Genomic DNA, 144,179 nt, shown 5'->3' with positions numbered 1-144,179 from the left:
ATTCGAACCCCGATGCAAATTTACTGCATTTTGCAGTTTTTTAACTTTCAGAGCGATTTAAAAGCATTGTATTGTAAGATTTCCGAAAAGGAGAGGTAAAAGTATACCTGCTAAGCTGTAGCTATTTATGTCATGTCATAAAAGGGTATTCCTTTCCTTTTCTCTCAGAAAAAAGGTTATATGAAATTGTCAATACAACAATAATTTCAAAGTAATTTTTACAATAAATAAGAGGAGTTTGGTAGGGTAAGTATGACGGCGCGTCAGAATGCCAAACACGTAATTTTAGACAAATGTGTAGGTCTTCTGGGGGCCCCTTCAACCTGGGGGCCCGGTGCTGCAGCACCTCTAGCCCCCCCTAAATCCACCACTGCCTTAGATTAACGTTAATATTTAAATATTCATAATTTTGGTCCTTCACCACCTAAAGCCATGCTTAAACACTTAAAATTTAGGTTTAGATATCTACTTTAATAATTCCTTGAAGTAGCGGAGCCCAAGCGGAAATTTTTGCAGTTACTCGAGCGCGTCAGATTATTACATGGGGAGAAACCTTGCACACTGAAAAGGTCCCCCTACCATATATTGGCTCTTAATGCATATAAGTTCGTTAAGTGCGGGCCGAAAAAAATCTATCCTTAGAAAAACTCGAAATCGTCAGATTAAGATAAGGTAAGTTAAGTACATGCAAAACAGTGTACATTTAAAAAATCTGACGGCATTTGAATAAGGAAATGGGTGAGTCCCTAGGTTTTAAAAGAAAAAGCGAATATTTCGTGAAATGAATGACAGTCGAAAAACTAAAAAATACGTGCTCCATATTTTTCAAAACTCTATCGAATGATACCAAACACGACTTTCCACGGAGAGGGGTGGGGGGTAAATTTAATATTTTAAATACAAATTCCGCGATAAATGAACATCAGATCGAAAAACTGAAAAATACAGTTATTCAATATTTTTGAAAAATCTATCGAATTGCACCAAACACGACCCCACACGGAGGTGGAGGGGGAGGCTACTTTAAAATCTTAAATGTGAGCCCCCATTTTTTATTGCAGATTTGGATTCCTTGCGTAAAAATAAGTAACTTTTATTCGAGACATTTTTTCGCATGGTGGATAGATGGCGCTGTAATCTAAAAAAACGATTGTTGGAAATGGAAAATTAAATTAAAAATGATAGTACCCACTAAAATAGAAAACTTTACTTAGCTTTTTTTGGTTTTAGGACCTAATCTTCACAACACAATAGGTCTCCAAAGCGCTCGAGTGCATATTTAGCATACTTTGCTCCCCTACCACTACCTTCACCTTAATTTGAGATTGTGAGGCAAAAGTACATCAGTTTAAAAATGACAAAAAATGTGATTTTCTAAAATATGGCTATTACTAAACAGCTGTGTCTTCGAATATACTATTATGAATTTTAATTTACAAAAATGATCGTTTAAAAGGTACTTAAAAATCCTTTCATTTGCCGGTTTTTATATGTTTATCCTCGTTAAATTATATTTTGATAATTAATTGAAAATCATAAAATTTTGTGAGTTTTCTTTCGATTTTCTTAATACAATACCACGTATCTTTTAAGGTTCTGCAAATCATTTCATCAAAAAGGTGATAATATTAGAATAAAAAAAATGAGATCTTGCTCGCTAAAATCGGTGCACTGGACGCCGAGATGTAACTCTTCAAATATTGGGTAAAAATGGCTATTTTTGACCCTTTCGAGGGGCATATCTCAGGCCCAGGGCTATTTAGAGGGCTAAAAAAATAGCCAAAGAGTCTTGTATAAAGTCAAATAACGTATTAACATTTTGTAAAAACCCTCGGACGCCTCCTCCAAAAGTGATCGAAAAGTAAAAAAAATTGCTCAATTTTATGCACTTATTATCACGTCAGTCACAGCCACGGTAATTTCCATGTTCCTCTAGACTCTAGAAGGAACAGACTGATATGACCCCAATATTTAACCCATTGTTTGGATGGGCACTCCACCCCCGAACATGGAATACAGTTGACCCCACATTGGCTTACAAGTGTGCATAATAATAAGCAAGATGGTCGATTTTGGGGACATCCCAGTTTGTTAACCAATTTTTGATGGCAAGAAATTACATTATTCCACTGTATTACTAGCTACGATATTATTATAACCAATATTATCATATCAACGGATATAACATAAATAAAATTATCACCCTATTATGTAGGTCTGGATCCCACGTATGAAAAAAAAGTTTATTAATAGCAAGCTGAAAATTTGTTAATAGCTTAACGGTGTCTAGTCGGACAAACTTTGATATATAGGAACACTGGAACAGGGAAAGTTTTAATTGTGGAACAGGTTAAAAATTTGGAACGGTCAGACCACGAAAACGTCACTTGTATTTTGTCCGACAGAACTTCCAATTTATTTGGTACCCTTTCATTAAAATCTCATGCAAAAATCAGACTGCTATTAATTTATCACCTGTCATAATTCCTGTCACTTGACATATTTTACGTGTTCCACTCATTATAATTCCCATTTGGTGATAAATAGCAGCCTGATTTTTGCATGAGAGTTTAATAAAAGGGTAACAAATCAGTTGAAAGTTCTGTCGGACAAAATACATGTGACGTTTTCGTGGTCGGACCGTTCCAAATTTTTAACTTGTTCCACAATTAAAACTTCCCCTGTTCCAGTGTTCCCGTACATCAAAGTTTGTCCGACTAGACGCCCTTAAGCTATTAACAAATTTCCGGCTTGCTATTAATTTTTTTGCTTTTTTTCATACGCGGGATCCAGACATATACCAATTTACTAAATTAATTATGAACTTTCTGGTTGGGTTTGATCGTTTCATTTCTGAATTAATCTTTTAAAAATACAAAATTTCAAATATAATTAATAGGCCTGGATCCCGCATACCAAAAAAAAGTTGATTAATAGCAAGCTGAAAATTTGTTAATATGTAGCTTAATGGTGTCTCGTCGGACAAACTTTGATCTATGGGAACACTGAAACAGGGGAAGTTTTGATTGCGCAACAGGTTAAAAGTTTGGAACGACAGACTAGGAAAACGTCCCATGTATTTTGTCGGACAGAACTTCTAATTGATTTGTTACCCTTTCATTAAACTCTCATGCACAAATCAGACTGGTATTTATCACTAACTGGGCATTTTAATAAGTCCGACACGTAGAACATGTCAAATGACAGGAATTATGACAGGTGATAAATAGCAGTCTGATTTTTGCACGAAAGTTTTATGATAGGGTAACAAATCAATTGGAAGTTCTATCCGACAAAATACATGGGACGTTTTCGTAGTCTGACGTTCCAAATTTTTAACCTGTTCTTCAATTAAAGCTTACCCTTTTCCAGTGTTCCCGTACATTAAAGTTTGTCCGATCAGACACCGTTAAGCTATTAACAAATTTTCAGCTTGCTATTAATCAACTTTTTTTGGTACGCGGGCCTACAGCGAGAAGAGCAGTTTACAAAGACTCTCCAAACTATGCCATGTTTTGCGGTCAACTTGATGTGCAATGCAGTTTCAAATGTGATAATTTACCTGAAACTGATTGCCTATGCAACACTTCAACAGTTTCCCATTTCATTTAACTGCAAATCAAGAACAAAATTAGTTCAACTCAAATATTTCGCCGTAATTGTTCTAGGAATAATTGTGAATATTCTGAAAAATAAATTATATTTAGAAGTCACTGTTTGCCACATAATTTAAAAACAATAATAGACCTGTCTTGGTATTATTCTCCAACTTGGCATATTCTCGAAAAAATGAGTTTATTCCATAATTTTGAATCTCTCAATGTAGGTACATGCCGTAATAATTGTGCCGGGTTTTCCAATAAGCTAGGTAGGAACCGTTTATAATACAGCTTTGAGAAAAAATATTTATAACAAAAGTTGCCTCGGGAAAAGCCTTTAAATTATTTTCATAATTGTAGGTCCACCGCTAGAGGGCGTAATTGAATATCAAAACTTAAAAAATCAAAATTTTACAAAATTTATCTAATGAAAGGGCACTGGAAATCCAATCATCGTATTCTTCATAAGATTCTGCGCATATTTGATTTCACAAGTTTAAGTCTACCTTTGCAAATAAGAGGTGGGGTGAGTGGGAACCTTTTTATTAAAAATGGCTGTAAGTCCGGTTCTGCTAAATCGAATTTTGCATACTTGGTCTTGTTGAAAATAGCTTTTTTTCGTCAATGTGTCTTATTTTCAAAATAGCCTAATAAGTAAACAAGTAAAGCAAGCTAGTAGGCTTTATTTAATTATTTTCAGAAATCTAGTTTTCTTTGGAAAACATTAAATACGAGTATGCATTTTTAATCCTGTATTAAAAAATAAGACCAAATTAGCAACATAATACCGAAAACCGCTTGTTGATATCTTTTTTCTATCTCGAAATATCTTAAGAAATGTGTAAATTTTAAACAATTGTTAATATCACCAGTAAACGAAGTTAACGAAAAGTAGCGTGCTATGGAAAAACAAAGAAACATTTTCCAGATGTAAACGTATATAATTAATTAAAACAACAATAAGACAAACAACACTATAAAATATAACAAAGAAATAAAAGCAACTACTTACATACTTAGTGACGACCTAAATGTTCAAATTGTTGTTTATCATTTTCGATGCAAGCATTTACTCTTTCAAGAGTAGATTGAACAGAAGTCTCAATTTCTGCTTTCGCAATGATTTGAATGGCGTTTCGTATTCTCTAGATTCTAGATTATATTTCGAGTGGTGGGCATAGCGACAAAAATGGTCTTTAATCCGTCCCCATAAATAAAAGTCTAAAACAGTTAAATCTGTTACTGTTCAATAAACCATTGAAAGAGTAAATGCGTGCATCGAAAATGATGTGCAACAATTTGAACATTTAGGCCGTCACTAAGTAAGTAGTTGCTTGTATTTCTTTGTTATTTTTATAGTGCTGTTTAATTGTTGTTTTAATTAATTATATACATTTACATCTGAAAAATGTTTATTTGTTATTTCCATAGCACACTACTTTTCCTTAACTTCGTTTACCGGTGACAGTAATAGTTATGTTTAGAATTAACACATTTCAGAAATAAAAACAAAGTATCGACATGCGGTTTTCGGTATTATGTTGCTAATTTTGTCTAATTTTTTAATACAGGATTAAAAATGCATACTTGTATTTAGTATTTTCCAAAGAAAACTAGATTTCTGAAAATACTTAAGTAACGCCTCCTAGCTGGCACATTACTTATTAGGCTATTTCGGAAATAAGACACATAAATTGACGAAAACGAGCTGTTTTCGACAAGACCAAGTATGCAAAAATCGATTTAGCAGAACCGGACTCACAGCCATTTTTTCATAACAGGGTTCCCACTCACCCCCACCTCTTATTTGCAAAGGTAGATTTAGACTTGTTAAATCAAATATGCGCAGAATACGATGATTGAATTTTCAGTGTCCTTTTATTAGGCAAATTTTGTAAAATTTTGATTTTTAATTTTTTATATTCAATTACGCCCTCTCGCGGTGGACCTACAATTATTAAAAAAAAGTTCCAGGCTCTTCCCGAGGTAACTTTTATTATAATTTTTTTTTCTCAAAGCTGTACTATAAACGGTTCCGGAGATATGGCCGAAAGCCATTCTTATTGGGACACCCGGTACATTAACTATAAACTTCCTCATTGTGTTTAATCGTTTCATTTCTGGATTAATATTTTAAAAGTATAAAGTTTCAAATATAATTAAGCAATAAAAGCAGTTTACAAAGACACTCCAGGCTATGCCACGTTTTGCGGTCAATTTAATGTGCAACGAAGTTTCAAATGTGATAATTTACCTGAAACTTATTGCCAGATTCAACATTTTCCCACTTCATAATTTTAACCGCAAAGCAAGAGCAACATTATTTCAAGTCAAATATTTCGCCGTAATTGTTTTAGTACCTAATATGATTGTGAATATTCTGGAAAATAAATTATATTTATAGCAGTAACTTCATGCACCTTTATTCGACTTTAAACTTGTACTATTTATAAAATTATGAGTTTATTTCTGTATCTATTAGCTGAAGAAAACTTTAGAGTATATAAAGGATTGAATGCGACTATAATAAGTGCGAAATATAATCCTGTGTTCTCTTTTATTTTCATTGATTTATAGTTTGAATTGCCTGTTTTTCTGTATTTTTAAATTTTTCACATGCAAAAAAATCTTGTATTTTGTACTGTATTCATCCCATAAATACAATTATTTCTAATTTTAAATAATTCTCCCTAATAGGGTGTCTAAAAAAATTTTTTTTAATTAAATTAATTGACACAAAAAGAATAATGTACTAGCTTGAACATTTAATTTTAGCGAAGAGCAATGTTTATTTGCTAAATAAACAGTTTAGACATTTTTTCTGTTTCTGAGGACAGTAAAATGTACTTTAAATTAAATACATTACATACATTCTTCTTTTTGAGCCGTTTAATTTAATAAAAAAAATTTGGACACCCTGTATAAATAATTATGTTAATGTTTATATTACTAAATAGAGAATTAAATAACCTTAATAATGAGCTAGAATACGAATCCCATTCTCATTTAAAAAAAATAATCGATTACGTCATCACGCCCAGATGGATGACGTTACTAGTATGATATATATGCCAATAAATCAAAATTTAAAAATAAAATCGACCTGTTTTAAGATTTATTTCCACAGTGACCCATTTACGAAAAAAAAAATAATGTATTCCTTTCATTTGCACCATACTGTATATATGTACAATGTGCATGCTTCAATAAATTGTACATTAACTATAAACTTTCTGATTGGGTTTGAACGTTTCATTTCTGAATTAATATTGTAAAAGTACAAAGTCTCAAATATAATTAAGCGAGAAGAGCAGTTTACAAAGACACTCCAAACTATGCCACGTTTTGCGGTCAATTTCATGTGCAGTGAACTTTCAAATGTGATAATTTACCTGAAACTTATTGCCCATTCAACAGTTTCCCACTTCATAAGTTTAACCACAAAGCAAATGCAAAATTAGTTCAAGTAAAATATTTCGCCGTAATTGTTTTAGGAATAATTGTGAATATTCTGGAAAATAGATTATATTTAGCAGTAATTTCATGCATCTAAATTCGACTTTAAACATGACCTATTTATAGAATTATGTATTTATTTCCACATCTAAGTATCTTCTTCTTTAACACGTTGACGGACAGTGCTTCAAATGTATATACAAGTGTTGTGACACTATTTGAATTTTGCAAAATCGAATAGGGAAATTGCTGAAATTCTTTTAGCGCTTATAGTTTATGGAAACAATATGTTTTTTAACATCTTTCGTGTCACATTTCATATGAATTTGTACATGTAATGTGACAAAAATCTAGCAATTTTTTATCACAATTCATTGTTTTAAAAATGTCATCCATAGACGTTGTGTCACGTTACATCAATGGAAATTAGACTTCTATAGACGTTCTGTCCCTCAACGTGTTAAGTGCCGTGTCCAATTTTATGCGTGGGTAGCTTCCATAACAATTTGCCGATATCGTTCTCGATCTTGCGCGGCATGTAATAATTCATCAACTGATTTACCAGTCCATAATATACCAGTGTCATCTGCAGATCTGATGTTATTAATAGTTTCTCCCCCGATTCGAACTCCACATTGCCCTTCCAAGGCTTCGTTAAAAATTATTTCTGAGTAAACGTTAAACAAAGTTAAAGATAACACACAACCCTGTCTGACACCTCTTCGAATGCAAATTTTGTCTGTTTCATTGCCGTCTACCAGAATAGAAGCTTCTTGATTCCAATATAGATGTTGTAAAAGTCTCAGATCTTTATTATCTATTCCAATCATTTCTAGACATTCTAACAGCCTATCATGGATCTAAGTATAAGTTGAACAAAATTTTCGAGTATAGAATTATCCGTTATTTTCTTTTCTTTTCATCGATTTATAATTTAGATTGCCTTTTCTTTTTTTTATCCTTCAATTTTTCACGTGCAAAAAATAATGTCATATTTTTTACTGTATTAAACCCATAATTACAATCCTCAATTTTAAATAACTCCTTGATTCAACCCTTACTAATATCCTAGGTGTGTCTCCACCCCACTCTCTACTTGACAACAGACATTATATTTAGGATATTGCAACCCGCGATTCTATCTCTTATCTGTTCACTAGCAAAGGCAACAGACGAACATATACCTCTCTTGATTGTCACCCGCTTCTGGGGACAGTTCTCTTCACTACTTTCTCTACTTAACAGCAAATGTTTCTAGCTCTCTTGTGTTAGCCTTCGAAGACAACAAATCTCTCTCAGTACGCGGACCTTTCAATGGGTTTAATAATTATCGGTGAAAAAATACTTTTTCTCTCTGTGCAATAGTATAAGAGGCTAATCCGCTGATCCGCTAAAAGCAATTAAGTCTCGTACGAGCATGTGAAACCGGTATATTAGGTTTGTTCCAACTCGATACAAAACCATTCTTGAATCGTTACGCGCATGCGCAATAACGAATAATTATGCGCAGTCACACATTTTTCGTTACTGCGCATACTCGTAACCGTGCAATAACGGTTTTTGTGAAGGGTTGGAAGAAACCTATTATGTGACGTTGATCTATGTGCAAGTGGTGAAACAGTCACTTTGTTAAGATTTTTTACAAACTTATAATATTATCTGTATATCATACTTCCTCTTTAATCTATCTTGAACCAAAAACCTGAAAACATACAGTCCACACAAATCTGAAATTATATTAATAATTTCATATACAGTGTGTCAGTTTTAAAACTTACAATGGGATATATCTCACAAACAAAAGCTGATATCGAAAAATGCTTGAAATCGTTTCTAGGAAAGTACGGGGGAACTAAAATGATATGAAAGGGAACTCACCCCTTTCAACCCTCTAGGCCCCATCCACCTCAATCAAAAAATTTCTAAATTGCAAACCCCTACTTGTGATACATCATTTAAAAGTCTATAAAAAATGCTATCCAATGGTATAAAAAATAATTATACAGGGTGTTAATATCAGCCGGTTTACTATGACTTTTATATTTGTAATGCTATTTCCCGGGCTATTATTTTGGATGATAAATGTCCGTCGGTACATTTTTTTGTATAAAAACTTAATTTGTCGTTTTTGCAATACAAGTTAAAAACATCTGTTTTTTAGTTTCTGTCAGATACAATAACTCTTGGTTTATTTGAAACCTTAAAATGTCATTATAGGTCTGGATCCCGCGTATGAAAAAAAAGTTTATTAATAGCAAGCTGAAAATTTGTTAACAGCTTAAGGGTGTTTAGTCGGACAAACTTTGATATATGGTAACACTGGAACAGGGGAAGTTTTAATTGTGGAACAGTTTAAAAATTTGGAACGGCCAGACCACGAAAACGGCACATGTATTTTGTCCGACAGAATAGACTTAAACTCTCCGAACACAGATTAAACTCTCATGCAAAAATCAGACTGCTATTTATTACCAAATGGGCGTTTTAATGAGTGGAACATGTAGAATATGTCAAATGACAGGAATTATGACAGGTGATAAATAGCAGTCTGATTTTTGCATGAGAGTTTAATCTCTGTTCGGAGAGTTTAAGTCTATTCTGTCGGACAAAATAAATGTGCCGTTTTCGTGGTCTGACCGTTCCAAATTTTTAACCTGTTCCACAATTAAAATTGCCCCTGTTCCAGTGTTCCCATATATCAAAGTTTATCCGACTAGACACCCTTAAGTTATTAACAAATTTTCAGCTTGCTATTAATCAACTTTTTTTTCATACGCGGGATCCAGACCTATTACTTAGTTTTCATCATTTGTATGATCGGTACTGTCATTAAGCTCTAATTGTCACGATGGTTTACAGTGATCTGAATTTACAGTAATCTGTTACGATGATTTACCTGAACGCGTGGAGATCATTTTGCGTCACAGAACCAGTGTTATTTACGAACAGCTCAAATATTTAATGAAAGGCATCCGGACAAAGATTTAAGTCACGTGTATGTCCTCGATTTAGTTGACAAGTTTAGAGAAACGAGATGAGTGCAAAATAAAAAAAGGGATGCCCCAAGATTACTAAATGAAGCATCCCAAATTGAGGTCCTTAGAAATTTTGCAATAGAGCCTACTGCATCAACACGTCAAGTATCTCCAATGACAGGACTTTTACATGAGTTGGTTAGAAAGGTGTTGGATTTACACCCGTACAAAACACAAATTCTTCAAGAACTAGTCGATGATGATCCAGACCGACGAATTGAGTTTTGTGAACTCATGACTGAGAGAATTCGCATTGAACTGAGATTGTTAAAAAAATATTTGTTTCACTGATGAATGTACTTTTATGCTGAATAGTAATGTAAATAAACAAAACTGTCGATACTGGAGTGATGCGAACCCCCATCGATTCATAAAAGGTCACACTCAATATCCTGAAAAACTGAATGTTTGGGCAGGAATATTAGGCGATATTATAATTGGCCCTTTGTTCATACCAGGCAATTTAAGTGGCAACATTTATCTCGATATGCTGTAAAATACCATCGAACCTTTAATTGTGCATGAATTAAAGAACCAAAGGGACGACCAAGGCAACCTAGCTCTAGACGAAAATTTGCTGCACTTCCAACAAGATGGAGCACCTCCTCACTATGCGGCTCCAGTTAGGCACTGGTTAGATACTAATTATCCGAACAAATGGATTGGAATGAGAGGTCCTATTGAGTGGCCACCGAGATCACCACACATACCCCCACCTAACTTTTTTCTATGGGGTTACCTCAATTCAGTTGTTTATAAAACTCAACCTGCCTCACTTGAGGAATTGCCAGAAAGAATTACGCAAGCATGTCGCGCTATAACAAGAAAAACATTTGCCAAATTTTGTGCAGAATTTGAAAATTGGCTGTATTATTGTTTACAAAACAACAGAAGCCACTTTGAACATTTATTTAATTGACATTTTTAACAAATTTGTATTTCAACAAAAACCTTATTAAATTTTTCATTTAAGCCAAAGTTTTACAATTATTGCTTCACCCTGTATAAATATTATTTATACCATTGGATAGAATTTTTCATAGTCTTTTCAATGCTGTATCACAAGTAGGGGTTTGCAATTTAAACTTTTTTGGTTGTGGTGGGTGGGCCCTAGGGGGTTGATGAGGGTGAGTTCTCTTTCATGTCATTTTAGTTCCCCCTTACTATCCTAGAAACGGTTTCAAGCATTTTTGGATATCAGCTTTTGTTCGTGAGATATAGCCCATTGTAATTTTTAAAATTGACAAATTGTATGTTCATGACGTAATAAATTGTACGTTAACTATAAACTTTCTCATTGTATTTGATCGTTTCATTTCTAAATTAATATTGTAAAAGTCAAAGTCTCAAATAGAATTAAGCGAGAAGAGCAGTTTACAAAGACACTCCAAACTATGCCACGTTTTGCGGTCAATTTCATGTACAATGAACTTTCAAATGTGATAATTTATCTGAAACTTATTGTCCATTCAACAGTTCCCACTTCATAAGTTTAACCGCAAAGCAAGAGCAAAATTAGTTCAAGTCAAATATTTTGCCGTAATTGGTTTAGGAATGATTGTGAATATTCTGGAAAATAAATTATATTTATAGCAGTAGTTTTATGCATCTCGAATTTAAATTTAAACTATTTATCGAAATATGTATGTATTTATATATTTATTTCCGCTTCTATTAGTTGGAGAAAACTGTCGAATATAGAATGGATTTTAGAATACCATTAAAAGTATCTGACTAATCAGTTCGAAATACCCTATTTCCTGTTTCATTTTCATTGATTTATAGTCAAGATTGTCTTTCCTTTTTATCTGTTTTATTTTTTGCGTTATGTGCGTTAGAACAGGTCTAGATAGAAAAAAAAGAACGTGTGTGTAATTTGTACGCACGTAAGAAGTTATGCTTCTATTATATGATTTCAACGAAATCAATATACTTTAAACAGTTTATTTATATTTTATTTAAATATTAAACTAATTTTAATACTTGCTATTTTCCAAAAAATTTTATTAAAACAATATTGAAAATTAAAAAAAATAGAACAAAACACACACACAAGCACACACACACATTGAAAAACGCCACAAAGAAATGATTTCTGAACAATAATTGTTGGCAAAATTTTTAACTAAATACCTATTTTCTGAAAAATAAATTGTAAACATATCTCTATAATCATAAAATGTATAAAAGATTAAAAATCTGCATTGGGAATCGAACCCGCGGATACTAGGCAGTTAGATTTAAAACCAAAGCATCTTAGCTTTTACTTACTTCGACACAAACGTCATGTGGGAAGATAGACCAACTAAACGTTATACATTTTTGACAATTCAGAATTAAATCAAATTAGTCTGATTTTTGTTAACCCGCGAGTAGTCGCGCGGTGAGATAAAATCTAAATTTTTATCCTTTTTCGCGACAACTTGATGAAAAATTTTGCTATTTTGAAAAAATTTCGTAAGTGCCTAGAGGAAGGGTGTAGTAATGCGTAGGAATTTTTTTTCTTCTTCTTCTTTTTGTGGAATTTATGGCTTTGGGGAGAGCCAATTAGCTTTAACCCGCGAGTAGTCGCGCCGTTAGATAGAATCTCACATTTCATCCTTTTTCGTAATACAGTAAAACCTGTCAGTAACGGCCACTAAAAATGAAAGAACAATTGGCCGATACAGAAAGGTGGACGGTATTGCCAGTTTTTGTAGTCTACATATAATTGGTTTGGGAAATTTTTAAACTGGCCGTAAGGACAGGTGGCCGATGTTGGCAGGTGGCCGTTAACACAGGTTTTTTTTTATAAAATTGTTAGAAATATATTTTCAATATAAAAAGTAGATAAAAATAGTAAAAAATAAAAATTTGTTTTAAATTCGTATTTTGAGATAGAATCTCACACGCGACTATCGACGTTACAGAAGTGAGCGCGACTACTCCCGGGTTAAATTAAAATATTAAAATTCAACAAAATATACATTAAGAAAACATTATATTAGATGAAGATTAATAGAAATTTTGTTGTTAATCAAATTATGTAAATCAAAGCATGAACTACTAGGTAGGTACATTTTACATTTTACAAATAGGTACCTATGTAATTTTTTATTACAATACTTAAATATTTACAATTACGTACCTGCTGCTTTTAAAAACTTTTTAAAAAGTCACTACAATTATAAACTTGCTTTTCTCTCTGTACTCACAACAATGAAAACTAATATACACAACATTTGTTTACTCATAACCGACATATTGAACAATTATTGACAGGTCATTGTAATTACCAAATCAGAGCACGCATAACGTTTCAGCTGCGCCCTGGACCAAGAGTTTTGATGAATTCATGCATACACATTTACTCCCAAACGCGCCTAAAGAAGTATAACTTCAAAAAGTTGTGACAAATCTTGCTAAATTAACGTGAATGTTCGTTCCATTTTTTATGTTAAATTTTAGTTTTTCTGTAATTATTTTATTTAGTCCTATGTATTTTTGAGTATGACGTTTGTTTTCCGCTAGCATTTGTCTTCTTTCCTTTATTCTTCTTCTTCTTCAGATGCAAATCCACTAATGGATGTTAGCTATCACATTTTCCATTAACTCTCTGTTTCCTTCAATATGTATTACATATTGTATGACGCTAATCCCTGCCCATTGTCTTATGTTTCGGAGCCAGAACATTTTCTTGCGTCCCATTCCTCTCTTGCCTTGAATATTTCCCTCTATTGTGACCCAGATACGCCGCTTTCCTTTTCTTGATGGTTTCGAAAAGTTGGCGTTCTTGGTTGATTCGTTTAAGTACATCTAAATTTGACATTTCAATCTTCAAAAACCACGTTCATAGGTATTGAAATCTGCTAACTTTTTCAATGGACTTGGTATTCAGGGTTGTGGTGGAGTTTTCAAGTGCATCCAAGTTTCTGAAAATGATCATGAATTTGGTCTTTTTCGTAAATCTCTAATTCCATTCGCTTACTGTATTCTCCGATTATAGTGACAAGTTTCTTGAGGATCTGCATTAACTTCTGGTGTTGGACACAATCAAACAGTTTTTCGTGAACTAAAAAGCATAGAAACACGTCCTTTCCCTTATCGTAACAATTTTGGACCAGCACCTGTGCTGCTTCTGTTGATTCCCTTGTTCCCAAACCTTGCCTAAATCCGAACTGAGAATCACTGATGTCCCATTCACATTTTTTGTGTAATCTTTGATGTAGTACTTTTAAAAATATCTTTAAGGTGTAACTCATCTGGCTAAGAGTCTGTAATCCTCACATCTTTTTGCTTTGACTTTATTGGGTATGGGAATCAATCTAACTACTGTTAAGGATAGCAACTGGTTTCATAAATAAAATTAAATACACACACCGGCAAAATTAGCCGAACACCTTAAAAATGGGACATGTTTGATGTCTTGAATGTTCTAAACCACTGGTCCGATTTAAGTGATCCTTTTAGTATGTTATAGCCTTATTATTTAGGAATATCTTTGTAATAATATTGTTGCTAGACAGGTAAATAACGTTTCATACCAGGTGTACCAATCATACTGTGTTTTTTTCTTAAAGTTTGGAACACCCTGTGGAATATTCTAGCATATGTAAAATATTAAAATTAATACTTGATTGTAGACATAGGCTTTCTTAACATTTTCCTTTTTGATTAATTTACTGATGTGAGATAATAAAAAAGTTATGTGCGTTAACAACTATCCATATTTTTCATCAATAAATCCTCATAGTAGGGGAGGAAATTATACTAAATTTGCAGTTACTCGAGCATTATGGAGACCTATTGGATTGTGAAGAGTATGTGCTAAAATCAGAAAAAGTTAAGTTAAGTTTTCCATAAAGTGGGGGACTTTTCATTTTTTAATTTAATTTTCCATTTGAAACAATAATTTTTCTCCGATTATAGCGCTATCTATCCATAATTCGAAAAAATGTGTGTAATAAAAGTTGCTTATTTTTATGTAAAGAATCCAAATCTGCAATAAAAATTGGGGGCTCCAACTTAAGATTTTAAATTAAATCCCCCACCCCACCTCCGTGGGGGGCTCGTGACACCCCACGGAGAGGGGTGGGGGGTAAATTAAAAATTTTAAATACGAACCCTGCGATATTTCGCGAAATGAACATCAGATCGTAAAACTGCAAAATACACCTATTCATTATTTTTCAAAAATCTACCGAATGGCACCAAACACGACCACCCACGGAGGTGGGGTGGGGGGTTACTTTAAAATCTTAAATAGAAGCCCCCAATTTTTATTGCAGATTTGGATCCTTGACGTAAAAATAAGCAACTTTTATTCGCATCATTTTTTCCAATTATGGGTAGATGGTGCTATAATCGGAAAAAAATTAAATTAAAAAATGGAGAATCCCACACTTTATGGAAAACGTAACTTAACTTTTTTTGGTTTTAGCACCCACTCTTCAGAATCCAATAGGTCCCCATAACGCTCGAATAACTGCAAATTTAGCATACTGTCCTCCCCTACTATGAGGATTTGTTGATAAAAAGCATGGCGAGATATTAAAGCACCTAACTTTTTTATTTTCCAACAAAAGCAAATAAATCAAAAAGTAAAACGTTAATAAAGCCTAATTCTACAATCCAGTTTTAATTTTAATCTTTTATATGTGCTAGGATATTCCACAGGGTGTTCCGAACTTTAGGAAAAAAACACAGTATGATTGTAATACCCGGTATAAAATGACATTTACCTCTCTGGCAACAATATTATTACAACGATATTCTTAAATAATAAGGCTATAACATACTAAAAGAATCACTCAAATCGGACCAGTGGTTTAGGAAATTGAAGACATCAAACATGTCCCATTTTTAAGGTGTTCGGCTAATTTTGCCGGTGTGTGTATTTTATGTAGTGGTGAAATTCCCTTTTCATCCAGTAGTTTGAATATTTCTGAAAATATTTTTTTCTACGAGCGTGCAAAAATGTCTACTTTCGCGCACGCGTTTTAGTTTAGAAAATTTCACTTTTCCGCAAGCGTTTTACTTTTCCGCATGCGTTTTACTTTTCCGCACGCGTTTTACTTTTCCGCACGCGTGTAGATATTTTAATATGGCCTTAAAATAATTATAATACATGCAATAAACTAATATTTAGATATTATTTACTATTTTATTTGAAATGTATCTTTTTTTTTTATTTAAAGAGATAAAGTCGCATCCTCCCAAAGGTTATTAGCGACATTGCTGTAACATTTGTAATAATATTAAATTTAACATTTATAACAATCAGTCATTTTAACAATTAATTAGAATTTGAGAACAATTGGACATTTGTAACAATTAATTAAGTTAAATTTTGTGTAACATATTTATACATTTTAAGTAACCCAATAAGTTGTCCGGAACTAAATTTTTGTTGAGGAGTGCTTTCAGGTTATTTGGCAAATTGTAAAACTGTCTTTTATTTACATATTTAGGACAGTCTATCAAGAAGTGCTTTATACTGTCTACTGTATTGCATGTTTCGCATTTTGGAGGTTCACTATTTGAGAAGAGATATGCGTGAGTATACCTACAGTGTCCAAGTCGTAGACGTGTAATAATAGTTTGGCATCTTCTGCTTCTGACAGTGGACTTCCATGAAAAAATGTCACTTTTGATGGTTCTGAGTTTAGAACTAGAGCCATTCCACTCCCGATTCCACGCACTTAACACTTTATTTTTGAAATAAACTTTTAGATCGCCTGCGAAACTCCGACACTCTGTTTCTGATGCGTCACTGTTGATAGCGTTACGCGCACTAGTATCTGCTTCTTCATTCCCTTCTATCCCTATATGAGATGGTATCCACAGGAAGTGGATTCTTCTAAAATTGTCTTGAGCTTTCATTAATTCGGCCTTGATCATTTTCTCAATGGGGTGTTACAATGTATCTTATTGTGTGCCTGTTTTAATAAAATTAACGCGACAATTCGATGATATAAAATTATTTTGACATAATATTCGAAAGTCAAATCGGTAGACAATAACAGCCGTTTTGAATCATCGTCATGGAAACCAAGATCGTCGTCATGCTAACTAATTATATTGAAAGTTTGGTTCTGACAACCTTGTCAAAGAATTAATTTTTGTATATATTTTCACATTAATTAAATTGATTGATTAAGATTTGGTCATTTTTTAATGACTCGTAGAAAAAATATTGTTCCTAACTCTTGCAAAAAGTCTCTTTTCCGCACTCGACTGCTTGCCGAACTCCCGCTTCGCGTCGTTCGGCAAACTGCAGTCGCGTGCGGAAAAGTATGACTTTCTGCACTTGTTAGGAAAATAACTATATCCGGTCCACGTGCCTCATTGATATTTGAACTTAATATTGCTTTTTCTGTCTCCTATTTAAAGATTGAAGGACAAGCCAGCTGGTCGTCTGTTTAAATTTCACTCATGGGTCTTTCGTCATGGAAGAGCTCTTGGATATTTGTTTCCCATAAATCAATTTTCTCCATTTCACACAGCACTACCTGGTTATTCTGATTAACGATGGTAGTTGGTCTTCGTCTCCTTCATTAGTTGTCTACTTTCGTTTCTGATTTTGTCTTCTTTAGATCTTAATTTCTTTGCGACCTATAATCTCTCTTCGAGGGGATTAGGATTTTATTTGTGTTTATGTTTATTTATGTTAATGTCAATGTTTATCATAATGTCGTCAATTTGGTCCTGATTAGGTAAAATATGTGATTGGAACTTTCGCTAAGACCTTTCGGATTTCTTCTCCGTTTGTTCTGAATATTTATTGTTTTTTTAAATTCATGTTTCCCCTTCTTACATGTTAATATTTATTTTAGCCTTAACTATATGATTGTCACTACCAGGTGTTACGTTGTTATTTTTGTAATATCTTCAAATATTTTTTTGTTGTTTGAGAGAAAATAATTTATTTCGTTTTTGAGTAGTTCCTAGAGGTGCGATCCGTGTCCACTGTGTGTTAGGTTTCTTTTTGCAGAAGGTGTTTATAGGATACATGTTTTCTTGTTTCAGGAGTTCCAAAAGTTTTTCTTCGCTTGTGTTTCCGGTATCGAATCCAAAATTTCCATTCTTGTTTCCAGAGCTTTCAATTTGTCTTCCAATTTTTGGCGTTAAAATCTCCCCGTATTATTCATATAGATTTGTTATCATTTAAGTCTTTTAAGGGCTTTGTAAAAAGTATTTACTTTTTGATCAGTTGCTTTTTCAATGAAAGCATAAACCTGCACTTTTCCCATTATTTGGGGAATCTATTTTTATTTGATTACTATTAAACTAAATTCGATTAAAATATTTTATATGTTTTAGTCATAAATGTTATAAAATGGTATAAGAAAAGGCTTATATAATATCCTATATTCTGCTTTTTAATAAAATCGCGTAATAGAATAAAAGAAGTTGTCGCCAGAAATATAGAAAAAGAATTTTCTAATGAAATTCCCTTATTACGGAACCGAACGAAAAATTAAATTAAAGTTGAATTTTTCATGATTCCCGTCGAATCACGGGCCAAGCAATAGCTGCGCTCTAATTAACAAAGAAATGGACTTAATTGGGTTAAGTTCAGTTTTAATTGGATTTTTGATTAGAGATCGCCTTTGTCTGTTCTAAGTCCTAAGTGACAAATTAATAAAAAGGCCTTAGGCAAATATTACGTTTCAAAAGAATGTCGGCATTTCTTCTTAATGAAAACGTGAACGGGTATAAAAAAGCAAAGGGTTGATTTGTACAAGGTAAAATATTAATGTATTTGTGTCTAAATTGCTTTTTTATTTATTTTTGACACCACGAGCTGCTCAATCTCTTTAAATATTTGTTTACAGTGCCTTTGCATCATTTTACTTTTATTAAAATTACAGTGGAACCTCTTTCATTAATTTTTTTTTGGAAACTTTTTTAGAATCGTATAATTTTTTATTTCTTATAATAATTCACTGAACTTGAATGGAGTATATAATATCTTTCTTATAATTCACTTGCTTATATGAATTATCAATATAGACTAAGAAAAAAAAATAAAATCAAAATGTAATTTCGTACAAATTGGGACATATTGTATATCAAAGTTTAGGTGAAAACAAAAGGTATTTTCAAGAAAGTATGTGATTCACATAACATTTTTGCGTACATCTTACTTTTTTAACTGCTGCGGTAATTTAGGTTTCTATAAAGGCTTACTTTTTACTATATTAAATTTGAACCTTAGTTGATTTAAACAATTCTTAATAAACCTTGAAAAATAAATTTGCAAATATTTATTATTTACATTATAAATCAGCAATACAAAATATTTTTTACAGGAGAATTTGGGATATGTTACCAGTTTAAAGTAAAAAAATGGTTGAAGAATATTTAACAGTTTATAAGATATTTAATTTGTTTATTAAATGTTACTATTTTTTCAACTGCAAAAACATGGCTGTTGCCGATAGAGTATACACTTACTAGTACTGTTACGGAGGTTTTCACCTCCGATTTCGTTGAACCTCCATCTATTTTCATGAAAATTAGTGAGTAGTTAGAGGATACCTAAAGGAACAAACGTGACATGATGCCAACTTGCGAACTTGCGCTTTTTCCCTTGGGGTGGATACCACCCCTTCTCGGGGGTGAAAATTATTTTATTAAAAATAATACCATAAATCGATAGAGGGACAAATTCTAAGCAAAATTTGTTTATTATAGATCAAAGATTTTATTTTTTCGTAAAAAATGTATGTTTTAAAGCTGTTTTCACGTATAACTCAAAAACTATAAGCTTTTACAAAAAAATATTATTACCAAAATTAAAGACAATAAAAAATTAAAAACACTTCTCCCTCAAAGTACTAAACTAATGTTAATTCAAAGTGAGTTAGCGGTAATTGAATGTATATTTTTATCGACGAGTACTAAAATCTAACTATTCAAGCTTAAATAACGGGACAACGATACATTTTATAAAATATATCTGCTTAATACTTGTCAAAGTAATTTGGAATACCTATTAAATGAACCCCAGAAGAAGTTAATGGCATAAAATTAAGCAAGTTGTGATGAAGATAAGAGAACCTTTTCGAAATTTTTAGGAAACCATGAAAAATAAAACATAGGCCATTTCCAAAAAAATTAAAATTTATAGTAATCCTTACAATAATTTCTTTATATTAGCATAAGTAATAATTTCAACAATTTTGGACGGTTTAGAATACATATTTTTGAAAAAAATATATAATAATTAAAAAATCAGAATTTCTAAAATTTTCGTATTTTTCATTTTCTTCTGATAATAATTCCAAGAATACTAAATATACGTAAACAATTATACATAACAAATTTTAGTTTTTCTGTATCAAATATTTTGCCTGTGTTACTATTTCTGTAGGGTAAAAAATAACCGAGCGGTACGAACGTTTAGAGCTTAAATTTTGCTGCGAGAACCATGTAACCGGAGCCATTTAACCTTTTATTAAAAAAAAACCAAGGGTTGTAAAAGACCAACGTGGTTTAAGAGCCCTTGAAATTGTCTTTCAAAAGGTTTTTAAGTAAACCCGATGTTTTAAAAATTTACGGAGTTATTAAAAAAAAACATTTTTTGGAAACATTTTTAAAACATAATTGATGGATTCGACCGTTACTTGATGGACGTTCATTTTATCTCACAATAAAACACTGAAAACTTTTGTTTTCTATAGTTTCACAAAATTTATTATTTACAACTATGTGACTACAGCTGTTTCGGCAGAGGGCCTTTCTCAAGTGATATAATTTACAATAAGTTTGCCTTTTTAAGTCTCTAACTGAAGAGGTTGAGGAGTGGGGAGCTGTTTGTCTCGAGTTGGTCATTCAGAAAAAAAAAAAATACAGATATAATTCTGAATGACCAACTCGAGACAAACAGCTCCCCACTCCTCAACCTCTTCAGTTAGAGACTTAAAAAGGCAAACTCATTGTAAATGATATCACTTGAGAAAGGCACTCTGCCGAAACAGCTGTAGTCACATAGTTGTAAATAATAAATTTTGTGGAACTATAGAAAACAAAAGTTTTCAGTGTTTTATTGTGATTTAAAAGATAAATTTTGAAAAATTTTTGGAGCATAAATTTTAATGCTATTCACTTGTTAGGGTACTCGTTTGATAGATATTTCTAAGTACTTTGACAAACGTTTAATAAGTTTATGTTATAAAAGGCATCATTTTCCCTTTATTTAAGCTTGGATACTTAGATTTAGGTACTCCGGCCGAAAAAAATATAAATTGAATTATCTATAACTCACTTCTAATTAACTTAAAATATTTTTCTAGTAAGGAGTTTATTTCATTTTTTATTAGCTTCAATTTTGGTAATAGTAACGTTTTTGTAAAAACTTACAATTTTTGAGTTATTTATGAAAAATCGGTTAAAAACATGCACTTTACTCACGAAAAATTAAAATCTTTGATCTTTAATAACTCAAAAAGTTTTGATTTATTTTAATAACTTTATATAACAAATTATGCTTAGAATTTTTCTAATTATCGAATTATGGGGATAGTTTATAAAAAAATAATGTTTACCCACGAGAAGGGGTGGCATCCACCCCCAGGACAAAAAGCAAGTTGGCACCATGTCACCTTTGTTTCTTGAGATTTCTGCTAACGTCTCACCAATTTTCATGCAAATCGATGGAGGTTTAACAAAATCGGAGGTATACACCTTCAGTGACTGCAGTATATATTATTAGGTCTCATTTTTTTGTTTTTATGTAGGTACCTATGTTTTCGGTAAACTCAAATAAAATTTTAATTAAACTCACTAGTCGAGGAAATAAAGCTGAAAAAAAGGCAAAACCTCGCAATTTTTTCGTCCAGCATCGATTTGTACAAAGATTTGGGATTAGGCTCATTACACCCACTAGTTTATTTTCTATATTGAGCCGTTGTACGCTTTTGGTTTTTTAAGGGTGAAAACTACCCCTAATTGTAAAAAATTATAAAATAACATTTTTAACTTTAATATTGTCAACATGTGGTTCTTATTAGTTACATAATGATTGTTTTATGCTTTAAGATATACTATCATAATATTTCAACCCTTAAAACCACCCTTGTTGGAGCTATATATAAAAATTTACTTATACTAAAAGAATAATTTCGGCTTGCATCGATTTACATAAAAATTGGGGATTAGGATCACCTCAACCTTTACTTCATATTCTATATCATGCTTAAGGGCGTTGATTATTTTTAGGGGTGTAAACTACCCCTTATTTTCAAAAATTATATAAAAACTATATAAAGTTTAAACTATAAAACGTTTAAACTATATAAAAATTATATAAAAACATTGTAAACTTTAATATGGGTAAAATTTGGTTTTGATTGGTTAAAGAATGATTGTTTTATACTTTAGCATATAATATCATAATAATTCAACCCTTAAAAACCACCCTTAATAACGTTACAGTTTTTATAAGTAGATATTTTAACAGACCTATACAGAAGAAAAGGTAGAATTAAAGAATTACAAAAACATTTATTTCCCAAAAATACGAATTTACAAATATGTACAAATACAAATCCCAATAGTTTTTTAGTCATCTTCCAGTATGCGAACCGGTTCTGTGGTATTATACATATATTGAAAATTATCCATAAGCGGACTATCCGAATTTTTCGAAAAAAAAAATCGTTTTATAAACATTGGACGAAAAGTATTATTTATTATTGGATAGACAGTTCCGCCCTTGCTCAATGACGGGAAAAAACAAGCATCAAAAATACACAACATATATTTGTCAGATTGTCATTAAAATTATTAGATTGATTGTCATAATATAAAATCACATTTTTTAACAATTTGTAATTAATTTTTTAGCTGAATACAAGAAGTTTTTTAATATAATATATTACAGTCCATTCTATCAGAAGTTTGTCCATAACATTTGGTACCTTCGAGCCCGAGAAGCATAAAATTGTGTCTGATCGAACCCGATGATTGAGACAATGGTCTAATAGATCCAGATGGGTATGAAGATTATTGGTTTTTGAAGAATTTATGATTCAGCCAGATTGGATCCGCTCTGCCGATTGAATTAAATGTGAGGTTTTTCCATTTATTATCTTGATTGTTCTTTGTTTATCCTTCATATTTATTTCCTTTCAACAAAGTGCCAATAAATTATTAGATTTTTGAGGATTTTGGGGTTCAATTAAAAATTTTGATTTTGCGCATTGAATAGTTGATTTATAACCTATAATTTTATTTAGCTAAAAAATAATTACTTATTAGATTGATTTGTACACCTTTGTGTGTATGCAAATATGTATTTGAGTTGATTTGGAGTATTAGTTTGTGGAATGCTATACGATTTCTGATTATTATTAGTAGATATTGCTATTATTATTTAATTTATTTAAATATAAATGATTATAGGACCATAGCCAATATTCGGCTAAGTTTGATTATTAGATAAAAGACAGATTTAGATTTGACTTTTATTAGTTGATTGATTAGCGTTGATTTTTGAGTTCGTACAATTAAATAATATTATTTGCTACGTATTTTGATTAATATAAAGCTAAAAATGCCTATGAAAGCTTCTGATTTTCGTCAATTATATCGCAAAAGAGATATAATTGAACAAAGATTAAACAATTTTATTAAATTTATAGAGTCGATGACAAATATCGCGATTAATGATTTAAGCGAAGACCATTTTTCGCAAATAGAATGGAATACTGAAAGAACTGAAAGTTTAGTTACGGAATTTGATGAAATCCAAATGTCAATTGAATTAAATTGTCAGGATCAAGATATTCAGCAAGAGTATGCGAAAAGACAACGATTAGATACTATATTTTCAAAAACTTTGTCTAAAGCAAGAACGATTTTAAAAAGAAAATGTTCCGATTCATCCAGTTCAGAGTCGAAAAGGTTAGATATAAATCATGAATATAGTGGATTAGAAGGTGTCAAATTACCTCCTATTCAGTTACCTGTCTTTCATGGGGACTATTTGAAGTGGATTGAGTTTAAAGATACTTTTGAAGGGTTAATTCATAATAATAAAGTATTGGCAGTTATTCAAAAATATCATTATTTACGTGCGAGTTTAAAAGGTGATGCATTGAAAATTATACAAAGTTTAGATTTTTCTGCACAAAATTACAATTCTGCATGGCAGACTCTATGCAACAGATTTGACAACTCTCGGATGTTAGTAAACAATCATTTAAAAGCTCTTTTTGAGATTGAAAATTTAAATAAAGAATCTGCATTAGGTCTTAGAAGCATGATAGATTCAGTTAAAAAGCATTTATTCGCTTTAAAATCACTTCAACTACCGACTGAACATTGGGATGCTATTATGGTGTATTTGGTAAGTGGTAAATTGGATAAATTTAGTTCTAGGGAATGGGAAAAAAGAAAAATAGATAATTCTTTGCCAAGTTTAAACGAATTTCTTGAATTCTTGAAGAATCGTGCTGATTTTTTGGAAACTATAGAGTTAAGCAATGTGACAAAACCGGATTATAAATCTAATTACCAAGATAAACGCTCTAGATCTCTGCTAACTAGTAAAAGCAGAAGTTGTAATTTTTGTAAACAAAATCATTTGATTTACCTATGTGAAGAATTTCTTAAACTTTCAGTAACCCAAAGATGGGATAAAATAAAACAATTAAATTTATGCCGAAATTGTTTATATACCGGACATTCCTACAAACAATGTAAATCGTTCGGTTGTAAGATATGTAAAGCCAAACACAGTTCTCTTTTACATGAAAATAAACCATCTGATATTCATGTTAAAGAAAACAGTTCAATTAATTTCAACCCGAACAATGATTCCGAGAATGAACCAAATAAAGTTAAGTTGTCAACTAATACTTCAGAAAATAATGTTAATAGAAATGAGATTGCTTTAAAAAATAATTGTTCAAATAATGATTATGTACTGTTGAGTACTGCTAAAGTTAGAGTATATGATAGATACGGAAATACTCATATCGCACGAGTAATCCTAGATTCAGGGAGCCAATCATGTTTTATTACAGAGGATTTTCTAAGTAAACTCGATTTAGACACAAATAGAGCAAATATTTGTGTTTCAGGAATTAATAATTCCGTTTCATCTTTAAATAAAAAATGTCAATTAAAAATTGGTTCTATATTAAACAATTTTAAGTCAAATTTACATTGCATAGTGGTGCAACAGATTACTAAGAATTTGCCAACTTATACTTTTAATGTCTCAAATTTCTCAATACCCCCTAATATAACTTTGGCAAATGATTCATTTAATGTAAGCAGTAAGGTAGATATGTTACGTGATGCTAGTTTGTTTTGGGATATAATGTTAGATGGTCGCATAGATCTTGGAAAGAATTTACCCTCCCTCCAAAATACTGTTTTTGGTTATATTGTGGTTGGTAAAGTTCCATATCCAACAAAAAATCATATTAGATGTCATTTTTCACAAATATTTAGTAGTGATGATTTACAATTAGAGAAATTTTGGTCTGTTGAAGAGCCAAAGTCTCATATTTCTTATTCAAAGGATGATGTTTATGTTGAAAATCATTTTAAAAATTCATTTTCTCGATCAGAAACTGGTCAATTTATTGTTAAAATTCCCTGGAAGGAACATCCTTCTGTCCTAGGCGATTCTAAACAATTAGCTGTTAAAAGATTATTGTATTTAGAGGATAGATTTAAGAAATGTCCCGAACTTAAAAATGGTTATTTAAATTTCATGAAAGAATATTTAGATTTAGATCACATGTCAATTGATTATAATTTAGATGCGGAAGGCACCACAGAACCTAATTATTTTTTACCACATCATGGTGTTATCAAAAATGAAAGCCTGACAACCAAACTCCGTGTTGTTTTTAATGGTTCTGTCCCATCGACTAATGGGAAGTCATTGAATGATATCCAATATTCAGGACCAGCAATTCAAAATAATATTTTGAGTATTTTGATTAGATTTAGACAACATGCAGTTGTTGTTGTTTCCGACATCAGCAAAATGTATAGGATGATACTTGTTCATCCCGATGACAGAAGAATGCAAACAATTGTCTGGAGGAATAGTCCTTCTCAGCCAATTTCAATTTATAATTTAAAAACCGTAACATATGGCACGGCCAGTGCGCCATATCTAGCCATTAGGTGTATCCAGCAATTGTCATTTGATAATAAAATCAAGTTTCCTGAAGCAAGTGAAATTATTCTGAGAGATTTTTATGTTGACGATCTCATTACTGGATTTTCAAGTGAGGCTGAAGCTATTAAAAGATGTGATGAAGTGGTCAAAATATTGAAGTCAGCTTGTTTTAATTTAAGGAAATGGTCTTCAAACAGCCAATTGGTATTAGATCACTTTAAAGATTATTCCGATCCTTTAAAAGTACTTAATTTAGGAGATCACGAGTGTATTAAAACTCTTGGTATTCAATGGTCTAGTAAGTTAGATATTTTCAGTTTTCATGTTGAAAACCCTGATCTTTTATCAAAAATAACGAAGCGCACAATGCTTTCTGCAATCGCAAAAATTTATGATCCCTTAGGTTTAGCCAGTTGTTGTATAATCCTAGTAAAAATTATGATTCAATCTCTTTGGTCGTTAAAACTTGATTGGGATTCCGAAGTCCCCTCTGATTTGTGTGATAAATGGAAAAAGTTCCAGTCTAAGTTATGTCACTTAAATGATTTAAGAATTCCACGGTGCGTTCTGAGTAATAAACCTAAAATAATAGAATTACATGGATTTAGTGATGCTTCACAATACGCATATTGTGCAACAATTTATACTCGATGCATTGATTCACAAGGTTCTATAAATGTTCATTTGTTATGTGCTAAGACTAAGGTCGCCCCAGTCAAAATATTGACTATTCCTCGATTAGAATTGTGTGGTAGCTTATTATTGGTCCAACTTATGAAATCTGTTTCAGATTCTGTTACTTTTCAGTACACTCCATATTATTGGTGTGATTCACAAATTGTTTTGCATTGGCTCAATAATGACCCAGCAAACCTTCAAGTTTTTGTTGGAAACCGTGTTGCAGAAATTCAAAGATGTACTACAATTGAAAATTGGAATTATGTTAGCTCGTCTGAGAATCCTGCAGATATTGGTAGTAGAGGAATTTTGCCAGACCAATTAGCTCACTGTAAGCTCTGGTTTAATGGCCCTCAATTTTTATCAACAGATTTTGATAAAACTAAGTTCTATGATTTACTTGATATATCAAACCTTCCTGAAATGAGAAAGAAATCTAAGGCATTAGTTTCTATAAAAAATGATTTTAATTCACTTTTTTATAAATACTCGAATCTGAACAAATTAATTAGAATTATGGCTTATTGTAGAAGATTTGTTAATAATTCAAAGTCAAAGTCTAATAGTAGAAGGTATGGCCCGATTTCAGCAATCGAATTTACTGATTCAGAGGTTTTTCTTGTTAGATTAGCTCAGACAGAAAGTTTTGTTGAAGAAATTTCATTATTAAATAACGGTAAAGACCTTTCGTCAAAGAGTAGATTATTACCTTTAACGCCTTTTCTAGATGAAACTGGATTATTGAGAGTAGGAGGACGTCTTAGAAAATCTTCTAGGAATTATGATGCGAAACATCCCTTACTATTAGATAAGATTCATGTTTTAAGCAAACTAATATTGAGACATGAGCATGTGCAACTTCAACATGCAGGTCCACAACTCTTGTTAGCGACAGTTCGTCAAAAATTTTGGATAATTGCGGGAATGTCCCTAGCTAAAACAGTTGTAAGGAATTGCATTAGATGCTATCGGTTTAAACCTAAACCTGGTTCTACGATTATGGCTGATTTGCCAGAACATCGTGTTAATATATCACAACCTTTTTTCATAACTGGATTAGATTACGCAGGGCCAGTTACATTAAAGGATAGAAAAGGTCGCGGATGTAAAACGTATAAAGCGTACATATGTCTATTTATTTGCTTCGCCACGAAAGCAGTACATTTAGAATTAATTAGTTCTTTGACATCTGAAGCTTTCATGGCAGGCCTTAGAAGATTTGTTTTTAGACGCGGTAAACCCGGGCATCTGTATTCAGATAACGGTACAAGTTTTGTAGGTGCCAAAAATGAACTAAAAATTTTGTATGATTTCATTAGAAAATCAGAGGATGAAATTGTCACCTCTTGCGCAGCTCAGAATATTATATGGCATTTCATTCCTCCTAGTACTCCAAATTTCGGGGGATTATGGGAAAGTAATATAAAAGGGGTAAAATATCATTTATCTCGTATTATTGGTCAAACCCTTCTAACTTATGAAGAATTCTGTACATTTTTAATTCAGATTGAAGGCACTTTGAATTCACGTCCTTTATATGCTCTATCATCTGATCCTAACGATTACACTCCTTTAACTCCCTCACATTTTTTAATCGGAAGACCGATGACCGCTGTCCCTGATCATACGTTTCAAGGAGAGATAAAAATAAACCAATTGTCCAGATTCCAACTGATTCAGAAATTGTTGCAAGACTTTTGGAAGCAATGGTCAAAGATTTACCTGAATGATCTCCAACAACGTCATAAATGGAGAAGTAGTACTTCCACCATTCAAGTCGGATCTTTAGTGCTCTTAAAATCTGACAATTTGCCCACTTGTCAGTGGCAGTTAGGAAGAATAGTGTCTGTTCACCCTGGTGATGATGGTGAAATTCGAGTGGTAACTGTTAAAACCGCTCATGGACTTTATAAACGAGGAATAACTAAAATTTGTCCATTACCATTAGCTGAGACTTGTTTCTAGTGTTCCTCATTAACTTAGGTGATTTGTGTTTGAACGGTCTTGGAGCTGTTCAAGGCGGGGAGTATGGACGAAAAGTATTATTTATTATTGGATAGACAGTTCCGCCCTTGCTCAATGACGGGAAAAAACAAGCATCAAAAATACACAACATATATTTGTCAGATTGTCATTAAAATTATTAGATTGATTGTCATAATATAAAATCACATTTTTTAACAATTTGTAATTAATTTTTTAGCTGAATACAAGAAGTTTTTTAATATAATATATTACAGTCCATTCTATCAGAAGTTTGTCCATAACAAACATAGCTCCTTCATTTTTGGCGATAAAAAGTTTTTTCAAAAATAACTGTAGGATTTTTGAAGAGTTATAAGACTTTGTAAACTAAATTCCGTAAGATCCCTTAGTTTTTAATTACGGTGGGTTTAAAGGGCTCGAATAAGGGGATATTTGCTCGTAAATAGAGGTTTTAAACAGCTATATCTCGTAACTGTTCACTGTAATGAGAATCTATGCACAAGAAAATTTTAGTTATTAAAAACGCTACAACTTAGTAGTTTATCATTCTTTTTGTATTTCCAATATTTTCGGAGATATTTTGAAGTAAATGGTGAAAAATGGGAAATTCCAAAAAAATTATTTTCTTTTAAACTCGAATTTTTCTGAAATTAGGCCCTTTAAATAGGTCTAACTTCTTGGATGTATTTAAACTATAAATATAAAATGAATTAGAGAAAGGTTAAGACCAATTTTTAATTAGGAGAATAGTTAGGGGGTTGTTTTCACTGATTTTTTCATAGAGAAAAGCAGGTACCGACCTTTTTTTTGATCGTAAGTCGCTTAATTTTCAGGCTAAAAACTTTTTATTATTATTGTTTGAAAGGTCTAACTGTATGATTGAAAAAAGGATATTTAAGTTTTCCTCGAAAAATGAAAAGCTTTTCCGTTATTTTACTTTGAATATTTCAAATTATGCATTTGACGAAAAAAGCTAACTTTTAACATGCCGTATCTCGGTTTCTATTGGTCTTAAAGATATTACGGAAAAAGAATTGGGTTTGTGTTACTAAAAGATATAATTTTGTTATATACAGTTTTTTTTGATTAAATGCATATTTTTCGAGGTACTCTCAAAAAACCCTCTAAAAAAGTCGATTTTTTCGTCGAAAAACTGTTACTTTCAAGCGCGAATCACTCGAAAAATATTAGTTTTACGAAGAAAATGTAAAAAACATTTTTTTCTTAAAATAACATTTTACATCGATTTACATGGTTAAAATGTAATAAAAAATTCCCGCCTTCGAGACGGGGTGGCAACCACCCCCAAGGCTTTAGCGTAAAGCGGCATGATATAGAAAATGATCCTTGGACTATTTCATTACTTTCTGTTAAAACTTCAAGTAAATCCATGCTGGACGAAAAAATTGCGAGCAAAAATGCTTCATTTCCTCGACTAATGGCATTTGAAAACTGTTGTAATTTGTGTATAACTTGTATTTCTGATACCGTCGCGGGTATGAAAAATTTAGAAATCGAAATTTTGAAAATTTCGATATTTTCCTAACTATGGAACTACGAGACTGCCGTTTCGTTGGCCCGAACGACGCGATAGCGGAGTTCGGGCAAGCAGTCGAGTGCGGGGAAGACACTTTTCGCATGAGTTAGAAACAATATTTTTTCTAGGGCCGTACGTTTGAAAAAAAGCCACAAAAAATAGAGTTATAACAATTTTTATTTAGAAGTGAAAATACACAAATTAATTCTTTGACAAGGTGGTCAAAACCAAACTTTCAATATAAATGGGTTACCATGACGACGATATTGATTTCCATGACGACGATTCAAAACCATTGTAATTGTCGGCGAGTGAAATTATGTCAAAATCTCACGAGGGCAATAATTCTATATTCATTTTAGAGATCGAGTGCAATTTGTTGCGATTATTTCCTGAATAAAACTGTTCAAGACCAAAATTTTATTGTAATTTATTTATGTAAGTACAAATTAGTACAATTATACACACAGTTGTTATAAATATTTTACGGTTGAAAGTCACCACTTTTATAATTTTTAAAACATTAATTGTTAAATGTAAAACAAAGGGCTTCTGACGTAATATACTTAACGACGGGAGATTATCAAAAATTATCGATTTAATTCAGATTTCTGTAGCTTTCTATTGGTCAGAATCTCCTATGAATGAAATAATCAGTAGTAATTGCACAAGAGCTCTAAAATTCTATATTAATTTTAGAGACCGAGTGCAATTTGTTGCGATTATTTCATGAATAAAACTGTTCAAAACCAAAATTTTATTGTAATTTATTTATGTAAGTACAAATTAGTACATTAAACACACAGTTGTTATAAATATTTTACGGTTGAAAGTCATCACTTTTATAATTTTTAAAACATTAATTTTCATTAATATCACTGAATGTATTTTTTCATAGCAACGAAGGGCATCTGACGTAATATATTTGACGACGGGAAATTATCAAAAATTATCAGTAGTAATTGCACAAGAGCTCCGAAATTATTGAATTTTTCCCGAGTGACACTTTGACAGTTTTAATTTCACGAGCCGAAGGCGCGTGAAATTATGTCAAAATGTCACAAGAGCAAAAATTCTATATTAATTTCAGAGGTCGAGTGCAATTTGTTGCGATTATTTCATGAATAAAACTGTTCAAAACCAAAATTTTATTGTAAATTATTTATGTAAGTACCATTAAACACACAGTTTTTATAAATATTTGACGATTGAAAGTCATCACTTTTATAATTTTTAAAACATTAATTGTCATTAATGTCACTGAATGTATTTTTTCGTAGCAACGAAGGGCATCTGACCTAATATACTTAACGACGGGAGATTATCAAAAATTATCGATTTAATTCAGATTTCTGTAGCTTTCTATTGGTCAGAATCTCTTATGAATGAAATAATCGGGTATAATTTCACAAGAGAGTGAGAATAAATTGAAAATAATGCGACAGGTTTTCGATAATTTTTTGTCTGGCAATAGACACGAGAGCCCGCAGGGCTCAAGTGGCTATTGCCCAATGACAACAAATTTGAGTAAAAATGAAGCATTATTTTCTTATTTATTCTTACTGTCGTGTGATATTCGTAAGATTATTTTTTAATACGTATATTATAGATAGTTTCTTAAATGTGACAGTTGTCAAAACTAGGAAACTGGTTGCCACTCAACAGAAATAATCTACTTAAAAAAATTCTATCGGTAATTTTCTACAGTAGATAGTTCTCAGTATAATTTTAATCGGATTGGATAGAATTAAACACGTGATGAAATATTTTACTATAAGATTGGAAGTTAAAATCATTAAAAAATAATCAGTTTAATTTTTATTTCTGTAGCTTTCTATTGGTCAGAGTCTCCTATGAGTGAAATAATCGCGCTAGTTTCATTAACACATGAACGCAATAAGATAAATTTGAAATAAATTAGTAAATAATATCTAAATATTAGTTTATTGCATGTATTATAATATACATATAATATATGTATTATAATTCCATATTACAAGGTATTTTACTTTCTCGCACGCTGTGAGAGAAAATTTACTTTAACGCACGCCGTGCGGGAAAGTGCAACTTTAGGAAACAAAATGCGTGCGTGAAAGTGACTCTTTTAGCACGGTCGTAGAAAAAAGGTTTTTTACATCATTTTTGGTCGTTATAGTTTTCCAATTTTAAAAATTCATAATTTCTTTACCTTAGTTTACGAATGACTCTAATATATTTTACATGAAATTTTACACGCTTTATAACAGGTAGACAATTTAAAGGATATTAGAATAATGTTGCAAGACCTTCAAGAGGAGTGGTCTCAGGTTGGTTTAAAAATTAACATATCTAAGACGCTAATGACAAACCTGGTATCCAGTGAAAAAATTGTCATTAACGAATGCGAAATGGTGTTTGCGGAAAAGTACATATATCTTGGCCATGAAATACGAATCGCGAGAGACAATCAAACATGCGAATTGAAACTAAGAATTATCCTCTCCTGGGCCGCATATGGTAAACTCAGAGATGTATTCAAAAGTGACCTTCCAATCTGCTTGAAACGGAAAGTCTTTAACCAATGCTTTTTGCAGGTTTTGATCTATGGTGCTGAAACTCTAACATTAACAACCACATCTTATAGGAAGCTAAGAATTGCTCAACGTAAGATAGAAATTCAATGCTTGATGTGTCATTGCGGGACCATATAAAAAACGAAGAACTTCGATTAAGAACAGGAGTTACAGATGTTGTATGTCAGGTGGCTAAACTTAAATGGAACTGGGCCGATTATGTGGCCTGTCTAACAGATGGGAGATGGACACAGAGGTTTCCCGAGTGGAGACCAAGAGCTGACAAAAGAAGTAGACCCACACGACGGGGACGGGGAAGGACGATATAAAAAGAATGATTACTAATTGGATTCAAAGCGATCAGGAGAGAAGTCAGTGGACGGAAATACGGGAGGCCTATATCTAGCAGTGGGTTTAAAGGGCTGATGATGATGACAACAGATGTTTGTTTCACAAATAAACCTTTATTTTCGCTTAAGTTAAATCTCAAACAGCCTCCCACCTGCCTCTTGGCTGTTTCAACATCCAATTTAAGCAAAAAGCAATGTTTATTTGCGAAATAAACATTTTTTTCTATTTTTTGGCAGCACTAGAATGTATTTTGAGTTAAATAAATTACATACTTTCTTCTTTTTGCGGGAATTAATTTAATTCAAAAATTGTTTTTTCTGCCATCCTGTATAAATAATAATGTTAATATTTATATTACTAAATATAGAATTGGAGACGAACACGAACACGAATTGAACATTACTGAATAGGTTAGCTACCACACGTCCCCTATTCCCATTTAAAAAAAACATCGATTACGTCATCACGCTCAGATAGATGATGTCATTAGTGTGAATTATATGGCAAACAATTGTAATTTAAAAATGAAAATCGACCTGTTTCTGGATTTTTATCCAAAATCGTCCATTTGAGGGGAAATGAATTTATTCCATAATTTTGCCCCTTTCTGTATACGTATAACAGTACAAATTGTGTAAGTATAATACTATATTGTGATGCGTGAATTCCAGCAATGCCTGGTTTATTATCAAAAGTGAGGGATCTGAGCTTGAGCATCTTATTTGTGGGTCTGTCTTTAAATATTAAACATTGTTTCTTAAAACCGCCCTATTAATTTTTGTCAAGTTTATCGCTTTTATTTGTATCTCAAGAACTACTAATGGTAGGGGAGCCCAAGTGGGAATTTTTGCAGTTACTCGAGCGCGTCAGATTATCATATGGGGAGAAATCTGGTACACTGCATATGTACCTCTACCATACATTGGTTCTTAACACAGGAAAGTTCGTTAAGGGGTACCCGAAAAAAAAAATCTATCCTTAAAAATACTCGAAATTGTCAGATTAAGATAAGGTAAGTTAAGTGCATGCAAAAGAGTGTATATTTCAAAAATCTGACGATTTGAGCTGGGCGTAAGGAAATGGGTGACACAAAAAATTTAACAAAACAAAGCGAATATTTCACGAAATGAACATCAGATCGAAAAACTAAAAAATACGTCTTCAATATTTTTCAAAAATCTATCGAATGGTACTAAACATGACCTTCCCCCACGGAGAGGGGTGGGGGTAAATTTAAAATTTTAAATACAAACCCCGCGATATTTCGCAAAATGAAAATCAGATCGTAAAACTGCAAAATACACTTTCAAAATGGTTTTGAAAAATCTATCGAATGGTACCAAACACAACCCCCACGGTGGTGGGGTGGGGGGTTACTTTAAAATCTTAAATGCGACCCCCAATTTCTTATTGCACATTTGGATTCTTTACGTAAAAATAAGCAACTTTTATTCGAGACATTTTTGCGAATTATAGATAGATGGCGCTATAATCGGAAAAAACTATTGTTGGAAATGGAAAATTAAATTAAAAAATGGAAAGACCCCACTAATATGTAAAATTTTACTTAACCTTTTTTTGGTTTTAGGACCTAATAATCACAACCCAATAGGTCCCCATAACGCTCGAGTGACTTGAAATTTAGCATACTTTGCTCCCCTACCATAACGTTTAATAGTGATACTTATTGACGCTATTAAAATAATTTTAATTAGTCCAATTAGTCTAATTAGTCCAATTATTGGATTGTCTAATTAGTTTTGACATCAAAATACAGGTTTTATAAAACAAATGGATTACTTCTTCTCGAGGTCATAGTTACGTCGTCATAGTTACGTTATCCAAAATAAAAGCTTAACTAAATTTTTGATTTTAAATATTTGAAACATTTTGACGGCGTTTTTTTCTTAAGGGCGTAGGCGCAAAATTCGGTGTCAATATGTTTTAAATGCATTCATTTTTTTCGAATCCTGAGAAAACTAATAAGTATTTCTGAAAAATTTAAACGCAGAATGGAAGATCAAAACAATGAAATAAAAGATTGCATTATTACCAAGGACAGAAAGTCACTGAAAACTTCTATATTGTTTATTTTAATAAGTTACAAGGGTGAACAAAAAACAGAAAATTTAGTGTGATTTTTAATTTTTAATATCTCATTCAAAAGAAACTTTGTGGTTATTCTAAGGGACCTTGGGCCCTCCGTAATATTGCAATCTTTCATTCTGCGTTTAAATTTTTCAAAAATACTTATTAGTTCTCTCAGGATTCGAAAAAAATAATTCGCATTTAAAACACATTGGCGCGAAATTTCACATCTACGCCTTTCAGAGACATTTTGAGGTATTGACCCAAAACCTTCCCACTATAAATATAATAGTATAATTATCAGAATTTACTTTATTGAAAATACTAATCAACATGTTTTGTTTTAGGTAAGCCAGGCTTAACTTAAGGATAGAAACGTAAGTAAAATGTTATAATTATTTATAGTAATACTAAAACTAAATCTAGTAGAAATTGCTTTATTATACATCACACGATTGTTACCTATAGGTCTAGGTATAATGCTTAGGTCACTGATTGCCAGTTAGGTACATTTGGTAACCAGAACGGCCCTTGTCTCCTGGACTTTTGTAGAAAATACTGAACACGAATATTATATCAGCGATGGTCTCCAAGGTACCTAATGAGCAGAACCACGTGATTTTGTATCGAATACTTATAAATAAAAGTACTGCAGAGGAGGCAATACCAAAAACCTCTGAGTAACGAGTTAATACTGATATTGTATCGAATTTCCACAAAACTCCATTAAGTGGCCTGTCCTGGTCACCAAGTGAGTCAGAGAGCATCGCTGTGATATCGCCATTAGCGACCCCAAAAACCCCCCGAGTAATGAGTTTGCATTGATGGTGTATCGAATTTTCATAAAACTACACACAAGGCCCATTGTGGGCAACAGGTGCATAGGATACCATCGTCGTCGTGATATTCGTGTTCAGAGAGCCCAATGTTTGATTATTATTTCCTAACAACAGATTTATCATTTTTCATCACTTCAAAATGCCTTTAGAAATAGCTATTTGTACAACAAGGGAGGAAAGTGCTACTTTTCCTCCCGAGAATGAAGTTTACTGCCTGACGCGTAGCGTCATTTCAAAAGTCATTTTACTCACATGTTATAAATATGATTTTTCCACCTTCCTCAAATATCAAGTAATTATTTAATTTTTAAATAATTTATTTATGTAACTAACTGACAAAATTTATTAGAGCACTAAAACTAACAAGTAGGTACAGTATAACTGTCAACTGTCAAATTATTAATGTAAACAAAGTTACGGTTTTTACCATTCTGCAAAATACAGGGTCCTCTATAAATAAACGTTAAAATGTATAGATACTTACGTAATAGATAATAGAATATTGTATAGGGCGTCAATAAGTTATTTCATCAATGACATACCATGACGTTACTTTTACTTTTCCTCCCTAGGGAGGAAAAGTACGACTTTGCTCCTTACAATCAGGTCAAAATCAGGTCAGGAAAAGTATACTTACGGTAGAGGTAGGTCAAAAAAGCATTTTCGTTGTTCAATATTGAAATTTTTATTTCATCATCATCATTTTAATTCACAAAGTTGCACAAGGCACTTACGAATCGTTTGCAAAAGGTTTCATTGAGATTCATCCAACTGCAAAAATTTGGCAGGTTATGCAATTTGGTCGTGAACTGTATTTAGATTCATTTAGTAGTATAACGTAACTACGAACTACACCTTTTATCAGAAACTATTCTTTCTACCATCTTTAAATCGAGTGTATTCAAAAGAGAAATGGTTTGAGTCCGTACCTGGTTCAACTTGCGGGGATAATACAAACAACGGGAATTAAATAAGTATAAAACATATTTGTAGGGTTTTGAACCAAAGTGCCAAGAACGAGATTACAGGTAGAGAAGACTTCAAGGTCCGGCTCGAAGGGACCACTTAATGTAGATAAAGTTAATATCTAGAACAACACGACGAACACATGAAAAAATTCCTAACTAAAAGAGAAAGATGCAGAGAAAGAGAGAGATAAAGAAGAGAAAGAAAGAGAAAGAGAAAGAGAGAGAGAGAGAGAGAGAGAGAGAGAGAGAGAGAGAGAGAGAAAGAGAGAGACTGTAATCTAGGAATGTGTTAAGCACCGCCAGTTTAGAATGATATCCAAAAGTACCAACAATTTATTGAAGCGAGAGAAATACAAAAAGAGAAAAACAAACTAGGGAATAAAGAGAAAATTGAGAACAAAATACTAAATACTACAATTTTACTTATCGCATGAATGGTGTTCGTAGTTGCGAGCATCATTCAAAGGAATGGAAAAACAAGAGCATAAGTAAGCAGATTAGCACATGACAAGAAGAAATGGTCAACATTTGTACACACGCTAAAATAAGTGTCAGTCCCGACGCTGTAAAATAAAAGGAACACAAAAGACTTTAAGTTTTATAAGGCTCCTACGAGTCAAAAAGTTTCATTAAAATTCATTCAGTTAACTGCGAAAATTTGATAGGATTATTGCTCCATTTCCTCGCCTATAAGAACGTTTTAATATAATTTGGTCGTGAATTGTATTTAGATTCATTCAGATGCATCACGTAACTACGACCTACATCTTTTAACAAAACCTATTCTTTCTACCATATTTAAATCGAGTGTATTCAAAAGAGAAACGGTTTGAATCCGTACCTGGTTCAGCTCACGGGGATAATACAAACAACGGGAATAAAATAAGGGAAAAACAACAATGTCAAAAGGCGAAATACAAAGAACTTTGTATAAAATCAATCTCTTATGCAAATTTCTGTTTTACAATACGGAAAACGAAATTTTAAATGAAAAACACATTTCAGCCTTTATTATTAAAAATACATTTAGAAAAGTAGTTTCCTGCATTTAGGATTTAAGAATACATATTTTCTAACAAGAGAAATAAAAATAAATTATGTTTCTCGATATTTATATATTTTGCGTTTTAACTGCACCTCTAGTTTAAAACAAATATGTTATTTCATTCGAGTAAGTTTATTTGAATAAATTAATAATTGCAATATTCGGATTTTGTCATTTTTGGTTATAGTAAGGGAGGCAAGGATGCTAAAGGGCCTAGCCGGGTAAGATGATGAAAAGTGCCCCCAACTCGATTCGAATTCCATATAGATCACCGTTTAGCATATATAGTGAAACTCACTTTCTGAAATTTTTAGCCCCCTTGGTGGTCATATGACCCACCTAGAGCCTAATTAGGGGTTTTTTGTTTCTATTTTTTATCTCAGCCGCATCGAGAACAAGCGAAAAACTTTAAATAAAAAAGTTGTAAGCTTTAAAAATTTCTGTCGGTATTTTTTTTTAATTTTTGGCGGGAAATTTAAATTTTAGAACGATTTTAAAATTTTAAATGAGTATAAAAACATAACTAAGACATTCGTGTTCACGAAAAAAATACATAACGTGTATTTTTGCATAATGTTTCACCCTGAATTTTTTCAAATTTTTATAGTTGGTGAAACGCACCTTTAAAAATAAAAAACCGCATTTTTGCAGTTTTTTTTTTCGTTATTTGTTACAATTTTATACATAGTTTTCAAAAAAGGTAACACCGTCACTAGTATAGGTAAACAACTGAAAAATAATTGGGGTTTGCTTTATAAAAATTTTTTGTAAAGCCATCCATTTTCAAGATACAGGGCGTTGAAAAAACAAAATTTTACACCTTTTTTACGATTTTGCCGAAACTACTGGCAATATTGTAATAAAATTTAGCGAGTTTTAAGATGTAGTTGTTGTGCATTTTTTGACATACAATTAAGAATTTTATATTTATCATTGGCGCACATAGGGGCAATGATCTGAACTTTTTAAAGAAAAAAGATAGTACGCCACTGACATATGTCAAATTAACAATCGTTTCTGAATTTCTAGTTCAATTTGTGGCAAAAAATCTATCTTCCTATTTTTTCATACGACGCGCCATTTTTATTCAAGCACTACAAAAGGTATTGGTAGCATTGTACACGTAAAATCGACCGTTTCTCTGTTCTTTCAAGTTGAATACACCAATTTGAGAATGTATCAAAAAACAAACTATTTTCACCTACCATATCTCTTTTTGTATTATAACTAGAAGAGTTATGGGGGCAAGTGTCTCTTTGTTTTTTATAACTTAGAAAAATATTGAGTATAATTTTTTTAGTTAGATGCATAGTTTTTAAGGTATTCACAAAAAACCTTTCGAAAAGGTATTATGGTTCAATGAAAATGGCCAATTTTTAACCGCGTCAAAAAGTATTGAGTTTTCAAAAAAAAAATATGGAACAGTTTTTGCTTAGAATTAGATTCTCTAGCGAATTCCGTGATAATTTTAACCAAAAAATTTTCCACCCCTGAGAAGGGGTGGGAACCACCCCCACAAGATAAAATAACACATCAGCATAGGGTAGACTTTGAATTAGGAGATAAGTAGAGGCTAGGCCCAAAATTTATTTAAAATCCATGGAGTAGGATAGAATTCGGAGGTAATATCCTATTTTTGCTCCCATTGACTGGCGTATAAGAAATATACCTTTTTCTGCCGCCGTCTCGAAAATAAAACTTTCGGAAATATTAACTCATACCGAAAGTAGCTACTTTCGGGACTAATTTTTTCACTTTAGGGACGCTTTTTTTACTTTCGGGACGATTTTGGGTAGCTAGGTAACGGCTTTGACAATAACATCAACTTTGTATTTTATTATGACAACGCTTGTCATTTAATATTCGTGTGTGTTTTCCAATGAACTGTCAACACGGATGGAATGGCCCCGTCCCATTCAAATAGTGAAGCCAGATTGCTACCAACATACAAGAGAGAGGTCCTAGAGGGAGACAGAGAATGGGCAGGAAAATTTGACAGGTCGTGTAATTTGAGTTGCCTATATCAACTTAAATCGGGGAAATGGACCTCATATTTTTTTAACTTGGTATATATTAGTTAACTAGGGCTGATAAACAGTATTTAAAAATTAAGTTAAGTTAATAAAGTTAAAAAAATATGAGGTCCATTTCCCCGATTTAAGTTGATATAGGCAACTTAAATTACACGGCCTGTCAAATTTTCCTGCCCATTCTCTGTCTCTCTCTAGGACCTCTCTCTTGTATCGTGGCTGCATTAATTTTCTTCGTGCCTATTCCATCCGTGTTGACAGTTCATTGGTGTTTTCGCTCAGTTTTTCGTTTTTCAATTCCAAGAAATGGAATTCAGCAGTGAAATTAGTTGATTCCATCCCAAAGAATACGCCGGGCACTGTCTACGAAGGAGCTCTGCCACTTTACTCGCTGATAGTGGTGGTACTATATAACCAACTTGAAAAGACACGGAAGATGGAAGTCAACAAATGTAGCAGAGGGATACGTAGAAAATTCTTTAAAAAATAAAATTGACATAGCTTCACAGATTGAAAATGGCCGCAGCCAAGTTAATATCTCAAAAAATAGTAAAAGTACTGACACATGTAACACTAATTTCAATACTGCCGCTTCTGTTAATATTATACACGGGGCCATTCCATCCGTGTTGACAGTTCATTGGAAAACACACACGAATCTTAAATGACAAGCGTTGTCATAATAAAATACAAAGTTGATGTTATTGTCAAAGCCGTTACCTAGCTACCCAAAATTGTCCCGAAAGTAAAAAACGCGTCCCTAAAATGAAAAAATTAGTCCCGAAAGTAGCTACTTTCGGTATGAGTTGTGTAAAATGGTATTTTCGATTTAATAAATCATACCGAAAGTTTTATTTTCGAGACGGCTGCAAAAAGGTATATTTCTTATACGCCAGTCAATGGGAGCAAAAATAGGATATTACCTCCGAATTCTATCCTACTCCATGGATTTTAAAAAAATTTTGGGCCTAGCCTCTACTTATCTGCTAATTCAAAGTCTACCCTATGCTGATGTGTGATTTTATCTTGGGGGTGGTTCCCACCCCTTCTTAGGGGTGGAAAATTTTTTGGTTAAAATTATCACGGAATTCGCTAGAGAATCTAATTCTAAGCAAAAACTGTTCCATAATTTTTTTTTGAAAACTCAATACTTTTTGAGTTATTCGTGGTTAAAAACTTGCCATTTTCATTGAACCATAATACCTTTTCGAAAGGTTTTTTGTGAATACCTTAAAAACTATGCATCTAACTAAAAAAAATTATATTTGGCATTTTTCTGAGTCATAAAAAACAAAGAGACACTTGCCTCCATAACTCTTCTAGTTATAATACAAAAAGAGGTATGGTAGGTAACAATAGTTTGTTTTTTGGTACATTCTCAAATTGGTGTATTCAACTTGAAATAACAGAGAAACGGTCGATCAATACCTTTTGTAGTGCTTAAAAAGACCTTTAAAGTGAGCTGTATTAAAGGTCCATTACATTAAAACTAAGCGAGATAGGCTGCAAACAAAATTGATAATTAATGTGGTTTAAGAAAAAATGATAAGTAATTTTAACCCCCATCCACCAAAATGCAACTGCATCGTTTTCCTTCTATAATACCTTTTACTATAGTGTTATTTTTTCTAGGCTCAGAAATTTGGACGGGTTTAAAAAGAATGGTTTTTGAAAAAAAAAAAGATCAAATTATAGAGAGCATTTTTAAATGTGCTTAAAAATCTTTCTTTTCCTCCATATAACTTGAAAATGGTAAGAAATACAGAAATGACAAATTAAATTAAATTTTTTTTTCTGAAAAACCCTATATTTTTGTGTGGTATCTTTTTTTCGTACCTCTTATCATTTTCGACTTACATGGAGAATAATGAAGATTTTTAAGAATATTTAAAGATGCGCTCTATAATTTGATCTTATATTTTGTCAAAAACTTAAACCAGTCAAACTTTTTGAAAATAAAACTATAATAAAAAGCATTGTAGAAGGAAAAAAATGTATTTAAATTCTAATTGATGAGGGGTTAAATAAACTTCTCATTTCTTCTTAAAATACATTAGTCATCAACTTTTTTGCAAAATATCTCGCTTAGTTTGAATGCAATCGACATTTAGTATTACTCATTTTAAAGGTCTTTTCAAGCACTAAAAAAGTTGCAAGTATCATTATACACCTAAAATCGACCGTTTCTCTGTTATTTCAAGTTGAATACACCGATTTGAGCATGCAGCAAAAAAACAAACTCTTTTTACCTCCCATATCCCTCTTTCTATTTTATCTAGAAGATTTATGAAGGAACGAATCTCTTTGTTTTTTTTATAACCTATAGAAATATTCTAAAGAAAAATAGTTTTTTTGTTAGATGCATAGTTTTTAAGGTATTCACAAAAATCCGTCCGAAAGGGTGTCATTTTTCAATGAAAATTGCAAATTTTCAACCACGAATAACTCAAAAACTATGTAGTTTTCAAAAAATACTTATAGAACAGTTTTTGCTTAAAATTAGATTATCTAGCATATTCCGTGGCTATTTTATCCAAAACATTTTTTACCTTCGAGAAGGGGTGGGAACCACCCCCAAGATAAAAGCGCACATCGGCATAGGGTAGACTTTGTTTCATGAGCTATTCCCTACTTACTGTGAAAATATCGATTAAGTCGATGTAGTAGGATGGAATTCGGAGCCAAATACCCTTATTGACTGCCCTATTACACCTAATTACCAAGATATCGATATAAAAAGAGACTTCTTAAAAAAACTGTCCACCATTTCCATCTGTACATTTAGTTTTTTTTTCGAGCTAATAGAATAACAACGTTACGCAAGGAGAAAAAACAAATCTTACAAATATAATTCCTTAATCTCAAGAAGAACATGCCTGAGAGAAAGAAAAATTAAATAATGCTACACGAAACGAGTCTTGGGATCTTTTCCTTAAATCAAATAAAAAACAGTGGCGTAATCTGTATTTTTAAAAAGAGATTTTGTTAAATATTTTTTTATTTATTTTATATGCACTATTTATATAAAATATAAATCTCGCTAAGCTATAACAAAATAAAACTTTACGAAAAGTTAACATACGAAACGTTAAATAAAAATTCTGTTGTCAATGAATAAATACCGAATATATCCAAATAATTTATAACATAGACGACGATATTTCATATTGCTAGCCATCAGCAATTCGTTTAATTTAATAAATAACACTTTTAGTAAATCTCTTATCCCTTCCAGTAGTCGCACATGGTCTCGCAGTTCGGATCAAAGTTCCCAGAAACTTGGGCGCTCACAGCACCTCCCCAAATACGTTAAAATAACGTTGTGCGTTGGTGAGATCAATTTTACTTTTATGTTTAGGGCGCTCGCAAACACAGCCACTTGTCTACACCGAGTTCAAGTAGCGAGAACCGGCCACCGCCATAGCTTGTCGCTCGAAGATTTCCGGGAACGCAGTGTGTGCGACGAGTCCATTTAAAATATATACATACAAACCTCAGTCAGCAGCTTGTAGCAGCCACCAGTGGCGACCACAAGTGGCTGTGTTTACGAGCGCCCATAAAGAGTTAAAAAAACGGTCCGTGATACCAAGATGACTACTAGTGTACTATTATTTTTTGACGTCCATAGTTTATTTATAAAGATGTTTATTATTGGATACAATTGTTTTTACCTAATATATTAGTCCATTCTTTCACGGTTTTTGCTCTAAATTTTAAAGAACCGCTTGGATTGACATGAAATTTGGCATGCGCATAGCTTACATATCAAAGAAAAAAAGTGATATTGTGCCGATGTGTGCTTTTGCCCTGGGGTTGACTTTCACCCCCTCTTGGGGGTGAAAAAATATATGTCCAAAATAAGTCCGGAAATGAGTAAACTGACTAATTTTAAGTAACTTTTGTTCTATAGAGCTTTTTCGCCAAGTCAACACTTTTCGAGTCATTTGCGAGTGAATATGTTAATTTTTCAACAAAATAACCACATTTTTAGACGATTTTTCGCAAATAACTCAAAAAGTAAGTATTTTGTCGAAAAAAACGTTCTTAGCAAAAATATAACTTATAAAAAAGTAAAAAAAATGGTGTACGCGTTAGGTCTCTGGATCTCGTAGAACCAGAGTTATAGCCAATGAAAAATAGATCCATATTCACCAAATTTCAAATAGAATATTTCGACGTGAAATATCCAAAAAATTAAGCAATTTTTGGGGAAAACCTATAATAACTTTTTTAAAGTGTTTAAAAAAGCTTTATTTCTGTTTTTACAAAAAAAGTTTCTACCATTAAATTTAAGCAAGTTACGTTCAAAATAAAGTTGGTCCCTTTTGTTTTTGCAAAAAAAATCGGGAAGACCAACCCCTAATTAGCAACTTAAATGAAATTAATCGTTACCGCTCCACAAATTATTTTACTTATGTTGTGTTTATCTGTAAGTTTCATTGATTCAAAGTGCTTATTTTTGAAAAAATTTGGTTTCAAAGTAAAATTTTTAAAAATTTAAATTTTGAAAAATATGCTTTTTTTTTAAATAACTTAAAAATTGTTAGAGATACCAAAAATCTCGAAAAACAAAAAAAGTCAGATTTGCTTTTCTGAATATCATGTATTTTTTTGTTTTTCTATCAGACAAAAATTGATTAAGATTTGGTGTTTCTAAATTTGCATACATTCGTGATCAGTGACTCGTTCAACCCTTTTTAACTACAGCCGTTTCAATAATAAGGACTTTGAACCTATGAAACTTACAGATCATATAAACAATATATACACGAGTCAAGAAACTTGTGAAGTCGTAACGATTAAGTTTATTTAAGATACTAATTAGGGGGTGATTTTCTCGATTTTTTTACCAAAACCAAAAGGGAGTAACTTTATTTTGAGCGTAACTTGTTTAATTTTGATGCTAGAAGTTTTTTTTATAAAACAAAAATGAAGCTTTTTTTAAACACTTTAAATAAGTTGTAATAAGTTTTCCCCGAAATGTGCTTCATTTTTGGTTATTTCACGTTAAAATATTCCATTTGGAATTTGACGAATATGAACCTATTTTTCATTAGCTATATCTTTGCTTCTACTAGGTGTAGAGGCGTGATGTATACACCATTTTTTAAAAATTTTTACAGGCTATATTTTTATTAAGAATGTTTTTTCGACAAAATACTTACTATTTGAGTTATTTGCGAAAAACAATCTAAAAGCGTGGTTATTTTGTTGAAAAAATGAACATATTCACTGCCAAATAACTCGAAAAGTATTGACTTAGTGAAAAAACTCTATGGAACAAAAGTTACTTAAAATTAGCCAGTTTATCCATTTCCTGACTTTCTTTGGACGAATACTTTTTCACCCCCAAGAGGGGGTGAAAACCACCCCCAGGACAAAAGCACATATCGGCACAGTATCACTTTTTTCTTTGACTTATTAGCTATGTGTCTGCCAAATTTCATGTCAATCCAAGCGGTTCTTTAAAATTTAGAGGTTTTGCAATTTTTAACGTTAAAGAACGGACTATTGTTTATACATTATTACAGCAGACATCACTTAGGTACGAAAGAACCGAGAAGAGTTTAAAAATTGGGGAAAGATATAATGACTGACAGTCATTCTGACAGACAATCTGATCAAAAGGAAGTAGAATTGGAAGGAAGTGAATCTGAACAATTTGGAACTTCGTATAAGAATGGTTCGATGTTATATATTCCCAGTACTACTTTGCGGGGGTGACACATGAACCCTGACAGAATCGCCTTTAAAAACCTAGAAGCATTCGACATGTGGATGTACCGCCGTATTCTGAAGATCATTTGGGTAGAAAGAGTCACAAACGAAAGGGTTTTTCAACGTTTGAACAAAAGTTGTGAATTAGTGAACACGGTTAAAAGGCGTATATTGGAATATTTTGGTCACATAATGCGTCACCCAGACCAATATGACATACTTCACCGTGTCATGCAAGGTAAAATAATTGGAAACAGAAGTGTGGGCCGCCGCACAACTTCTTGGCTTAAAAACTACGCCAATGGTTTGGGAAAACTAGCACTGAACTATTTCGTGCGGCTGTAAATAAGACAATAATTGTTAATATGCGGGGCAACATGAGAGCCAACGATCGACAAGCGGTCTCGGCACCAAGAATAAAAAGAAACTGAACAAGATATTTCTGATAGGGACGATGACGATATTTCAGCGAACAACAGATTATTGTACATTGAAAAAATAGTGTAAGACACTGGAAAAAACGCTAGTCAGTTCCTAAGACTATAAGAACAACTACTGTAAGAACAAGAGCACGTAACATTATAAACATTTTTTTTCCTTCCCCAAAACGAATTACCAGGCTTTTGAAGGCTGTTAGAGGATTATAGGCGAGCGGTACAAACCTAATTTGAGGCTTGAAAACGAAAAAGCGACCATGATAGGTGAATGGCAAATGTTGGTCATCTTTGTATTTTCGAGGTTGCTGAATCCCATTATGAAATATATTTTTATCTAAAATTGTTGGAACATGTTTAAAAATCAAATTTTAGGCAAAAATGCGAAAAATAAATTTTGATGATTTTTCATATTTACCTAGCTGTATATTTGATCACTGTAAATATTTCCTTTTAAAAATTTTACTGTGTCCTTTTTGAAGAATTTAGATAACAACGAGATTTATTCGAGATGTTTAAACAAATTAAAAGCAAAGTTGTTAATTTTTAAACAATTTGTCGTCAGATTTCGTTATTCATGTTTATTTAAAAAAGTTGGGTAACAAACTTTTTAGTATGTTGCCCAACTAATTTGGAATGAATGTTGGTCACATCATACTTATGCCAACCCTTCTAGATACTGTTTGTAGTATACAAAAGATGTTACCGAATAGAACGTGGTTCCAGCCATATAATTATTTAATAAAATACATCACAACGACTATAACACGTCTTCGTTTTGGTCACGCTGTTATCCCACACACCTGCATAAAATTCGTCTTCTCGAAAATGATCGGTGTCCAAATTGTGATAAAAATGGTGATTTAGATCATATTTTTTTTGAATGCCAAAAACATAAGAATGAAACAGATCGATTTATTCAGCAGCTACATAAATTGTTAAGGTTGTTTAAGCTTTTTTGTAGCCGTTCATAGTGCGTAGTTCGTTGTATTTACATAGAGATTTTAAGTAATTCTTAATGATTTCATTTTTACTGTTCGATAATGTCTGTTTTAATTTTGTAGTAGCTCTGTTATATTTTCTTCTCTTTCTATCGTTCTGTTTTTCATCCTCTCCAATATGAAAAAATTTCTGATTCTGTTTCTTTGCGGATTCCTGTCCAAAAATGTCCCCTTTAAAAAAGTCAGAAGGGCGTCGGGCGAAAATTTTGGACATTGTTTAAATATTTTTTTAGCAAATTCAAAAGATCACTTTTTTTCTCCAAAAAATACGTATTTTATGCATATTGGCATTATAATCTATCGAGTAAAACAAGTTTCAGCTTGTGGACACGAAACCGACCTTTTTCGACAAAAGCCTCCCATCTACAAAGAACCCAAAGACTACTATTAGTGTAGGAAGCAGAGGTTGAACCTCGCAAAATGGACACCTAAACTAAAGTCCGGTTTTATTTTTGTTTTTTGGTATATCAAGGGGTGCTTATTATGAAACTAACTTTTTCTTAAAAAATTTCGCCCCTGAACCCTCTTTTTCATCCCGTTAAAGGGGGTAATTTGTGGTTTTTGCGAAACGTAGCCCTTCCTATACGTTTTGCAAAAAATTTATTTAACAGTAATATGAAGAGGACTATATTTCCTACTATTTATTTCCATACAGCATAATATGTCTTCACCCTCCGTTTAGCGGGGGTGGCGCCCCAAAGTTGACAAGATTTAAAAAAATATGTTTAAAGAAATATTTTGAAGGAACCCTGCGTCAATTAACCATAAATAAGTGGCTGATTTTTTGGTACAGCTTTCATTTAAGAGCAGTTACCCATTTTTTAAACAGAGTGTTACATTAAAAAAAGCCCTTTTTATACCATCTGAACCGCTTATGCTAGAGTAAAAAAACTTTAAGCGATTACTCATGTGCAAGTATTATTTAATAATTTATATAATGCAGCCCCATATTTTCTCCGGAACTCCCATATTTTTTAATTCTCCGGAAAAAAAAAAGAAAATTAATAAAGATAATAATCAAAAATTGATTTTGGGCCGCCACTGCGGCTTTAGGGTGCAAAGAAAGTAAAATTTGCATAGGTCACAATCTGTATCAGACAGTGTCTTCTTTTATTTTCCATAGGTAGGTAGGTACGTTATTAATAAAATGAATAGGTGACAAAAAAAAAACAAAAACTGGAGCCCGCCAAAGAAATTTACGGCGTCACTGTGCCGTAACGGTTGCTTATACGAAAAAAACGCATGAGACCTTATTTTTATAGAAAATAGTAGTCTTTAATGATGTATAAGTTTTGTTTAAAAAAATGCATAGGTAATGAGGAAATCTTAAAAACATGCTCGCCAAGGGATATTACAAGACGAGAAAGTTAAGGAATCAGTTCAAAGACAACTGAACGAAAATTTAATTTGGGAAAATATCGGTGAGAAGGTCTACGAGGGCTTAAATAAAATCGCAACAACAGTAAAAGAAATATGTGTGAGAAATTTACAAGGCAGGTCAAAGCTAAAAAAGCAGGCTTGGATGACAGAAGACATATTGGATTTGATGGAACAACGGCGATTAGCGAAAAACAACGAAACACTTTATAACAGCATACAAAAAGAAATTCGACGTAAAATACGAGAAGCCAAGAGTCAGAATCTAGCCAAACAGTGTCAAGATATTGAAGAAATTGAAAACAAATATGACACGTTTAACATGTATAAAAAAATGAAAGAGGCGGCTAGTATCTTCAATAAGAAACAAACTGCATTGCTACAAGATGAACATGGTAAAGTAATATTTGAAGTAGAGCACAAAGTCAAAGGATGGGAAAATTACGTTACGAACCTATTCGAAGACGATAGGAGTAGTTCACCACCCGATATTACTAACTGCGACGAACCCCTAATAACACGCTCTGAGGTAATAAAAGCCATACAATCATCAAAAGATGGCAGAGCGACATGTCCTGATGAAATTTCAACTAAAATATACAAGCTTATAAATAATAGCGATGTTTTAGAGGCTATAACTTCGTTTTTCAATACCATTTATACCAGCGGACAACTTCCTAATGGCTGGTCTAATTCACTGTTTATTGCTCTACCTAAGAAGACAACAGCAAAAACCTGTGCTGATTATAAAACCATCAGTTTGTTAAACCATTTATTGAAAATTTTTCTGAAGGTACATGGTTGTATCTACAATAAATGCGAGGAATACCTGGATGACACACAGTTTGGTTTCCGTAACGGGTTTGGAACGAGAGAGGCATTGTTTGGAATGAACGTACCTGCTCAATGATATCGAGATATATCTGTAGACATATACTGTTGTTTTATTGACTTCAAAAAGGCATTTGATCGTGTTAAGCACTCTACATTGATCGACGCGCTCTAAAAGACATAGGCTTGGACGGCAGAGATGTTCAAATAATTGCAAATTTATATTGGAATCAAACAACATCAGTTTTAGTAGATGGTGTGGAATCACAGGCTCTTAATATTAAAAGAGGAGTACGGCAGGGAGGCCTCTTGTCACCACTGCTTTTTAACGCTTACTCCGAAAGAATTTTCACGAAAGGTCTTTCTAAAAAACTAGAAGGAATACTTGTGAACGGTGAAGTCATCAATAATTGGCGATATGCGGACGATACAGTACTCCTAGCTTCTAGTGAAGAAGATTTGCAAACACTACTTGATAGTGTCGTTGAGAGTTGTAGGGAGGCAGGTCTGGATCTGAACATATGGAAAACCAAAATACTCGTAATAAGTAAACAGCAGCATATAAAACCGTCTATATATAAATAATACCAAACTTGAGCAAGTTGATAAAATCGTTTACCTTGGACAGCAACTAAATTGTAACGCAGAAAGTTACGGCGAAATTAGATCTAGGATAGAGCAGGCTAGAGCCGCTTTTAGAAGAATGTCCAAGGTGTTATGTAACAGAGACCTAAAATTGGCATTGAGGATCCGCCTACTTCACTGCTACATGTTCTCGGTCTTACTTTATGGTGTCGAGTCCTGGACTGTGAATAAAATCGATCTAAATCGCCTTGAGGCTTTCGAAATGTGGTGCTATAGAAGAATTTTAAAAGTTTCCTGGGTGGAGAAGATTCGAAACTCCACAATACTAGAACGTCTCAGCAAGACTACTGAGATCATAAAAAGCATCAAGCAGAGAAAGCTGGAGTACTTCGGACATGTAATGAGAGGTCCCAAATGTAGGTTGCTACAAAATATTATGCAAGGAAAAATAGCAGGCAAACGCGGTCCAGGACGAAGAAGAACCTCATGGTTGAAGAACTTGCGAGATTGGTATGGTGTTGATACAAGCATGCTATTTAGGGTGGCAGTGAATTAAATTGGGATAGCTATGATGGTAACCAACGTTCTGAAAGGACATGGTACATGAAGAAAACAAGGGATAGGTTTCTGCAGTTTATTTTCAAGGATAGGAGTAGTTTCCGCAGTGATGTTGCAATAACCATATATATACTTATGAAAAACCCTATTGATGGAGCATACGCCCATATGGGTCAAACAGCAAAAAAAAATTTTAACCCCTCGTTTTTTTGGCTACAATAGTTGGATCAGGAAATCGCTTTTGGTGTCCATGCATGGGTCATAAGAACATGCACAAAATGATATATGAAGCATTTTAATAAAGGGCATGGTTTGTAAAGGATTCCAAGAAAATCACTTTCGTTATTAATTCTTCTTTTTTTTTGGGTGGTTATGGGGAACAAATAGCCGTAGGCCTATAAGGCCTGTTAGCGCTGTTATATATGGGGAACAAATGGGGGTGTATTATAAAAATTTGTAAATAACACCAGTACATGGATAACCGCTGAAAGTTTATTTACTCTAGCATAAGCGCTTCAAAAAGGGGATTTTTAAAATGTAACACCCTGTAATTAAAAAATGGGCAATTGCCCTTAAACTAAACCTATACCAAAAAAATTAACCACTTATTTGTCATTAATTGTCGCAGGCTTTCTTCTTGATTTCCATTACAGTTAGGCAAAATATTTTTTTAAAACATCTTTTTTTAAAATCTTTTCAGCTTTGGGCCGCCCCCCCCCCTATAAACGGTGGGTGATAGACATATGCTGTCCGGAAATAAATTGTCCTCTTCATTTTTCTATTTAGTAAATTTTTAGCAAAACGTACAAGAAGGGCTACATTTCGCAAAAACCACAAATTACCCCATTTAAAGAGACGAAAAAGGGGGTTCCCGGGCGAATTTTTTCTAAGAAAAATTTAGTCTCACGATAAGCACCCCTTGACATACCAGAAAATAAATAAAACCGGACTTGTGTCCATTTTGCGAGGTTCAACCTGTTTCCTACACTATTTTTCCTACACTTAAATTTTTTAAAATTGCAGCAAGGGAAATCACTCTGTCTAGCCGGCGTGGGAGCGGGACACCACAACCATTTTAATGATAACGTCGTTTGAAAAAGTACAAATTGGTTGTTTATTTTATTAATTTAAGCGTTATGTCACAGAAAATATATTGAGGGGGACTTTAGCTTAGGATCTCCATTTTACCAGTGCATGACCAACTTTTTATTAGAAAAAGCGAGGACCAAGGGTGGTCAATATATATCCACCCATAAATTAATCAAAAACGTGCTTCTTAACAGTTCAAGCGCGGACATTTCTGCCAGTCCTATAAGCGCGAACGGGTCATTTTTGACCCAATTGATCTATGTCGAAAATGTAAAAGGAAACTTTAAAAATAATATCATATATTTATTTGATAAAAAATAATGCTAATAAACAAAGTGAGATCTAATATAAAACATTACCAGTTAGTGTCCTTACCTACATGGTCCAAGAGCTGTGAGACATTTTTGAGTAGGTATTTTAGGCAACCTGAAAATTTTTCAGGTGACTCTTCCATGATAGCCTAATACAAAAATGCCGGTCTGGCTGGAGGGTAGCGGTTATTTTCCCCAAAAATCCCCCCTAAATTTTAAAAAAAGGGTAAAAATTTTTATTACAAAAAACATCATTGACGCGACTTTAAAGTAAATTTAAATATTCAAATATAAAGAAAATAAACAGGCCAGGCGATTTGAGGGCGATTTTAACTCTGCAAGATACTTGCATGGGCGCCCCAGGATTATTTTCAGGGGATGCATCTGAACTTCAGAAGATTTCATCTGAATCTGTATATACTATTAACGAGTATAAAATATACAACTATACATGCAAAGCTATGTACATTCCTTCCGAACAGGGAAGTACAATGATTATTTTGACAGGGTATTTTTTAATATTAAAAATAAATATTCTAAAAAAGACAGGTTTTTTTTTGGTGAAATTTTCCAGCTGCCATGTGATCAAACAAATTACGCGTACATATAAATGAAAAGCGCTATACGTAAGCAGCAGTGTGAGACAGAGCGTATACCGATAGCTGTTTGCGTCCTCTGTTGTACCTGAGCGAGTACGTTCGCTCGAGAAAAATCACGTGACCTGGCGATCCCATGTTGTTGTGCCTCGAAACGTTAGAGTTATTATTATATATTATAGTTTTTTAAGTAACTTTTTCTTAATTAAAGGAAAATAATACGTACTATGCAATAGATTTTGCAAATATGATAGAAAAAAACAGATTTATTATTATAAATATATAGGTAGAAAAGTATAAAAGTATAAACTAAATTAATTCTGTGTCCGAATCTTGTACTTCTTCTTCAAACTCCTCATTTGAGCTTAAATATTCACTGTCTTCTTCTTCGTCAGACTCCCCTCGAGACTCAGATTCCTCTTCTACATGATCTGTAAATAGTTTTAATATGGGTTTAGAATTAATTAAAAATTAATTAGCGATAGTTTAATTGAATTACTACGTATTCTCTGTCCTTTTATACGGAGTCGAAGCCTGGACAATCACGGGCGCATCTGAAGAAAGACTTGCCATTGTTGAGATGTGCTGTTATTGAATAATGTAAAAAATATCATGAACACAACACGTAACAAACACGGAAACATTAAGAAAGATGAAAAAGGCAAAAGAAATACTTAACACTATAAAGGAAAGAAAAATGAGTCAAAATAAATATTCATTCTCTTCTTCTTCGTCAGACTCCCCTCGAGACTCAGATTCCTCTTCTACCTGATCTGTAAATAGTTGTAAATATGTATTTAGAATTAATTAAAAATTAATTAGTGATTAATTAATTGAGTTGCTACGTATTCTTACTTATATAACTAATACTTAATACTTTTCCTTATATTATAAATTATACCACGTTTTTATTTCTTAGTATGTGACCAAAGTAACTCATTTTTCTTTCCTTCATAGTGTTAAGTCTTTGTTTTGCCTTTTTTATCTCTCGTAAGGGTGGGGGGGGTATGGTTTGAAATATTAATTTTTTTTATTATTTCAAATAAAAGTGCATACTTTCAACAATACTCTCTGAAATTTTCAAAATAATCGGAGTAAAATTACCAGAGACAGAGGGTGTTGAATATCCCTACCTTCGACTCGCGTTGCCGCGGCTTCGCGCCAGCACGCTTGAGCGTAGTGAGAAACGTTAAACAAGTGTTCGCCTACTCTTTTGTAATTCAAAAAACATATTCCAATGTTCATCACTTTACGATTTGGCAGACAAATCAGAAGATGAAGATGCAGTTGTCAAAACTTAAAACGCATTTTTCTCAAAACTGCTTTTTCAAATGCGGTGGACATTGTAACTGAAAAACTACTTGACCGATCTACCTGAAATTTTGCATAGATTTTCTTTAGACATTTCGTGAGGTAACAACGTCGAGATATTTTTCGTTTTGTGCTTATTTTTTGTTCAACAATATTAAATCTGTTTGTTTTCACAAAATTTTTATCAAAAATTTAGTATTTTTGACTTCTGAGTATAAAAATACTCGACGTTGTTACCTCGTGAAACTCATAAGCTAATTAAATATTTTTGAATTTTTTGTTTCGTATGATCCAGTGATGAGTTCTGATGTCCACCGCAAAATTAATTTTTTTTGAGCTGCCTGCGAAAATTTGTCTCCAATGGCTTATTTTTCAATATTTTGGATTGAATTTTTTCTTAAATATTCTTTGAATTGTTCTTAATATGTTTATTTAATTTAAAAATAAAATAATTCTACCATAGCTTCGAAAAAAATCACAAAAATGTGCTTGGTATGTTGATTTCAAATCATACCCCCCCCTTAATATTTCCGTGTTTGTTACGTGTTGCGTCCATGATATTTTTTACATTATTCGATAACACCACATCTCAACAATGGCAAGTCTATCTTCAGATGCGACCGTGATTGTCCAGGCTTCGACTCCGTATAAAAGGACAGAGAATACGTAGCAACTCAACTAATGAGGAGTTTGAAGAAGAAGTACAAGATTTGGACACAGAATTAATTTAGTTTATACTTTTATACTTTTCTACCTATATCTTTATAATAATAAATCTGTCTTTTTCTATCATATTTGCAAAATCTATTGTATAGTACGTATTATTTTCCTTTAATTAAGAAAAAGTTACTTAAAAAACTATAATATATAATAATTACTTTGACGTTTCGAGGCACAACAACATGGGATCGCCAGGTCACGTGATTTTTCTCGAGCGAACGGACTCGCCCAGGTACAACAGAGGACGCAAACAGCTTATCGGTATACGCTCTTTCTCACACTCCTGTTTACCTATAGCGCTTTTCATTTATATGCACGCGTAATTTGTTCGATCACATGGCAGTTGGAAAATTTCACCAAAAAAAACCTGTCTTTTTAGAATATTTATTTTTAATATAAAAAAATACCTTGTCAAAATAATAATTGTACTTCCCTGTCCGGAAGGAATGTACATAACTTTGCATGTATAGCTGTATATTTTATACTCGTTAATAGTATGTACAGATTCAGATGAAATCTTCTGAAGTTCAGATGCATCCCCTGAAAATAATCCTGGGGCGCCCATGCAAGTACCTTGCAGAGTTAAAATCGCCCTCAAATCGCCTGGCCTGTTTATTTTCTTTATATTTGAATATTTAAATTTACTTTAAAGTCACGTCAATGATATTTTTTGTAATAACAATTTTTACCCTTTTTTAACTTTGGGGGGGATTTTTTGGGGAAAATAACCGCTACCCTCCAGCCAGACCGGCATTTTTGTATTAGGCTATCATGTAAGAGTCACCTGAAAAATTTTCAGGTTGCCTAAAATACCTACTCAAAAATGTCTCACAGCTCTTATACTAACATAATGAACATACAAAATATTGCGTGGAAGTGCAATTTTTACAGACTGTATTTTTTACACGCGTGTCATTTTACAAATGATTTAGGCCAGGAACCGAAGCTTTTCACCTCGTAATTTTTACAGAATGGATCGATTTGCCTGAAAATTTTAGAATAAGTAGTGGATAGTCCATGGATCAAAATTTATATGATGCCGAAAAGCGGTTATACCATGGGGGTGGTTGCCACCCCATTTCGGGGTGGAAATTTTTTATTATGTTTTGACCGAAAAAGTTGATAAAAATATTCATTCTAAGCAAAAAATGTTGTACACAATTTAGTGTTTTTAGTCTATTTAGTCTACAATAGTTTTGTATAGAATAATCAACGTTTTTCGATATACTCATTATGATTCACTCAATTTTTGCTACATAAAAACTTTTTTTAAACCAGATTCTTAGAAATTAAATAATCTACACTTTTATAGAGAAACATTTTTTCGTATCTCTGATGTTAATCTTTCTATTCTGAAGAAAATGGCATTTTTTACCAAACTACAAAAATTCGTTATTCGATTTTAACTCCAGTTTTTTTAAAACTAATCTGTCTAAGCCCGTCAAACCTCTAGAATCTATTAATATTACATAAATAAATAAGAATCATTAAGGCCAATGACCAAAAACACCGCTAACTTACATTATTATGCTTCCAATTGAATTTCTGTTTTTTTTTAAATAAAATATATTGATTTTTTAACCGTAACTTTTATATTTTTTATCCTAGAAAGTTGGTTCAAAAATTATTTTGTAGGTTTTTATAAGATCTTTAAGCTAATTAATATTAAATCTTTTTAAAACTCTCAGTCGCAAGAAGAGGTGACCTTGAAACGGTTGGTAAAGGTGGTTTTTTCATGTTATTACAAGTTTTAATTGTCAATAGCTCACTCAATTTTTACCTTGCAAAAAATGTTTGCAAACCTGGTTCTTAGGAATTAAATTAGCTACAAATTCAAATTTAAACATTTTTTTGTATCCCTGATGCTAATCTTGGTATTCTGAAGAGAAGGCAATTTTATTCCAAACTACAACAATTCGTTATTCGTTTTAACTCCATTTTTTTAAAAACTAATTATTCTAAGCCCGTCAAACTTCTAGAACCTATTAATAATATATAAATAAAAAAGAACAAATAAGGTCAATGACTAATTTTAATTAGGGTGCTGATTGGGGTTGCTTCCGATCACTTTTTCGCTGAAAAAAAAAATAGGGACTGACATTCTTTTCATTATAAGTCACTTAATTTTTGAGCTAGAGACTCTTTTTTTATTTCTGGAGATAGATATTTTTAAGTACTTTAAATTAGTTTAAACAAGTTGTCGTTGAAAAATGCATAGTTTTCCCGTATTTTGACTTTCAAACTACCATATTTAGCATTTGATGAAGAAGAGCCAACATATAATAAAGTATAGTTCGATTACTATTGGTCTTAAAGAAAATTAAAAAAAACGGTTTTGTTTATTTTTTCAAAAGGTACATTTTTGTTAAGTAAAGTTGTTTAGATAAAACAAAAACTTTTGAAGTTATTAGCAGAAAACTTATTAAAAACATTGATTTTTTCGATAAAAAACTAACACTTTCGAAAGCGAATAAATCGAAAACTATCAATTTTATCAAAAAAATGTTTAAAACGGTTTTTGTTTAGAATGAACGTTTTAGTCAACTTTTGCGATTAAATTATATTAAAAAATTTTCACCCCGAGATGGGGTGGCAACCACCCCCATGGTAAAAGGCCTTTCGGCATGATATAGATTTTGATCCTTGGACTATCCACTACTTATTCTTCAATTTTCAATCAAATCGATCCATTCTGTAAAAATTGCGAGGTTTTGTCCTATTTTAAGCTTCATTACTTGGACTAATTGTGTTGGTTTTTTTTACTTCGTCAATTTCATCTGGGATGGCAGCTTGTTTGATAGCAGCTCTAGGCCCTGCGTATCTTTCTGATACTTCTCCTCCTAGCTTCAGAATATAATTTTTGCAACTTATTTGGGATTTATTTAAGGATTTATATAAGATCCAGACATTTATTCCGGCTAAGTCCAGTAAATTGTAAAACGTGTAAAGTGGCCAACGCCTAGACGATGCCTTTACTGAAACTTGCGTGCTATTTGATCCACTACAGCAACACCATATGTGGTCTCATTATAAATTTCAATAGTTTCAGGTTTCTTTTTCACATTGGATGCAATTTGTACATCTGAGTGCATTGTACTAAGCATGACCACATTTTTGTTGCTTTTGGCCTGATAAACAGACAATCAGATTTAGAAGTATTAACAAATTTTTTTCGCGTACTTCACACAGCCAGTGATAGTGACGTGAAAAAATTGTCACACGTAACATTTTTTCCTGTTTTTAATGTGGTTTCGTTTTTTTACCACATAATCACCGAGGCGCTCGTTATTTGGTCTCGCTTTGCCTTTATCTAAATACGGAAACTCGTTGACAATGTAGTTTGTGTCTTTGTCCATGGCCATTTAGCATTTTTGACCATATTTATCGGGTTTTGAGGCAATAAACTCCTAGTACACCTACACCTATATTTCGATACAAATAGTTGGGTCAAACGTGACCCATCCGCGCTTTAAGGTAAATTCGTAAAAAACAAAAGATTAGTTATCACAGTAGACATATACTTTCGTGTATGCAATGTACCCGATAATTCACAAAATGTCATAAAAATCTATACTAAGGCTCTAGCCAGTATAGAATATTTAATGCACAAAGATAAATTTTGAAATGGGTCAAAATTGGAACGGCCGCGCTTCTAGTGTTAAATAACACTTTTACAAATAAATAACAAAATTTTCGTAGACGTTAATGGAACAGTTTAAAGATAAGAATTTGTAATTTAACCGGAGTCTTTGGCTTTAGTGGAATTGGCATCATCGTAGGATATCGAAACATTTGACTTCTTTCTGTGCTTACCTCATACATACTTCTGGCATTTTGAACAAACTCTAGTTGTTTTTGTTCATTTATTGGTCTTTTTTCCTTTAGATTTTGCTAATTTGCAACATGAATGGTATCGTCTCTTTCTATTTTGGGATGGTGTTGAAGGTATTCAAGAGGAGTTATTTATAGTCCACTCTCAAGTTTCTATAAAAGTATTAGGAAATAAATTTTATTTCCTAATACTTTAATTTCCTAATAAATTTTATTTCCTATTATTAAATAAAAGTATTAGGAAATTAAATAGAAATGCTCATTATGGCATTTATTAGGGCGGTAGTACAACAACAGGTAGTAGTACACCGACAACTACTAAATATTTGAGAATTTTAGGAAAAAAGGTATTTAGAAAATCGGATGTATTGCACTGTTGTAGATACGTTTTAACTCCTTTTGGCCCTTCTAGGGTTAAAGACTGGGGATGGGAAAACCTACCAATTTAAACAAAAACCGGTTTTTTACTTTGCAATAACCGGTTTTACCGGTTGTTTTTTGTCGCGGTTATAACCGGTTTTTTCTTTTTAAAGTAAAAGCCGGTTATTAGGTTTTTACGGTGATTAGGATAAGGTTAGGTATTATTTTGGATCCCAATCATAATTATTATTCTCAAGTAATTATTCCAAACAAAACCATAATTCAACTTTTTTATTTTATTTTATAAATACAGAAGCAAACTGAAAGTGCAATCTCACATCAGCCAGAAACAATTATTAAGTTATATTATAATATTTCCTTGAAAAGGTATTTGTAATCATAATATTTGAAGTGATCTGGTTGAATAAGACGCAAACATCATCTATTTTTCACACTTGACTCTTGACATTGAAAGTGGGTGAATGGCTTTTTCTGATTACCAAAAATAATGCTCTGACTATGAATATCGAATTACTTATTAGGAATACGAATCTCCAAGAATTTCCCTACGTTTTCAAAACGATACACCCATACAGGAAGTATTAAATGAGTTAAAATATACCTATTCTACAAATATACAAACGTGTTAAAAGTAATACATTATGATATTTTTTTTTGATGGTAGTAAAAATAAAAGATAAATTTCATTATCCAATTTATTTTGAAGTAAAATATTTATGTTGATATTATTTTTTTAAATCCGATTTCAAAGAGTCTGGGATAATAATAATAGTAAAATAAGGTGTTATATGTAATAGTAAATGGTTTTATTAAAAATTGTGTTTTATTTATATTGATATTGATGTTCTTTCGATAGTACTAATTTTGATCATATTGATATCGAGTCGAATGGAGTATCGCAAACTAAAGTGCATTGTAAATACTTTGTATCCTATTGGATTAAAAACAGTTTTTCCAAAAACCGTTTCTTTGGCCGTTTATAACCGCCAGGTTAAACCGTAAGCAAAAAAAAACCGGTATAACCGAAAACCGGTGTTTTGTCAAAAACCGCCATCCCTAACATGAACAGATGAGATAAGTTTGTTCTTGTTAATACAGTAAAACCTGTGATACCGGCCACCTGCCAACACCGGCCATCTGTACTAACGGCCAGTGAAAAATTCCCCAAACCAATTACATTCTACATATATCTAGACTACAAAAACTAGCAATAACGGTCACCTTTCTATATCGGCCAATAGTTTTTTTCATTTTTAGTGGCCGTTACTGACAGGTTTTGCTGTATTACGAAAGTTTTCTCTTAATTAAATTAGTATTGTTTAATTTTTTACTTTTTGAAGATAGTAAATAAATATAAAAATAACTAAGTACGGTCCTGCGACTAAAAGTTTCATTATACTCTATTCCTACACCATTTGTCTTTGAGTCGTACAAAAGTTGCCGATGTAGTAAACAAAACCGACAAAACAAATAAACCGCAAATCTCTATTGTTTCCGATGTTATCAATCAAATGTACCCCGGAGAAAAAAACAAAATACTTTCTGTGCCTATGAGAGCGTCCTGCTATAGAGAAAAGAAAATTAAATAATAACAAAACAAACGAGTTTCTTCGCAAAAACGAGCGAGAGAAAAGAAAAGCTTCTACTTAGGGGTATAATTCGATTTTCTAAACCTGACCTGTAATGATATTTTCTGATTCGGTAAGCCCGGCTTTGTCTAAGGCCAATTTTAGATTAAACCCAATTGGATTTTTTGCAGCGCCACGTCACCGGTCCCACAATCCGAGGTGTGGCGGATAATCTCTAACGGCATTAGTCCTGTTCTACTCTTCTAGTCCTTGGATAGTACGGGCTGGATTTATCCGTGTTTTTATTGATTGGTCTTATTTACATTTTAAAACATTCAAAAATAATTTTTGGCGCAAAAATTTTTTTTCGCTTTGAAATTTTTAAAATTAATTTGACAACAAAACATGTTTTTTAGTTTTTGGCCATATATTCGGTTCTGATCATCGTAGAAACTTCTTTTTTCTTTCAATATAATAAGAATTTGTATTTTCTAAATATGGTATTTTAACACAATTTTTGACGCAAAATTCAAATTTTTTGACAATTTTTGAAATGTTTAAAATGCGTTTAACATAACTGGTCGAACCTAACGCCGAACACAACAGTTAATGTAAATATTACCCTCACCCCAGGGGGGTCGTGTTTTGTGTCATTCGATAGATTTTTGAAAAATATTTAAAACGTATTTTTCAGTTTTTCGATCCAATGTTCTTTTCGCGAATTATTCGATCGTCCTGCTACTTTTGGGTCACCCTGTATATATATATGTTACGGACAATAACGTAAATCCGGTCAATATCGACAATGGCCCAATGTAATGTAATGTTTATTGAGACTGGGCCCTGATTCTAATTCAAATTTCGACTGAAAACAAGTCGCTTTCAATATGGCGACGTTGAAATGCGACTGTGCGAGCCTTGTGGATTTTAGTTGAACTAACGAAATGACGCGACGGCACAAAATAGCGACTCCAAAAGAGTGGTTGATATTATAATTTCGAGTCGAAATTATTGTGACAGGGATATGAATGAATGAATGGCCGAAAGCGAGGTTAGGTTTAGTTTAGGAGATGCGTTTTTTTTGTTTCTTGCAAGGAAAACTAAAGCAAAAGGTATTAGTATGGCTGGGTTTTATGAAAATTTGCAGGTTTTGGAGGAATTAGATAGAATAGTATTAAGTAAGAAATATAATAAATAGAATAATTATTGAGAATTTCCACAACGTGAATTATCAACTCAATGAAAGATGGAAGGTAATAATCTGTGAAAATTAGTATAAAACAAGGAAAATTATGTACCAGCTATTTTATTGCTGACCATACTGGAATCACATCTTAAGATTTCATACATTAGTAATATAGATATGTAAAGTCCGCAGAAAGTGTGCTATTTGGTTTATAAACAAATTAGCGCTCCGAAATATTTTTTTCAATTATTGCTCTGTAACTCAGGAGATTTTAACGTTAAACCAAAAACTCTCACATAAAAATTCAATGTTATTTAATTCTGCACATAGATATTTTTTCCGATTTCAGTTGGCGGGAACATACTGGAATCAAATCTTCAGATTTCATATATTAGTAATATAGCTATGTAAAGTCCGCAGAAAGTGTGCTATTTGGTTTATAAACAAATTAGCGCCCGAAATCTTTTTTTCAATTATTGCTCTGTAACTCAAAAGATTTTAACGTTAAACCAAAAACTCTTATATAAAAATTCAATGTTATTTAATTCGGCACATAAATATTTTTTTCCGATTTCAGTCGGCGGAAATTTTCCTCGGAAAATTCGGGGTTTCCAAACAAAATCTTTAATTTTCAACTACAATTAGTAAAAAATTAAAAATAGTAATTATTTATCAATAAATAAATAACTTGGTGACATAAATCTTTTTTGTTGTGTCTGGAAGATATGAGAATTTGTATGTACAAAGAGGACCGGAATAAAAAGGTAATGGTTCAAAGATTGAAATCCTGTTGTTTATAACTCTGTCCCAAATGCTGGTCAAATTTGACCGGTCGTACCTGGAACCACTCCTCGCAATTCAATTTTTTTTCTTCGAAAAGGGCACGGAAGCCATGCCTTTTCAACAGCGTTAAACTTAAGTTAACTTACGTTAATTAATGTAATTTAATCTAATATTTTCTGAGGGGTTCTATTTGTTTATAAGCCAAAAAATTGTTTCTTTATATTATTCCTGGGACCGCTCAAATAGTCCAATTTCAATTCTGTAAAGTACGTTGAATAGGTGTATAATGCTTTTATATAGGTACGAAAATCATAGTTAATCTGGTGTATAATCTTTCTAGTTATTATTTTTAACCGAAATTTTTTAAATTACCTTTTTAATTATTGCTAAACTATTGCTTAGATTGTCGCCGGCCTCCTGATATACAGTGCGGTGGAATAAGTGTTCCCCCCCCCTGTTAACTTGTTTATTTCAAGAATATAAGCAAAACGCTCGGACAGTTCGATTTTTAAACTAATCATAGTATATTATAGCATCAACGTTTCGAACTTTACGAGATTCCTCTTCAGGTGACAGACATAAATTTGATTTTTTTTAAATAGGAAAGTACATCATGTGGCACAAAAGGTTTTAAAATACTGATTACAAAAATGTATAATATTTTACTCCTGTTTGCGAGCGTAGGCACAAAATTTTGGTCTAAATATTTTAAAATGCATTTATTTTTTTCGAATTCTGAGGAAACGAATAAGTATTTTTAAAACATTTAAACTCATAATGAAAGATTAGATTATTACGAAGGGCTGAAAGTCCCTTAGACTAAACAAAAGTTTATTTTGAATGATATATTTGAAATTAAATATTAGACTAAATTTTCTCTTTTTTTCACCCCTGTGACATATTACAATAAACATTATAGAAGTTCTTAGGGACTCTTTATTCTCGATAATACCGTAATATTTCATTCTGCGTTTAAATTTTTCAAAAATACTTATTAGTTTTCTCAGGATTCGAAAAAAATTAATGTATTTAAAAATAATTCGACCAAAATTTTGCGCCGACTCTCTCAAATAGGAGTAAAGTAAGATACATTTTTGAAATCATTATTTTTAGAGATTTTAAATGAGGTGTCACATGAAGTAATTTCTCATTTAAAAAAATCAAAGTTATGGCTGTCACCTGAAGAGGGTTCGCGTAAAGTTCGAAACGTTGAAGCAATAATATACTATGGTTAGTTTAAAAATCGACCTGTCCGAGCGTTTTGCTTATATTCTTAAAATAAACAAGCTAACAGGGGGGTAACACTTATTCCACCGCACTGTTTAATCTACATACTATAAAAAATCTTTCATGTCATCAATTTATTTAATTATTGATAAATAATTACTTCCATAAAATTTTAATTTAAAATTGCAGATTTTTTTGGAAAAACTCGGATTTTCCGAATAAAATCTTTGTTGAAGGAAATTGGAAAACAATAACTTTGTGCAGAACTAAATTACGGTGAATTTTTATTTGAGTGTTTTTGGTTTAAAGAAAAAATCTTAGGAGTTACAGAGCACCAATTGAAAAAAAAGAAGATTTAGGAGTGCTAATTTATTTATAAATAAAATAACACACTTTCTGCGGACTTGTCATACCCCATATTACTAATATATGGAATCTTAAGATTCGATTTTAGCAATAAAATAGCTGGTAAATAACTTTTCCCAAAAATTGCATTTTTTCGATAATTTTCCCAGACTATTAACAAATGTTTCGCTGGTTGCATAGCCAATAAATCCAATAAACCGGAGCGCCAACCCAAATTCTGAGCAGTGTCAACATGATAACGTTAATATCCCCAGTTGTAACAAATATCGAATTGAATAAGAATCGCTATAAATTGCGACCATCATGGCGGACTCGAAATTAAATTGCGACGTCGAAATGAATTAGAATCAGGCCCCTGATTTTGAATGACCATAACATAAAACTCCAGCCGATGATTTTCATTCTGGGCACCAGGCACCTCGGAGACCATCGCCATAATGAAATTCGTGTTCAGCGACTTCCGAAACCCCTAAGTATAAAAATTGAACTCAGTTCCGTCAATACTTCCTGAGTTCTAAATGTTTAATTTTCCATCTCTTCGAGATACACTTTGAACATGTATTTTCTTATGCACAAACATTTTTGCCGAAGATCAATTTAATTCACAAAATTGCCTGACACTCTCTCGAATCCAATGCAAAAAGTTGCATGATGATTCATCTTACTGCACAAAATTCTTAGGTTTTGGGCTTTTTAGTGCTTCGTTGCTTCGCCTATCATGAGAGTAGAACCGAAAAGTGCAAAACAAAAATATTTTTCTGTTTAAAATTTTTTATAAAATTTTAAACTTAAATATAACCACTCATGTTGCATGCTCTGTGAATATAATTTGCTATATTTAGAAGCATGCTGTGTTTATATTACTAAAAATCCTTCAAATTTATGCCGTAAACTCGCTGGATAAATTCCAAGTTTGTGAAAAAGTATCTTTCACAAATTCCTACGCATATTATTTAACTGGCTTAGACTGTCTGGATCGTCTAAAATTTAACTACCCGGCGAAATGTAATCCCTGGAAACTTCATAAAATGAATCAAAACGTTTTCCATACTGTTAACTTTAGACAGACGACGGAACGAACCAATCAGTAAATGCAGCATGATGTCCCTAGCGAAGTTATCGCGAGTGAAGCGAGGTGGAATGTACGACGTTTTTAATTACATGGAGTCGTTTTAATTGTAAGTAGTGTATCTAAAATGTATTATACACAGTGGCCCATATATTATTTTGTTATCAATTTTATCAATCAAAGGCAAAAAAAAAATTAAATTAAATTTTTTTTTAAATAACGCGGGCACATAAATTTGATACACCCTGTATATTGATCTGCAAATATTTATTAGAATTTAGTTTGGATGTAAGTGGATTTCTTTTTTTATGAGCATTCCGATGAACTATTAAAGACTTTTGTGAATAATTAAAGTGAAAAGAACGATGTATTTAGGTTTAAAATGGAAAAAGATTGTTTATTACGGGAACTATAGAATCCACAGGTAGAGGTAATTATCATTTTCTAGAAAAATGGTTTAAAAGAAAGTTTGGAATTTTAATATCTTTGTTTCACCCCGAGTAAATGTTGTAGAGTTCCCCGAAAGTAACTAGGATGGTCGGAATAATTTTGAAAGAATGACTGTTTGTTTATCGAATGGAAAAGAGGAATGTTTCTGATTCTTGGCAATTTGGAAGGGGAAAAGTGGTTGGAATGTTTAAGTGAGTTTTAAAAAGAAGGCATTATGTTATTGACATCGCTGAGGAGCAGTTCGACGTTTTCGTGGATAGATAGTTAGCAAGTACCAGTGGTTGTTTGATAGTGGAGAATAGTGCTGAAAAGTGGAACGAGAGACAGATCAAATTGAGACGAAAAACCTTTTTGATTCTGTATTATTTTGAGAAGAAGAGCAGATAATTTTTGGAGTTTGGTTTGAATCGAGTACTGGTCAAAAGAGGCATGGCTTGTTGGAGAATTGGTGCTGGTATGCTGATAGTTTTGAAGCTGGAGAACGGAGAGGGCTTTGATGAGTAGCCTTTAACATAGTCAACGAGGGAGAGCTGTTTTGGGTCACGAGAGGACATCAGAGTGAGTGAAGAAAAAGGTCAGTCAACTTATGTGAAAGATATTTTATGTTCGGAAACTAAAATTTTGAGTAAAAAGCGTAGGAATTAAAATTCCAATATTTCAGAAAGTAAATAGGGAGTATAGCTAATCTTGCGAATACATAATTTGGTTTTGTTTATTTTGTTGTACCAAAGTCATCGGGAACAAACCGATAAATTGTTTTTTTTTTTAACTAGAATAAATTTAAATGGTAGAAATTTCATTCGGACATCTTTGTCCACAGGTTTTAGATTTGATAGATTTTTAGAGTATCGATTTTGATAAATAAAAGACAATTCTGTATGTTTATTTTATATTTTGCTTTATTTTTTTTCCCTATTTTATCCCGATTAGGATCAACTAAGAGATACTGAACCCACGAGAGAAGATAAGTATAACGTAAGATAATTTAGACATTTTCTTGATATTATAAAAAGGCACCCTCAGATTTTTTATTCATTTTTATGTATGATTTGCGACAATTAAATAATTAATCAAATAAATAATAATTAATATAAAATTAATAAGAAGCAGATCATAACAATATATACTGAAGATTTCCATCGTTTTCACTGTACTCCTTCACTCAAATGTTCTCTCCAGTTCTTTCTGTTTTGCCAGCCCCTTTCTTCAGAGTCTTTCCATTGTTTCGTCCCTTTTAACTTTGAAAGATCTTCGGCGTCTGCCTCTCTTCCTTCTTCCTATCGGGCTCCACTTAGTTATTCTGTTTATCCAACGATTGTGGTCTGCTTCTCTGACATGTGCGTACCAGGTTAATATCTTCTGTTCGATTTAGTCTATTATAACTAAGTTTCTTCCCATTCTTTTCTAAATCTATATATTATTATTATTTATGTAGGATTCGTTAAAGACAATCGTAATAAAAGTCCGTGTGATGTTTAACAGTTTTAATTAATATAATAGATCACTAAACTATTGATACTATTAAATTGACGAAATGTAAAAGTGTTTGTGTAATTGCGACTAAAATTTTACGAGTTCTTGTTCTTACAAAAAAAAAATGTATTTAGAGATACGTAACTGCGTCTACACAATATTATAACCGGCTTGTCATAATATAAGTACGTCTTAAAGCGTCTTTTTACGTCTTATCCCCAAGAACACGACTGTCGCAGTTCTCATCTTAAAATCGACTGACTATACATAGGGTGGTGCGAAAAAAGACAAGTTGATAATTCCGTATCACTATAGTGCGGAAAAGTTGTGATTGGTAATTACAAGAAAAACAAAAAAAGAATAATTCAAATCGGACTTTATCTTCCGATCCCGCAAGGGACCTAAAAATTAAAAAAAAAATGAAATTTTACCTTTTTTCGAAAAATGTTTATTTATCCTTCGTGTACTTTTTATTTATCGCTATAGTAAAGTTTATTTACAGTTTGCATGGCAAAGTAATAAAAAAATAGATTTACGCATTTAATGAATATCTTCCGATCCCGCAAGGTCAATCCAAATCTATAAAAATTTGAAATTTTTGATGAATTTGAAAATTTAGAAAACATTAATTTATCTCATTTTTTTGTTACATTGTGAAGCTCTTTGCTTGTTTAGATATTGTATGATAATATTTAAACAACCCAGATCTCAAAACGAGGTGGTGTTGCACTTCTAGCTCCACACGCACCCTTCTCTCCAACCAACCAATGAGTGTGTGTTTCTAACATTATTTATATATGTACATTTCTTTTTCATCTGTTTGTGTCCAGCTCTCAAATACCAACTTTGCATTGTGATTCCTTGGTAAAATCTGGCAGCATGGACCTTGATTTAAGTGTTATTCTGATGCATCTATCTTTTGATTGAGGCCCACATACATTAGCATTAGACGATGCTTCCGTGGCCAACTTTAGACACCGCTCATCAGCTGGATTGTGGCAGGGATAGTTTTGTACATTCCAGTCTGACATGTCGCCGGATGTAATACAAGTAGTTATATCTTCATTTGAAACTCTTCGAGGAAGTGGCGGAGAAGATAGTTTTGCAACATTCCAGTCTATTATTTTAGTTTTGTCCTGTGCTTTAAAATTTTAAGTAGTAGGGAGAAAGGCAACACATTAGAGAGCTAGGACCAAGGAGAGTTTTAAAAGCCGGACAGACTAAAGCCAAGGGCAAAAGTATTAGAAATTTCATTCCTCCTACTTTAAATTTTCAAGCACAGGACTACACTAAAATAATAGACTGGAATGTTACAAAACTATTTTCTCCACCAGTTCTTCGAAGAGTTTCAAATGAAGATATAACTTCTTGCGTTACATCGGGAGACATGCCAGACTGGAATGTACAAAACTATCCCTGCCACATGCAAGCCGACGAGCGGTGTCTAAAGTTGCCCACGGAAGCATCGTCTAATGCTAATGTATGTGGGCCCCAATCAACCGATAGATTCATCAGGAAAACATTTAAATCAAGGTCCATGCTGCCAGATTTTACCAAGAAATCACAATACAAAGTTGATGTTTAAGAGCTGGACACAAACAGATGAAAAAGAAATGTACATATGTAAATAATGTAAAAAACACACACTCATTGGTTGGTTGAACAGAGGGGTGCGTGTGGAGCTAGAACTTCCACCACCCCCTCTTTTTGAGTTTTGGGTTGCTTAAAAATTGTCATACAATATCTAAACAAGCGAAGAGCTTCACAATGTAGCAGAAAAATGAGATAACTAACTGTTTTTTAATTTATCAAAATCATCAAAAATTTCAAATTTTTATAGATTTTGATTGACCTTGCGGGATCGGCAGATATTCATTAAATGCGTAAATCTATTTTTTTTTGTTACTCTACCATGCAAAATGTAAATAAATTTTACTATAGCGATAAATAAAACGTACACGAAAGATAAATAAAATTTTTTTGAAAAAGGTAAAATTTCATTTTTTTCATAATCTTTACGCCTGTTACGGGATCGGAAGATAAAGTCCGATTTGAATAATTCTTTTTTTGTTTTTCTTGTAATTACCAATCGCAACTTTTCCGCACTATAGCGACACGGAATTATCAACTTGACTTTTTTCGCACCACCCTACTATACAACCCCCACGCTAAAAGGAATTCTCTCAAATATATCTAATCTCTCTTTTCCGTTTTCCCATGAAAACCAAACTATTAAAATTGGTTCAAAGTTGCCAATTTTATTCTTACTTAATTAGGCCTTATAGATTCAACGTTAGCAGTATTTCGGACCGGCTACCGTAGTAATCCCAATTCGTTCCACCCATCTGGGCCAACGTAGGTCTATATGTGTAAGACTCTGATTTCGTTTTCGTAATAATAATTAAGAAAAACTATATACAGGGGAAATTAAAAATACAAGATAAAATATTTACAATTCTAAATTTATTCTATCTCATCTTGTTACTCTGAAGCTTCTCCTTAGGGATTCCATCTCTGTTGCTCTTATTTTATTTTTGATTTTCTGATTTATTGTCCAATTTTTACACCTGAAAGTAAGGTACCTACTTCTTGTTATGGATTATATTATTCTTTTTCTTTTTATGCTGATGTTTTTCTCCCACAATGCCGGGTTCAATTTTCGTATGCAGTCTCTTGTTTGCCCTAGTCTATTTTTTATATATTCTTCCGTTATTTCTTTGTTTCATATTATGAAACCTAAATACTTGTACAATGTTTGTTCCTTTGATTTGTTTATCTTCGTCTATTTCCAGCTGTTTCATTTCTGTATTCTGGGTTGTTAGGTATTCAGTTTTCTGTAGGTTTTCCTTAGGATTTCCATCCAATTCTTTGCACAGTCCTGTTCTGGTTTTCTCTTCCTAAAAACTGAGGTCATCTTCGTCTTGCGCGATCACTATTTGGTCGTCAGAAAAACTTATAGTTATATAGATATTTCTTCTTTACTGGTATACCCATTCCTTCACACTTTCTTTTCTATGGTTTCAGAGTTTTTTCCAGGAATAACTTGAACAGGATAGGGGATGTGGAGCAGTCTTGTAGTAGTCCCCTTGTCGTTTTAAATGGACTACATATTTTATTGTCCGTTTTGATAGCTACTTTGTTATACGTGTCCAATACCAAATATTCAGAATTAATATCCGATATGGAACAGTATATTTTTATCATCCCGTATATCACATCAACTAATTTGTTATCATATTTAAACATATGCGGGATATTTCATTTGTTTAATTGTTGGAATTTATAAACAATATTTTGGCAATGGACATAATTTTAGCTGACTAATTAAAACCTTTGTTATTTTTGGCGTGTGGGCTATGAACGAATTCATGTTGCCAACAAGAAATAATACATTTTAGAATGATTCACAAGAATCACTTTAATCAGGCCAGAGATGCCTTTAAATTCATTCACTAAATTTAATATGTAGCATCCTAGAGTCTTCAACTAATTCGCGTACAAGCAACATACCAGTACATTAAACGGTCTCTCGGGGTTGTAGGGTTTACTACCCTGGTGTCAGTCGATATCAATAAAATTTCTAAGTGCTATTAGCGTTTCAATAAACTCAAGATTATCCTCCACTGAGCCCGAATATTAAACAATACTTGTGTGTGAGCCTTGCTTGATAAATTGTAAAAGGCAGAAATTCAGGATGTTACCAGAAAGTGGTTCCAAGAGAATTTTCAGATTTGTTGTTTAGATTTGGGACTACTTATCTCTCTTTAATAGATGTCGCTACCGCTGCAGCGGCCGATACACAGAATGGCAGAGATTAAGGATGTTACCAGAGAGTGGTTCCAAGAGAATTTTCATATTGATTGTTGATATCTGGGATTTTTTATTTCTCTATTTTTGAAAAAATTAAACGCACAATGAAAGATTCCGTTATTTCTGAGGCCCGAAAGTCCCTTAGAATAAACAAAAATTTATTTTGAATGAAGTATTTGAAATTAAAAATCACACTAAATTTTCTCTTCCTTTCAGCCCTCTAACTTTTAAAAATAAACATTATTGAAGTTTTCAGGGACTTTCGGTCCTCGGTAATACTGCAATCTTTCATTCTACGTTTAAATTTTTAAAAATTACTTATTAGTTTACTCAGGATTTGAAAAAACTAAATGCATTTAAATAGCATTGGACCAATATTTTGAGCCTACCCCCTTAATACTACATTGACTAAACAACCAACGCTATCACTTGCTCTTCCTAATTGGGGTACTCCATTAAGGATTAAAAATGGCCATTTTCCAGAAAATTGTGTTGTTACCAGTGGCGACGCGTGACTTTTTCTAAAGTTTTATCAAAACCAGATGCAAAACATCTTATTTAAAAAAATTAAGATATGGCTAAATGTATATATAGCTTCAATAATATCATTTTGTATCATAATATCACTTGAAACTCTCGAAAAAATAGTTGATGTTTCTAGATGTTGGCAAGATTTTTGATCTTTTTTGGCAATTAATGTTAACAATTCCCTGTAATTGCCTCGACTGTCAGAGTCATCGCCCTCAAAATGACCACGAAACGCTAATTCTTGTTTGGCCAAAAAACATACGGTATCTATTATAAGTGTGCTAAAGATATACCTATCTATTTTTTAACAAACTCATTATGTTTAGCAATATTTGCTTTAAAAGCTTGGTTAAGAGAACTTTTGATTCTTGTTTTGCCAAACTGAATCAAATTGGGTATACCTACATCTTACATGTAGGTAACGGAGAAATTTCATGTCTCCTATTTAAAACTCTAAAAATATTTAAATCGTGAACCTGGTCCACCCATTTTTCTGTAGAAAACAGAAGACATGGAAAATAATACAATTAATTTTTCTTGAAACCACATAACCAAGGATTTTCACTGTACCAACTAAATTTAAATTATCGAAGTACTTTTTTGATTCCTTTTTTAAATTGATTAAAATAAGTTTTTCATTTTTAATAATCTCATTTTTTTTTCTTCAAAATTATACAAGGAGAATTACTTTTCAAGTAGTTGATCGATTACGCAGCGACACTCATCCATGGTTAACTGCACGCACACTTTTTACAGGTACTGTAACCAAATTTAAATCTGGTAACAGGGCTACTGATATACACAGCGCGCTTACGTGCTTACGCCGTCGCTCCTTCAAAATTTTTAGACACTAGCCGGTCCCGAGCGACAGCGAGGATATAACCATTGTAACCACAAATGAGACTGGTAACAGAGTATAATAAAGTGCAACTGAGTCACATAAATTCGCCAATATTTTCGTGTGTCTACGAGTAGTTGGCTATTTACTGAATTAGGTACTATTAACACATAATATAATAATATATTTCTATTGGTAAATGGAATTATTCATCGTCATAAAATATTTATGTGCAAGATTTTTAACTGTTTCCAATGGTAACAGTGGTTACATGGAAGCTTCGCCAGTGGTTGTTACACTTTGTTCTTCTCTCTGTTACTCCTAGTATACCTATTCTAGCCTTGTCAAATTCTTCTGCGAGTTAAATCTCCTTGCCATTGTGACCTCTTAGATTCCAAATACTATTGTCCAGCCTTCGGTTATTTTGGTTTTGTTCAGTGGCCGTTATTTTCACAATTTTGATATTATTGTTTGCAGGTGCTATGTGTATTTGAAAACATTTCTCATCAGTCTTCTTATTTAAGTATCTATTCTGGTCTTTGCATACTGCTTTATTACTACTCGTGTCTTTGGTTACTGCCAGTTTCATACTGTTAACTGTAGATAGACGACGGAGCGAACCAATCAGTAAATTCAGCATGATGTCCCTAGCGAAGTTTTCGCGATGTGAAGCGAGGTGGAATGCTCGACGTTTTAATTACATGGAGTCGTTTTAAATTTAAGTAGTGTAGGGGAGAGTTGGACAAAACCGGGTACCACTCCAAAAACCGTCTGTATATTTTGCTATGTGAGAGTAGCAAATATTTGCTGCAGATTGAAATATTCTTAAATGACTTATGTTTGATATGCCAATATCAATTTTTAAAAATGTTCTTAGATTTTAATTTTTTTTTATTTTTATTTAAATATTGCAAAATACCCGGTTTTGTCCAACCGGTCTGATAAAACCGGGTAGTAACTTAATTACCATGTAAAAAGACTAATGGGCAGAAAATAAAATATTTATTAAAAGTATGTGAACAAAAATCGAAAATCTATGAACAGAAGTCACAAATAAAAACTTCATCTACATCATCATAGGCACTACAGGCGTCATAAGCCCATTTGGTGCAAGACACACATTTTATCCAGCCTTCCTTCGCATTATAATTTGAACATAGTTAATTTTAATATAGACACGCATAGTCATTATTATCTTCTTCCTCAAAACTCTCCAAAATTTTGTTTTTGATGCCCTTTGGAGCCCTTTTTACACGTTTTTTCTTTGTTTTTGTCCAGTTCATTTAGTTTTAATTTTTTAACGACTGGAGATTTTTTAATTTTCCTACTAGCTTTCTTACTAGCTTCTTCAACAGAAGAAGCCACATGATGTAGTTAACTAAAAGCAAAAAAACCACTGCAGGAACTAGAAGTAACAACAGGTCTGATAAAATCGGGTACCCGGTTTTGTCGATTTTCGGACTACCCGGTTTTTTCAAACTCGTAAACAAGACATTAAATGGTATTTAAATTTTTAAGTTATCAAATAATATTCAAACTTTCTGGCCAAATTAAAGGTAATATACTAGGTTACATGTATTAAATTTTGAAATGGCCGTTAGTTATTCATTAGAGGAGAAAACAGCTATAAACTTACCTTAAAAATCGAGTTTCCTGCATCAAAAAACAGGTGAGGTCTTACTACTCCGGCACAGATTACTCAAATGATGTAGAAATGAATACACACGACTGTTCGTGGTAAAGGGACACTCATTTTAACATTGTCTAATAGATAGCAGCAGACAGTTAGAAGAATTAAGGGGTACCCGGTTTTATCAACCTACTCGGTTTTGTCCAACTCTCCCCTATATTACTCTAAATTCACAATCAAGATGCAGTAGAAATAAACAAACAAAGACAGGTTAAATGTTACTAGGAACACTCCCATATCATAATTTATAATGTATGTACATTGTTAATCCCAAATTATGATTTGCAAAGTTTATACGTTGTAAGTTATGATTCGAGAGTTCTCGGTGTAACATTTAACTCAAGTAGAGCCGACCGTCGACGCCATGATCGGCGTCGACCGATAATAAAAACAAAGTTGAAAATCCGTCTTATGAGGATTTCTTACCCCCAATAATAAACCTAAACCGGAAGAGACAGCAGGTCTAGACCCAATCTCAAACAAGCTAATATAACTAGGCGCAGAGAACTACAAAGGAAAATATACGACCTATAGGTAAGGATTTGGGAAGAAGAAAAAATGTAGAAGGAATGGAAAACAGGGTGTATATTTCCTATTCTAAAAAAGGTAACACCACACAATGCGATAACTACAGAAGAGTAACATTGTTAATAATAATAATAATAATAATAATAATAGCGGTTATTGTCCAACAGAATCCATTTACAGGACAAAATATTACACAAATAAAAAATTAAATAAAATATTAGTAATTCATAGGTATTGATAATATAACAAAAATTTTACAAAACTAAATTTGAACCTAAAGAAATAAATTATTAATCACCTAGGTAGATCTTGGCCATAGAAATCAGTTGCTTTAAACTGCAGTTAAATATATCGCAGTAAATACTTAAGGCATTATAATAGCTGCACATGACGAATAGAGGAGAATTTAACATAAGGTTAGTTCTAGCTTGTGTATTTCCGAACGTAATCGAATTTCTTACTGGATAAGACGGAACGTTAAAATTTATTTGTCGAAGGATATCAGGGCTGTCAATGAGATTATGTAGTAGCTTGTACAGGAATACCAGGGAGGCATTAATTCGTCTAGATTCTAATGAAATTACGTCCAAACCGCTACATAACTCATTATTGCTGATACCCCTCGTAGGATATATATCATTAATTTTATAAGACAAAAATTTTAAAAATTTACGCTGAACCCGTTCTATAATTTGGATGTGTATGTACATCATAAAACGGTGACCAAATGATAGAAGCATATTCCAGTTTACAGCGTACAAAAGTGTAAAACAGTAATTTAATGGCCTTAGTATTAGTTAGATTTCGACTATTTCTAATTATAAATCCATAAGATTTAAGTGCTTCTCTAACCTTTATATTAACATGTTCAACAAAAGTGAGTTTGTGATCGAATATAACTCCAAGGTCTTTAATTTTAGTCAAACGTTCCAGTTCATTGCCATCAATAATGTAAGGATGGTATATAGTAGACTGTTTCCTGGAATAACTAACCACCTTGCACTTATTGGCATTAAGATTCAGATGCTTTTCCTTACACCATTCATGTACGAGATTCAGTTGACTCTGCAGAAAATGACAATCGTTAAGGTCGCTTATCAATGAATAAATCTTTAAGTCATCAGCATAACATAAACATGGTGCAGAAATAGATTCACACAGATCGTTAATAAATAACAAGAACAATAATGGACCTAGATTAGAACCTTGTAAAACCCCTGAAGAAGCAAGGTACTTTGCCGATTTGTAACCATTGTAAGAAACAAACTGCGTTCTATTTGACAAGTAAGACCTCATAAAAGTAACAGCATCCTCAGAAAGACCAAAGTGGTATAATTTAGAAAGCAATACTCCGTGGTGAATTCTATCGAACGCCTTCGAAAAATCTGTATAGACGACGTCAACTTGACTTCTATTATCTAGGGCCTCTGAAATATATTGTGTGACCACTAATAAGTTTGTTACAGTGGACCGACTGGAGACAAAACCATGTTGGTACTGAGACAGCTGATTACGAGTTCTTGAATAAATACCTATTATAAAATTATTATTTTATTATATAAAAATTAAATTATTAAAATTATTATATTATTAAATAAAATTATTTCAAAAACCTTCGACATATTGCAAATTATGGAAATTGGTCTATAGTTTTCTACCTGATCCCTTTCACCAGTTTTGAATACTGGGCACACTTTTGACTCCTTCCAGAGACTTGGATATTCTTTATTCAGAAGACATAAATTAAAAATTTTTAATAATGGCACAGTTAAGACACCTATGCAATCGTTAACCAGAAAAGATGGTATATTGTCAGGTCCACACGTCATTTTGTCTTTCAATTTCTTACTAGCAGAAATTATCTCAGATTCTACAATAGGATAAAAATTTAAGTAATCTGTGTTAACTGATGAAGAGTTAGCTTTAAAATTAATATCAGATGACAGAAAAACACTATTGAAAAATTCTGCAAAAACATTCACAATATTTTGTGGTTCGGAGGTAGTAATGCCATTATATTTCATTATACCAGGAATTCTTGAACTATTATTTTTCGCATTAACATACGACCAACACTTCTTGGGATTGATGAATAGAGATATTTGGATGTTATCGACATACACATTGTATGCCAAACTGATTTTTGATTTGACAAGTTGTCTTAACCGTTGAAACTCAAGCAAATCACAATGATTTTTGAATCTTTTAAATTTATTTCGAAACTTTGCTTTTAATTTGATGTTCTGAATGATGTCAGCATCAAACCAGGGTGGATATTTATGACTAAAATTTTTATAAACTGGAATATACGTATTAAACAAAGAAAACATTTTATCAAAAAAATTACTTAAAATTACGTTAACGTCACTAGTAGTATCCAGAAAATTCCAATCCGTTTCGTACAGTTCTCGATATAAAGCAGGAAAATTTGCTTTTTTAAAGTTATAAGTTATTTGCTCAGAACCATACCTAAATATAGGCTCTTTCACAAATATATCCGTAAATGTAATTTGAAGAGCTGGGTAATGAGAGTCTTCATAGAGCAAAGGTGAGTCATCATGCTTCACTTCACAACTGAAATGCGATAAGACTAAATCTAGCAGTCTACCCAAATGATTAACAACATTGTTAAATTGTCTAAATCCAGTAGAGCCCGTAAAACTTAAAACTACAGAAGTTTGGAAATCAGACATATCATTATCAATGAACTTTGGAACATTAAAATCGCCTAGTAATATGGAGTTATTATATAAATAATCAAGTTGCCCTAAGCAATCGAAAAAATATTCAAAGTCAACTAAACTTAACCTATCCGGTAAATAAACAACAACTGTATAAAAATGTTTGTAACCAATCTGGCACTTGACAATGATTAGATCAATTAATGGAAATTGAGCATCGAAAGCCGTAATATCCAATATTTCGGATTTTATGAAGTCTTTTACCGCAAGCACTACACCACCACCCTTCACCTTATCCACCACATGGAATTTTCGGTCCTTTCTATATACTACATAATTATTCGGAAAGAGTTCCATGCTCGAAACATCACCGTGCAACCACGTTTCACTTAATGCTATGATGTCGAATTCACAATCACTAATGTTAGCATTAAATAATGCAACTTTGCTATTTAGACCACGTATATTTTGGTAGTAACATGTAAGTTCAACGTGTTGGGATTTACTTGATTTGGAACTGCTGGACACGTTTAGTTTAAAGAGCCATCAGTTTTACTGACTAGAGTAGGTCTGCCCCTTACATACTTAATCGTCAAATTCTGTTCTCCATGATCTGTTCGCCGTTTCAGTTCTGTCCGAAGTTTATTCATGTATTCTCTCTGCCGAGGTGTTTTATCATCAGAGATTGAAATGGTAGAGAAAGTAGATGTGGCTAATTTATTCTTGGCACGCAAAAAGGACTTAGCCTGTGCGGGTGTGGAAAAGGTCACTTTGATTGGACGAGCCTTATTTGAACGTTTACCAATTCTGTGCACATGTCTTGAAGAAATCGGATTTACATTATCACCCTGTACTGTAATTAGAATCTCGTTTACTTTATTATTGTCTTCCACAGCAGAATTAGTTTCTGGGACGTTATACAAAATGATATTATGTGATCGATTAATACGGTCCATGGCTTCTTCAATTATATCTTCCTGATGTTCGGAATGTATAGTAGTGTTAATATTAGCGATCTTTCTTTCCAACTCTTGCAATTTCGTTTCCACAAGATTGGTTAAAAATTGCTTCAATTGATCGAGCTTGTCCTCTCCATTACTACAAGTATTACATAGTACTTTTACATTTTTACTACGCATTCGTGTGATCCGACTAGCATCATCGCCCTGTAAGCCAATGCAAGAAGTATGCAAAGAATTCATACATCCCGAACATTTTATAAATTGTGTGTTATTGGTAGATTGTTTACAGTTTATACACACAGGCATGATTAATTCTTCGTCCAATTTACAATTTAATCCAAAAATAAAAGTCAATTAAATGGCAATTATACTTTGTAGGTAGATATTCGATATTCGACAAATGATAAATTAGACCAGTTTTTTTGCTTGTGTGCTGATATAAACGGCAATATAATTAATTATTGCATATATCGTGATTCACATAGGATAACCAATAAAAATAGGTACTCACGGTTGTGTATCTTGTAATAATGAACACTTTGTGAAAATTTCACTAAAAACTGACTTGTATAACTCAAGTAAATGAATGTTCAATGTGAGCCACAAATAATACGTGTTTACTGTTTGGTTAACTATGAATTACTCTGTTAAATAGCGTTAATAGAGTTAAATAGCTGCTAGAAAATATTGACATCGTTAATCAAAGAATCTCAAAGTACATTAAAGGTCAACAAGAGACACAATAATACACATAGTGGCGCATTCAACTGAGAAATGTTTCAAACATGATATCGACTTAGACATCATTTTCATAGATCTCAAGCAATAATTTGACAGCTTAATAAGACCTGACCTAATGGAAGTCATGAAAAATCTAAATATACAAATGAAACTCATAAAGCTTACGAAATTGAAAATGGAATGATCGACGGCAGCAATCATAGTCCCGGAAGCGAAGCTTTTCACCTATCAATTTTTTACATAATGGATCGATTTGCTTGAAAATTTGAGAATAAGTAGTGAATAGTCCAAGTACCAAAATCTATAAATATAATGCCGAAAGGAGCTTTTATCATGGAGGTGGTTGCCACCCCATCTCGGGAGTGGAATTTTTTTATTATATTTTGACCACAAAAGTTGGTAAAGACATTAATTCTAAGTAAAAAATGTTCTATACATTTTTTTTATAAAATTAATAGTTTTCGATTTATTCGCCATCGAAAGTGTTAGTTTTATATCGAAAAATCAAGTTTTTTCGATATGTTATACCTCCTCATTTAGAATTTACTAAATTTTTGCCGTAGAAAATTTTTTCAAACCAAATTGTTGAGAATTAAATAACCTACAATTTCACATTTAAACATTTTTTCGTATCTCTGATGCTAATCTATCTATTCTGAAGAAAAGGAAATTTTGTTCCAAACTACAAAAATTCGTTATTCGCTTCTAACTCCATTTTTTTAAACTAATCATTCTAAGCCCGTCGAACTTCTAGAACCTATTAATAATAAATAAATAAAGAAGACCAACGTCAAAAAAAGGTCAATGATTAATTTTAATTAGGGTGGTGGTTGGGGGGGTGTATCTGAACACTTTTTCACTGAAAAATATAGGGACTGACATTCTTTTAATTTTAACTCACTTAATTTTTGAGCTAGAGACTTTTTTAATATATCTGGAGATGATTTAGGTGAATTCTAAATACACTCTAATTACATAGCTATACATAGAAATTAATTTTTAATGATTTTTTCATCGCCCCAACGAAACATTTTTTAAAACCAGTTTAAAATAAAACGATTAATTTGTATCTCCAAAATAACAAATCTGACAATTCTCTGCTAGCTACTGGCATGCCTGTAGCGGTAGCGCGCGTTCACACATGCCAGTGACACTCACACGCATGCGCCTTGCACCTTACAATCCGCTACGAGCAAGAAAAATCAAATTCTTTGCGATTAGCTAATATGCCAGGAACTAAAATGTCAGTTAACGTTAACGTACACACTTGCCAGTTTGAGCACAGTAGCTGGTACTTGCTAGGTACTGGTATGCTAGTGTGCTAGTAACAGGCATGTATATCTCCGGCTTTATTCGTTAAGAAACCAGTTTCGATTCATATTCGATCTTCACCGGGAATTCCGCAACGCACAAGACGCTGAAACACTTCATTGACTACGTTTTGCTCTGGTGGCTATATCTAGGCCGTGGATTCAATAATAAGTGTGTATCATTTTTTCGAGTTCCTCTTACCAAAGCTAATTTTTCCCCAACAAACTTTCTCTCCCTTCTTTTTCTCACTCAATGCCATTAAATACTCCACCTTGTTTTTTTATCCATGACAAATATTCAACGAATCAAAAAACCAATACGCTACTCTGGGTTAAGATGCCGAGAATGCTTAGCCATTACTTAGATAAATAAATACTGAGATTTGGAAGCCCCTTGGTGTTTATATTTCCATACAATGTGAACATCAACATCCAACTTCTACCTCATCTTTCTCACGAGTCGTACTAATGTAAATCATTTAATGCCATTAGTAACTGTTTACTATTTATTTCTCATGAAAGGAAACTGAAGTATTTTTTACTGCAAAGAAGGATAATAAAGGTGGTTAGCCGTTAGGCTATAAAACACCAGTGGCGGCTCGTCAGAGAAGGCAAGGGAGGCTTAGCCTCCCCATAAATTTTTTACACACGCTACACTGTTTTGTTTATCTTGAATCGCGAAAAACAACAAGCTCTCTCACTATTATACAACGCGTAAATTCCATATCATCACTAAATATCCATACGCACGGAGCATTAGCATTAGAACGCATCATTGCGTCTCAGTTTTTTTATTATTATTATAGGCAGGACCCTGGGTATTCCCTAGATGCATGAACGAGGCGGAGAAGCCGGCCAGCCTCCGTTGCTAATGTTCTGCGCAGCGAAGCAGGCGTTTAAGGAGACCCGGTCTTCTAACAGATATTTACCAACGGAGGCTAACTGGCTTCTCGGCTCCGTTGCCGTTGCGTGCATCTCATGTAGAGATATAAGTCAAGCATGTCGGAGTGAACAGCGACTAAACGAGCTCTTACTTTTTCGGTGTTTTAAGTGGTATTTCCGATATAAAACTTATTGGTTTTGGTTGTACGTGGTGTTTGTTATTAGTTGAAAGTCTAGGATATAAAGTGATATCCCTAAAGAAGCTGCAAAAGGTAATTTGACTTACATCCTATTTGATAACGACTCACATATATTCAAGCCATAGTTGCCAGCTAGTTTAGAAAATCTCAAACTATGAGTAAAACAACTAGAAGCACGTCTATATCTGAGGATAGTATAATCGATGCTGTGATTAATAAGTTATTGCCGAGATTAACTGCTATAATTAATGAAAACACAGAGAAACTTGCCAAAAAAATGGACGGCCTAGAAGAAAAATTAAATAGTGCCATTACCAAACTTTCAGCAGTTGAATCCATGATACAATCTAATAATAAAGAAGTTAATATAATTAAAAGTAAAATGGAAAAAATTGAACAAAATTACAAAAGGAACTCGTTAACTATGATCGGAATTAAAGAAGAGGAAAATGAAAATCTGTTAGCCAAGGCACTTACTATATTTAATGAAGGTATGAAGATCAAATGCGCCCATTGGGAAATTAACAATATTTTCAGGATTGGAAAATTTAATAAAGATCAGCCTAAACCTAGAACAGTGATAATTGAATTTGTGACAGTATTAAAAAGGAATGAATTATTCAATTCAAGAAAAGTGCTCAAAAATTCCGGTATGTATTTAAACGAAAATTTGACTAGTCAATCTTATCAACTGCTACGTTCTGCCAAAAGTAAATATGGTAACCAATCTGTCTGGTCTAGGAATGGAAAAATTTTTGTTAGAAGTGACAACAACGTAATGGTGATTAACGATATACATGATCTGAACTAAAGCGATTAAGTTAAAAAACTGTTAAACTGTAATGAGGTATTTATTTATTTTTAATTTCTACTTGTCTATTATGCGATAAGAAATTTATATGTTCGAAAATGTATGATTTTATGTCGGATATAAAATTATCATAATTATTAATTTGGAAGAAATTAATGAATCTTTTTTATTTACTTATTCTTAATTTTTATGCAGCAGTATTATTATTTTATTTAGGTTTATAGTATAGAAAATTGTATCTATTTTTGGGTGAAGCCGAATGTTAGTTATGGGTTATTATTGTTTCGATTCGGGTTGTTGGGTTGGTTTTGATTGTGAATATATTTTTATGTTTAGGTTATAACCGTGTAATTTTCTATCTTTGTAAAATTCATATTCCTTTTCTTACTCTTGTCGTTAGTATCTCGTCTTATTTCTATTTAAAGAAAATATGATTCATATTTATTACATTAGTTAAACTTTATGATTAAGAGCTCGTGATGTAAAACACTTACGATATCCACCCTTGATATATATTATCAAAACTGCCGAGGACTGAACACTAAATTAAGCGATTTTTTCAGTAGTTGCTTGAATGACAACTATGATGTTATTATTGCTGTCGAAACATGGCTACAGGATAGAGTAATGGATGGTGAAGTAGTAGACACTTCAATTTTTAACTTAATAAGATCAGACCGGAACCTTCAGTTGACAGGAAAATCCACAGGTGGTGGAGTTTTTATTGCACTTAGAAAAAATTATAAAATTTTAAATGTAATAAAATATAACACTTTATTTGAAGCTGTTATAGTTAAGTTTAAGGTCAATAGTTGCAAGTACACCTTTTGTTCTATATATATACCTTCGGGAAGCGGGGGTAATGTGTATGAGACCGCATTTGAATGTTTACAATCTCATATAATGGATGAAGAAAATATATACCTTTTTGGGGATTTTAATATACCCAGTGTAACTGGTATACATATTGACAATAACATCTCTAATGACATTTTTGAAAAATTACAAGACTTTCTTGATTACAATGGATTAAAACTCTATAATAATATTAAAAATTTGCATGGTAGGACATTAGATTTGGTAATTAGCTCGGATAGTAACTGGAATAATTGTACAGTCAGTAGAGATTGTCTCCCATTTGTTAAAGAAGATTTATACCATCCTGCCCTGGATATTGTAATTAAAACTAAATCAAAGCCAAAACTAAGTAACCAGCATTTAACAGAAATTCAGTACAATTATAAAAAATGTGACTTTCTTAGATTAAGTGTAAGTATTAGAGATGCAAACTGGGATAATGTGATTAGGGAACAGTCAGATGTGAATGTAGCGTTAGATGCATTTTATAATATATGGAACAAGTTAATAGACGATTGTGTACCGAAATTTTGTAAATATGTAAATTTAAAAAAATATCCGGTCTGGTTTACTAAAGAAATTAGAGATTTATTAAAAGAAAAAGATAGATATAAAAAATTAAAGCTTGTTTCCAATTACTATGTAGATAAATATAAGGAATTAAGGAGTAGGGTCAATAAATTGATTAAGTTAGAGGAACGTAAGTATATAAGTAATATTGGAAATAATTTATCTACAGATATTAATTATTTTTGGAATCATGTGAATAGTAAGAAAAAATATATCTCAAGTTTCAGCAATTACACATTTAAAGGAGAACAAATAACAGAAGAAAAGACTGTAGATGCATTTGCAGACTTCTTTTCATCTGTGTATTCATCAATTAAAGCCTCATATAATCTCAATTTTCCTGAAAATACTGTACATAGTGACAACTTTGTAATAAAATTCATAACCTATGCTGAGTACAACAATGGAGTAAAAAAGACAAAACCTAAGAAAGCAGCTGGGACTGATGGGATTCCGCCGTATATTCTTAAAGCATGTGGTGAATGGTTAGAAAAACCATTGCTTCATATATTTAATTTAATAGTTTCCTCTAATAGCTATCCTGTAATATGGAAAACTGGTATTGTAACTCCTATATTCAAAGCAGGTAATAAAATGAATGTAGAAAATTATAGACCGATATCGATAATGTGTGCACCAGCTAAACTATTCGAACAAATTATTTATTCTAGTCTATATCATTATGTCGAAAAGTTTTTAGTATCGCAGCAACATGGTTTTGTAGCCAGTAAATCTATTAGTTCAAACTTATTTATTTACATGAATCGAGCATATGAAACTTTAGAATCAAAGTCCCAATTAGATACTGTATATACAGACTTTCGTAAAGCATTTGATACGGTTGACCATGACGTGTTATTATCAAAATTAAATAAGTTTGGTTTATCAAAGAATTTTATCGAATTAATAAAAAATTATTTGCAAAACAGATCTTTTATAGTTAAACACAATGGAAATACCTCAGGTAAATTTGAAGCTAATTCGGGAGTGCCACAAGGTTCTAATCTGGGGCCTCTTTTATTTGTACTTTTTATTAATGACTTACCATCAGTTTTGAAACATTCAGAATGTCTTCTATTTGCTGACGATTTAAAACTCTACAAACGCATACAAACTGTTAGAGACTCTGTATTATTACAAAAAGATCTAAATAATTTACTTGAATGGAGCTATTGCAACAAGTTATACTTTAATGTGAAAAAATGCTGTATATTTACCGTAACACGTTTAAAAGATCCTATTATATTTGAATATAAAATTAATGAAGAAACTTTACTGCGTTGTACAGAGGTAAAAGATTTAGGCATCACCTATAATAATTTATTATCTTTCGCTGGCCACATAAATAATATCACGAAGTCTGCAAACCGATTACTAGGGTTTATAATTAGACAAACCTTTAATTTTAGAAATATAGCAACTCTTAAAATTTTATACTATAGTTTAGTAAGGGCAAAATTAGAATTTGGAGCTCATATTTGGTTTGGTGAGTATCAAACTGCATTAGATACACTGGAAAAAATTCAAAATAAATTTTTAAGATATATTTATTTTAAAAAATATCACATACGACCAGATTATACTGAAGTTAGAACCACTCGCCTTAGAAATGAGTTTAAAATATTATCATTAGAAGACAGACGGAAACTTACAGCTTTAATATTTTTACATAAAATAATTAACAATAAAATTAATTCACCTGAAATTCTAGCTTTGATCAGGTTCAATGTACCATTAAGATTAACTCGCAATATGGTAATGTTTAATATTCCACTATTATCTACTACCACCAGGGCTCCTCTGGTGACCATGTTTCGACTAGCTAATAACATCAATACTCTAACTGATTTAGATTGGGCAGTCTCACAAAATGTATTTCGGGGAATAGTGTTACGACAAATTATTAATTTATCGGCATAGGATTAGTAAGTGTAGTCTTATGGATAGTATATAAGAATCGTTTGTATTATCTGATATGTTAGATTTACTACTTATTTTGTTTTTTTTTGTTATTTTTATTTTTTATGTTATTGTATATTTATTTTAGAAAAATTATTGTATTTTATCCTTGTAATTAGACCTTACAGGTCTGTTAGGATAATAAATAAATAAATAAATAAATAAATAAATAAAATCTCGGGACAACGAATTTTAGGGTCCTGACTAAAAATAATGAAAAAACTAAAAGTGCGAATTTTGTTATGAAATTTGGTATTAGGGGTTAGAATAATATTTGGAACAACTTGTTCAAATAACTTTTTCCGATATTTGTAACGCAAAGCAAAATATCGGTAATTTATCATGTTTTTGGCTTCGCAGTAGGCCGCGTTTAGAATTAAAAAAATTCAGTTGAGTACCTATCTTAAAACATGTGAATCTTCAACCTGTATGGACTGCAAAAGTTCAAATCTGTATTTATTTTGATATGCATATCTACTTACAATTGGAATTGTTAACAAATAAACGACACAAACTTTGGTATTAAACTTTTACAATAAGACTAATGATTTTTAAAATGATATGATATTATGAAATTATGAATTATGATGATATTATGAAATGTAAATAAAAAATGGTCAAAAAATGGAGCCTTACATTACATTTATTGGCGCATTTTTTTGCTAGTGCAAATTTGTCTAGATATTTTAGAGTTAGGTGTAGCCTCCCCTATTGTGAAAATCACGAGCCGCCACTGAAAAACACCAAAGTATTTCCAATCTCTAATAGACCGGGCAGTATCGTCGCCCCCGCTAGCGAAATTATTCCGATTCGATTTTTTTGCACAAACTTACTCAAAAAGAGGTCCTTATAACATATCCACAGGGTGCCGGGCAGTGCCGTGGTCCAAAAATTGTTTAAACAATTTTTTTTAAACAAATTCACAAAAATAATTTTATCATTTCGAACAAAATTTTTTTAGATAAATTGGCTTATTCTGAGCAAAAAAGGTCTCTTGTCATTTTTTTCTAAAATTGATTTTTGTCGAGTTATATGCGATTAAAAATTTGAAAAATGCGAAAATGGCCATTTTTAATGCTTAATAACTCGATTAAACATTATTATTATGAATTTCAAAAAGTCACCAAATCAAGTTTCAAATCCCTTCTTCAAGGTCCTAAAGAGATTTTTGTCATTATTTTATTAGAAAGCTGGTATTTTTAATTATTAACAATTAGCGCTATAGTCCAGGATGCATCGTCGCCCCCGTTAGTGAAATTATTCCGATTCCATTTTTTTGCAGAAACTTACTCAAAACGAGGTCCTTATAACATATCCACAGGGTGCCGGGCGGTGCCGTGGTCGAAAAATTGTTTAAACAATTTTTTTTAAACAAATTCACAAAAATATTTTTTTTACTGCGAACGATTTTTTTTAGATAATTTGGGTTATTCTGAGCAAAAAATGTCTCTTGTGATTTTTCTCTAAAATTGATTGTTGTCGAGTTATATGGCCATTTTCGCATTTTTCAAATTAAAAATCGCTTATAATTCGACAACAATCAATTTTAGAAAAAAATCAAAAGAGACATTTTTTGCTCAGAATGTCCCAATTTATCTAAAAAAAAATTGTTCGAAGTGAAAAAATTATTTTTGTGAATTTGTTAAAAAAAATGTTTAAACAATTTTTCGACCACGTCGCTGCCCGGCACCCTGTGGATATGTTATAAGAACCTCGTTTTGAGTAAGTTTCTGCAAAAAAATGGAGTCGTAATAATTTCACTAACGGGGGCGACGATAAATCCTGGACTATAGCGCTAATTGTTATTAATTAAAAATAATAGCTTTCTAATAAAATTTCTTGAAGAAGGGATTTGAAGCTTGATTTGGTAACTTTTTGAATTTCATAATAATAATGTTTAATCGAGTTATTAAGCATTGAAAATGGCTATTTTCGCATTTTTTAATTTTTTAATCGCATATAACTCGACAAAAATCAATTTTAGAAAAAAATGACAAGAAACCTTTTTTGCTTAGAATAAGCCAATTTATCTAAAAAAAATTTGTTCGAAGTGAAAAAATTATTTTTGTGAATTTGTTTAAAAAAAATTGTTTAAACAATTTTTCGACCACGGCACCGCCCGGCACCCTATGGATATGTTATAAGGACCTCTTTTTGAGTAAGTTTGTGCAAAAAAATCGAATCGGAATAATTTCGCTAGCGGGGGCGACGATACTGCCCGGTCTATAAAGCGTAAGACCGTCATACTTATTGACGGCGGGTTGACATTACGAGTGAATAACGAACGTGGCTCACACTTACGTATTTTGCCCGTGCTATTGTTAAATATTTTATTATCTATTGTCAAAATCGAGCAGTACATTTGTATTTATGCAATGCATAGATACAAATGTATTGCTCGAGTTTGAAAATAGATAATAAAATATCTAACAATAGCACGGGCAAAATACGTAAGCGTGAGCCACGTTCGTTATTCACTAGTAATGTCATATGCCGTATGCATAGATACAAATGTATTGCTCGAGTTTGAAAATAGATAATAAAATATCTAACAATAGCACGGGCAAAATACGTAAGCGTGAGCCACGTTCGTTATTCACTAGTAATGTCAACCCGCCTTTATTACTCACGAACATTTTCACGGCGTATTCCACTCTACAGGACGAGGTGGAACTTAAAAAAATAGATTATTTCTGTATCGTTACAATACAACGAATTACTGTGAAAATACAAAAGGTAGTTTGTTTTATTTTACACATAACAGAGACATAACCTCAAAAAAATCGATGTGGTGTCAAACAAATGTCTGCATTTCATTTATTTGTCCGAAATGCTGGATATTGGAGACTGATAACAATAATAAAACGAATTCGGTTTGCCGCAATGTCGTAATTGTTAATATTGCAATATACATATCCCAATTAATTTGAAATATATTGCGGTTTCGGGGTTAAACAATCCCGGAAATATAAAATAATGTATTCAAATTAAATGTACGCTCTCTGTGATTGCCGAATTCATTTATGTAGGAGTGATATTAACCATCCTGAACCAGCAAAATCCGATTCTCGTACAATGGATTACAAATAATGGTATTTGGAGCAATGGTTATAATTTCTAGGTATAATTATATCGCCATGGGGATGTTTAGGGATTAGTACATACATATTTCGTAACGTTTTGCGATGATATGATATTGGATTATTCCCGATATTATTGCATATAATCCACATAGTTTAATTTGTTTTATTAGTTATGTCTCAATATCGGTTGTCATGAATAACTTTATATAATTTTATCAGATTTGAAATCCGTCACTTATTTGATTTTATTTTGATTTTTTAATACTTCTTCCGTCCAAATTTTTGGTATGTAGCACCTTCTGGACTTCCGTCCAAATTTTTGGTATGTAGCACCTTCTTTCCACAACATCATAACTAGACGGGCAATCTAGTGCATAAAAATATAAACTGATCTATCCAAAATCTTCCTTTATTTTAGAAAATGTGATCAAATTAATTAAAAATAAATAAAAGGCGGAAACAGTCGCGCTTACTACTGTCACGTAAGCAGTCGCGCGATTAGATTAAATCTAACAATACCAATTTAAATACGAATTTGAAACAAAATTTCTATCCTTTAATATTTTTATTTACTTTTTATGTTAAAAATATCTATTTCTAACAATTATAAAGCTAATTGGTTGTCACCAAAATCATAAAAAATAAATAAAATTGAAAATTAAATAAAAAAAATAACTACGCATAACAACAACCTTCCTCGAGGCACTTACGAGTCGATAGTTATGTTGCAAAATTTTTCATCAAGTTATCAAGGAAAAGGATAAAACGATAGATTTTTTCTAACGGCGCGACTGTTCCCGGGTTAAACTAAAAACAACAATGAAAGAAATGAGGAGAAAATCGGCATCGCAGAAAATAGATTAGAAAACTTGGAAAAATAAGAAAAAACACTAAGCTCGTAGTAGTGAAAATAAAAGTTAAAGAAAAGAAGAAGCACTAAAAAATTTCATAAAAATATTTAATAGGTACTATATATCTGGAAGTCCTCGCAAAACAACAAAGAGAAATAGTCAGAAGTCAAATAGATTGTTGCTGAGATATTGCTTGGGCATGGGCATCATTGAACGCTGGAGTAATAGTGGTAGGGGAGCAAAGTATGCTAAATGTGCAGTTACTCGAGCGTTTTGGTGACCTATTGGGTTGTGAAGAGTAGGTCCTAAAACCAAAAAAGTTAGTAACATTTTCCATTTTAGTGGGCGCTTGCCATTTTTTAATTTAATTTTCCATTTCCAACAATCGTTTTTTCCGATTATAACGCCATCTATGCATAATTCGAAAAAATGTTTCGAATAAAAGTTATTTATTTTTTCATAAGAAATCCAAATCTGTAAAAAAAATGGGGGCTCCTATTTAAGATGTTAAAGTAACCCCCCACCCCACCTTCGTGGGGGGTCGTCTTTGGTATGATTCGATAGATTTTTTAAAAATATTAATTAAGTGTATTTTACAGTTTTTCGATCTGATGTTCATTTCGCGAAATATCGCGGGATTTTTATTTAAAATATTAAATTTACCCCCCACCCCTCTCCGTGGGAAGTCGTGTTTGGTATCATTCGATAGATTTTTAAAAAATATTGAGAACATATTTTTTAGTTTTTCGATCTGTCATTCATTTCGCGAAATATTCGCTTTTTTCTTGTGAAATCTTGGGACTCGTCCATTTCCTTACGCCCGGCTCAAATCGTCAGAGTTTTGAAATATACACTCTTTTGGATGTACTTAACTTACCTTATCTTAATCTGACAATTTCGAGCTTTTTTAAGGATAGATTTTTTTTTTCGGGCCCCCCTTAACGAACTCCCCTGTGTTAAGAGCCAATATATGGTAGAGGTACATATGCAGGGTACCAGGTTTCTCCCCATATGATAATCTGACGCGCTCGACTAACTGCAAAAATCCCCGCTTGGGCTCCCCTACCATAGGTTGTTGTGGTTGTCTGTTTATGTTTGTTTGTGATTTGTTCCTTAGTCTGAGATAATGTATGATAATATATTCAACTTAAATGTACGCTCTCTGTAATAGCCGAATTCATTTACGTAGGAATGATATTAACCATCTTGAAACAGCAAAATTTGATTTCCTCATAACGGATTACAAATAATGGTATTTGGAGCAATGGTTATAATTTCTAGGTATAATTTTATCGCCACGGGGATCTTTAGAGACTAGTAAATATTTCGTAACATTTTGTGATGTTATAATATCGGGGTATTTCCGATATTATTGCATATAATCCACATAGTTTAATTTGTTTTATTAGTTATGTCTCAATATAGGTTGTCATGAATAATTTTATATAATTTTATCAGATTTGAATTCCGTCTCTTAATTTATTTGTTTTATTTTGCTTTTTTAATACTTTTTCTGATTTTCCGTCCAAATTTTTGGCAGCAGCTTCTTTCCACAGCATCATAAATAGACGGGCAAATAATGTGCATAAAAATATAAACTGATCCTATCCAAAATCTTCATTTATTTTAGAAAATATGATTAAATTAACCTTCCGCAACTAATAGATCTGGATCCCGCGTATAAAAAAAATTTGATTAATAGCAAGCTGAAAATTTGGTAATAGCTTAAGGCAGCGTTTCCCAAACGTATTATTCCGTGGCCCGGTTATTTTTGTGTTTATCCTCCGTGGCCCACTAATTTTTTGCATACCCTGGTGTGTGTGTACAAGAAAACATATTTAAATATTTATTACAGTTATATTTTAATAAAGAATCATTAGATTACACAAAAATGTAATAAAAAAAATAAAAATCAAATACTTTATTAATGAAAAATATCGTTTTTGGTTAAAAACTTCACTTTTGGATGAAAAAATTACAATTTTATCCTCAGGAATGGTTCGACTTCCAAACGATTCCTATACTTATTTTTAAGAAAAGTCAGTGCAGTTGAAATTCCTGCTCAACACTTACAGGTCGTAATAAAAGGAATTAGAAATTATCGCTTTTTCTGCTAAAACTTGGTACTCCTGACGGCAAGACAGCCAAAAATCTATCAGTGGTATTTTTCAGGTATGTCTTTAAGTGCCCAGTCACACGATAGTTCAGTTACTGACTCAATATATATATCCGGAAGTCTTGTCTCGGATTCTAGGTCCATGCTTTGTTGCTGTAGATGGGGGGAAAATATTCCTTCAGATTTGTCCCAGACCTAGCAGGTGTTCCTTGAATGCGGCTGAAATCTCATCCGGCAATGATTCACATTATATTCTTTTTGTAGTTCTTTTAGTTTAGTAATTTTCTGCTTCCGCGCGACGTATCCACAAATTAAGTTCTTGTTGCAAGCTTCCACCTTCTCTGGTCTGGTACTACATTGCTACCTTGTAATGGCATATTTAAATTGTTCGAGAAGTCAAAAATATCACAAAGATAGGCTACCTTGACTAACCAATTGACATCATGAAAACTGTATTTAAATTAAAATATTGCATCCCTAGCCGTTGGTGGATGTTATTCTAAGAATATTGAAACTTCTTCCTTCGATTCAATTAATCCAATTAAAGTTTTTTTAAAACATTCCACTTGGATAGCCAACGCACTACGAAATGTAAAAGAAGACGTTCATGTGAAACGGCGAAACTATTGCATTTTCAGCGCGAGGTGTCCACAAATTAAGTTTTTGTTGCAGCTACCACCTTCTCTGGTACTACATTGCTACCTTGTAATGGCATATTTAAATTGTCCGAGAAGTCAAAAATATCACAAAGATAGGCTACCTTGACTAACCAATTGACATCATGAAAACTGTCTTTAAATTAAAATATTGCATCCCTAGCCGTTGGTGGATGTTGTTCTAAGAATATTGAAACTTCTTCCTTCGATTCAATTAATTCAATTAAAGTTTTTTAAAACATTCCATTTGGATAGCCAACGCACTTCGAAGTGTAAAAGAAGACGTTCATGTGAAACGGCGATTCGAAGCGACCCGGCGTTTTGCTTTCATGGCCCGGTACCGGGTCGCGACCCACCATTTGGGAAACGCTGGCTTAAGGGTGTCTATTCGGATAAACTTTGATATATGGGAACAATGGAACAGGGGCAGTTTTATTTTTGGAACAGGTTAAAAATTTGTAACGGTCAGACCACGAAAACGGCACATTTATTTTTTCCGACAGAATAGACTTAACACCAGAAGCACCAGCATTTTTGCGTACCTAGAAGCACCGGAGCGGTCAAGATGACGGGTATTAGAATTTTCTATCGCCAGTCGTTTTTGTATTTTTTTACTTGAAAAAACCTATACTGAGTTAATACCTACTAATAAAAGTCATATTTAGTTAATTTAAATAACTTATTTAATTATTTAAACACAATTTATGTAGAAGGAATTTTTTTAATTTTGCTTGTACAAGACCTACAGACAAGTTTTTTACATAGGTATATGACAAATATCACATGTTTTATTTTTGTTGTAGTCCCTGTTTGCCACTGCCTACGTTTATTTGATTGAGGTGTTGTATCTCCGATTTGTATCCGTTGACATTGCCCTGGCCTTACTTAGATCTTGTCGCGATTCTTCTGCTAACTGAAGTAGGAAAGTTTGCCTAGATATTTGGCAGCCAGTAACATCCTTATATAGAATCTATGCATTTATTCCTGCCGTATCTAAGTTTTTAAAAAAGCCTGCAACGGCCATCTTCTTAAAGCTGATTTGATTGAACACTGTATGGCCATCTGATCTACAACGTCTACTCCGTATTTTTTGTGGTTGTACTAGGTCATTGCTTCTGGTTTCTCCTTTTTACCTACACCTATTTCAATATTGTTTGAGTATAGAGAAATCAACGCTAGAACATTTTTTATCGTTTTTATCTGGTACAGCTGGTTTCACTACTGGTTACCTCCAGTCTTCCTATATGAAAGTTTTTGATTTGTACAACTTAATTTTTTCGTTTTTTATTGACCGAGGAATGTCCTTTCTTGCTCGGTTTATTGTTCCAACACTGCTGGTAGCCTTCTTTCGTAATATAGGTACTTTTTATGCATCGTGACATTTCTTTCTTTACCTATGCATAAATGGTCCTCTTAGACAGCTAACTACATGTTCCCCTAGAAGTTGATTGTCTGGTAGTTGTTCATCTTTCCCTAAGTGATGAAATTCGTTCAATAAATATTTGGACTAGACATTAGCTCTAAGCCAGAATTTAATTCCAAACTTATCGGGTTTATACGCCATGTACTGGGTGAAGTGACATCTTGCCTTCGTGGGAAAAAGCCGTTCGTCAATAGATATATTTTAGCCAGGTGTCGGTATAGCAGAATATAAAATTCTCTATAAATGGGTTCCTTATTACAAGTGCAAATTTATCTGTTAATAATCGCTCAGATCTGGTACTTCTCCTCCGTAATAAGCACCGCATTTTTTCTAGGTAGACCTAAACATATTCAAAAAGTAATTACACTAAGTAATTACCTGTAAAAGAGAAATTGTAATTCTTAAATAGATGTAGGGAAGTTCTAAATTATCAAGTTTCTAAAATAACTATGAATAAGTAATACAGAGGATCAAAAATAGAAAGCAGTCAAAATGACTGCCCTGGTGCTTCTAGGTATAGATTAACACATCTCAAAAAGTAATTACACTAAGTACCTGTAAAGGAGGAATTATAATCCTTAAATAGATCTAGGAAAAGTCCTAAATTATCAACTTTCTAAAACAACTATGAATATGTAATACAGAGGGTCAAAAATAGAAAGCAGTCAAAATGACCGCTCTGGTGCTTCTAGTGTTAAACTCTCCGAACATAGATTAAACTCTCATGCAAAAATCAGACTGCTATTTATCACCTGCCATAATTCCTGCCATTTGACATATTCTACATGTTCCACTCATTAAAACGCCCATTTGGTGATAAATAGCAGTCTGATTTTTGCATGAGAGTTTAATCTCTGTTCGGAAAGTTTAAGTCTGTTCTGTCGGACAAAATACATGTGCCGTTTTCGTGGTCTGACCGTTCCAAATTTTTAACCTGTTCCACAATTAAAACTTCCCCTGTTCCAGTGTTCCCATATATCAAAGTTTGTCCGACTAGACACCCTTAAGCTATTAACAAATTTTCAGCCTGGTATTAATTAACTTTTTTTTCATACGCGGGATCCAGACCTATAACATAGTGGTAGGGGAGCAAAATATGCTAAATATGCAGTCACTCGAGCGCTTTGGGGAACTATTGGGTTGTGAAGGTTAGGTCCTAAAACCAAAAAAAGTTAAGTAAAGTTTTCAGTTTTAGTGGGGACATTCCATTTTTAATTTAATTTTCCATTTCCAACAATCGTTTTTTTTTAGATTATATCGCCATCTAACCATAATTCGAAAAAATGTCTCAAATAAAAGTTATTTATTTTTACGTATGGAATCCAAATCTGTAATAAAAAATGGGACCTCCCATTTAAGATTTTAAAGTAACCCCCCACCACACCTCCGTGGGGGGTCGTGTTTGGTGTCATTCGGTAGATTTTTCAAAAGTATTAAATAAATGTATTTTTCAGTTTTTCGATCTGATGTTCATTTCGCGTAATATCGCGGGATTCGTATTTAAAATATTAAATTTATTCCCCACTCTCCTCCGTGGGAAGTCGTGTTTGGTATCATTCGATATATTTTTAAAAAATATTGAGTACGTATTTTTTAGTTTTTAGATCTTTCATTCATTTCGCGAAATATTCGTTTTTTCTTGTGAAACTTTGAGACTCCAAATCTGTAATAAAAAATGGGACCTCCCATTTAAGATTTTAAAGTAACCCCCCACCACACCTCCGTGGGGGGTCTTGTTTGGTGTCATTCGATAGATTTTTCGAAAGTATTAAATAAATGTATTTTTCAATTTTTCGATCTGATGTTCATTTCGCGAAATATCGCGGGATTCGTATTTAAAATATTAAATTTACCCCCCACCCTTCCCCGTGGTGGAGTATTATTCAGTCGTGTTTGGTATCATTCGATAGATTTTTGAAAAATATTGAGTACGTATTTTTTAGTTTTTAGATCTGTCATTTATTTCGCGAAATATTCGCTTTTTTCTTGTGAAACTTTGAGACTCACCCATTTCCTTACACCTCACTCAAATCGTCAGATTTTTGAAATATACACTGTTTTGCATAGGTATATCTAACACACCTTATCTTAATCTGACAATTTCGAGTTTTTCTAAGGATAGATTTTTGTTTTCGGCCCCCTCTTAATGAGCGGCCCTGCATTAAGAGCCAATATATTATGGTAGAGGTACATTCTCAGGGTACAAGGTTTCTCCCCATGTAATAATCTGACGCGCTCGAGTATCTGCAGAAATCCCCGCTTGGGCTCCCCTATCATAGGTTTTATGAACGTGAAAGCTAACATCCGTCTCAGAGACCGACATAAAAAATGTTTCCATTGACACACTTTCAAGTGTAGGGTTGTGTTTACTCCTTGAAAGAGTGAAACTAAACAAGATTGATACCTATTTTAATTCATTAAGCCTCTTAAACATTAGCAAAATACCAAAGAAAATAAAAACAATTATACATCTCACTTGCGAAAAACAAGCTAAATTTTTCCAATGCGGTTTTTTTGTACCTAGCTTCACCTTTTACTTCTGGCAATTGGGTTACTAAATTATTAGCACTTGCTCGCATGTTGTTTCGGTTATATAAATATTTTCTTTCATCGAATATGTCACGTCCAACATCGGTCTCTGAGAAACAATTTTATATAAAATTGCCGATAATTGCATAATCAATTGACACTAAAGACTCAAACTTCCACACTAAAAACAGGCACCTGAATCAAGCAGCTACTGATGGCGGCGAAGATACATAACGAACAATTTGGATATAATCGTAAAAACTCTAAGTGGTCCGCCTCACAGACCCAATGTTAGTCACGGAAGGTTAATTAAAAATAAATAACAGAAATCGTTAAATTAATAGAAAGTTTTTTAACCCGGAACCGTCGCGCTCACTTCTGTCACGTAAGCAGTCGCGCGATTAGATTAAATCTTCTTCTTCTTCTTCTACGGCACTATAGCCCAAATTGAGCCTTGGCCTCCTTTATTTTTTGCCTTCATCTTTGCTTGTCTGTAGCTGCTCTTCTCCATACATGGGCCCCTAAAACAGTTTGTGCATCGCTGTTTTTACTGTGTCTTTCCAGCGCTTTCTTGGCTGTCCAACCGGTCTCTTTCCCTGCATTCTAGCATTCGGGGCTCTTTTTGGTAGCCTATCCTCTCCCATTCTTATGACATGTCCGGCTGGATTTATAGGTTGTTGTGGTTCTCTATTTATATTTGTTGGTGTTTTGTTTCTTAGTCTGAGATAATATATGATAATGTATTCAAATTAAATGTACGCTGTCTGTGATAGGCGATTTCATTTATGTAGGAGTGATATTAACAATTCTGAACCAGCAAAATTTGATTTCTTTATAATGGATTACAAATAATGGTATTTGGAGCAATGGATATAATTTCTAGGTATACCTATATCGCCATGGGGGATGTTTAGGGATTAGTAAATATTTTGTAATGTTTTGCGATGATATAATATTGGGTTATTTCCGATATTATTGCATATAATCCACATAGTTTAATTTGTTTTATTAGTTATGTCTCAATATAGGTTGTCATGCAAAATTTTGTATATATTATCAGGTTCTCTCAGCAGCCAGTCTTTTGTATTTTAGTTGATTGAATTTTGATTTAAATTACATTTTGCTGATTTTTCGTCCACATTTTTGGCAGCATCCCAGAACATCAAAACTAGACTTTTATACAAATATATGCATAAAAATATAAGATGATTTATGCAAAATATTCATTTATTTTAGAAAATATGAACAACTATATAAAAAATACATATAAAATTTTTGGAGTTATACTCCGTTAGGCGCGATTGGGAAAAAATTTGAGAAAGAATTTTTATAAAAAAAAAAAAAAAAAAAAAAAAAAATCAATGGGAAAATCCCAATAGTTGGCTGTATACCATAGTTTAAAAAACCAATACAGAAGTAAAAACTTCGAGATGTATTCTGGTATAAAATCGTTTATTTAAAAACTATAAAATGTCATCGAATGCAGAACGTTTTCGTTCTAAACAGAACATCTTCAGTGCCTAGAATGAAGTATTTCCACGTTAGATTAAAGCAAAAGGTTTAAAATGTGACTGTTAAAATGAAAAATGTGGGAATACTTACATCCTACCGAGTATTTTGAAACTAGCACACCGTAAATAGTGTTAACATCATCATATATGGTTTACATAATGTAATATGTTAAAATGTTATGACTACAAGTCGATGTTAATGGATAAAGTGGAACACATGCTAAAAGGGTTCAAGTACCTAGTATCTTCGAGCAGGGAACCATGGCACCCTTTTAGCATGTGTTCCACTTTATCCATTAACATCGACTTGTAGTCATAACATTTTAACATATTACATTATGTAAACCATATATGATGATGTTAACACTATTTACGGTGTGCTAGTTTCAAAATACTCGGTAGGATGTAAGTATTCCCACATTTTTCATTTTAACAGTCACATTTTAAACCTTTTGCTTTAATCTAACGTGGAAATACTTCATTCTAGGCACTGAAGATGTTCTGTTTAGAACGAAAACGTTCTGCATTCGATGACATTTTATAGTTTTTAAATAAACGATTTTATACCAGAATACATCTCGAAGTTTTTACTTCTGTATTAATTTTTATAAAAGCGACAGTATGAAATACGCGTATACCGACAGTAATTGTAAAATATTTGGAGCTACGTTTGCATCAATGCAAATAAAGTTTGAAGAAAATATACTGGTGTTTTTAGTAAATTTATTTATTATAATTTTTGTATCTTTGGATTTATCTTCGTTAGAAATAGGTAATTATTATTAAAATAAGATGAAAAGAAAATCAAAAATTTGTGTAAAAAATCTGCCGTTTTTTAGATTTTATTATTTAAATCAAAATTCAACCAAACTGTTCAAAATATATTTATGTTGTTGAAATTATAATAATAGAAGTATAACTTCTTTCGTGCGTATACAAGTAAAACTAAAATATTTATAAAAGCAAAAACTACATTTTCTTTACATTCTGAGATTTTTAGTATCACTACCTAATACTTTTCAAGTTATTTTGAAAAAAGGGGCATTTTTCTAAAATTTAAGAAACATTACAGACAAACTTTTTCTAAAAAATTATCAGCACTTCGAACTGGTCAACCTTATAGTGGAGTCACTGAAGGTGGATATGAGCTATTACCTCCGATTTCGTTGAACCTCCATCGATTTTCATGAAAATTGGTGAGTAGTTAGAGAATACCTCAAGGAACAAAGGTGACATGATGCCAACTTGCGCTTTTATGCTGGGGGTGGATGCCACCCCTTCTCGGGGGTGAAAATTATTTTAATTCAAATAATACAATAAATTGATAGAGGGACAAATTACAAGTAAAATTTGTTATTTAAAGTTATTAAAATAAATTAAACCTTTTTGAGTTATTAAACATCAAAGATATTAATTTTTCGTGAGAAAAATTCATGTTTTTAACCAATTTTTCATAAATAACTCAAAAACTGTAAGTTTTTAGAAAAAAGTTAGTTACCAAAATTTAAGCTAATAAATAATTAAATAAACAGGTTACTAAAAAAACATTTTAGTTTTAATTTAAACGTGAGTTATAGGTAGTTGAATTCATATTTTTTTCGGCGAGTCCCCAAATCCAAATATTCAATCTTAAATAACGGGAAAATTATGCATTTTGTAACATAATATATATCAAAGGAGTCCCCGAACAAGTTGATAGCGTTAAAAGTTTATGCACCAAAAATTTTTCAAAATTATTTTTTTTTTAAATTTTTCCAAAAAATGGTGTTGTTGTTTTTAATAACTCCGTCAGTTTTTACGATATCAGGTTCACCTAAAAATAATTTAAAAGCTAGTTCCAAGGGATAATAAACTAAGTCAAATTTATCCTTTTAACCCTCTTACTTTTTTAAAAATAAAAGGTTAAATAGTCCCGATTACATGGTTGTTGCAGCAAAATTTAAGTTTAAACGTTTCTATCTCGGTTATATTTTACCCTAGGGAAATACTAGAAACGGTAGAATATTTGGTATAAAAAAACTAAAATTTGGTTAAATATCATTTTTTACGGATATTGAGTACTTTTGGAGTTATTATCAAAAGAGAATGAAAATTACAATAATTTTAAAAATTCTGATTTTCTTAAATTATATCTTTTTTTCAAAAGTATGCGTTCTAAACCGGTCAAAATTATTGAAATCATCACTTATGCTAATATAAAGAAATTATAGTAAGGGTTACTATAAATTTTAATTTTTGTGGAAATGGTCTATGTTTTATTTTTCCTTTTTCCTAAAAAATTCGAAAGGGCTCTCTTATTTTCATCATAACTAGCTTAATTTTGAGGCTATTAACTTCTCCTCTAGCTCATTTAATAGGTATTCCAAAGTACTTTGATAAATGCATTGCAAGTATATTTTATAAAATGGATCGTTTTCCCGTTATTTAAGCTTGAATACTTATGAGTTGAGTACTCGTCTAAAAAAATATACATTCAATTACCCCTAACTCACTTTCAATTAACATTAGTTTAGTTGTTTAAGAGAGGAGTTTATTTCGCTTTTCATTAGCTTCAATTTTGGTAATTGGAACTGTTGTGTAAAAACTTATAGGTTTTGAGTTATTTATGAGAAATCGGTTAAAAACATGGATTTTTCTCACGAAAAATTAAAATTTTTGATGTTTAATAGCAAAAAGTTTTGATTTATTTTAATAAATTTATATAGCACATTTTGCTTAGAATTTGACCCTCTATCGATTTATGGTATTTTTTTTAATAAAATAATTTTTACCCCCGAGAAGGGGTGAAATCGACCCCCAGGATAAAAGCGCAAGTTGGCATTATGTCACCTCTGTTCCTTGAGGTATTCTCTAACTACTCACCAATTTTCATGAAAATCAATGGAGGTTCAACGAAATCGGAGGCGAAAACCTTCAGTGACTGCACTATTGCAGATCATATAAACAATACATATAGTTGATTAGCTAATCTGAGACACAACTGTCTGAACTACAATCACAATAAAAATGCACCGTATAGAAATATACAAACCAAGACACCTTAAATGTTCGAGGACCACTCCCAAATCATGATTTGGGAGTGCTCCTCGTGCTTGTTTATTTCTAATGCATCTTTATTGTGATTGTAGCATAGACAGTTGTATCTCAGATTAGCGAATCGACTATACCTATAAAGTAAATGGTAAAGCGGCAACGATCCATATTTAGGATATTTATTTACCAATATTTATCCATTTCAGGACTTATTTTAAACGTATGTTTTTTCAGCCTCCAAGTAAAAGCAACCAACGGCACAAGTTCAACTTTGAAGTGGAGTGTAAGTTGAACCTAAAACTAAGTTTTCATGCGATTCGGAGTTGACCCTGAAAATTACACATCAAAACTGTCATTAACTGGACTAAAAGATATTATCAAAGGTAACACCACGAGTCCTCTAAATTTTATCGATAAATTTTATTGTTTTCACGAAAACTTCTTTATTTGGTAAAATTACTAAAACAAACCGAATGATAAAACCACGAGTCCGAAGGACGAGTGATTTTATCCATTTCGGTTTGTTTGAGTGATTTTACCCTAAATAAAGAAGTTTAAGTATGAAAACGAAAAAATTTATCAAGGAAAATTTAGAGGACGAGTGGTATTTGAAAAGATTATTTTGTGAACTAATATGTATTATTAGTAAATACGGGTATCTGTGAAATATTTTTAAGACAACTAGGATCAATGTCTTAAGTAGGTTATAGATAAATTATTTTATGATTTAAAGATGAACCAATTTATTTATTATATTGTTAATACATAAAAAACTGTTTAAATCGAAAATGAACAATTATTAAAAACACAATTTTTATAACTAACATGAGATTTTCCAATGTCGTTCGTAACGTATTATGTGAAATTTAGGGTACCTTAAGTTTTATCAGGGAAGAGACTGTTTTATCAAGGAAGAGGCTGTTTTATCAGTATTACACTCAATGATTGGCTAGAACGACGCGTGGTGATTGGCTGAAAAAGCAAAAACGTCAGAATTTGACAGGTGAAAAAATAATCTACTTAAAATAACTACTTAAAATAAAGCTGAAGTCAGGGTCGACAGGGTCGGCAGTGCTGACCCACACATTTATGGACACATTATAGGTTTTAATCAGAGTTGATGATATTCATTTCTGTGAAATAAAAAAATATGTGTGAGATAATACAGACTAAATTTAATTCATTGTTTTTAAAAGAATTGGTTCGATCAGATACGTTAAGTGATCCCTGTGCGCTGTGACTAAGAGACTTTTCAAATTAATGATCCTATAGCCATGCACCGATTGCGATAGGCCCGCTTCGGCAAGCCGTCCCCAGATTGACGATTTGCTTGTAATAAGAAGATATTGAATATTAGCCGATAGGCAACCAATTATACATTCCCCGTATTCATTTGAATGCCAAGTTCGGCAGATACCAATCTGCCGATCGGTGATCTGCAAACGGCAGCAAGGCACGTACCTTGCTAGCGCGTCCGGGAAGAAACTATGAAATAAGTAGTTTTACGTCGTTTAATTATTGATATTGTAGTTTTTTTAACTTGCCAGGAATTACCATTTGGGGGACAGGATGAATCGGAGCTTTCGTTAAATCAAGTTAATTATAGAGAACAAACAAAATTGTTTAACAAATACGATCTGGAATTTTCTAATTTACTTTCTGTCTCGAAGAGATTTAGCGGTTACCTAAAACAGCACAGAATCAAAGAATCAATTAGTAGTTACATTTTGATCCTTTTTGGTAGAAGTAGACGAAATTACTGATAGAGGTAGCATGTCATTCACAATTATCAATTGTTCTTCGATACGCGTTACGTCCAATATTATGAGAGGTTTTTAGGTTTTCAGACGTGAGTAGAAGCCATAAGACAGGATATATTTTTGGTGTTTTTAAGGGCAGATTAAAATTTTTTGATATCAAAAATAAATTGGTAAGGCAAACTTGTGACGGCACTGCCTTGATGTCCGGTGAATTGTATGGTCTCCAGGCAAAAGTTAAAACTATTACACCCCCGCTTTATTTACGTACTGTAATAAGTCATTTACCTCTTTGAAGATTCAAAATTTAAAAGTTACGCGAAAGAATTTTCAAAATATCTATTAGACAAGTTCAGTAAAAATTATCCATCATTCTTTAATCAAATAAAATAAGAAACTGAAATTTTATATGCTGATTCAAATATTTTCGGAAGGTGGGATAAGTTAAAAAATATGTATAATTTTATATATTGCAATTCATTAGGTACAACAAACTGTTCGCGAAATTAATAAATTATTGTTCTCAAATGTGGGCAAATTCTGCCTCAAATGAACGGGATTTCTCTTGTCTCAAAAGAGTCAAAACGTATTGTCGAAACACCATGAAACAAGAGAGAATGTCATCAAGCTTGTCTCAAATGTCAATAGAAAAAAACTTAAAATAATAGATAAAAAAAATAAATCTCTCCAAAACAATCATAAATTTCTCCAAAAGTCTCTCCAAATAATTAGACTATATTGACTTTATAAACAAGTTTAGGTTTTAAATTTATGGGAAAGAACAAAAAAATAAAACAGAAATAAAAATAAACAAAAACCAAAAATCTCCTATAAAATTGAAGTCTTTTAATTAGATGACATACCATGGACCTATAAAGGTCCATGTGACATACCTATCTGAGGAGACAAAACCTTGCCGACCCTGTCTGTAAAGCCACCAGCAACCAGTGGGTGCCAATAATAAAAAAATCGCGTTTTTTTTCACTAAATTCTTAATAATTTAAAAATGGCTCCGTATTCTTGGCAGAAAGCAGGTAGGTTTTCTTTTAATCGGTCTACGAGGACTAAAAACTTGTCGGATACCTAGATTCTTTAAAGGCGTGAAAAAAATCTTACTTCTCTGGCAATTTATATTTCACAGCTTATTAATAATTATTATATTCCCTCAAAATAAATAATGTCTTTGCTAAATCAAAACAGGCATATTATATCATTAGCATGAACTAAAAATGCATTACTTGTCATAATTTTGTAACTTATACAACAAAGTTACTGATTTGTTTCATAATTTAAATGAATTAAAACTGAAATATTTTAGCACTGATGAAAAATAAAACAATTATTTTGTGGAAGTTTGTTGCGCTATGCGAAGCATTAAACTTAATTTCTCCGTAGGATAATAAAAGTGAAAAATCGACAAAGGAGTCTGCTTTTATTACGGCTTCAAATAGTTTTACGTTGTTTAATTTGTAAATTAAAATGGCTTTAATAATTTATTAGTTATGCGGCAGCTATAATAACTATAATATACAGCTCCAGTTCTGACAGAATGTAGCGAGAAACTTTTCATATCAATTTATGAGGCAGCGAATATTTAAATGGCCGAAGTTTTTTCTTCTATTTGTATATAAATAAAGAGAATTTTAGTTTACGAAAGGGGCTAATGGAATTTTAATCAATCTCCTAGTGCACAAGCTGGTAAAGACATTATATCGTAGGCCTAATGTGAAAAATGCATAAGTCCAAAATACCTTTACAGGAGAGACAAAAAATAACTGTGAATAACTCCACTTGTATACAACAAAATATAATATGAAAATTATATAGTCGAGGAAATGAAGCTGAAAAAATGCCAAAACCTCGCAATTTTTTCGTCCAGCATCGATTTGTACAAAAATTTGGAATTAGGCTCATTATACTCTCTAGTTCATTTTCTATATTGAGCCGTTGTACGCTTGTGGTGTTTTAAGGGTGAAAACTACCCCAAATTGTAAAAAATTATAAAATAACATTTTAAACTTTAATATTGCCCACATTTGGTTCTTATTAGTTACATAATGATTGTTTTATGCTTTAAGACATACTATCGTAATATTTCAACCCTTAAAACCACCCTTGTTGGAGCTATACATAAAAAATTTACTTATCCTAAAAGAATAATTTCGGCTTGCATCGATTTACATCAAAATTTGGGATTAGGATCATCTTACCCTGTACTTATACTTTTCTTACTTCATATTCTATATCATGCTTAAGGGCGTTGATTATTTTTAGGGGTGTAAACTACCCCTTATTTTCAAAAATTATATAAAAACATTGTAAACTTTAATATGGGTAAAATTTGGTTTTGATTGGTTAAATAATGATTGTTTTATACTTTAGGATATAATATTATAATATTTCAACCCTTAAAAACTACCCTTAATAACATTACAGTTGTTATAAGTAGATATCTTAATAGATTTACAGAAAAAAAAGTAGAATTAAAAAATTACAAAAACATTAATTTACACAAAAATACGAATTTACAAATATGTACAAATACAAATACAAATAGTTTTTTAGTCATCTTCCAGTATATGAACTTGTTCTGTGGTATTATACATACATTGAAAATTATCCATAAGTGGACTATTCGAATTTTTCGAAAAAAAAAATTCGTTTTATAAACAGAGCTCCTTTATTTTTGGCGATAAAAGTTTTTTCAAAAACAACTTTATAGGATTTTTAAAGAGTTATAAGACTGTGTAAACTAAATTCCGTAAGATCCCTTAGTTTTTAATTAGGGTGGGATTAAAAGGCTTGAATAAGGGGGTCTTTGCTCATAAATAGAGGATTTAAACAGCTATATATCGCTAACAGTTTACTGTAATGAAAATCTATACAAAAAGAAATTTTAGTTATTAAAAAAGCTACAACTTAGTAGTCCATCATTTTTTTCGTATCTCCAGTATTTTCGGATGTATTTTTAAGTAAAAGGTGAAAAATGGGAAATTGCAAAAAAATAAATTTTTCTTTAAACTTCAATTTTTCTAAAATTAGGCCTTTTAAATAGGTCAAACTTGTTGAGTTTATTGACAATACAAACATAAAGGAACTACACAAAGGTAAACACTAATTTTTAATTAGGACGGTAGTTAGTAGGGTGGGCCGAAAAAGGGAAGAAACATTTTTTTTTTTTGGAAAATGAAGTTGGTATAGTAAAAAAAAGTTGCAAAATGGGCAGACAATCAAACAGTTTTTTTTATTTTAATTAAAAAAAATTTAGCCCCGCCCCAAGGGGTCAAAAAAAATTTTTTTCTGAATTTTTTTTTTGATTTGGTATAGCATAAAACTAAAAGATATAAGCCCATTTATGATGAGAAAAAAATTTGGTCAAATTATTTTAATATTTAACCGCGCCCCTGGCGTTTTGAAAAATGCACTTGAATAAAAAATTCGAAATATGCAGCTCTTCGCTTGAAAAAATGATGATTTATTTAAATTTTGCAATAACATTCTATTTTTATCATCATTTATTCAACCCACAACTCACCACGGGGAGGTGGCTGCATGTCGAGTTGCACCCGCCTCCCTCCCTTAAATGTTATGTTGTAAATCTAAATTTAATAATATGTAGTAAAGTAAAAGTTAATTATTTGATGTTCTTACCTTTTTAGCTGTAACATATTGTGACTTATTCTCGAATGTAGGTAAGTTCTGTCTTGCCTCTAGTCTAACTCTTATAAATCCGTCCCTAGCCGAGTGACCACAAACTTTGCTAGATGCCTCTGTTACAATCTTTATACATCGCTCAACGGCTTGAGTGTGACTTGGTAATTTGCTTATATTTAAAAACGACCTATTTTTAATAGCTGCTAGCAGTTCTTCATTTTTAAAATCCATCGTTAGCGGGGGCTCTGTTAAAAAGCATTCATTCCAATTAATTAGCTCACTATAATTCTCGGCATTCCAATTTATGGCAGGGATTTTAAAAACACGAACTTTTTCTGGTTGATCTCTAGTTCTAGCCTTTAATATGCGTCGAAAACCAAGTTCTCTAATATGACTTCTTTCGTCGGCAATCATAGCTGTCAATATATTCTCCGGATGGGCAAAATAAGCGTTAGTTTGAATCACTTTGTCTATAATTATTTTCACTTCTTCAGGAAGGTGTCTTGATTTATTTATGGTTTCCCATAAATGTATGGAGCCATATTCAATTGAAGGACGCGATTTTATGTTAAACCACATAGGTGCGTAAACTTTCGTAATAAACTCAACTAAAAGAAGAAAATTCTGGGAAGGATTAGTTGTGGCTACATACAAGCGCAGTAGTCGGTTGGCTGTGGTTAACCACCGCGCATGATTGATTTTTCCAGGATCTCTTTTAGATAAAGCTTCAGAACAAAAACCATTTTTAATTGCACAACAAATCTGATATAGATATCTCTGATCTGTGCTTAAACTATTTTTGTCAACTTCAGGTAATACGATATCAATTGACTCAAACTTTTGGATGGGTTTGGTTTCGCATGATGCCAGCAATAAACCAATTGGTCCCGAAAACGAGTTTGGTCCTTTCGTTTGTCCATCAAAGTGTTGGAGCAAGTGACGTAGGGGTAACTCATTTGCATGTAGCAAACAAACAACCCATTGAAGTGGCTTTCCAATTTGAACCTCAATTGTTCTAATTACACCGCCCTTCCAGCCAGTGTTGACGTTCGTGCCATCGCAGCCTATTGCTTTAAGGTTTCTTGGGCTAACGAAATTTTCCTTCATATAAGATAAAATATTTTTCGCTATGTTGGCAGCGTTTGCTGGTGGATTTATTGATAGGTGACCAAAATATTTGCTTCCCGGCTCCTCTAATAAGGCTACATGTTCCTCTTGTTCAATGTTACGGCGGCCTTCAACTAGCTTCATTGTTTGATCTTTTCTACCATCAAAGTAAATAGCTTCAATGTCTTTTTTTTGTTTGGTAACATTTTCTTGTAAGTGTTTTCTTCTTTTTTGTAATTCTCGACGAACCTTATTTTTATCCACTACATTAATTAGATTATCTGACGTGACAAGTCCAAAATCTTCCAATGTAGCTGTTGCAATTTTGGCTATTGTTCGATTTGATGCACCAGTCATATCGGCAATCTGAGCAACATTTGGTAATGCAACTCTGAGTTGGTTGGATGTTTTCGTTAGTGAATTTTTCTCCTGTGGCTCTTCTAGAGAATATGACCACTTAAAGTCTTCATCTTTGGTAAAGTCTTCTTCGCTGGAGGAAATTTCACTTTCGGGTTCGCCTCTACATGAGTTGGAATCAATCTTTTGACTACTTGTCGAAGGTATTGAAAGTTTAAGAAGCCTTTCTTCCCTTTTTTTATTTTTTTCAGTATTTAACTTATCTACTCCAGCAATTCGCATTTTTCTATCATTCCTCTGATCCTTTAAAAACCCTTGTTCTAACAAAGGCACTTTATAGAGTTTTTCACATTTACAAGATTTAAAATCACTGCATTTACATGAAGAAATGTCAAATAATTTTTTAGAGTCCAGTTTGAAATTTTGCACTTTTTGTAAAAAAGATGGCGATTTTCGTGTTTTTAGGGGTTTTCTTAGGTTGCGATATTTCTTATGATATGCTATTATCATGGCTATGACGCGTTTGGAACCAACTGTTGGAAGTGAAGCAAGTTTCCATATAGCTTCTATTTTATTGGCAACCAGTTTCGCAACTTCCCACTCAGGCGGCTGCTTGCTCGAATTTCCCTTGATCTGTTCTCTTGTAAATAAATAACATCGAAACACATCCTCTTTGGTCGGCAAACAATTTTTACATTCTAAGTCGGAAGAAAAGCCAAATATTGGGCAAATGTCTGTTTTCCTAGTTTTAACTTTATCCATGTTTATGTTATGTGTCCAAATTGCACTATAACACGACCAATGTTTTTTTGCACGGATATTTTATGTAATTTATCACTTATCACTAACTGATTGAATAAACAAAGGCAGTCCTGGATACGATGACACAACACGGCGTAACGTTCTCAGTTCTCGCGGTAAAAAAATGCCTTTAATGAACAATACCATGTTCTAACAACAGTTTAAGACAAACTGATGTCTGTCTCGTATTATATTCCTATTTCCGGTCGCCAACTTAGGCGAATTGCACAGGGGCGGTGCGGCTAAATATTCAAAAGTATTAATCAAATTCTCCAAAGCTCCAGGGGCGCGGCTAAATATTAAAAAAATTTAACTAAATTTTTTCCACATTATAAGTGAATTAATATCTTCTAGTTTTTTGCTATACCAAATTAAAAAAATATTATTAAAAAAAAATTTTTTTTCAGGCCCCTGGGGCGCGGCTCTTTTTTTGAAAGAAAAAATTTAAAAAAAAAATAGGTTTAATTGTCGACCCATTTTGCAACTTTTTTCTACTATGCCAACTAAAATTTCCAAAAAAAATTTTTTCGGCCCACCCTAGTAGTTAGGGGGTTGTTTTCACTGATATTTTCATAGGAAAAAGCAGGTACCAACATTTTTTTGATCATAAGTTGCTTATTTTTCAGGCTAGAAACTTTTTATTATTATTTTTTGAAAGGACTAACTGTATACTTAAAAAAAATGATATTTAAGTTTTCCTCTAAAAATGCTAAGTTTTTCCGTTATTTGGCTTTGAATATTTCAAATTATGCATTTGACGAAAGAAGCTAACTTTTAACATGCTGTACCTCGGTTTATATTGGTCATAAAGATATTACAGAACAAGAATTTGGTTTATGTTACTAAAAGATACAATTTACATATCTACAGTTTTTTTTTATTAAATGCATATTGTTCGAGGTATTCTCAAAAAACCCTCTAAAAAATTGATTTTTTCGTCGAAAAACTGTTACTTTCAAGCGCGAATAACTCGAAAAATATTAGTTTTATGAAGAAAATGTAAAAAACATTTTTTTTTAGAATTACATTTTACATCGATTTACATGGTTAAAATGTAATAAAAAAATTCCCACCCCCGAGATGGGGTGGCAACCACCCCCAAGGTTTTAGCGTACAGCGGCGTGATATAGAAAATGATCCTTGGACTATTCCCTACCTTCTGTGAAAATTTCAAGTATATCCATGCTGGACGAAAAAATTGCGAGCCAAAATGCTTCATTTCCTCGACTAATATAAGTCACACAATAATTTAAATTCACGTTTTTAGTAATCAATTTGTTTTGCCATTTTAATCTGTACCCTGTAGCTACCCCATAGATATTAAAGGTTGTAAAAATTAACTTAGAAAGGAGATTTTGAGATGTTATCCTTGTTGCATTCTGCTAGCTGTCTAAGCATTTGTTTAAAAATAATAAGCTCTTATAATATATACAATTAAATAATATGTGACATATACAGTCGGAAAAATGAAAGAATACCCATGAACGAACATATAAAACACGCTGTATTTTCCTGTCACCGTGTCACAAAGAAAATTGCCCAGCGCAGGTACATGTAATAATAATTATTATATGTACTTGCGCTGGCAAATTTTTTATATGACACGGTGACAGGAAAATGCAGCGTGTTCTATATGTTCGTTCATGGGTATTCTTTTAATTTTTCCTACTCTATGTACGTGTAAATAATATGTGAAAAGTGACAACTGACAGCTAGATGATTTTGAAGTATGTAGGCATTGACATATTAAGCGTAGACTCGGCATACTTACCAAAAAAGCGTAACGCGGAAACAGCATGGAAACATTCGATCGGTGGTCTTTCTATCTCTTTTAACCAAACGATCCCGCCCATGTGACTGACAAAGATGGCTAGACCACTCAATCATATGTCGACGTTACACCCCGATGCATTGAGCGGCATATCCCTAGCCAAGTCTATTCTCTTACATGTCTCTGTATGTAGGTCAAGTTTTGTTTTGAAATAAATACACTGCTCAATAAAGTTTGAATATTTTGGTTTGCAAAAGTCATGAGGTTAAATTTTTTGTATTGTCATTCATTATGGTAAAGTCTGTATTTCCTCTTTGACAATATGTTTTTTAAATAATAAAAAGTTTTTTGAAGTTTTAATAAACATGTTTATTCTTTTTATTTCGGTAACTCACTGGAAAATTATTAAAAAAGTTTCTAATATATAATATGTAATGTTGAGTTTTAGTAAAAAGAAAAGAGAAAGTAGCGTAAAAGCCAAAAAGGATGCAAAGAGTAGCCAAATGAGACCTATAACAGGAATCCCTTGAAATTGGTACCCTTAAGTAGAACGATATGTCAAGTAAGTACCCAGTAGTGAATAGAGGGCTTTCTGAACGGCGTCCTCCTTTTGTTAAATAGTGGGAAAGTGTTCCAATCAGTGTATTGGTATTAGTAGTTAGCTCTTCTTCTTTGTTTATTTGGTAATCGTAGTGAGCTCTTCTGAAACCCAACTACTCCTTAAGACGAATTCACGCTAGCCTGCTCTCCGATAAACCACTGCAGCGCCGTCCGCAAAAAAACGTTTAAATTTCTTGTTCTTTCTTCTTTAGTCCATTCTGATCCCAGTAGTCATGTAGTTTGTGTGAATCCCTGACCACATTGGAGCAAGCATTTGAAACTCTTCAATGTGAGGAGCGTCCTACTCCGTTAACAAAAATAATGGGACCTAAACAGATCTATAAATTATTTTTCTGAAGCTATTTTCTGGTGGCACCTAATTAAATTTACTAATTAAGTTGGGAATAAGCCACAATCTTAAGTATTTTGATAAGGATTGTACCAGTTGAATTTGAAATGTCAATAAAAATTAATAGAAAATTAAATTCTATGTACAAATTAATTCCAATGTTCCAATTAATGCCAATGCAGGAAAAACCTACACAAGAGTAGAGAAAGGAGACCCTGATAAAGAAGAAGAAAAATAAAAGAGAAAATATACAAATAAAACGAAAAAATCTGAATAAAATCTAAGTAAAAATAGAATAAAATAATTCCTAATTGTGGGGGACATGAAAGGAGCCTCCTTGTAGATTGTCATCACTTGTGAACACAATCGGGCGTCGCGTCCCCTGGAAACAAGTAAAGTCGGCAAATTCTTTCAACACCGGTACACCAACAACACAGATGCAATCCGAATCAAAACGGTCTTTATCAAGGCCATTTTTGATGACGATCTCAATTAATATTGAAGGATTATCAGCAGATAAAGATTACCTAATGTCTAATATGTGCAGAGAATATGGTGTCGATGTTCTACTGGTTCATGAAACCCATAGAGGTCCTGCAAGCCACAGACCAAGGATTCGGGGTATGAAGCTTATACTAAAGAGACCACACGACCAATATGGTAGCGCAGTCTTCGTCAGACCAGATATCGACGTAGCTTCCACATCTCTAACACATCAATGACAAAATGACATCGAGATCCTCAAAGTGGAGATAAACTCCTGTACAGTAACGTCAATCTACAAACAACCAAACGCTTTTTGAGGAACCTAATTACTTTCAATCACAGAAAATCAAATTCCTACTGGGTGACTTCAACTGTCACAGTGTCGCATGGGGTTATAAAAAAACAGATTCCAATGGCGAAGAACTAGAAAAATGGGCTGAAAGCATGAACCTAAAACTTATTCACGATCCAAAGCAGCCTGCGTCTTTCAACAGCGGAAAATGGCGCAGAGTTTACAACCCAGACAATATATTTCTCAACGACAGAATTGGAGACCACGTAACAAAAATCATTGGACGTGCCCTCCCAAATACACAGCACAGACCAATAATTTGTCTTTCCAACGCGGCAATCAGATACGAAATTGTTCCTTTCAAGAGAAGGTTCAACTTTACTAAAGCAAAATTGGAAAAAAACTCTGAAGAACTGGATCAAGAGGTTTCCCAGCTAGAATCTTACCCTGATTCATACGATAAATTTATAGAAATCGTAAAGCATGTATCACGGAAACATATTTCTAGAGGTTGTCGAACTGAGTACATAGCGGGGCTCAATAAAGAATCTAAACCCCTACTTAAAAGATATGAACAGCAGTATGAAGAAGACCTTTTCTCTGAAGCAACAATACTGGCTGGGGAGGAAATGTTACATGCGCTATCCGCCAACACAACGAAAAGTTGGTACAAGCTGGTCACGAGTCTGGACATGAAACAAAACAGCAGACGTGCCTAGAAGCTGACCCGGAATCTTGGCAACAATCCCGCTGCCCCGGCAGTCAGCCTGATAGAAGTCACACCCGATCAGATAGCGATAGCCCATCGTCTTCTAATTAACGGTAAGACGACATCAAGAAAGAACACGGTGAGAGCTCAACGGAACATCGACGAAGAAAGAGATATATTAGGTACCTCTTTTTGTCTAGAGGAGATGAAAGGCGCGATCCACCAAATGAGAGATAAAAAAGCGGCTGGTCTAGACGATATACGAATAGAAAAAATAAAGAACTTTGGACTAAAAACCGTAGAGTGGCTCGTAAAAACGATGAATTGCTGCATCCGTACATTACAAATCCACAAAATCTGGAGGAACGTTAGAGTGGTTGCCCTCTTAAAACCAGGGAAGGATCCGACGGATACAAAGGGTTGTAGACCTGACTCTCTTTTGTGCCATCTTTTCAATGCATTTGAAAGAATGATACTAAACCGGTTCGCTGAATCTGTGGAGACTAAAATTATTCCCGAAAAAGCAGGATTCAGACCCGGTAAGTGCTGTTGCAGTCAAATCCTTAATCTGACCCAACATATAGAAGATGGTTTTGAACGAAAAGAAATAACAGGAGTAGCGTTCATAGACCTAACTGCCGCTTATTTTGAACGAAAAGAAATAACAGGAGTAGCGTTCATAGACCTAACTGCCGCTTATGACACAGCTAACCATCAACGGCGGCTCGCAAAACTCTACGAAACTACAAAGGTTTTTCGACTAACAAGGTTAGTGAAATGTCTCCTCCAGAATAGACGCTTCTAAGAAAAGCTCCAGTCCAAGAACAGTCGGTGGAGGGACCAAAAAAATGTGCTCTCACACGAAAGTATCCTCTCGCCGATTCTATACAACATATTCAACAATGACCAACCCATACACCAACAAAGAAGGCAATTTATTTACGCTGATGATACAGCTCTGGCAGCTCAGGTAAGAATTTTCAATGAAGTCGAAGTGAAATTGACTGATGCTCTGAGAGACTTAGCTCTGTACTACGATGAAGGCCATCTGAATCCCAATCCCACAAAAATCCAGGTATGTGCTTTCCACCTTAGAAACAAGCATACCCGAAGGCCGCTGGAAATGGAATGGCGTGGTCAGATGCTGAAACACAACGAGACGCCAAAATACCTCGGCGTACGTCTGGATAGAACTCTGTCTTACCGATACCACTCTTAAGGTGTCAAGAAGAAAGTAAGGGCCAGAAATAATATCATCCGCAAGCTCACTAATACAAAATGGGGAGCACAACCACACACTCTCCGCACTTCTGCATTAACATTATGTTTTTCAGCCGCGGAGTTTGGAGCACGAGTATGGGCAAACTCTGCTCACGCAAAGAACGTTGACATGGCTCCAAATGGAACGGTTCGTATAATATCGGGTTGTCTAAAACCGACACCTATCAAAGAGGTATACCACATTGCTGGGATTGCTCCATTATCGATCAGGAGGAAAGTCACGTCAGAGGTAGAACGAAAAAAGCAGGAGACGGACTGAAGGCACCCCTTATATGACCACCAAACTCAGCCAAGTAGATTAAGATCTCGGAAAAGCTTTCTGAAAACATCAAGATCTATCCCCGAAGCGCCAGAGACGCGCCGAATACACCTGTGGCAAGCGTCAGCTACCGCAACACATTTTCCTCCCTCAGAGGAAATGGCTGCTGGACACAATTTACCGTATCTGACTTGGAAAGCGCTAAATAGACTAAGAACAGGCGTTTCACGTTGTGCTAGTAACCAGAAAAAAATGGAAATACCAGGAGGACGATATCTGCGACTGTGGCGCGGTTCAGACCAGCCGGCTTCTACTGTCATGCACAGAGATGAGAGAGACCTGCACAGAAGAAGACTTAATTTTAGCAAATGACAGGGCCATCTATGTGGCCAACTATTGGAAATATAGAATTTAAATTTGTTGGTGTTCCGGACATGGAAAATAAGTATTCCTAATTGTGTAATTTACTATATTATATTTGGTGGTTGTAGTCCGAATTTTATCGTGAAAAATAATAATTTTTAAGCCTTAGGCCTCCAAGGTATTGAGCAAAGTAAATAGTAATTGGAATTGTATATTATGTTTACACAATTAAATTTTTAATGATACAATAACAACTCACAACAGTAAACTTTTATCTAATTTGCTACTATCTGATAAAACAACCCTTCCTATTATAACCACACTGAATATGAAAATTTCCTCGCAAACAAAACTAATTAATACCAGGATATACTACCTTTCCGGTAATAAGAGATCCTAATTACATTTTATAATCAATAATAAATAAAACTATACGAAGCTCTACACGGTTCTCGATGTGCGAGTAGCCCAACAAAAAGGGAAAGACTAACTCGATTGCTTTGATTGGACTAACACAGTTATTACAAGAGCTAATTCTCATCGACCGGTATGCTCCTACATTTTCTCTCTTGTTCGGCCAGTGGAGAAGTAAAGCGTTATCTTCTTTATTACCACGGTTTGCGGATAGCTCTTCAAAGGACAACTCGTTATTTTATTTTGAAATAAATTCAGCGATATCTTTAAACTGTTAACATAAGGTACAATTTTATTATTGTCGAATGGAAAAACAAGGGAATATTTGTGTTGTATGTTTTAGCATTGATTGTCTGTCAAGGCCAAAGAACTTCTCCAACGGCTATTCAAATAAGAGGATAAGTATTATCCATTTATTTTAATTTTTCGTTCTTGTTACTTATCATTCTCTTTGACCTTACCACTTTGAAGCTTCTGCGTCTCTAATTGCACCTCCTCATAAAATTATAATATGTTCTCTCATATGCAGCTCAACTTGTTTCACATACATTTCCTATTTCTTACACTAGATCATTTTGGTATTCCTTTTTACCCCGTTCAAGAACTGGAAATTAAGCAGTTGTAGATGATAAGAGTTTTTCATTTTATGACTTTATGTCTTTATATATCCATAGTAGAGCAGAGTGCTTCAGTTGGAAAAGCAAAAGCAAAAGATTTGATAGTAAGTTTGCTAGCCTCACGAATTACTGCTTAAGTGTCATCTAATTGTATTTATTAATGTTCTCCACTTTCTTCTATTCCTTGCAATATTGTTTGCTCCGTTTCAAGTCGAAATAACTTGTTTAAGTTCCTTTTCTGTCTTTCTCTTCCATGTGGCTAGTTGTCTTCCTTGTTTTCTTTCACCTGGTAGGCTGTAGTTTTAAGCTTGTCTCGCTAGATTTGACAGGGGTTTCAGTAACGTGTGACCCATCAACCTCCATTTCCGCCTTTTTTATTATAATTTATATTGTTTTCTCATTCGTTATTCGTCACAGTTTTTTGTTTGTGATTTTATTTGACCAAAATATTTTCAATATTATTTGTAGATATCTGTTCACAAAGAATTGTATTTTTTGAATAAACTTTTTTATTATATTTCCATATTTCGGCTTTATATGCCACGTGTCCATTTTCAATGAAAAATCTCGAAGGGTTTTCGATATATGAAAAAAAATCAATTTTCATTTTGTAACTTCAAAGGGCTGTAACTTTTTTTGTGTGCACTATTGTATATAGGTAAGTGAGGTTCAATCAATATATTTTTGACCCCAGAATCTGTGGTATAATTTATGACCATTCTTTTCGGGACACCCTGTATAACAATTATGGAATTTCTTTAAACAAACTATTTCAGAAGCAGCTAGACAGACATGTAGTACATGTAAAACAACGAACATAAAGAAGCAAACGAACTGGTGGAATGACGAAATTAAAAAGCAAGTTAAAATTAAGAAACAGAAGTGGCAAAAGTACTGTAACAACAAGACAGAAGAAAACTACAAATAATACAAAGAAAGACGCAAAGCTGTCAAAGAATTAATCTTAAAACTGATTTCGCATTTGTCTGAAAAAGAAGCAGTTTCGTTTTTACTTGTCGATGCCCATACCTGGGGTATTTTGTTGTAGGAGCTTTGTGCTAAGCCTATTTTCCTTGGTATGTCTTTTTTCGTGCCACCTGTTGCATTTCCTAGACTTCCCAGATAGCGGAAATCTTTTTCTTCTTCTATTTGTTTGTATACCCTCCAGGTATATATGCCTCCATCATTGGTTTTTTCTCTGAAGAGTATGTTCGTCTTTTTAACATTTATTTTTAATACAACTGTTATTGCCGTCTCCTAATCTGGTTGGTTTATGTTTCATACAGTCGGAAAAATGAAAAAATTCCCATGGACGATCACATCAATCACTTACTTTTTATTTGCTGTCTTTTTCTATAACAAACGTTTGTTATTTATAGAAAAAGACAACAATTACAAAATAAGTGATTGATGTGATCGTTCATGGGTATTCTTTCATTTTTCCGACTGTATGTTGTTTATGTTTTCAGAAAATTCTACGTCCTCTAATTTGTTCAATAATACCCATTGTAGTCCTGCTTTTTTATTTTTGGTCTTATTCATTTTCCAATTATTATTACTTTGAACAGCGTAGGTGAGATAACGCATCCCTGTCTGGCTCCTTTTTTATTATATATTTGTTCCGATAGTAAACCTTCGTGCTTAATTCTTACAGCACATTGGTCGTGAAGGACCCTTAGGGTACGAACATGCCGAAGATACACGGACGAGCGCGGTGTAGGTCGCGATAGCGGTCAAGGTTTACACCGATGACGGGCAGAACATATCGAAGATACCTTCCTTTCAGTTCTTTGCGGTTTCCATATAACCAAAATTTGTCGCAACCTGATTCCAACAAGAAATGAATAAATACACCAGCCGTATCTCCGGCGAATGTCACGTGGTTTAAAAACCACCAATAAACTTTAATTTACCACCCGATCAGCAGCTCGATTGCGATGTAAAACAAACTATTTTGTTTTGGTATCGACATCGCTGTAAACCTCGATGATAGGTCACGAGGGTGAACGGGTGACACATCCTTGGTATGTGCGATCTCATAAGAAAATGAAGGTTTGTTTTGACATCGATGTAGCGACCGCGATCACGACCTACACCGCGCACATTCATGTATCTTCGGCATGTTCGTAAACATTTTAGTCCTAATATATTTGTCTGGTATTCCGTAGTGTTTCAGTATATTACATTATTATGTTGTAGTCAATTGACTTGCGGGTTTGGAACGAGAGAGGCACTGTTTGGAATGAACGTGCTTGCTCAAAGATGTCGAGATATATCTGTAGACATATACTGTTGTTTTATTGACTTCCAAAAGGCATTTGATCGTGTTAAGCACTCTATATTGATCGATGCTCTAAAAGACATTGGCTTGGACGGCAGAGATGTTTGAATAATTGCAAATTTATATTGGAATCAAACAACATCAGTTTTAGTAGATGATGTGGAATCAGAGGCTCTTAATAATAAAAGAGGAGTACGTCAGGGATGCCTCTTGTCACCCCTGCTTTTCAACGTTTACTCCGAAAGAATTTTCAGAAAAGCACTTTCTGAAAAACAAGAAGGAATACTTGTGAACGGTGAAATCATCAATAATTTGCGATATGCGGACGATACAGTACTCCTAGATTCTAGTCAAGAAGATCTGCAAACACTACTTGATAGTATCGTTGAGAGTTGTAGGGAGGCAGGTCTGGATCTTAACATACGGAAAACCAAAATACTCGTAATAAGTCAACATCATATAAAACCATCTATATATGTAAATAATACCGAACTTGAGCAAGTTGATAAAATCGTTTACCTTGGACAGCAATTAAATTGTAACGCAGAAAGTCACGGCGGAATTAGATCTAGGAAAGAGCAGGCTAGAGCCGCTTTTAGAAGGATATCCAAGATGTTGTGTAACAGAGACCTAAAATTATTGGCATTGAGGATCCGCCTACTTCGCTGCCACGTGTTCTCGGTCTTACTTTATGGTGTCGAGTCCTGGCTGTGAATAAAATCGATCTAAATCGCTTTGAGGCTTTCGAAATGTGGTGCTATAGCAGAATTTTAAAAGTTTCCTGGGTGGAGAAGATTCGAAATTCCACAATACTAGAACGTCTCAGCAAGACTACTGAGATCATAAAAAGCATCAAGCAGAGAAAGCTGGAGTACTTCGGACATGTAATGAGAGGTCCCAAATGTAGGTTGCTACAAAATATTATGCAAGGAAAAATAGCAGGCAAACGCAGTCCAGGACGAAGAAGAACCTCATGGTTGAAGAACTTGCGAGATTGGTATGGTGTTTATAAAAGCATGCTATTTAGGGTGGCAGTGAATAAAATTAAGATAGCTATGATGGTAACCAACGTTCTGAAAGGACATGGTACATGAAGAAGAAAGAAGTCAATTGAATCAAAGGCTTTTTCGAAGTCTATAAAATCAACAACAAATAAAACTATACGAAGCTCTTCACAAGTCTCGATGTGCGGGGAGTCTAACAAGACGGAAAAGAATAACTTGATTGCTTTGATTGGACTAACACAATTATTACAGAAGCTTATTCTCATCAACCGGCATTCTCTTAAATTTTCCCTCTTGTTCGACCAGTGGACAACTAAACCCGTTATCTTCGTTATTACCACGGTTTGCGGATAGCTCCTTAAAGGACTTCTCGTTCTTTTATTTTGAAATAAATTGAACGATATCTTTAAATTGTTAAAACAAGGTACACTTGTCTACATTGAGAAGTAATTAACAACAAAAGAATATTTTTTTTTATTTGCTATTTTGACATGGATTTTGTATCAACACCAAAGACCTTCTTCGGCAGCGTATTACAGATAATCATGATCCCCATTATATTTTAAGTCCTCGTTATTTTTACTCATTACTCACTTTGTCTTTATCCCTTCGAAACGTCAGTTTCTTTAATAACACCTGCTCAAAATTTTATGTGCTGGCTTATAATCCCATTCAATATATTTTCTAGTCAGATTTCTTCCAACAGATTTGTTTGGCCTTTCTTCCCTGCTCCTTTCAATAATTGGCCATTAAGCAATTCTAGCAATTATAGGTGTTTCTCCTGTTTTAATTAAATATGCCTTTTCTTCTTTACGTGCCATCTCCTCGACATAGGTTGGAAATCATCATTGCTATTCTAACTTTTGAGCTTCATCCAAACCATTCTCTGAGGTTTCTCAGCCAGGACACTTTTCTCCTACCCATGCTGCGCCTTCCTTGAATCATTCCCTGCATTATTAATTTTAGGAGTTCATATCTGTCACCACGTGTCATATGACATTGGAGTTTTCTCATATTGATGGAATCCAGTATCTCCCTGCTGTTCGCAATTCTTCTTAGTCCTTCTTCATTGGTTATTCTGTCTGTCCAGGAGATTCTCAGCGTTCTTCGATATGTCCACATTTCTAATGCTTCCAGTCTATTAAGACATTGTTTATTAAGTGTCCATATCTCCACACCATACTTAAGAACAGAAAATACATAACACTTTAGTACTCGTTTTCTAAGATTTAGGCTGAGGTCTCGACTACATAAAATTTGTTTCATATTATTGAATGCATTTCTAGCGTTTTCTATTCTAACTCTGATTTCTTTGGTGGTGGACTTCGATGATGTCGAAAACTAAGAGTCATATAGAATTTTTAATTTATGAATTAAAAAACCAAACATTTTTAAATTTTTGTTTACATAATATTATTTATAAATATAGTAATCCTAACAAGCAAGAGTGCCACAGGACCGCTCTTATTAGAGGACAAACCGTTCAAACTTATTGGTGCTTTTCTGATGTTGAAACAATAATAAAAAAAATATGAAAAAAAATTATTAAGAAAAGCTTTTCTTTAGTTATGAGTGACTAACATTAAAAATATTATAAAAATATCAACTAAAAAGCCTTCATTCGACTTCGAGCGCCCGGAGAGTGAGGTCGATGCTCGTTCAATAAATAAAAGTATAACAAAAACATAAGTAATTATCCTATAGTATCGCTGTTAATTACCGGGCAATTAAGCAGTGTTAAAAAGTGTGCAAATGAATACCAGTTCTTCAATCGATTTACTTGCTACAAATATGTGACAAATGAGTAACTATCATCGAATTTATGGAAACAGTGGCGTCCCGTCAGCAAATGGTACTAATATGCAGGTGAGTAATATGCTTAATTACTCACAGCCTACAGCAGCTTATACACCACAACCTCAATGGTATATACCAACACAACATATGCAAATGCAACCGCAGATGCAATATATGCAGCCACGGCAAGCACACACAAGCCATATGCAACCTCAGCAAACAATACAGCCAATTATATATTCAACACCTGCGGAACCAACTACTAGTGCAAGTTATTATTACCAACAACCACAATGCTCTATGGCTACAAATTATCAAAATATTCAAACAAATAGCTACTCGTCCGAGATCAGCGAGTCTGAACAAAAATCACTTAGGAATAAATACCAAAAGGACCATGAAAACTATTCTGAAGCTTCAAAGCAGTCTGAAATCCAGCAAGAAGTGATTCTAGCGGAAAACGAGTTCCAAGAAGTTAAATCTAGAAAAAAAAGAAAAATGACAAGCCCACAAAAACAACCAGATACGATAAGACAAAAAACAGGAGACAATAGTTATGCTTCTAAAAACCAATACGAAGTATTAGCCAACATTCACGAGGAACCTACTGCTACAAATAAAACAAATAAAGATAATGCGAAAATTCCACCATTTATCCTTTATGGCGTTACAAAAAAAGTGCAAGAACTTCTTACACTTATCAAAAAACACGCTCCAAAATTTACCTACAAAATTCTGCAAGATGACAAAATGAGGGTGCAACTAACAACCGTCGAGGAGTACAGAAACTTAAAAAAAGTTTTCGAAACAAATAAAATTGTGTACCATACATTTGTTCTTTCAGAAGAAAAACACTTTAGAGTTGTACTCAGAAACATACACCACTCTACCCCAATCTCAGAAATAACCAATGCACTTAAGGGTCAGGGTCATCAAGTTATTAAAATTATGAATATCTGCAACAGGGAAAACAAACAACCTAAACATTTATTTTTTGTTGACCTACAAAGACAAGAGAACAATAAGGAGATCTATAACATAACAAGACTACTAAATGCGATTGTTCGTTTTGAAACACCCAACAAGAAAACAACCATAGTTCAGTGCAAAAGATGCCAAAATTATGGACATACCAGGAACCAATGTACGTTACCTTATCGATGCGTTAAGTGTGCGGGTAATCATGATTATCGTACATGCACAAAGAAAAAAGAAGACGGAAAACCAGCTACGTGCACTTTATGTGGTGGTGAGCACCCGGCTAATTATAAAAAATGTCAGGTTTACATAGAAATACTAAACAAGAGATATCCTCAGAAAAATGGAATTGCTTACCAACAAAGCAATAATCTATTAACACAGATAACAGCACAAGCTCCTACCCAACAAGCATTTCAATTAAGTAACGATGAGGTAACAAGGGGAAGACCTACCTACGCCCAAATCACCGGAAATCAACAAAATGCACAAAATCTGTCAAACAATAACAACGAGTCCAACAACAGCTATCTTCTCAACATAATCTCGAATCTGCAAAAAACTATAGAAGAACAACAAAAAACAATATCACTGTTAACTCAAGAAATCCGACAAATTAGAGAAGAACTTATTTCTAGAAAATGTTGACACAACTTTTAAGAATAGCACAGTGGAACGCAAATGGAATAATCAAACATAAATATGAGATTGAATACTTCATAAACATGAACAATATCGATATTTTGTTGATTTCAGAATCACACTTATTTAACAGTGCTCAGTTGAAAATAACAAACTTTAACATATATAATGCAGGACATCCAGATGCTGAGAGAAATCCAAGAGGTGGAGCAACAGTAATAATCAGGCAGAACCTGAAACATTATGAATTGCCCAAATTTGAACAAGATTTTATGCAAGCAGCAAGTATCGTAATAGAAGATTGGGTAGGGCCACTTGCGATATCGGCCGTTTATTGTCCTCCGAGATACAGGCCAAATAAAGAAGGTTTTGTAAATCTGTTCAAAACACTGGGAAACCGATTCTTGGCTGGAGGTGATTATAACGCAAAACATACTAGTTGAGGTTCCAGACTTTCACCTCCAGGAAGGGGAAGAGTTTTATATTCAGTTGTAGAAGAAATGAATTTAAGCCACCTCTCTACATATCAACCCACATACTGGCCCAGTGATCCAAATAGAGTACCAGATCTACTCGACTTATTCATTGTAAAAGGTATCTCAGATGAGCACTTAAATATAGTATCCAGCGATGATTTAAATTCTGACCACACTCCAATTATTGCATCCATATCAACCATACCTCAAGAAAAGGAGGCGACACCGCATCTGATCTCCAAAAAAACTGACTGGGAATATTTTAAATCAATACTAGATCAAAATATAAATCTACAAATACCACTGAAAACACCAAATGATATTGAATTAGCAGTTGAATATTTTACTAAGTTGGTTCAACAAGCAGCATGGGAAGCTACGGCTCATGAGACTAAAAACAAAAGGCACCGAAGACAATGCCCACAAATCATTAGAACTGAAATACTAGAAAAGCGGAGGCTTAGAGAAAGGTGGCAAATAACGAGACACCCAGATGACAAAACCAACTACAATCGAAAATGTCGACAACTAAAAGAATTAATACACAATCTTAAAAATGAATATTTTCAAAGTTATATGCAGAATTTAACACCAACTGCGGATTCCGACTATTCTTTATGGAAGGCCACAAAAAATTTGAAAAATTCAAAACAACAAATCCCGTCTATCAGGCATGATAACAAATGGTTACGAACAAACCAGGAAAAAGCAAAAGCATTTGCAAACTATTTCGTAGAAGTATTTCAGCCTTTACCTGCAGATGAGAATAATATCGATGAAAGAATACATGAATTTTTAGGTAGTATTTATCAAATGTCTCCACCTCCCAAACTAACAACACCCAAAGAAGTAGCAAAAATTATTAAATACGAAATTCGTACCAAAAAAGCACCTGGACACGATCTCCTTACTGGCGAGATAATCAAACAACTACCAAAAAAAGGGATTACAATGATAACACAACTAATAAATGCGACTATAAGGATAGGATATTTTCCAGCACAATGGAAGTTAGCAGACATTATACTAATACAAAAACCAGGAAAACCTGCTAAAGAGATAAAATCATACAGACCAATAAGCTTGTTACCTGTTATGTCTAAAATTGCAGAGAAAATTATAAAAGAACGATTATTAATAGAAATAGATGAACACAAACTAATCCCATCGCATCAATTTGGATTTCGCCTTAAACACTCGACCATTCAACAAGTGCACAGAGTTGTTGATATGATACAAACTACATTTCAGGAAAAGAGCTACTGCAATGCTGTATTCCTGGATATAAGTCAAGCTTTCGACAAGGTTTGGCACCCCGGATTGCTTTATAAACTAAAGAAAAACCTATCTCATCCACTCTACATCTTGCTCAAATCTTATCTTGAAGAAAGGCACTTCCAAATAAGATATGATGACTTTATAACAGACATTCATCCTATAAAAGCTGGTGTGCCCCTAGGAAGTATACTTGGTCCCATACTTTACACTTTGTTTACAGCTGACTTTCCAACCGATGACCATCACCTAACAGCTACATTTGCAGATGACACTGCAATTATGGTGAAAGACAAAAATCCCGAAATTGCGACTCGCACATTACAAGCAAGATTACACAAAACACATAAGTGGGCTTGTAGATGGAGAATAAAAATTAACGACGAAAAATCAGCCAATGTAACTTTTACAAAATGCCACGGTGACACACCATCAGTATATTACAACAACCACCTAATACCAAAAAAGATAGTGCCAAGTACTTAGGAATACATCTAGACACAAGGCTAACTTGGAAAACACATATCTGGAATAAACGTAAACAACTAGGAATTGTACTTAAAAAACACTACTGGCTACTTGGAAGTAACTAGAGGGATTAGGATTTCCCCAGATAGTTGCTGTTACAGAACACTGGCTTGCAGTCAACGAGCCTTTTTTTGTAGAGAAATATACCACAATTGCTAGGTATGATCGTCCAAACTCAGCTCATGGAGGCACCCTAATTCTTTCTGCAAACAATGATTTTACTCTGATAACAAAATATGACTTTTTGTTGAATGAAGCCTTCTTTGAATTTTCCTTAGTTTTTAATAAAAATCTTAATCTTTACATTATTTGTATCTATAGATCACCTGACTCTTCCGTGGAACTATTTTTTCAGAACCTGCTAAATTTGTTAGATGACTTGCCTCACAAAAGCAGAAAAATTCTATGCGGAGATTTCAACATAAATTATGCTGCTGCTTGTGCTACCCAAATGTTCTTGGTCAACATATTTGAATCATATGGTCTCTCAATGCACGTTAATTCTCCTACAAGGATTACAAAAACTACATCTACCATAATTGATTATATTGTCTCCGATTTCTCACCCCTTGATGTTTGCTCTACAGTTATTAATGCGGAACTATCGGATCATGGAGCAGTATATACGAAATTTAACATCTTCAGCAAACCCTCCTCGAAAACCCGACGTTTAGGTAGGATTTTTTCTGCTCGGAATTTTCATAAATTTCAAAATTTATGTTTAACTTCTGACTGGCATTTTCCTTCTACGGACGTGGACTATAATTTCAGTGATTTTTTGGAGAAGCTTGTCTGTATCTTCAATAAGGCATTTCCTTTAATTACGATTAAGCCAAAACGTCGCAAACCCTGGACTACCAAAGGTATCCGCATATCAGCAAAAAATATGCGTTCACTACTTTATATCAAGAAATTTACTACCAACGTCTCTATCACTCAATATATCACCAATTACAGAGTCACATACTTAAAACTCATCAAATCAGCTAAAAAAGCCAACTATCAAAATCGTCTGGGAAGCTCCAAAAGTGTTGCAAAAGAAACTTGGTCCATAATAAACGATCTTCGAAATAAAACCCACGCAGCTCAAACATTTGCCCTTCCAAACCCTGAAAATCTAAACGAATACTTCATTAACGTGAGTAAAAATATAACATCCACTATTCAGTCTCAACAAGATCCCATTTCCTATCTCCCTAATTCAGAAATTGTCTCGAGTTCATTCTTTATAAGACCAATCTATAAATCTGAATTGATCCAAACTATCAATAGTATCAAAAGCAAATCATCTTGTAGTACTGATGGACTATCCATTAAAATCTTCTCAAATCTCACAGATAATGTGTTAGAACTCCTCGTGTCACTAATTAATGATTCCTTTGAAAGCGGTAAATTTCCAGAGTGCCTAAAGACAGCCATTATTATTCCTCTTCATAAAGGTGGCGAAAAATCTAATGCCTGCAACTATAGACCTATTGCCCTACTACCGGTACTCTCCAAAATTATTGAGAGGCTCATAAAATCCCGACTTATGTCCTTTCTCTTTGATAACAATATTTTATCACAAAATCAGTTCGGCTTCTTAACTAATAAATGTACAACTGATGCCATGTTTTCTGTACTTCACGAGGTTTACCAAGCACTAAACAATAATCTTTTTACTGCCACTGTTTTCTGTGACTATTCCAAAGCTTTTGATTGTGTATATCACAACATTTTGATTAAAAAACTTAATTACTATGGAATTCGAGATATTTCTTTGAATTGGTTTAAATCTTACTTAGATAATAGGAAACAATTGGTTAGAGCAAATGATACTGACTCTAGTCTCAAAAACATTATATGTGGAGTACCACAAGGTTCAGTATTGGGTCCTCTACTTTTCCTGATCTTTATAAATGACATCACTAATTTAAAAATCGATGGAAAAATTTTTCTTTTTGCTGATGATACCAGTATCACTTGGAGCAACTCAACTATTGCAACTCTTCATGCAACTATAACTTCTGATCTTCTTACGATAAAAACCTGGTCTGACTCTAATTTACTCTCCTTTAACGTGGATAAAACGGTAGCATTGTCATATAAAGGTGCTCTTCAACCCCTGCTTGTGAATAGCAGCCAGATCTCTACCGTTGGTTCTGTAAAATTTCTTGGTATTCTTTTAGACAGCAACCTCAAATGGTCCCTTCATATCGATTTGTTAAGTAAGAAACTCGCCTCGGCCTGCTATGCCATAAGATCTGTTTCGAAGGAACTCAATTTAGCATCTTCTAAAATAACATATTTTTATTTATTCGAGTCTCATCTTCGATATGGTCTTATTTTTTGGGGGTCGAGTACATCTGCCCAATTTGATGTTATTTTCAAATTACAAAAAAGAGCAATAAGATATCTGTTTGGCCTCAGAAGAACAACCCATTGCAGTAGTTACTTTAAAGATCACGAAATTTTAACCCTTTCATCTTTGTATATTTTAGAAACTGTTTGCTTAATTCGTAAACACATGCATGTCTTTCCAGCAAGGCCTCATCATGACTACTCCACCAGAAATTCAACTTTTGATGTCTATTTACCGATCCCGTCTTCTGAGTTAGTAAAGAAATCTATACTATATTCCGCAAAAAAACTATACAACCATCTCCCTTTACAACTTAAATCTGCAACATCCTTTCTCAAGTTCCGTAAAATGACAAAAGCTCATTTATCTCTAAGACCATATTATTCAGTAGAAGAGTTTCTTAATGACTAACTAAGAAATCACAGTAATGTACAAGAAACTAAAGTGTATTTATCTATATTTGGGTGTCACATACAGCAGCTTAAACTTATTAGTTCCTTTGTTTGTGTTTTATTATATTATGTTGTAGGTTCAATTGTGCAATTTATAGTAATTTTGCAATATATTGGTTTTTGTTTATTCACTTCACTTTTTTTAACTTGTTTATATTTTTTTTTATTGACGATTTATCTAATTTTATAAAATTGTATTTGTTATTGTTATTGTTATGTATATCTTTTTCGTGAATCTATGTTAAGCTTTGTCCATAAAATTGTATAATTTTCAGTGACAATAAAGCATATTTCTATTCTATTCTAACTCACCTCTATCATTAAAAAATAAACTCCTGATCTACAGTTCCATCATAAAGCCTATTTGGACATACGGCGTACAACTCTGGGGTACATCATCTGACAGCAACATTGCGATCCTAGAACGATTCCAGTCAAAGACATTAAGAACTATAGCGACTGCCCCTTGGTTTATCTCAAACCAGGTCATCTACAGTGATCTAAAAATTCCTACAGTGAAACAAGTGATCGCGCAGTGTAGTGATAAATATCTAAAGCGTCTTGAAGTGCACTCCAACAATCTTGTAATCGGTCTTCTTGACAACAGTGTATAAAACAACAGACTAAATATTCGTAGTCCACTGGATTTACCCTATAGACCATAGACAACAAGTATAAGTTTAGAATAAGTTTAGATTAAGTAGTGAAGTAAATAGATATAAGTCATACCAATGTATATCCAGAAACATTCAACCAATAGAGTTATAGCCACTGGGCGATCACTCTTAATGTTTCAAATTCTGTTCAACATAAATGCTTAGTGTTTATAGTTTGAAATAAACAGATGGCGTTTGTAACAATAAAAAAAAACTAAAAAGACAAAAAAAATCAAGAAATCTAACACATTGTGTGTATAATTGGTCCATCGTTCACTTCTATTAGGCGAATGAAGTTTTTTTTCATGGTAGTTTAATGGGAAATAGATCTTTCCGCAATAATTGCATGCTAAATCAAGACTTGTGTTATTAATGGGTAGTTACTCAAAATTGGAGGCAGTATATTGTGGTTTAATTAAGCGATACTAATTCCGAGTGTGGTATATGATAAGTCGTCACCACATTGCTATTTGCTTCATCCACGTATATTTGGATCTTGTATAGAGCATTTATTTTGATATACCTATTATACACACAACCAAACTTATATGGAATCATCATATATTTCAAAGTAATATTTATTTCTTTTGAAAAAACTTGTTATTGTTGCGAAGAATAAAGCTTTTATTGAAAATAAACAGATCGATAAGACAATCAGATAGTACGGCTCGGTACGGTATAGGTTATTTGCTTGAGTTCCAAATTGAAGGAAAATAAATAAACTAACTTTTGCGTCCAAAACCGAAAATATGCCTCATGTGGGTATATAAAACTTACAACGGGAAAAGATATTGGTCTTGAGGAGAAAGAATGTTCTCAGAGAGCCATAGCTCTAGAGCTATGCGTAACACAGGACGTTCTGTCCAAAAACTATACTAGGTAACAGGAACTAGGAAAGCTTAAAAATTAAGCAAGGGAAAGTCGCCAAAAAGTAATAACGGCTCGCCACGATGGTTTAATTTTCCAATCAGCTGGAAGACACCCAATCATTTCTCACCTGCAGCTTCAAAGGCAGCTTTTGGTAGCTACAGGTGCAACTCTTTCAGTTGAAACAATAAGAAGAAGAGTTCGTGCCAAGAAGTATACAGCAGGAGACAGTTATGAGTTCCTGAGTAATCCAGGCAGCACAATATTGATCGCCTAAATTGGTGTCTGTTCGACGGTAACTCCTTGATGTCGAATGGTACAGCTGTTGACGTCTTGTAGACCTGAGCAGACGTTGTGGCGTCAGGTCCCTGTAGCTAGAGATGTTGGATGTTGCTACGGTTGTTAGTTGTTGCTGTCTGGATGGGATGCATCTTGTTGTTGTTAGCCTTGTAGTGGCGTTGCCGGCGATGGGGGCTTCATACTCCCGAAAGGAGAAAGATAGAGTTTTATCCCAAAAACTAGAAGATAAGCTATATATTAGTAATATCAAGAAGTAGAGAAACTAAAAGTGCCCTTCTGCCATTCTTCAAGAAATAATCAGAAAGAGTAGCAGATGACAAGAATAAATTAAATGGAATTATTATTGATTATTACTAGTTAAAATTATCTATGATTTACACTTGCATATATAGTCCAGAAAGCCACTGCGCATCCGCTAGGAAAAATATTCTAATTCGGTTTTTTTGCACAATCTTACTCAAAAAGGACTCCTTTTAACAAATTTGCATGTTGCCAGGACCAAAAGGTGGTCAAAAATTTTTTAAACGTTTTTTTTTTGTTTTTTTCCTAAAATTATTTTTTTGCATGGAACAAAGTTTTTTTAGGTTTTTTGGATCATTTCAAACAGAAAAGGTCTTTAGTGACTTTTCTCTAAAAATGATAGTTTTTGACATATAAGCGATTAAAAATTTAAAAATTGCGAAATCGGCCATATTTAACCCTCAAAAACTATGTGAAAAACTTAAAATTTGAATGTTGCCAAGGTAGGTAGATATTCTTTAATCATCGATTCATGAAATCCCGAAGAGTTTTTTGCAATACAGTATTCATAACGCCTTTGTTTTTTAATTGATAATCAAGTGTGCGCGACACTATTTTCCACCGACAGTATGGTGCAAATGAAAGGAATAAATTCGTTATTTCGTAAACCGGCGACTTTAAGGACAAAATCCCAAAACAGGTCGATTTGTATTTTTAAGTTACGATATTATGGTATATATGGTATACTAGTGACGTCATCCATCTGGGCGTGATGACGTAATCGATGATTTTTTTAAATGAGAATAGGGGTCGTGTGCTAGCTCATTTGAAAGGTTCTTCAATTCTCTATTTAGTAATGTAAACATTTATATAATTATTTATACAGGGTGTCCTTCTACTTATTTTTTGGTCAAATAATTTAATTTAATAAAATTTTTTTGGACACCCTGTATAAATAATTATGTAGATGTTTACATTACTGAATAGAGAATTGAATAACCTTTCAAATTAGCTACTACACGACCCCTATTCTCATTTAAAAAAATAATCGATTACGTCATCGCGCCCAGAGGGATGACGTCACTAGTATACCATACATGCCACAATATCATAACTTAAAAATGAAAATCGACCTGTTTCGGGTTTTTTTCTTAAAGTTGCCGGTTTACGAAATAACGAATTTATTCCTTTCATTTGCACCATATTGTATACACATGCAACGGTGGAAAATAGTGTCGCGCACGCGTGATTAGAAATTAAAAACAAAGGAGTTTTGAATATTATATTGCAAAAAACTCTTCGGGATTTCATCAATCGATGTTTAAAGAATATCTACCTATCTTGGCAACATTCAAATTTTCAGTCTTTCACATAATTTTTGAAGGTTAAAAATGGCCGATTTCGCAATTTTTCAATTTTTAATCGCTTATATGTCAAAAACTATCATTTTTAGAGAAAAGTCACTAAAGACCTTTTCTGTTTGAAATGATCCAAAAAACCTGAAAAAAACTTTGTTCCATGATAAAAAAATAATTTTAGGAAAAAAACAAAAAAAAAAGTTTAAAAAATTTTTGACCACCTTTTGTTCCTGGCAACATGCAAATTTGTTAAAAGGAGTCCTTTTTGAGTAAGATTGTGCAAAAAATCCGAATTAGAATATTTTTCCTAGCGGATGCGCAGTGGCTTTCTGGACTAATAATATGTAAGTTAAAAAAAAAACAGGTATTTAAAACTGACGAAGGTTGAAGGTTAGGTGTAGAAAAATGGTTATATATAAAAACTGTGAATGTAACGGGGAATAATGAATACAAGAAAATTGAATATGATTTTCTTACCCCAAGAGAGATCGTGTATTTGGAATTAAAATGTGACCTTATTTAAAATCCATGACTTTTATAATAAAAAATTATTCTACCAGCACCATTGTGAATTGTCACTGTCATCGAAATGATAGCATGTAGTATAGGAAGGTGGGATAAGCATGTCCCGTAATGAAAAACAGATATCTAGAGGGTAAGAATATAAAATATGTTCAGTATGATGATCTAGATGTTGGATGAAAAGAGAGATAGAAAATAGAGGATAACGAAAGAGGGCACCAAACAAGTTTTTAACGGGAAAACAAGTTAAAACAAATACAAGAAGATTATTTTTAATGAAATATTAAAGAAAATAAATTAAAATAATTATTTAAAAATAAAATATCAAAGATCTGACGTTTACAACGTTACAGCCTGTTTTGTTGTGTGGAGTCAAAACTTGGTCACTTAAAATGAACAATTTAAGTAAAATCAAAGACTGCGCGAGCTGTGGTTCATCAGATCGAGTACGTAGTTACAGTTGTTCCAACGGATATTTGCACATGCATGAAATTATTCACGAATTACTTTTTATGCTAGGTCTCTTTTTTACTCAGAGAAACTAGTATCGCAAAATTAAGCCATTTGTCCATAGAAGCCACAATAAGTTAAACAAGGGTAAGCGATACGGCATGTCTTTGATACATTATTTTTGCTAAGAATGTTGAAGATTTTTAGTCACATTGACTCATTTGTTGGGTTTAAAAATGGATTTTCATAATTATGATTTAAACGTTTAGTCTTTGTTTGTATATTTCATTGTAGATATACAGGGTGGAGAAACCTTAGCACAAAATACGAAGATTTAACTTAAAACACTTAAATAAAATGTGGTTCCTAACTGAGTTACAGGGTGTTTTATCTAAAAATTTAAAAATTATTTTTGCTCAGCATTTTAAAACTATTCGACTTATCCTTTTCACACTTAAAGAAAGTGCAACTACTAGACACCCTACTAAATTATGGTAAACAAACGTTTCTAGCTACTACCAGAGGCGTACGACAGGGGATGGTGAATGGTTTACCCTTCTCAAATTCTACGCCACTGCAGGAATTACTATGTTAGTGCCATTTTTAGATTCCTCAATACTTTCTACGTAAATAATATACTCTTTATGGGTAACGATAAAGTCATTAGTTTTCGAGATATTTGAAGTTAAATATGAAACATTACAGTTATTTTGATTAATTTATGATATGATTCATATGATTAAAATTTAAAAATTATTTGTACCCAGTACTTTAAAACTATTTGGCATATTTTTATCATACTTGGCAGAACGTGTAGATACTGTTCACCCTACTAAATCAAGATAAATAAACGTTTCTACCTACTACCAGAGGCGTACGACAGGGGATAGTGGCTGGTTGACCCTTCCCAAATTCTACGCCACTGGCGAAATTGCTATTTTAGTGTAATTTTTTGATTTTGCAATACTTTTTATGTAGATAATATACTCGTCATTCGTAACGATAAAATTATTAGTTTTCGAGATATTTGAAATTAAAAATGAAGCGACACAATACACTGATCAAAATAACGGTGTCATTTTATTTTTAACTTCAAAGATCTCGAAAACTAATGACTTTATCTTTACGAATGAAGAGTATATTATTTTCAATAGTAATACCACTAGTGATTCAATTTTCGCGATAAGTCTGTCGATTTACTTCTAAACGAAACTGAGTTGCTTGAAAACACCACCAGTCCGTAGGACGAGTGGTGTTTTCTTTAAGCAACTCAGTTGAGTTTAGAAATAAAAGACAGACTTATAAGATAAATTAAATCACGAGTGGTATTTTATTAGACTATTTCACGAACAAAGTGATAGGTCAAAAATTCAGTAGAATGAGAGGAAGGAATTTATAATTTATTAATAAAAATACAATTTGATCTAGGTAACCCAAATCTACCCATATTTTGAATAATTCACAGTTAGTCATAATCATGAAATATTTATTATAACTATAAATAATTTGTTATAATTATTTTTTACCTATAACAATAAATAGTTGAAGGCCCAGTCTTTTAGAATGAATGCTAGTCTTTCGTTGTTATTTTCTGCATCTAATTTGTAGTTGCGATCCACACAGAACATCATAAATTGTCTCCATATATAAGATTTAGGTTTTCTTGTGTTACTCGGTATATTTTCTTCAATGTTTTGGTTTATAACTTCGTTTGAATTACCACCGAAACGAATCATTTTGACGCATACAGCTACAATAATTTTTTTGGCAAACGTCAAACTTTGCTTTGCGATCGGTATCCATGGTTACGGCGTTGAAAACACGAAGCTGATAGACCAATCAGAATTGAAAGACAGTTGGTGTTTTCGCGATAACACAAGCTGTCTTTGGTTTGTGATTGGTCAGATTATGTGAAAATTTTAAGATGAGTGAAATAGTCATAGAAAGTTTTGCAAGAATCAAAAAATGGAACTTAAATAGCAATTTCGCCAGTCGCGTAGAATTTGGAAAGAGTAAACCATTCACTTTCCCCCGTTGTACGCCTTTGGTAATAGCCAAAAACGTTTGTTTAACATAATTTAGTAGTTCGTACAGTACCTATACTTCTTGCCAAGTATTAAAAGGATACGTCGAATAGTTTAAAAATGTTGAACAAAAATAATTTTTAAATTTTTAGATAAAACACCCTGTAACTCAGTGAGGAACCACATTTCATTTAAGCGTTTTAGGTTAAATTTTCGTATTTTGTGCCAAGGTTTCTTCAGTTACTATATGGACAATTATTAATGAAACAGCCTGTATGTACTCTAACAATTATTTTCAAAAATAATTGTTAGAGTGACTGACTGTTTTATCTTACATATATAATTACTTTCGGTAATTATTTATTTTTAAGCTATTGATACAAGTAATATTTTTTTCCACCTACCTCTACCGAAAGTATACTTTTCCGGACCTGATTGTAAGGAGCAAAGTTGTACTTTTCCTCCCTAGGGAGGAAAATATTTTTCCTCCCTAGGGAGGAAAAGTAAAAGTGACGTCATGGTATTTCATTCATGAAATATAACTTATTGCCGCCCTGTACAATATCTATTTTCTATTACGTAAGTATCTATACATTTTAACATTTATTTATAAAACACCCTGTATTTTGCACAATGGTAAAAAACAGTAAATTGTTATGTTGATTTAACAATGTTTACATTAATAATTTGACTTATATTTGACAGTTGACAGTTATATTGTACCTACTTGTTAGTTTTAGTTTTAATAAATTTTGTTGGTTAGTTACATAAATAAATTAAGTAAAAATGAATAAATGACTTGTTATTTGAGGAAGGTGGAAAAACCATATGTATAACGTGGGAGTAAAGTGCGTTTTCCTCCCTTGAATGAATACTGCCCTCCGCTACGCGTCGGGCAGTAAACTTCATTCTCGGGAGGAGAAGTAGCACTTTCCTTCCTTGTTATACAAATAGCTATTTAGCACTTCAATAAAATACCTTTATAAAATACGTCCACCGTGAAAATGACCATTTAGCAACTGTATTATAGTAAATATTCGTACGTGAATCAATAGGCCTCATTCATGATTAGAGACTGGAAAATATGCACTAAAAAATGTCTAAAATATGCATGCAATATGCATTTTAAAACAAGCTGAATATGCACAATTAACATGCAAATATGCATTTATATATGCACTTATTTTTATATGAATAATTTTATGGTTTACGTTAAATACATAAATAAATAAAAAATAATAAAAATAAATAAATAGGTTTGAATTTAAACCAAATTGTATTATTATTTCTTAATATATTTTTTTAACTTCAGGTTTTGTGACAAATAAAACGGCAAAATATTTTATTTTGACCACAAGATAAATAAGAGTACAATAAAATAAATGTACATATTTTTATTGTTACAATATTGATTCATATTTTCTAAACTAATATTATAAAAAGAGTACAATAAAACAAATTTACATATTTTTATTGTTACAATAAATAATCATATATTGATTCATATTTTCTAAACTAATATTATGTCTTCTATCTGTTAATATTTGTTTATAGGCAGAAAAAGATCTCTCAACGTCACAAGATGTAATTGGGGCATATTTAAACTTTGCTATTAGAGACGGATCCATATTAATATTTTCATCGAAGTTTCCAAAATTGATTATATTATTTATTGAACGCAATAAAGTGAAACCCTCATTTTTGTTTAAAACGTCATCAAGTTTATCTTTAATTTTTACTCCAATTTCCCCATTCAGATTTGTTATTTTCTGTTTAACCGAATCAACAATAGACATACTATTGTGAAGACATAAATTTTGAGCCTCTAATTTTGTAATTGAACTTTCAATGATATCGAAATTCGATTTTATATACAACAATTGATTTTTAATAGACTTTTCTTTAAAAATATTTTGACAGTTATCAATAGCGGTACAAGTCGGATCAAAACTTGAAATAACGCTTTTGATGTCGTCGTAGTGTTCAGATAAAAATATAGCACTTTTAAGCCAAGTTCCCCATCTGGTTAATACTGGTTCTGGTGGTAAAGGAATATCGGGAAGCATCTCCCTATATACCTGTACACGTAGTGGTGCTTTCAGAAATACTTTTTTTACATTATTTATTAAGGTGTTTACATTGGGAAATTCAATTCTAACTTTCTCTGCAACTCTGTTTAGGCCGTGCGCCAAACATGTACAGTGAATTAAATTAGGGAAAAAGATTTTAAGATTGGATGCAGCTTTCATCATATATGAGGCGGCATCACTAAGCATTAATAATATTTTTTCAAATGGTACTTGATCAGGTAAAAAAAAATTTGTTAGGGATTCGTTAACAAATCTAGCTATTGTAGCATAGTTTGTTTTTTCCAAACATTTTACACTAATTAAGTATGAGTTTTTAAAATCGCCAGAGTCGTTAAGAACTCCAACAATTAGATTCGCAATTTGTCGACCCTTTGTATCCGTTGTTTCGTCGACGGAAATCCAAAGATATTCGGCTTTTAACTGATTTTTAATACTCGTCATCACATCTTTGTAACATGCACTGACATATTTTTTCCGAAGAGTTGAAGAACTTGGTATTTGAGCTGGTTTATCTTTAATCTTGCAATAAGTTTTTAAAAAGTTTTGACACGATTTATGTTCTAACTTGTGCAGAGGGATATTGCAGTTCAAAAAAAAATGGCATAAATCCTTTGCAAAGGTTTCTTGCCCAACTGACGTATTCTGAATCTGCAAACTGTTCTGTAGAATCTGCTGGCGAGGTTTATTATCATTTTTTGATAGCTTAGTTTGGTGAAGTGAAGTTTTTATGTGTTGAACTACTTGGAATTTCTTTTGACATGGAATCTGGAATATAATGATAATGATGTTTTAGATGTTTTCGTAAATAGATACCTACATTAAAATGATCAAACTTTTTAAACCTCCCCCAATTTTTTTTTATTTCTCAAAGTGAAATTGAAATCGTCAAACAATAAAGTACAGTCAGTGTACCGTAGTATACAGGGTGGGCCACTCTCAACACTTCGCTCTGTATAAGCCAAACCGTTGCGAACTTTAAAAAACAGTTTTTGAAGAAATGGGACGGTTTGTCATTTTAGAATAGACAGACACATAGATGTGCAAAGAAGTTTGATAAGTTTAAAAATCTATTGAAGTGGAGAACTTACCTTTTTATCACAAATGGTGCAAAACATACTTTCACTGTCGATAACTTTTAGATGATTGTTACTTCCAATCCAACTTCTGAGAAGACTTGATTTTTCCCTTGCTACTTTAGGCATTTTCACAATAATAATAAAATGATTTTTTTACACAGTATAGTCAATAACTTGCAATCACAAAAGTTGAATAATCGGCGATTGATTTAAGACTAACCATTCATAAAATAAAATAATCTATCCTACCCTTAAAATGCTTAAAATTTCGTTTTGGTTGGTTTTCCCAGAATAATTCATAGTTGGCCGACACCAGCAGAAAGTACAGGTAATATTTGTAATGTTATTCAAAATATAATCGGTATTTACTTAGGTAATTTGTAAATTCTGAGAAGTCTATAAATCTTAAATATCCGGATAATGATACCTGCAGCTATAAATAACGCCCATTATGTTTATGGGTACAACAACAAAGGAGCTTAACAGCAAAATATTTACTTTCACATTTTATTTTAATGGATGTTGATGTTACTAATATATACCTTATTTTTAAATGGGGTAGAGTAAATTCCCATCAAAATATGCATTTATATGCTCTTAAATCTCCAAATATGCAAGGCATATGCATTTATGAAAAACATGAGAAATATGCAGCATATATATGCATATGCATTTTGCATATAATCCAGTCTTTATTCATGATTTACTGATTTCATCGTTGGTAGCCTCTCAGATCTCTCAAATAATAAAATACACATTTTCTCACATCAGATATTTTTGAAACCAAGCTTTTATACTGGTGTTATATCAATATTTCTCTATAGTAAAATGCGAGCAGATCGTCACGACACGAAATTTACTCGACGCTGGAAGTGTCAATTTACTCTACAAGGGAAGTCCGTTACACAATCTATAAACATTTAATTTTTTAAGTAATATATTAATATAGAATAGTCATATACATACAGTGAGCACGTAATATTTGGAATAAATTCATTTTCTCGAGAATGGACAATTTTGGAAAAAATCTCGAAACAGGCCGATTTTAATTTTTAAATTACGACTTTTTGGCATATATATCATACTAGTGACATCACCCGTTTGGGCGTGATGACGTCATCGATGATTTTTTTAAATGAGAATAGGGGTCGTGTCATAGCTCATTGAAAGGTAATTTAATTCGTTATTCAGTAATATAAACATTAGCATAATTATACAGGGTGTCAAAAAAATTTTGTTTGAATTAAATTTATTGACAAGAAGAATAATCTGTGTAATTTTTTTAATGCAAAATACATTTTACTGCTATCACAGAACAGGAAAAAATATTTATTTGGCAAATAAAAAAATTGTTTTTTGCAAATTCAATATTAAAGCAGCCACCTGCCTCTTGACAATTTGAGCATTTAATTTAAGCGAAAAGCAATAATTTTTTTCAAATAAACATTTTTTCTGTTTACTGAGAGCAGCAAAATGTATTTTGAATTAAATAAATTACACATATTCTTCTTTTTATGTCAATAAATTTATTTCAAATTAATTTTTTTCGACACCCTGTATAAATAATTATGTTAACGTTTATACTACTGAATAGAGAATTGAATTACCTTTCAAATGAGCTATCACACGACCCCTATTCTCATTTAAAAAAATCATAGATGACGTCATCACGCCCAAATGGGTGACGTCACTAGTATGACATATATGCCATAAATTTAAAAATAAAAGTAATTTAAAAATAAAAATTGATCTGTTTCGAGATTTTCTTTCAAAACCCTCCATTGTCCGAGAAAATGAATTTATTCCAACCTTTACGTGCTCACTGGTGGTGATAGTGCTGGAGAAACATGTAGTGAATCTATAGACTATAGATGATTACAGAATCATCCGAAGTCCTGTACTACTTTTTTTTATTAGTCTGTACAATTTATACCTTTTTTCACAGTTAAAAAACTTTTTATCAAGATTTGGTATTGATTGCCAAGAAATATATATCTATTCTTTAAGGACAGATATATTTTTCTGGTTAATCGCAACTTCAAATTGGAAATTGGAGATCGAAAGTAATCGGACCTGAAATACGAGAACTGAAAAGCGCTTGGGAGAGATAGTTGCTGGAATCAGTTGCAAAGTCCCAATTTTCTGAAAATACTTTATTCAATAATTTACTGCTTCGAAAATTATTTGATATTTTAAAGAAAGGTCACATCTAAGGTTCATGATAAATTACTAATGTCTTTAATATTTGTATGAGACATTTGTGTATACGCTTAAACGATTTATTTAATTTGATTATTTATCTGCTTATCCCAAGTAAATAAAAGGGATAATTCAATATTTTCCTTAGAAATATAAAAATTCATCAAATCGATGTTCTAAGAGACAAAGCAAGGGAAATGAGAGATAAAGGAAAAACAGTGAAAATTGGGTACAACAAAATTACAGTGGATGGTAAGGAATGAAGATGGAACTACAATGAGGAAAAAGTAGTTGAGGTAACGAGTCCAAAAAACTAGCAGAGCGACAGAGAAGAGACGAAGTAGATGCCAGACAAGGATCAGAAAACAAGGAAATTACGAATACACTGGACAATGAAAATTAAAGTATAGACTCGATTAGTGATAAGATTAGGTTTAGGAGTTCAAATGTTAAACATAATAATAGAAATAGGATGGGTGGTGGAAATATTGGTAGTATAGGTAGTATAAATAGTAGTAGTAGTAGTAATAACAATAATGGAAAATTAAATACTAATTTTGTACATGAAGAATCAGAACAAATAGGAATAGCAACATGGAACGTGACCTCTCTAAATGGAAAGGAAATAGAAATAACTGACGAAATGGAAAAAATGGGTATCAAAAAAATGGGAATAAATTAAACAAAAAAGGTAGGAAGTGGGCACATAAATCTAAATGAGGAATATAGTCTTTATTATACAGGAGTACCGCAGGGACAAAGAGCAAAGGAAGGAGTTGGTATAATAGTAAATAAGAGACTAGAATCAAGAATAACACATTATGAAACATTATCATCTACAATCCAAATGGACCTAAAAGACAAAATAGGATTCATACAATTATATGGACCAACTGAAGGCAGAGATGAAAAACGATGACAGAATTCTACAATAAACTCTAAAGAGCACTGGACAAATTAAGAGAATCGAGAGAGAAAATCATAATTTTAGGGGATTGGAATTCAAGAGTGGGCAAGGATGTCAACAAAGGATTAGGATGCATTGGAAAATACGGAGAGGAATGTTTGAACAGGAATGGTGTCAAAATGCTAGATTTCTGCCAAGCAAATGACCTACTAATAGGAAACACATTTACAAACCAAAACATGGAAGACAAATATACGTTCGTGGCGGAAGAGAGAAGAGAGAAAAGTTTGATAGATTACATAGTTTATACGATAAACCTAGAAGATAAAATATATAACGTCTTAACTGAAAAGGAACCGGAACTATCTACAGAGCACAGGAGGGTTACTGCAAAACTCGAGGATGAAAAAATAAAGGAGCTGGAAAGAAAAGATTACCAAAGAGTAAAAGTAAATAAGCTCAAATTAGAACAGGGGCGAGAACATTACAAAAAAGAAACAAATAGAAGATTAAGACAACTAGAAAACCAAAAAGAGGCATGGACACTGGAAGAAAGATGGAACGCCTTCAAAGTAGTCATAAAGTCTACAGCAACAGAAATCTGTGGAATCAGAAAACATAACAAACTCCATAAAAGAACGAGATGGTGGAACAATGAAGTTAAACAGCAGTGAAGAAAAAGAAAATAGCATGGAAAAAATACAGTGAAACCGAACTGGAAGAAGATAAAGAAGAATACAAAAGGCTGAGACGATTAGCGAAAAACACCATAAAACAAGTAAAAACAAAGACGTGGGAAGAGTTTGGAGAAGAATTACAGAAAAACTATGTAACAAATAATAGAAGCTTCTGGACAACAATCAGACATATGAAGAAAGGAAAACATAAAGAAATAACAGCCGTAAGGGATACAACACACCAAATCCAAGCAACTCCAGAACGAATAGCTAAAGTATGGAAAGAATACTATGAAAACAAATTTAGAAATGCAATAATAGATGATAGAAATGAAACATATCAAGATAACTAGAACAAAGAATTAGAGCAAATAAATAGAGAAGAAGTAATATTGGAAGTATCAAACGTAAAAATAGGTAAAGCTGGAGGGGATGATGACATAGACCCGGAAATGGTCAAGTACATGGGAGAAGAAGGGATAAACTGGTTGTTGAATATATACAAAGAGGCATGGGAAAAGCAGCAAATCCCAAAAGACTGGCAAAGTAACCTTATAGTGCCAATATACAAAAAGGCAGAACACGTCAACTGCGAAAATTATAGAGCAATATGTTTATCATCGGTATGTTTTAAAATATACACGAAAATAGTAGAGAAGAGGCTAATACAAGAGGTAGAAAAAGAACTGGGAGAAGAACAAGCAGCGTTTAGACCAGAAAGACAGACAAACGATAACATTTACATCATTAGAAATATAATAGAAAGAAGTATTGACTCGGGGGGAAAGCTCATTCTAGCATTCATAGATCTAAGGGCAGCATTCGACTCTATAGAAAGACAAATGATATGGAAATGCTTGCAGAACATGAAAGTACCAAGTACACTGATAAAAATAATTGAAAATATATACGGAGTAGTAAAAGGACGTGTACAGATAGCAGGAGAAAGATCTGAAGAATTCAATTGGGAAAGAGGTATCAAGCAAGGAGACAGTCTTAGTCCGCTACTATTCATAATAGTCATGAATGAATTGACTAGAAATACTGGAGAAAGAACGAACCAAATACAGACAACAATAGGATACCAAAGATTACAGCCAATAAAAATAGAAGCCCTATTGTATGCGGATGACATAGTCCTTATAGCAGATTCCGTGACAAAAATGCAAAAACTCATAAATATATGGACAGAAGAAATAGAGAAATTAAAAATGGAAATAAACATCGAGAAAAGTAAAATAATGGTCATCAGCGAAAAGGAAGAAAATGAAGTAAATATAAAATGCAAATATACTCAACTGGAAATAGTTACCGCATATGATTATTTTGGAAGTATAATTACCAATGATGGGAAAATAGACCTCGAAATAACAAACAGAACTAAAAAATCAACAAACTGTACTACGCACTAGCGCCAGTTCTGAGGAAAAAAGAATTGTCCCACGAGATAAAAATTAAAATATATAATACGATTGTGCTACCGATGATACTGTATACGAGCTAAAATTGGACTTTACAGAAAAAGCATAATAGTAGGATAAATGCAATTGAGATGAGACATTTACGTGTTATAGCCGGAAAGACCAAATTGGATAGAACAAGAAATGAGACAAATAAATAGGGATAACTAAACAGGAACCAATAATGAATAAAATAATAAAGAGGCAATTAAATTGGTATGGACATCTGATGAGAATGAAACCTAGTAGACTAGCAAGGAAAATTCATGAAACAATGAATATTAAAAAAAGAAAAAAGGCAGGCCGAGGAAAAAATGGATACAGCAAATAGTAGAAGCAGGAAAAGTTAAACAGAAAACGCTAGAAGAAATGAAACTAATAGCACAGGGCCGAAAAGAATGGAAGAGGCGGGTGAATATGTAACTAAATTAAACCCAAATCCGACACCTGAAAGGGTATAAGGAAGGGGAGAAAGAAAGAAAGAATTTAATTTGATTACTTATCTGCTTATCTCAAGTAAATAAAAGGAATAATTCAATATTTTCCTTAGAAATATAAAAATTCATCAAATAGATGTTCTAATAAAGAAACCTAATATCCAGAAACAATAGTACCGTCCAACAAAATAAAAAAAAGATGCTGAATAAGTACCTACTAAATACTTTGTTTTATTTACTTGAAAATCTCTATGAATGTAAAAACCTAATTTTTCTATGGATGCTATACAATGTGCAACTTCTCTCACTACTTACATACATTCAAAATGAACAATTTCTCAGGCAGTGAGAAAATTCGGCCATTGCAGTGAGAAATATTTTTTCTCACGGGTTCACCGCCGGTTTACATACATAGGATCGCCATTTCCATGGTAACATGCACAATACAAACACAATTATTTTTGTCAAATAAAATGTGTTCAAACTTGTCAAAACTTATCAAAAATTACCTTTTAAGACCATTCAACTGTGAATTATAATTTTAAATAAATAAAGTATATAAATATTAAGAATATTAAATACCCATGTGTATATATGTATTTTATTTCAATTTAGGCATATAATATACCTAAAAGCACCTAAATTATTTAATTTTGAAATTTGAACTCTTGACAAAAACGCATCCATAGAAAAAGTACAGTGTACAACACGAGAGAAAATGACAAATTTCTCTCTCGCTTGATTTGCGGCACTCGCCTCGTGCCTCGGCTCGTGCCAACAAACTGCGCTCGTGAGAAATATGTCTTTTTTCTCTCTTGTTGTACAATATACTATTACCTACGCTTTGCATTGGATGTCTTTTTTATAAAATTGTCTATTTTCATGTTGACGTTTTCGGTGTAATAGTTTTAAGCTTTCGTTGATTCAAAAGTCTATACATGGTTACTTTTTCGATCCCGGTCATGATTTAATACTTATAAACTATATCCGAGATAGTATTAGCGAGGTATTCACGTAATACCTCATTGGATATATCGTCGCCTCAAAGCAACAGTAGGATATGTCAAATATTGTAGTTTCGAGAAAAACGCAATTGAAATTTTTACGAATTTTTCATTACCTACTAACTTTTTTATATTTGAATGGATTTACATGGAATTTTGTTTGAGTATATAACTTTGCAGGCCTTACATAAATATTTATATTAATTCATGAAAAAGTAAAAAATAATTGGAAAAAAAGTTACTTGTCCTACTGTTGCTCTAACAGTTAATCTGTTTTTAACGATATCCGTAAATATGTGTTATAAAGTGAGGACGTTTGAGTTGGAATAAATTCATTATCTCTAGAACGGGAGCATTTGGAGAGAAATCCTGAGACAGGTCGATTTTTATTTTTAAATTATGACTTTTTACCATATGTATCATATTAATGACGTCATCCATCTGGTCGTGATGACGTAATCGATGATTTTTTTAAATAAGAGTAGGGGTGGTGCGATAGCTTATTTGAAAGTTTATTAAATTCTCTATTCATATTGTAAACGTTAACATAATTATTTATACAAGGTGCCCAAAAAATTTTTGATTTATTAAAT

Source organism: Diabrotica virgifera, chromosome 2 (genome assembly GCF_917563875.1).
Source record: "Diabrotica virgifera virgifera chromosome 2, PGI_DIABVI_V3a".
In the NCBI taxonomy this organism is placed as follows: Eukaryota; Metazoa; Arthropoda; class Insecta; order Coleoptera; family Chrysomelidae; genus Diabrotica; species Diabrotica virgifera.
This window is presented reverse-complemented; position numbering follows the sequence as displayed.